Genomic DNA, 144,179 nt, shown 5'->3' on the forward strand with positions numbered 1-144,179 from the left:
TGTGCATAGACCATTTCCTGTAGAGCTGGGGGAATGACTTAAAGCCAAATGTTGTCTTTGCAAGATCCAGTTCCCTTTGTTGTCTAAGTAACCAATAAAGTTGCCAAGGTCTTATCTGATGTTTTCAGGCCTTGATCTCAAAGATCTTTAGAGGCCAGGGTGAGGAACCAGAGCCTCATTTTGCACATGGGGAAATGGAGGCATGTAGAAATACAATGACTTCTCAAGCTCACTCTGAAGTCCCCTGCAGCTGGTGAAACTTCAGCCTTGCTCCTGTGCTCTCTGCTCTGGCTGTGCGCTTCTAGCAAAGCTGTGTGTTTTCAAAACACCTACAGAGTTAGTTACCCAAATCCCTCTGAGTTCACTGAACTCCCGATGTTTCGAATCTCATTTCCAGCCTAAATATCTGAGCTTGTTAAGGGCAGAAGATATTTAATGCCTACTACAAGGTATATGTGCTTGAAAGAGCTCTGAACTAATGAAAGATATAAACTCATCTGAAAGTCTCATCTGGATGACAGTTTGTGATGCACACATGCTGGCAGAAATGTCTAATGGAGGTTTTCAAATGGACAATTGCCATGAGCTTGTGATGGCTCACACAAAATGTTGCTGGAAACTAATACAGCAACAAACCTGCAAGAGGCACAAAATGGATCCAACGAAAAGCATCTCAGGATCTGCAGGACACAGCCTCTCTTTCCAGCCACCACTCTAAAATGTAATTCCAGGGAAGATCGAGAGAAACAACAAAGTCATTGCCAGCTATTTTTGTCTTTGTTGAGCTGTATTACTACACGGCCCACATTTCCCAAGAAGTACTAGCTTTTAGGTTGTTTCTAGGCAGAGTTACCAATCCCCTCTGTGGCTTGGGTTAGGAAGTGTTTAAAATGGACAAAAGCATGTCTCTGTGGAGCGTCATCTGACTTTGGAAACTTGGTTTTCTCAAATACACCTGTTGGGTGTAGGAAATCAAAAGAAGAAAAGAAATGAAGGGCAGAATTGCAGCCAGCAGGCACTTTGTGCATTTTTCCACATTGACATTTGCTCCTGTGGCTGTTGAATCAGCACTTTTTTTCAGATTTATAAAGAGGAGACTAAAGAGTCTGGTGACATTGGCCGAATAAGCCAATTCCACTCCTTCTTGTGCTGCTGACAAGTGTGTAGAATAAATCTCTCACCCTGGAAGTCTTTGGATTGAGTGGAAGGTCTTTCTCTGTCAGTCTTGCAGCACAAAGCCCAGACTGTCCTCCTGGAGAGCCTAACTATCTGTAAAATAGAGCTAAGCCCAGGGAGTCCCTCGAGAAGGGGAGTGGAGCCAGAGTTTCAGCAGAAGCGGCCACCCTCGGTTGTCATGAGCATCTAGACAAAAGAGAAAAAAACAGGCGAAAGAGAAGAGGATGTTTCTGGGCAAGAGAAAGTCCCAGCAGAAAAGTTGCTCCTAAGATCACACCCAAGTAAAATGTACAACTTGCAGAACTGAGACTTCTTGATCTTCTGCTACCCAGGGCTGCAAGCAGCTTGTTTTCTCTGAATTCAGATGCTAAGTAGACCTGGACCTGTTCAGTGCTTGCACATGGAGATGCCACAAGCATGTAAATAAATTGGGGCTGGCATTAGACATCAGAAAATGTTGAGTTGAAAAAAAAAAAATAAAAAAAAAAAAACAACAAAAACAACCAAGAAACAGGAAACTCACCCAAAACCAACAAAAAAAAATAAATATATATATATATTTTAAGCAGCTTTGGGCTAGCAGAAGGGAAATGAGGAGAACTTCTCCGTGCTGATTCATGGGGGGCAGACAACTGCTCAGCTGTGTGTCACCGACTTCGCTCTCTGTTTGCAGGGATTTCCCTTCTATCAGCAAAGGAGCAGCTGGGCCCTAACGAAAAGGAGGAACAGATATTTTGTCACATGCCGGCGGTAAAGACAGGCTTCACAATGAGCTACTTTCTTCTAGCACCAAACAAGGAGCTTCAGTCACACGGGGAAAACAATATCATCTGAAAAAGTCTCTGTTTCTTCAGCTGGCGATGGCTACCGAGGGGTAGCTGGGAACTGCATAGTCGGAATTGCTTGCAAATCCAAAGTCCTGGATCAAATGTTTCTATATCACGGTGAATACAAGGTGCCAGGGGATGAAAAGTGATGCAGATTTACTATAACTTCTGTGCGGCGTGCGCTGTTGACATATAGCACTAAATTCCCAGGGGGTTTCAAAGGCTGTGACGTGGATTCGGGTGCCTCGGAGCAGAGGGTAAACACAGGGCTGATCTTGTTCATCAGGGACATGAGAAACGATGGGATATTTCTATTTTGGGGGAGACAGAAGTTAATTCAGGAGGCAGGCTGGCCGTGTGGACTCCCCTCAAGGTGCTCGTGGAAAAGCTGGCTTTCTGCAAAATAGATGAGTGGCTTTGGGCACACAAGGAGAGATGCTGCCCTTCATTTTACAGGGTTGTCTTGCCACAAAACGGGGTCAGGAAGCCAAGTAGACCCCAATGTAGGGGTCTGGCTCCTTCGTAACCCATGGGATGTGTATGAAGTAGTGCCTGCTCAAGGAGCCTTTCCCTGGGTGCATCATCAGGACTGTACATCAGCCAAGGCTTCTGTCCTCGTAAAACTTCTGCCTCTGTTTAACTGATGACACATCATTAGCTGAATCTGTTTAGGTCTTTTTATGCTTCTGTGAAACTGGTAACACTAAACAGGGCTTAGCATTCCCAGCAAGAGGCCAATTTCCCTTCCCTCCCCGTCCTGGAGCAGGGAATATACCCGTGCGTGTGTAAATGCACGTCACCATGGCTCTGCAAAGCCGAGCTAGCCCATTGCGCAGGCTCCAGGGCTGATGCATTTGGCAACCTTCTGAACTTGCTCCTTCCCCAGCGGGGCACGGAGGGATGTGTCAAGAGAGGGTGTGAGGTTTTGCACTCTCTGGTCCCTCCGGGCTGTGTAGAAGCAGCGCTGTGTTCAGTCAGAGCCAATTTGTGGGACACCCCATCAAGATGCAGACAGCAGAAAGCATCCCCCAGGCTGTCTGCAGCCACGGTTTTGAAGAGCAGAGGTCTCAAGAGAGGCAGGAAGACATCTTTTTATAGTCTGAGATATAACAGCTTGGCTGGACGCATTGAGCAAAGCAGTCTTTCGGAGCAGATCTCAAAAGCAAAGCGCCATGGCTCAGTAATGATCTGGAGGGGTGGCCACATGGGGTCTCCTATTGAAGATCATGGACCAGCCCAACCCCACAACGGAGACAAGTTTTATCCCAGGAGAGAGGCTGTGAGTCCGCTGGTCATGGATGCATGCATGGCTGGGCTCTGATGAGCTTGGCAGACAGCCGCTGGCTCCCTTTTGCCATGCCAAGGGGCAGAGGAGGCTGCCGATGTGTCACCACCTGCTGCTCGTGCTCCTGGGGGCCAGATGGGGCCTGTGTGCTCGTGCCCCCATCTAGTGGCTGTCCCCAAGCCTACAACGTGTCCCCTCCTCTTCCTCTGGTGCCATTCAGCTCAGCAGGGAACCTCCTGACAATGCTGGGGTGCAGCCTGGCTTGGGGCCGTGCCCTTTTGCGCATGGGCTTTGTGGCACATTCCCCCATGATAAATTAATTGTGCACATAATTTCTTGGGGGGGGGGGGGGAACAACAGAGAATCAAAATCTGATTGCAGCCATATAAGAGGACCATGTCTCACTCCTGACCATGTTCCCAACACTTGGTCTGGCACTGGGGAATGTGTTGTTGCACAGAGCCCATCACCTCCGCTAGAGATGCAAAGACACTGAGGAGAGAAAGCATTTTGGTGATGATAAATCTGATTTATTTTTTTTTCCTGAACCTCATGCTGGTGGCTTGCTTCCGTGCAAGCAAAATTTTGTTTTGCAATCTGTTTACAAGAGAAAAAGTCACCCCAAACCGCCCCCACAACAAGAAATGGATGGTGGGTCCAGATCTGAGTCGCTTCTGAAAGCACTGAGTGAGTTTTCAGGCAGAGCTAACATCGCTTGAAGTGGAAGGCGAAGCTGAGCGTAAATGTTTGGCTGTTCAGTCAAAGACTGGGAAATGAGATGATGTGATTTTGGTGCTGCATAACTGGATATTCCGTAACTGGAATACCCCTGTGAACCTGAGACACTCCAGTAGTCATCTGCTTCTGACACAAACATGCAGTACTCATCTACACCAATGATAATGTAAACGGCTTTGTGTTTCCTGTAGGTATTTTTACAGCTCCTGTTACAGCATTATCTCAATGCTTTACAATCTTTATTGTAACCTTCCCCACCCTGCTGCCCTCCAACAAGTCCTCAGTCAGGTAAGACATCAGAGTTATTCCCATTTGACAGATGGGAGAAAGACTGAAGCGCACAGAGTAACTGAAGATCCCAGAAGAAATAAGCAGCAAAGTAGCAAACCGAACGTAGATCTCTGCTTACCACCAAGATACATTATCTTAGGTAAATCGTTAAGAAAATCTATTGTATCTGTAGAATTCAACAAGAGACAAATGTCACCCCACGACTCCGAGAACCATCCCCAGCACTGCTCAAATGCTTCCACCTCCTGGAAGCCTGAGGTAGCTGAAAGCACAGCACCTCGTCTGGTGCTCAGCAGGTTAAAAATCACTACTCACTTGGCCCTTTGGAGATGCCCATTGCACTGGTTGGAAATCAGATCCCCCAAAAGATGATGGCAACCACTGGGAAGATAGAGCAGAAAGTCGCTCTGAGCTGCTCCAGGCAGATTTCCTCAAGCAGTTGCAGAAATGGCTTCTGGTAATGACTTAAACCTAGGGGGAAACACATAAATGGAAAGGAAAACATCTCTTTTCCCTTTGCCTTTTTATCTTTTGCTCACTGCCCTGATCTGGCTGAGATGGGCTCCACAGTCTATAACAACATCAAGATACTAAAGGTCTTAGTTTGGCTCAGTGAATAGATGTCCTCTAAGTAAATCCTTGGGACTTTCTGGTTGCTTTATTATAGCATTCCTTGGCTACCCTTGGAGGCATAAAATTACTTCTGTGGAGAGAAGGCAAGTTATAGGTTTCCTTGTGCTAGTAAGGATAATTTCTTGGGAAGAAAGACTGCTGATCAACACATGCTGGTATGAGACTGGCAGTTTTGTCAGTCAAATATGATGGCAAGACCAGAGCTTGGGGTAAAGGTGGGGCTGATGCTGCCCCGGATGGCAAAGGTAGCTGTCAATGACCATTCATCCCCTGCATTTTCCCAAACCACTTGTATTAACTCCTTGATGTCGACTTTTTGTCTGGTTTGAAGAAATCTGCTGGGATCTCCAGGGCTTTCTCCAACAACCTCTCTGCTGTCTCTGTGTAGAAGTTGGCAGACTGCCTGCAATCAAGATAGTTCCATGCAATCCTCAGCACACATCACAACACAGCAGTGCAGTAGCTGTGCTAAGGCAGGCCAAAAGACCATACTTAATTTCTTGTCATGGAAGCTCAGATCCACATCTCTGTCCTTCTTATCACTTTTTGTGCACTTGTTCTCATTCTACTTGTCTTTTTTTATTTTTATTTTATTTTAATTTTATTTTAATAAGACTCATGCTTCAAGACATTTATAGTAGTCTAGTCTTTTTTTTCAGTTCACAAAACTTTTTGCTTCACAAACTTGACTTGACAAAATAAATAAGTAATAATAAAAAAAAAAAAAAACCAGCATGGATCAGATTTCCGTGATCTAGCTCAGATATATGCAAGTCGGATGTCAAAACCCTTTATTGCAAAGGGACCTGCAGTAAAAAATAGCAGTCCTCTCCTGGTGATGATTCCTTTCAGGTCTAGTTAGGGATCACAACAGGACAGATGAATCACTCTCTGTAAGAGTTTATTTTTCTCCTCAGGTTGCCTTCCTCAGCCTGGATGAGGCTGAGGCATGCTGTCAATTTATATCTTGCTGAATAAGGTCTGCTCAAACACAATTTTTCTTCCTTTCTGCCCCTTTGATTTCCAGCAGGGGGCTGCTCCATCATTCCGCATTCCTCCTTCAGTGGGATGACAGGCCCTCAGCTCTAGCTGGCAGATTCCCCCCTTATATTTCAGCAGTTTTGGAGCTAAATTTTCCTCTCAGTCCAACTCTTCCTCCCCTTCTTTCCCAGGACTGCCAACAAACCTGCCTTTCCTCCCCCTTCCTCCCAAGTCCTTCTTCACCAGCCTGCGCCCTGCGTTTCCAGGCTCTCACATGGGAAACAGGGAGATGAATCGTTTCTTCTATTTGCCCTTCTCAGGACTGTTTCTCTCAGCAAGAGAGGTGCCGGGTGAGGGCTCCCAGCATTATATCATCCAGTCACCTCCTTTCTGGGGCACGGTAGGGAGTGGGGTGGCCCCCGTGAATCCATTTCAGCCTCCTCTCAAAGCAAGGTCACCGACTGAGGACCTGTCTTGGCAAACACTATCCATTACAGAGACTAATAAACAAGCCCTCTTGCATGCAGGCTGTTTTACAGAGGGGCTGGAAGAGAGAAGAAGAGAGATTGTTTTCCAAGCCCTGCAGTGATCCCAGGTTTGATAAACCCACTCTTTTCTTTTCCTCCCCCTCCCTCGCTTCCCAGGAGGACAACTTAAGCATTTATGAATGCAAATGTTTCTTGGGTCAAAAGCAGGTCAGAAAATGCTGTGCAGACAGGATAACACATCCTCTGTTCCACCAGGGCACGTACTGTAACACAGAAAAATGCTGCCTGTGCCCCTTAAGCTCTGTTCTCACCCTCCCTTCCTGCCCCCTCCCTCCTCCTCCAGCTCCTGGCCCGTGGAGAATTTGGCTTTCTGAAGTCACGAAAGCTGAAACAATCAATATCAGACTGATCTGCTGAGAGCAGCCCTGGGACTGTGTTTCTAAAAATGGCTGGGTTATATAACAGTTTTTTTATTTTTTTTTTATTTTTTTTAGGAGGAAGTCACAGATGTAAAAACACCATCAAAAGCTGAGGATGTGTTCTCATCGGCCAGGGCTCCCTGTGAAGGCAGGCAGGTTTCTCAGGAAACGCACGAACCCACAAGGAGCCCTCTGTGATGACATTGACATGGACTTGGTGCCAATGGTCTTTGAAAGAGAAAACACAGTCCTCAGCTTCTCGAGGCACGGTGCCTCGTGCAGACCATGGACCAGGCTGAGACCTTGCTTTGGCTCCTCAGTCACCTGCATAAAAGCCTCTTGAAGCTACTGGGGATCATTTTGAGCCCGATTTCCCAAACTTGCCCAACTTAGTGTAGGTCTGGTGACTCTGGGCAGGGAGAAGTTTGAGCTTCCTTCCATGTCCCTTGGAGAAGTCCAAGCCTCCTTCCATCTCTTTTGGAGAAGTCCAAGCCTCCTTCCATGTCTCTTGGAGAAGTCCAAGCCTCCTTCCATCTCTTCTGGCTTCCGCAGCAGTCCTGGTGACAAAATGGGGTCCCTTTGCTGTGTGAATGGTGCTGTGAGCTCTAGAAGATACACACTGCTTGTGTTGAAGCATGAATCCAGGGAAAGTCCTCCAGACCCACGCCGGTGTCCCTGCCTTCACGGCACGGCCTGAGCACACCCCTGCATCCATCCACCCTTCTGGTTGCCATAGGGATGATGGCATCTTACCCACTAATCGGTCCTCGTGACAGTCCTTTTCCAGGTCACGGAGAGGGAAAAGCCGATTTCCATCACCGTGGGGGGATCGATGGCAGCGGGGAGCGCGCATCCACCCTTCCCTGATGCACGCAGCAAGGTCACTTATCAGCGGCTGGCACCCGGCCCCACGCTCAGCAATTCACACAGGTTCTCCAATGAAACACAAGCAGGCTCTGAGCAGGATCGCAGTGTATTTATACATTAGTTATTCTTTTACCCCGGGTCACCCACAGCCTCCTGATCTGTAAGTACCCATCCTATTTATATACCGGCTGCCACGCTGAGCAGTGCTGTCCCGACCTGGCTGCCCTCCTTACTGGAGATAATGATTAGATAATCTAACTGATCACCTTGCTTCCTGCTGGTAAGGCTCAGAAATTTATTTAAGCACCGGCAGCTGGAAGGGCATCGTTAATTTTCACCCCTAGTGATGCTTTAAGAACCACTTTGTAGGTAACCCAAGAAATCCAAATCCTTCCTCGTTTGCTTTCTGCTGAGCAATAGCTGGCACAGGGCACGCTGCTCTGGGGACAGAGGGGGCCACGCTCGGTGGAGAAGAAAGGTGACTCCTGGTATAGGGACTTCTGGACCAAATTCAACTCTTGACATCAGTGGAAAAGCTTGTCCAGCCTGGACTGCACTTGGCACTGCCCTGAACCAAAGTAACCTCCGGAATAGCATCGGTGGCTTAGAAAAAGGTGGCATGGAAATAATATTTAAAACTTCATGGAACTAATTATGATCATCTTTAGAGACGAGGCTGGCAGGGGAAAACCTTGTTCTGGTGCATGAGGAGGTTAAATTAAAGTTCCCCAAGCAGCTCCCTTTGCATCTGGCAGCTCCCAACACTCCCAACCTGAAAGTGCCCTGAGCAAATTTATCTGGTGGAAAATACAAGAAAATAAGCCATACCTTACCATGTAGGCACATAGTAGCTTTATTTGCAGCACTCATGGTCTTTATAAAGAAAAGGATAATCAAATGCAGTTCAGTGGGTGTATTTCTATTAAAACTCATGTGCCTGCAACTGTCTGGGTTAGAACACGCACAGGCTGACTGTAATTCCTCTCCAAATGAGGTCATTTGAAACGATACAACAATCATTACTAATGCTGCTGCATCATGCTGGGCTGTCAGATAGATCCCAGGGCTTTAATGCGATCCTATATATATATTTACACAGTTGCCCATACTTCTTTAATTAGGAGATGCAAATGCCAGTCAGAGACAAAGCAGAAAATGCCAACAAAGGCAAATCATGCTTCCGTTCGCTGCTGACAAGATACAGCGGCATCAGCTATTTCTTTCGGGGTTGTGTTTGGCTCTGTTAAATCCTATTGATTCGTGACAGTAAATTGTCTGGAGTGCTGTGATTTTCCAGGGGAGGCAGAGGGGTAAGGCTGGAGGGTTGAGGCTATACCCATGTTGGGGGCTGCACTTGAGGCATGCCCACTGCCCAGACGGAAAACTTAGGGTCTCAGACAGATTTTTAGATAAGCTGGCACGGGCCAAGCTGGGGGTGGCTGTCCTTGCTTGATCTGGGTGAAAAATTATTGGTTTTGCAGCTGGGCAGAGAAGAGGGCATGAGTGGTGGTGAGTGCAGTGCCACCCAGCCTGTCCAAAGCACAGTGTGGACGTGCAGGATGGGGATGCAGCAATCAGTCTGGATGAAATGTGCTTCAGAGCAGCTGATCCTGACCTCGTGTCTTCTCTTGGCAGGGCATACCCGGTGGTCTGCAGCAAGTAGTGGTGGGAAAAGTCCGAAATTTGTATTGGGAGGGGTTCGGTTTTCCGTTGTTTGCTGTGAAAATGGGAAAGAAGGGAAGAACTGAACTCTAGGGCATCCAGGCAGCAACCTGCAGGCAGGATTGACCCTGGTCCTGATGCTGAGCACCTCTGAGCCTCGAGACAGTATGGAGCTGGAGACAAACCCCGTTGTTCTGACAGTCTTGGGTCTCCTTTTCCTCTGTGATGTCTCTAGAAGCATTGGCTGGGATGGAGTGAAGGAGAAACCCTCAAAGGAAACTGCACAGACCTTGCCCCAGGTGGTTGGGTCTGATCAAGCCACAGCACAGGGCTTTGCAGACCTCTTGGGCTGGACCACGTTAACTGGGCATCACGGCCCTTCTGCAGAGGGTCTGGCAGCCAGAGGAGAAAAAAGAGGGGGAGATGGGGCACAGGCCACAATGCTCACAGCCAGATGCTCACCCAGAAAGCATCCATCTGTGCCACCAGGAGAAAATGAGCCCCTGTAAGCATCAAGCAAGAGAGCAAACCGCCTCACAGCCATCTTGTGAGAAGAGGTATGTTCAGAGAGGCATGAGAAAAACATGCTCCAGCCCAAGAGATTGAGCTTGCCTGGCAAAATCTCTGGTGCAGAGGCAATTAGGTTAGCAGTGCTTGTGTTGGCCTAGTTTATATCCTCGTAAAGAGGCAGCAGAATTACCTCAGCAGCTAAAAAACCTTTGTCAGCGTATGCTGTCTCTACAGGTCTGCGTTCCCCAGGCGGGTGGGAGGTGAGGGTGCGGTAATGGGTGGGCAGCAGCTCTGCTGGCCATCTGGGTCCCTCTCTGAAGCCCCTCACAGTGCCTCAGACCAGCACACATCATGTCCCTGTCCACTGTGAGCTGTGGCTGTCCCAGCCTGTACTGGGAGCCATCGCTGTCCCAGCAATGTCCTCTGGTGTAGACACGTCCTGCAGGTGCAGTACCTGGAGTTGCAATTGTGGCTTCATGGACTAGAGAAGGAGGTTGATACAAGATGACCTTATCAACATTTAGGGCATTCCCGGTGCTCCCGTTTACCATTGCTCTCCCTAGAAAACTGCCCTTATGCCTTTAGGAGCAGAGTGGCCAAGCGCAGGGACTGACTGCAGGGTTGTGCACGCACAAGTTGCATGTACTATGGCAGCACACTATTGGAAAACTATGGAAACTATCTGAAAGTTCAGCATAATTTTGCTCCAGAACTAAAGAAAAAAAGTAAAATCACTAACTATCACAACCCTGATTTGGTTCTGAAGTAGGATGAGAAGTGAGAGCTTTGCAATTAAAAATATCATGCCTCCATCCCTTGGCCTAGAAGGCTAACCTATCTCACAGCTCTAGGATGCTCATATTCCTCTCCATGGAGCACCTCAAAAAAAAAGAAAGACTAAACAGGCATGCTTCTACTTTCTCATGGTACTTTCTGCATGGTGGTTAAAATAAATATCGCTGATTAACCACAGAAATGCTTCTTCTGCCCAATCAGAGCACAAAACTTGGCTGCAAGAGGAGAATTTAACCAGAAGTCTAGTGTAGACAAGCCCTCAGTGCGGAGGCTTAACCAGCCACCTCACAGCCTTGAGAGGCCCATAGGCATGGAGAGATCGATACCGTGAGTCCTGTGACCCCCTCATTAATGAAAGAGCAGCCAAACCTCAATTCCCAAGCAGCAGCTCACCTGACGAGCCAGTCAGGCAGTTTCCATTTCAAGGCACAAGGGGTGCATTGCATTTTTTTTTTTTTCACTCTGGGAGTATTTATGCAAATTATCATGCCTCTGTGAACCCTGGCTGAATTTTCTGCCAGCCTGAGATTTATCACCCCTTTAATTTTCTCATCGAACATATAAACTCTGAAGTTTGCAAGCTTGTTTCTTCACTCTCAGAGAAGTTGGTGTCATTCTCTTGAAATTGAGTCGAATCCTGAAGCATTCGGTTGTGCCTAATCCCCAGTGAGGTTTAGTTTGAAGCAATACTACGGGGATATAGTGCGGTACCCAATAGGAGGTTAGGAGGAGAGACCTTCCGACGATTTTACAGTTCGTTAGAATTGCAATGATACAGATATAGAACAGAATTAAACTTTTTGGAAGATTTTGTTATATTTAGCTCTGGCACACCACGCTGTTTTCAGCTGCCTCCTATTCCCCAAAGAATTCTCGAAGTAAAAGAGAAAATTGTTTCCAAATAAGAATAATTATAGCTTGCATAACACAGTCTCACATTCAGTTACAAAGTCAAGTAAACCAATCAGGACATCTCTCTTGTACAAACAACGTCTTAAATTGCAGGGAGGAACGTTTCATGATACCCTGAGTTTCACAAAATATCTGCTTTCTTTTTCTCCTAAGTTTGAAAGTTCAAAAGATTTACAAAACCTAAACAATCCTCATACTTTTCCCCACTCCCTCTTACCAAAGACCTGCCCTGAAAGCGAATTCCTGAGTTTTGGGTAGACAAAATGCAGGTAAAAATATCACAGTTTTGTCCTTGCATGTATTTGTACTTGCTCCAAAGTCTTTAATAAATAAATCATTTTGCATTTTTTTTTCCTTTTCCCTTGTGCTTGTTTCTTTCCTCTCTGTATTCACTCATCTTTTCCAGGCTGTACACTCCTCGGGGTGTGGGTGTCCATACTTTGAGTTTTTTTTCCTGAACAGCATTTGGGGAGAAGGGGTCTCCAATCCCCTTGGTGTAACTGCAATACTCTCGATAAACAAATAATAAGCAATTCAGCAGTGGTTAGCTTTTTACAGCAGGACAGGATAATACAGCCTATCCTAAATAACTCTGTCTAGACATGTTTTGGGAATAGGGCCCAATATGATAATTCTGGGGGAATTTCTTTCTCAAAGCAAAGTCTTGTGGAGCGCTGTCCTCCTCCTCTAAAGCCGATCTGCCAGCACCCTGGGATGCTGTTTTCCATGCTCTGGGATTCCTGGAGAATCTGCCTTCTCCTCACTGCCTATCTGGAAACCGAGTCACCATCTCCAGATAACTGAACCCCCCCGGCAAGCAGCAATTTCACTTCCCCAGATGCTTTCTGTCCTTATTTTCAAGCGGGAAAGTATTGAGATATTTTCTTAGGTGCCGCCATTTCAAGGAAGGAGGAACGCTGCTTTCTTGCATCGTCACGCTGGAATCCTGTAATGCAACCTACCGTAAAGATAATCTAATCTGGTTTAAAAGCAACTTCTATTTTTGCAGCGGTGATGAACACCCACCTGTTGAGTCCACAAATGAAGCACTGAGTGATCTGCAAATCCCAGGGCCATTTGCAAGGCGGGAGAAATTTCCACTTAGCTTTTTCTACTCCCCTCCTGTGAGTGCTGGAGACCACAGGGGTCAGGACCATGATATTCCTTGCGTCTTGGGAAGCCAGCATAGGATCAGCTTACTGATACAGACACCCGGTGTAGGTGCCTGGATGGAAGTGTCTCCATGTGATCTGGGAGCCCAGTGGAGACTTAGTTAAAATAGCTCACAGAGTAGAGGCAGGGATCCAGCTAATCACACGCAGGTGTCTGGTGGAGAGTGAGTTATGTGGCTCTCCAAACTACTGACCACGGTGTCTAGCTGCTTTATTCAGTTTTCTAAATGCAGATGTCTAGTGAATGAATTGTGTGCTAGAAGTGTTGGCTTCATTCCCTGTGAGGGGAATCTAATCCCAGTGTATTTACACTCAAGACCTCGATGCATGGTTGGTTTGATGAACTCCATCACAGGGTACGGCAGTGAGAAGGGCTCAGACTCTATAGAGCAAGAAAACTCTACTGAATTATTTTAACAAACACACAGAAGGACAGACTGACGGACTGACAGACTGACAGATGCTTGTCCCACTCTTCAGATTTCGCTAGCACGAAGTTCATCTTCATTCTCAGTCACTCCCTACCAGGCTAACGTTCTTATGTGCTATTTGGGTAATTAGGGATAAATTTCTCAATTTTTCTCACTTGTTCTCTTTCCCCCCAAATCCAAGAGAAAAATGTGTTTTGAACATCTCTGGGGTGGTCAGGAGAATATTTTCAAGAGATGAACTGAATTTGAGCAGGGAACCCTTCACTACCAGTGCTGCCAGTTTTATGAATACCTGTGCTCTGTATTTACATCCAGAGGAAGATGTTAAGGCACTGTAGCCACAAGGGATGAAAGGTGCAGCACCCTTCATGGTTCATCCTGCAGCCCCAGCCACCACAAACATGCCTTTGCTGCTTGGTGGGCTCCCACGTGTCCAGCATCTGCAGTGTGACACCAAGAGCACGAGGATGTAGCCTGGACAGGACCAGGACTTTGGGACACAAAGCCCATGCCTACAGCATCAGCGTGGCCAGGGATCCTTTCCAGACCTTCTCATGATCCTTGAAAATGATCCACAGTCGGAGGGAGCTTTGTGGGCACAAGCCAGCTGGTGAAACAAAACAGAGAGGAGGAGGATGGTTTGGAAAGGATCACCTTGCTGGCCTGACAGCCACGTTTTGAGCTCTTGTATTTACAAACTGTCTTGAAACTGAAGGCCAGCCGACAGCATGACCCCTCCAAAAAAACCTTTCTAGAAGGAACATATTGGTGAGGAGCACCTAAGGCCAGGAGAAAACCGCAGCTACAGCCAGGAATGCTAATAAGGGTTAATGCAGGACAAGCCCTTGTCAATCGTTTCCCATCAATGTTTCTGCACTGGAAGCCTTTTGCACTGAAGCTTTGCTTAATTGCAGCATACCTAGTGTTTGGGGCCCATCACCGGAATTTATTTTGCTCTGGGGCCACGGCTCAACTTGAGAATACATTGCCTTTGGGCAGACACAGGAAGGGAGCAGGGTACATTGTGTCCTGCTCAGCTACCCCTTAGTATCCAGATCAGACTCAGGCAGGAACAACAAACAAGAGTGAGCCCCGGTGCCCCTCCTGCCTTAATTCCCACGTGCTGCTCTCACACAGCTCCTACCTGAGAGCTTCAGTGCGAGTTACAATACCTCTAGCCAGTGCCTCCCTTCTGCCCTGCACTGCTTGATCTTATCTGAGTGAGAGAGCAAACACAGAACATTTTTTCTTGGTGGGGAAAAAACATTGGTGGTGATTAAAAATGATGGCATGATTAAAAAACGTAAGTGCTTTTCCTTTCTTACCTGGCTCCTCTCTTCACAAGGATGCTAAACCTTCCTAGAGGGGATTGAAGTCTCCAAGCTGGAAATGTCTGAGTATTTTGCAGACTTGTGGCTTCTCCGAAAACCGTCTCCACACTTGGGTACTGGCCCTAGATATCTGTCAACAGGGTAAAACACATGCCTGGTCTGTCAGCTTGTTTCTCTCTGCCTGGCCCCAACTTGTTTTTAGTTATATTAAAAGCTATATAAGCCCAATGTTGCCTTTTTAATACATAGATGGGGGGTGATTAACAGAGAACAATCCCTTTGCCTCTGCTTTCTTGGCAGGGGATAAGGAAAGAAGGAGAAATACATTCAAGAAGGGCAATCAGTTCTGCCAGCATCTCTCCATCCAGGTATTTGTAGCACGTCAGACAGGCGAGGTAAATTGAAGGCTAAGACAATAGTTGCTCTTAATGCCTTAGTAAATCTAACTTTCATTCTGAGGAGTTTAGTGAAAACAGGCAGTCAGATCACTGTAATAATAGTCTCACTGAGGGAAGGACTGTGCTGTGAACTCAGTCCTTATGAGGCACTAGAGAATCTAAATGTAAACCTAAAGTAGAGGAAAAGCCCCTCTGGAGCTCACAGACGCTGCAAGTCCAACCAAGAGCTTCAAGTCAACAAATCCAGGTGGGTTCTGTCATCCAGGAACACCTCATTTAGCCCTATTTAGAGTAAAATTGGTTTAGAAATAATAAATTAAATGAACTTTTCTTTCTGTCCCACCCAGCTTAGGATCAGCTAGAGGTTAAGAGGGTCTTGTATTTTCATAAATGTCTTTCACAATAACCAAATGGCCTTGGGCTGCAGCTGCTCAATCTTGCGGAAACGTTGCTGGTGCATTTGTGATGATAAACATGGTAATGTTACAATGGATTTCTGTGATTTCCCCACCCATGAATAATAATGTGTTGAGCTTACACAATGCTTCGGTTTTGGACCACTGCAAGAAAATAATATTAAAAAATATGGCTTATGCTAGTGTGGAGACGAAGGAGTCTGGCTGTTTTGATTTGGAGACAGAATGCATGAAAAGTTGCCAGAAGTAGGTCTGGAAGAGTATGTGGAAGGAAATCTTCGGAAAATGAAACAAGATCACATTCTGGAGGAGGTTTTAACCCATGTAAGCTAAAAAGATCTGCAAGACTTCATCAGCTGGGAAAGGAGAAGCAGCAAAACAGCTCAGGGACTAGGAGAAAGGAGGGTTTTCCAGATCGAGACACTGAAGCCACAGGCTAGTAAAGTCATTTAAATTGCAATTATACAAGGAATCCCTGGAATTTAATGAAGAGTTTCAGCTCTCCCAGTGAACAGGAGAGAGTAAAGCAACTCCTGGATAAGACTGGTGGCCCACCCCTGCTTATTCATCCCAACACAACCATCACGACGCTTTTTTGTGCTCTCCTGGGTGGAAAGGAGCATTGCTGGGGATATAGCTCCATCTACTGCCACAAAGGGAGTCCTCCACCAGTCAGTCCTCCACCAGGATCCGTACTGGGACCTTTGCTGATGCATTGTACAAGTCGAACTCAGAAATGACTCACTCGTCTTTTTGTCTGCTTGTTCGTTTGTTTGCTTTTCATTAAAGGAGAAAAAAAAAAAAGAAAAAAAAAAGGTTAAAATAATCATTTCCAGATATTCAAAATCTCTAGGAAGTAGAAAATGACAACATGCAAATATATTTTCCATCCATTTTGTCCACTCGAGCATCTCATTTAAATAGCACCTGATAAGGAAAGAGCAAAGCAGCCTAAAATAGAGGGTAAATTATGCACAACACACTACACGTAATTTTCATTGCACTACAGGCAATGCAGAAACTGATACCAATGTATATCGTGTTAACAGGGTTGTGGAGGAAGATGGTACCCTGCTCTCCAGCTCCACCTAGAAAAGCTGTTTTTTTCCTGCCACAGTTTCCCAAAACTGAAGAAAGCTTTGGAAAATCTGACCTAAAACACTGTGGCGTAGTCTTACAGAAGAAAATTAAGATATGTGATTTGGTCTTGGACATTGGGATGGGTTAATATTCGATGGGTTAGTTTTCATCTGGGTTCTGCCATTAAAAAGTTAAGGACTTAATGTAAAATAATTGTCTTGGTTCCCCTAGTAGCCAACAAGGAGAGGATGACAACTACAGAATGCAATTCCTCCTCCTTCTCTGGGACGCTTGGCTCAAGGTTTCATGGCTGTCCCTCTCCCTGGAGAGACGTAGTTTGGGGAAGCAGGATCAGGAGACATCCAGAGATGGAAAGAAGACCTACATGGGTGTGGGGAAGGGAATAAGCCATAGGCAGCATGTCACAAGCAATTGGCCAGCACCAGTGGGCCAAGCATGCTGGACATGGGTTATGATGGCATTCATCTTTCCAGGAGAGCCAGCTGCCTCTCTAAGGGACCCAAATGCCCTGTGACATGATCCTGGTACCATAATAATGCAACTCTACATCTCCATGCAAGCTCTCCATCACCTGGGGGTCTCCAGAAAAGGACTGAGAGAGATGGACTGGTTGCAGGACTTGCAGGGCCATATCCATTGACCTCGTACTGTTATGGTGTTATTATTATTATTATTTATTTTATTTTATTTTATTTTATTTTATTTTATTTTATTTTATTTTATTTTATTTTATTTTATTTTATTTTATTTTATTTTATTTTATTTTATTTTATTTTATTTTATTTTCCAGACCTGAGAATTGTTCTAGTCTTTATCAAGGACCAATTAATATCCATGATGTTATTACTGATGCAAATCCAGGGAGAGCAGAGGAGTTTCCAGCTGTCCAGGAGAAAAATCTTTCTGAAGGATGTTAAACAGGGGATTGATTTTTGCTTTTAATGCTTACACAGGTTCTTGGATGGTTTAAATCAACTGGCTGATGCTTGTTTGCCTAGCTTCTCATTTCCCAGCTCCTTTTCTCAGCAGGAAAAGTGTTGCTATACCCCAACAGTGCTTTCACACCATGCAAGGAGCAACTCCCAGAAAATGAAAGACAAACTTTGGAAATGGGTTAGGCAGAGGCAGGTGAAGGATATGATCCAGGTGTGTTGTAAGAAGTCCTTCCTCAGAGAATAAAAGGCACTTAGTATTAAATGACTGCTGGAAGTCTAAGGCTATGTCTGGAACCCTCTGAAATACACAGAAAAAGGCAATCACAGTATTCAGCATCACTGGGACCCCCTAAGAGACACATGCTAAGGTCCCAGCTACATTCAGCTGTGGTCACAGTTGCATTGATTGCAACAAAAGCAAAATCCAGTCTAATTTTGCAGAATCCAGGGACAGTGCATTGGTCACCAGAGACAATGACAGTCTTTCTGTTGACTTCACTGGGCTCGGGGTACAGCTATGAAAGCTGGTCTTGTGTTGCACAGAAAGGGAAGGGCTTTGGGACCGCATAGCTCCAGGGATTAGTAATAAACAAAGCGCCTTTAACTTCTAGGTCACTGCTCCAAACCTCTGCCAAGCTGCTGGCGGGCGAATGCTATTGCCATCTGCACAGGGGCAGCTGATGAATGAGTTTGACAGTTCTCAGCACAGAAAATGTTCATGTCGTCACAGAGCCAGAGTCCCGTGCCTTCCTTTAAGGATCAAGAGGGCTTGTGAGAGCAATCACTTTGCTGCTGGCAGTATTCCCAGATTCATGAGACCTGTTGGCAGTGAGCACAGAGGTGCTTGACCTTTGAGGGAAGAAGCCTCGACTCTTTCGTCTCACCATCAATGGGGCCAGGACAACACATCCCTGCCCAGCATCTGACCCAAAGTCAGATTAAATGAGAAGATACTTGCCACGTATCATGTTGGTGCTGGGCTGGAGACAGCAAATGTGAACTGGGAGCAGGCTGGGGGCAGGGATACGCCAGGTGAGCACAGGCTGTCCAAGATCCTTCACGCTTTGCTAGGGTTTTTCTGAAATAATCAGGGTTTCAACACAACAAGCCAAAGATTGCAACCCATGCATCCTCATCAGTAGGAAGAGCTGGTAGGACATGAAGTGTAATTGTGGTATCGAGAGAATTCACAGCTCCCCTGGTAGTGAATTGGTTTTGGCATTTGAAAACTCAAATGTGTACCTTCGTCATCTCTTTTCCATTGGTTTCAATTCCATCTTGGAGCTGCCCTCGCTGGTTTCATGCATGAATGTGATGGTGAATGGCCTTTGTAGGAAGAAGTGTGCTTATCACAGCTTCAGATTCAAACACACTGTGACTTATCAGCAGCACTGTAGTGCATGAGGGTCTTACCCTTCAGCATCAGCTTTCCTGTAATGCCTGGGCCTGACCCCAAATGCCACAAAAAGAGAGATTTCCAAAGCGTATTATAATCCCCCATCTGTCCCTGGCAAGCTGAAATGATGCCAGGAGGTATCCCAGGAAAGCAGACGTTCTCTCAACCACAAGAAGCTCTCAGATTTGGTGTGCTTTGTACCCCAGCAGCTCTCCTTGATCTACTTTTTCCTTCTAAAACCTGGTCACCTGTATAAATATTTTTCAAAAACTCCAGATCTTAAAACTAGTGAGCTGTGTGGGTCTGCCTGTGAAAGGCTTTTCTTACCCCACCCTCGCCCATGCTATATTTATTTTAAAATTATAAGATGCCATAGAAAGAGGGACAGAAAGGAGGGTGCTGTGTGTCAGTGGAAAAGTATCAGGTAATTGCATGCAGCCGCTTCAGGAGGGGCAGGTCTCTCCGACAAGGGGCCATGAAGACAAACCAGCACAAGGTTGGCTATTATTGAAAGTCAAGGCAATTGCAGGGAAGGGGTAGCTAAGTAGAGAGCTAAAGAAGGGTGAGGATTAGACCATCGTATTCAAGGTCCACCCACCGAAACGGTGCACATCTGAGCCACGCTGCAATTTTCCACCGCTTGGTTTATTCAGCTCCAACCACTCGGTTATTAACTTGATATGCTGTCAAATTGCAAAAGAGCCTCAAAGCTTAGCCTAAAATTATAGGCACTTGCAGGGGAGGACTGACTTTTAGTAATGCCTGTCTATGGCTTGTAGGAAGAAACCTGGAGTGGAGACTTCCAGGAATGGCATCAAAACAGTTTGTGGGGGCTGAGAGGAGAAGATTGGTTTGGTTCAGGTTCAGTTATGATGAAGTTGTTCCAGTTCAATTCCATATTTGCATTTAAGAAACACTTTGATTTCTTGCTTAAGGGAAAAATGAATGATGTGAACTGGTTTTCTGTCTGGATTTGCTGCTCTACTTCTGTCATAGGGCAACTAATAATCATAGCTGGCTGGAAAAGAGCAATAGCTCTTTGTAGAGAGCATTTAAAAGAGATTCAAAAAAATTTCAGGTGGTTTCGAATGAGAAAATAAAAAGCTAAGCACTTGTTGAGAAAAATAAATTCACAAATACTAATAGTAAATGAAGTTTTGTATGCAAATTTTCTGACTCCTCACCCTTTCCTTTTCCCTTTCCTACCATGCCTTAACCCTCAAAGTCCTGAGAGCTGCCGTGCAAATATCAATAGCAGCCTGCCTGTCTCTCCTGTGTCACTGGCATTCGGATGCTACCAAGATGGCAACACGAGGCCCCTCCACTGATCCACGGCTGTGTGAAAAGCAAAATAAAACAAAACGATCAAACAACAACAACAAAATGCAAAGAAAAAGTCCAAGCTGCATCTCTGCAAACCACAACCCCCGGTACTGCCAAAGAAAAGTCCCCACGAGGGTGGGAAAGACACGTATGTAAATGAACTACTTTGCCCTTCGAAACCAAGAAATTAGGAGTGGGAAAGGGCTAATGCAGCACGAGTCACTGCAAGCCTCAGAGCTCAAAAAACATAGCACAGCACTCTCCCTCCTCGTGAAGAGGGCATCTGCATTATGTTTTTCAAGCATGTCTTCCCAGCGAGGAAAGAATGAGGAAAGAATGCCTTTGGCCTCATTTCCTTTGAAAATTGGCTTATGCAACATTGCACATCCCACCAAGAACCATTGAACCAGTTGGCTGGTATTAATCGCAGTCAGCAGAGAGGGGGACGTCTCCCAGCCACTCACATTCCCATGGATTTTGCAAGCTGGGTGGAAAGGAGAGTCTCTAAGGGATTGTACGAGCCCCTGACGAGGAGAAGGCAAAGTCACAGGACACAAGGAAGCCCCATACAGGAACAATGGACAGGCAGGTGCATGGTTCATAAATGTCTCAGTCACTTACAGGTTTTTGAGCCTGTGGGGAATTGTTCACATTCAAATTTGTTAGTTTTGCATTTACCGAAAGCATCTTTTTTTTTGCAGTGATCACATAATCACACGACTCTGGGAGCAGCGAATTGCCATCTGCTCCATCTCCCCAGTAAGTCACGTCTCTTTTCCCCATGCTGGCCTAGCTGTGTCCAGTGGCTCAGGTCTTGTATGCATCAGTCATTAGCTTTTCCTTAGAGAGGGGCAAAGAGCTGGCCCGAGGATTTGTGTTGCATCCACAGTGGACTGAGAAGTCTTTCCCAAACGCTGACCGTGGTGGGAACACTGCAGAGACAGCAGATCTGAATTTGGTTACAGTGTAATCCTGAACAGTGCATTTTTTTGTCTCCAGCTTTTGGTCAGCTCGTGTTTGCATCTGCCACCTGGCACTTTCTGCCTAGCCCGATGGGGTTTTTGCTGGGCATTGTGGCATCAACCCATATCGAGAAGAGATAGTAGGCAGCACCTCCTACACGGACCCCTGGGGTCTCATCACAGGAGATAACTGCAGTGGATATTGTCCCCTGGGGGATTTTCTCCCCAGGATGAGAGATAACATGAGTCCTTGATAAATACATCACTGCATCTCGCCTGCAGCTCTCGTGTAATGTGTGTTCATCCCAGCTTGTCTTGAGCCAGGGTGCCAGAGGGATGTTAGAGCTTGTCCTTTTGGGGAGCACAGAGACTTTTTGGCAAGCTTCATCAACAAAGGATTCCAACAGGGCTTGTTTTAAACACACTGAGAAATAGGAACTGTTACACACAAAGCTGTCTATCGGTGGATGGCAGCACCATCTTGTGTTCACTTCTGGAGAGGAGAACGAGACTGTTTTCGTCCCTGAACAGGCTACAGATTCCCAGCCTCTCTGGCAGCTCTCCTGAGAAAAATAGGAACTGTTAGCAAACACTGGATCGACACAAGGCAGAGGCATAAAGTCTCAGCCAGTCTCCAAGCCTCCATCATCCCAGGGTTTTCCTTTCATTTGCACATGAGAATGGATTAAAGCTGTGTACCACGGGTATCCCCAGATGTGCTTCAGTGTCATGGTCAGTCCTGCCACATAGGGCCCAGCAAGTCACTAGATCCACTCTTTAAAGCCAGGCATCTAAGAACTTTTCCCACCATGTAGATATCAGTGCACAGGAACTTTCTATTATCTAGTCCGATGGGCTATGCCTGGATCTGATTATCACACACTACTAAACCAACCAGCAATTCCCTTCCAGAAACAGCTCTTGGAACAAATGAAGACAATTTCATTCTGAGCTACAAGCAAGCAGGAAAATGGGAGAACACCAGGAGGGAGCAAGGAGAGTGAATACCTCCTTGGGGTGTAAGGTTTGACCAGTTTGACCAAAGAGGTTCTCAATACCACCTAAGTGTTTTCTTCTCCAGGCTGATAGACCAAAGGAACCAGGGGTAATGGTGATAGGACAGATGGATTCACTTTCATCACAGGGGAACAGCGAACAATATTCTGAGTGCCTGAATGTGCAAAGCTCTTTTGAGTATTTTATAGGACCAGGGCACAGCTCTGCACCCACTGAAAAGGACACTCTACAAGGTGCTGAGCTTTTAATGGTCCCTGCTGCACATTACCAGGCTCAGCCTAGCGGTGGGCTCTGTTTCTCCAACCCTTGGCCTCACATACCAGTATCTTTTGTGTTGGAAAAGTATCCTCAAGAGAAACCAAAGCTGATACCACCTGGACAGAAAACTAAGGCACTGTCATATTAAATCTTGCCCAGCGAACCCCCGTCTACAAGAAAAGTTCTCCTAACAAGGTTTGTACATGTCATTTTACATCATTTCTACTACACGGTTTCTCAGGTGCCAGGATTTTGACTTTGACCTGAAAAAAAAAATAAATAAATAAAAAAAAAACACCACCACCACCACCACCAAAAAACAGGTGATGTTTGGCCAGATTTGAATTAATGACAGATTTTCTGCTGGTTACAAAATACATACATCATAACTGATGTTTGTGAAAACTGTGAGATTAGAGTCTGAGATTCTGCAATGGTGATAAGATTGACAGTGCACTGTTATTTGTGTTGGTTATGAGATCTGTTCTGAGGCATACCCAGGAATTTCAGACATGCACCAGGTCCCACTGGAGTTACCTGTACCAATACAGATATACACTCCAGGTACAGCTACATAGATAAAAACTGTTGAAGTGACTTGGGAATGTTGTTTGCTGTCCATGTGTTAGAACATTCCTTGGCACAAATTTGCCCCATTTCTACTAAGATTTACCCCTAAGCCATCCCCACATTTGGCAATTAGTCCAGTTCAAGGCTTATTCTCAGCTGGAAGTTTATTCACAGCCCTGCTTTGAAGGCTGGCAGGTTAGAGCCAAGCCATGACATGCAAGGTGATCCCACTACACAGGAACATCATCTAGTGTATTTAGATATTTAGATTTTTAGTGTGGATGGTTGCTATTACACATCTTAATAATAAAAAAAAAAAAAAAAAAAAAAACGAATCTCTCTCTGCCTTTTTTTATTATTATTATTTTTTTTCTAGCAAACTCACTAGTGAGTGTTAGCAACCTGGACAAGTAAATCTCTTACTGGAGTGGTTTGGTCTTAATGAGAGAACTCAGGGGTGGAAGCTTAGGCTGAACTGCTATATCCATCGAGACAATTTATCAGTCTGTGGTGAGGAGATAGTTTCCATCCATGAAGGTGTTTGATATCACAGGGACCTCAAGGGGAGAGATAAAGGGGTTTAGAACAACACTGAAGGTAAGGTTATGAGTATGGTCTGAACCCAAACGGGGGAGGATGGCTGGGACCCTTTTAGGGCAGTGTAACACAACCTGAAGGTTTGGCTTCCAACTTGACCAGGGCCACTCATTTATCATTAGTCATATCACTGGCCGGCTTCTTCATTTTAAGTCTGCAGGAAAGAGATTACATGTAATAGTTCAGAGGGGTGTGAGTACCATGTGTCCCCAACAGGGATGGCAGCTCCCGCTGCCCCTGAGCTCAGAGGTGATGACCTGGGAGGCTGAGTTATTCCCACAATGTGGGGATGAGGAGCAATCACCCCTTCTCATCCAGCTTCAGGCTCCTCTGCAGGGAATGATGTAAGGGTTGGCAATTATTGGTATGGCTTCTCAGCAGCAGGGAATTAGGTATGATTGCCAGCTTATTTTATTTAAAACAACAACTGGGTTTCAGATGGAAATGACTTTCTGTCATGCTCAACCTCAAGTGGATTCAGCATCTACACAAGTGAAGTGGGTATATATACCAGCCTTAGACACATTCAGTACTCAGGAATCATGATTCCAGGCATTAAAAACAAGTAAAAAAAAAAAAAAAACTAACCAAAAAAACCCAACATGGATTTACTACATCATAGCAATTACTGTCAAATAGATACCACAAATACTCACTCTGATTTTGAGGCACACTCACAACTGATATCCTTTTCCATTTATCTTCCATGTGCATTTCAGCAATTGAGTTTGCTGTGTGAAAACTCCACTCAAAGAGTTAATTAGAGCAATTCATTAGAAAAACAAATTGCAAATTTGCAAGCATAAAATGATGCATGCTGGAAGTATGTTCTAAGTGTTTACAGTACTCAGGTGGGGACAAGAAAAAATGTTGGTACCTACGTCATCTGGCCTCACCGTTTTACAAGGATGGCCAGCCAGCAGTCACAAATGAGAAAGAAAATATCCCCTTAACTTCCTCATTTTCTCAGCCAAAAACTTTGCTAAGGAACGTCACTGGAAGGTCATGAAGTTAGATCTGTTTCTGACCAAGCAGCATCAAATCACAATTCATGTGACATACACCTACAGTCCGCCTGAATTTGTAACAGTCAGAAAGTGTTGCTCGTGGAAGAAATACAAATGATTTAGGGGAATTAAGCGGTAACTGACCATCAGCTTGGGTCTGAGTTTGAAGAAAAATCCCCATCTGCTGATGCTCAGAACGCACACACGTGAAGGGAAAACAAACAAACAAACAAAAAAACAACAAAAAAAGCCATTTGAGGAGATTATTTGTCACATGTTCTCTGTGTTGCTAGTGCTGTTCTCCACGTTAGAGCAATTTGGTAAGAAACAGCCTATTTCAAAAAAAAAACCTCTCCTCCTTCCTCTTCAGTATTCTGTGAACCTTTGAGGCTCACACTGGCCAAAATCAGAGATAAGGAGTAATCTGGGAGTATAAATAGGTTATTGACCTGGCAGCCCATACATGCTAACTGGCCAGATGGCTGCTGCAAAGCGAAACTTGTGATAGCTGAGCTCTTACAGTGTGTCTGTTCAACCATGTGGCTGTGTCTGCACTAAGAAATTAAACAGCTAAAGATCTTCCCAGGCATTGAACTGTAGTTGTTCAGTTATTAGAATGTTTAAATAAAATAAAATAAACCTTTGCTGGTTAACATTCTTCCAGAAAACTGCAATTGTCCAAAATTTCATATGGGTCAATAAGCAATTCAGAAGTCAGTTTTGATGGAACCTGTCTTGAGAGAAAGGTCCTTGTCTTGTCCTGTGAAAGAGTTGATCTTGAGTGGAGGAGTAGGCCAGATTGTCCCATGGGACCTCAGGACCATAGAAAGGGCCAAAATTAATTATTTTGGTTGAAATAGGCCAAGAAGGTGAATGGAGAAGGAAGAAAGAGATAAGGAGAGAGGCAACCACAGAACCTGCAAGCCTGATTTAGCTAGAAAAGGAGAAGGAGGAAAATGCCTTGCATGGGAGCTGCTACAGGCTATGCTAGTAGGCAATACTGAAAACAATAGATTGTTAAAATTTCATCACATAGCTTTCTTCTGATAAAGAAAATTTGTTCTTAAACAAACTGAAAACAGAAGAAAAATAAATATTGCATCCCCTTGTGAGCAAGAGAGAGATAGCCTCAAAGGAAAGGATGCAATTTGTTTCCTTGCGGAGGTGTGACAGGAGTGTGAAGTTAAAGGTGAGAAACTGAGGCAGCAAATTTATTTATTTATTTGTTTATTTTTTGGGGGTGCATTCCCTCACCCACCAGGATCTGCTGGACTTGGCCTGCCTCCTCACATCATTCTAAGCACATGTATTACTTTCTTATCAAAGGACTTTGAACATCCCAATCTTTTGTCAGCTGTAACCAGGCTGCTGTCCAAAGAGCTCGCTCTTCCTTAAATAGATAGATTTGTCAAACACAGTGACTTTGGAAAAGCTGGATCATGCTGATGTTAGACTTGACTAAATCTAATTTGGCATTGTTGACAAAGATCACCCACCACTTCTCTCCTGGCCCTGCCTGTCGGCCCCTTCTTTCCCTTGTCATGAGGGAAGGGATGGCATCCAGAGGGGCCTGGGCAGGCCTGAGAGGTGGGACCTGTGCAAACTTCATGAGGTTCAATAAGGCCAAGTGTAAGGTGCTGCGTCTGGATTGGGGCAACCCCAAAACCAAATCCAGGCTGGGCTGAGAATGGATTGAGATTGGGATTGTCCCCCCTCTGCTCCGCTCTCCTGAGACCCCACCTGGGGCCTGCGTTCAGCTCTGGGCCCCAGCACCAGGACAGGGACGTGTCAGAGTGAGTCCAGAGGAGGCCACGAGGGAGCCGAGGGGGCTGGAGCCCCTCTGCTGTGGGGCCAGGCTGAGGGAGCTGGGGGTGCTCAGCCTGGGGAAGAGAAGGCTCCGGGGAGAGCTCCCAGCGGGCTGCCAGGGCCTGAAGGGGCTGCAGGAGAGCTGGGGAGGGACTCTGTGTTGGGGGTGTAAGGATAGGACAGAGGGAATGGCTTTAAATTAAAAGAGGGTAGGTTTAGATTAGGTGCAAGGAAGAAATTCTTTACTATGAGGGCGCTGAGGCCCTGGCCCAGGCTGCCCAGAGGAGCTGTGGCTGCCCCATCCCTGGCAGTGCCCAAGGCCAGGCTGGATGGGGCTGGGGGCAGCCTGGGCTGCTGGGAGGTGTCCCTGCCATGGCAGGGGGCTGGGATCAGATGATGATTAAAGTCCCTTCCAACCTAAACCGTACTGTGATACATACTATAGTACTATGACATGACAGTGTTTTGAGGAGGCAAATAAGACAACAGAGGGTATTGCTGGATTTGTCCTTGTCTATGTAAAAAGGGGGTTAATGGGAGAGCTATTTGGAGCCAGTGCAGTAGCCCTGAATATGGTTGAGATTAGTCTCTCCAAAGGCTTTCTTTGTATTTGTACTGGAAAGAGGCTGCTTATGAGCCAACTGTGACTTGGAGAGCTTTTTTTCATGCCATTGTTTGGTTTTGAACAGGTCTGTTCTTTTCTTCCTTTTGGACTTGACTCAGCTATACACAAGGGTGAGCTACTTGCAATGTGTTTTGTGTTTTCTGCTTCAGAGAAAAAGAATCTCTGAACTAAAAAAAAAAAAAAAAGGCTGGTGCCATTGCCATATGAGTAAGTGGTGCAGCTGCAAGGAAGAGGAGTTCTGAGAAAAGGGGACATTTCTCTGGCACTCAGAAACTAGGAAGTTCATAAAAAGTTAGCTGCAAGAGCAGGCTTCAGATCTGCTTGAACCTTCCCCTGGTTTCAAGCTTAGACTAACACTGAGCAAATCTCTGCAGCTCTAGCTTGTTTAATACCTTTTTTATATTTTATTTTATTTTATTTTATTTTATTTTATTTTATTTTATTTTATTTTATTTTATTTTGTTCTCAGCCTGAGGAGAACAACTTCAGGAGAGAAAAAAATCCATAGATAAAAGCATGCTTGTACCAAGGCCCAGACCAGCATCCAGCACCACATTAAGGGGGTGGCTTACAGTGGACATAGGGCTGAAATTGAGGATTACCCCTGTCCTTAGGCAGGGCTGCAAGTAAAATCAAGAGATTTTAGTAACTGAACAATGGGGATTTATTATATGAAGATACAGTGCACTGTTATTCCTGCAAATGGAGTGTTCCTCTTAACCAGAAGAATTTTCAAATTTTTAGCCAAATAAGGCTGCCTATAAAAGTGTGCTATGCACCCAGAACCAGTGGATGAAGGGAGGATTTACAGCGAGATCGTCACACAACACGGCTCCTAAAGTGAAAATGAAGACAGCTGTTCCAAAACAATAGGCTGCAATGGCTGCACAAAGCACCCCTCAAATAACTGTGATTGTCAAATAAGTTGTTGACAATTAAAAGTCTTAGTACAAACAATTTATGAAGAGAAAATATGTTCCCCCACCCTTTTTTTTTTCTTTCCTTTTTTTTTTTCTTTTTTCTTTTTTTCTTTTTAGCTGGCTCCAGAGCTCCAGCGGTCAGATGTTGGACATGCAGCTCTCACGTTTTTGTCCTTGTCATATATTAGATACCAGATAGGGAAAAGATGAAAACATTGTTTCTTAAGTTCCATTTAAGTCAGCATAATCCACCCAAGACTTTCTTGATTTTTTCTGCTAGATGTACAGGCCTGTGGAGCTTAGATCTGTGCAAGAGAACTTTGGGTAATCACATTTTGCCATATCACCTAAGGTATCTTCAGGTTTCAGCTTCTACTTAAAAGGAGTTAAGCAGCCCAATATCCTAGAGAAATGAGGTATCCTGGAGAAGGGATGTGGTCCACAATAAGTCAGATGACATTTTGAACCCTTGTGTACATTTCCTTGGATGGGTTAGACTCTGGCTGTGATCTTCTGTACATCCATAGGGTGTCTGTCCCGCTGCTTTTCCACCATTGCATGTGCTTTTTGCTGGTCTTTGATTTTCTCCGCACCTTCAGAAATTGTTTACACACATCCACATTTAATGAGATTAAAGGAAAATACTGAATAATTCATTCGAACAAATAATTGAACTGGAGTCACCTTTGTGTTAATAAAAATGCCCCTTGCCTCAGTGCAAACACGTTAGCCTTTGCAAAGCAGGGAATTCACTGCATCTGTTGAATTCACAAGAGGCTTTTTTTATTTTTTTGTTTTTTGTTTCTGTTTGTTTTGTTTTAAATAACTGCCTAATAGCTGGAACTGGCATTGTGTTCCTCCTGCTGACTCACTGGTTTCCAAAAGCTCTGTAATGAGTGTGACATCTTTAAACACCACAGAATATGCTGTTTCCTTTCAGCCAGACATAATCTGCAATGATTCAACTCCTGTAAAAGAACCATGTGGGTGCAAGTGTCCGGGCCGAATACATCAGCCTCCGTACCTCCAGCCTCTGCGCCTTGCACTGGTGTGCTGTGCCATTCAATTAGTATTTACTATGGCAATCCATAAATAGAACTTTTTTTGCCTTTGTTCCAAAAATCATGTAGTATACGCGGAATAGGGAAGAGGTAAAATAGTCCATGCTTATTCAGCTCTTGCCTCAGCAAGTGCATGCGGTGTACTTGTACCAACCATAAGGTAGTTAAACACTACTTATAGAGGGTAGTGCATTGCTTGAAGCTGTGGAAGAGAATAAGGCCAAAAATCAATGCACTGGGAAGTCCCTGACACACTGGTAAAAAGTATGCAGATCTGAACATTGTGCAAACATGGGATTTCAGATCAGAGGCTAAACATCCGTTCCTTGCCTAAAATTAGGACAATGTCCTCTCATTTGTTTTGTGCACTTACACTGAGCTCTTCAGGAAGGAGGTGATTTTTCCCTCTGTGAATCTAAATATGAACACAAGAGGGCTTTTATTCTGGGTGAGATTTGTACATAGTGCTGCAAAATAAATAATCTGTAAGTGTTCTTCTGTTTATGTGCAACCCCCCCCCCCTCCCTTTTTTTTTTTTTTTGAGACTGTTTGAGTGTTTACTCATAGGAATATCTGCAGAAAGTTAAGTTGTCAGGAGAATTGGTGAGAATAAATATTCATGAGAATACTCTTGTTGCAAACGCTTTTGTGGCCATCTGTAAAAGCTTTTTATTATTCAAACAATGCTGAGCTTTTTGCAGATAATTTGCCAACAGAGAGAAAAAAAGTTGATTTTTTTTCTCTCTTTCTTTTAGAGACAGCCGATGCTATAGTAGCACAATCATCATCACTGCTGTGTGATTTAATATTCAACATGTGGCACAAATAGCCAGGAAGGAGTAACAAGAGCACTACTGCCTGGCCATCAGAGAGACAAAAATATGTTTACACCAACTATTTTGAATGAAGAACAAATTAGTAAAACTACCACCTGTTTGTGAATAATTAAGGCAAACAAACAAAAGATTCCCAGTTTATCAAATAACTTGTTTATAGCAGCAATTCCTTTTAATGTGGATGTGATGCCTTGGTGTTGTTACACAGCATCCTTCTGCTCAAAAGGAAAATTCTTCATTGTGTGAACTTCCTTTTTTTTTTTTTTTATGTGAATCAGGAATACCTTGACCCAAACGACTTTTCATTTATTGGTATTTTCATCTAGATGTATGTGTTTTCATCAGCATTTAGCTGGGCATTTCCAAAGTGTTAGGGCTCTACCCTTACCACACCTCCTTGTTAAAGAAGATTTATTATCTCTGTTTTATAGGAAGAGAAATGCAGTGCAGAGGGAGTATTTGCTCTTTGTTAAGATACCCTGGAAATCTCTGGTAAATCTGGGAAATGAAATTTTACTCCAGTCTCTCCTGTATTGCTATTATCACTTTTTTTTTCTTTTTTTTCTGATGATCATCCTGTTCCTTTTTTACTTTATGCTTTGTAATTGAAAGTGAGAAAAAAATAGGAAGGATCACTCTGTCCTCAGACTTTTTCCCTGTGTAGGCACCCATCGTGGGTGGGGAGATCTTTGTGCACCAGGAGGACAATAGATCTGACCCAGCTGTGAGTTTTCTTATGACTTTTTTTTCCTGTTACACAGGGATTTCATCAGAAATGACTGTGTACTTATAAATTCTTTGCTATCCTTTGGAAGCTAGTTCCACGGGTTAGTAAGTCATTGAAAGTGATGTTATTTTAATTTTGTATAGACTTTTTTCCCTTTTCCTTTCCCTTTTCCCGTTCCCTTTTCTTTTCCCTTTCCCTCTCCCTCCTCCTCCCCCCCCCCCCTTTCTTTTTTTCTTATGAGAACATGGCCTTTTTTGCTTACACTGCTCTTATCCATATTCCATATTTCTAGACTGTGGCTTCTGCTGAAAGTCCTGCGGTCAAGAATTTGCCCCTTCATTGAAAGGGCAAACCTGCTTGAAAGGCCTGCCTTTGGAATCTCTGAATTTTCTTTAAGTGGGGACTCTTCCAAAGCACCTTGAAAAATGTGCTCTGAAAATAAAGCCTGTTTACAGTTATTTCTGTTTCTCTGAAACCAGCCATGGAAAGCTTTTGATATGCCATAGGAGCAAAAGACAGTTTCCTCCTAGCTCCTTGCATCAAGGTGGGAAGAAAGCATGGAGCTACTTCACAGTGCCCAACCACACATCACGGATGAAAATCAAGGCTCAGGACAAAAGGTGGATATTATTTAGCAATTAGGGGACCCCTGACTGGTTTGAACCCCTACTCTATTCAGGCAGTTGTCCCTAGGGAGATGAAGGCAGTATGATGCCAGCACGTTTCTTTCTGCAGCAGCAGTGATGAACACTTGAGGGAAGCAATGTCCTTTTGGAGCAGACATCTTCAGACCACTGTCATTTTGGGGGAAAGGACCAACCCTGCCAAAAGTGTGGGTGCACAGGTGCCTCTGCGTGGGTGCTTGATCTCATGCACCTCTCTGAGTGTCTGCAAATGTGGTGGTGCTGCTGGGCCATCTCCTGGGTATTGGTTGAGCTGGAGCTAAAAGAGCTGTAAAAAAGAGATGTAAAAGTAACAGGGACTTGGTCCCAAAGAAAACTCTGCTTTCTCTCAAATATCCTGCTCCCTGGTTTGAGGGATCATTATCATAGCGTGCATGGCCAGGCTGGATGGGGCTTTGGGCAACCCGGTCTGGTGGGAGATGTCCCTGTCCATGGCAGGGGGCTGGAATTAGATGGGATTTGAGTTCCCTTCCAATTTAAACCTTTCTGTGATTCTACAATTTTGAACACTCCCATTGAGAGACTTTGTTTCTACTGCAGATTTTGTCCTGGTTCTGATTGATTGGCATAGATGTAAATCAGGAAAACACTGAACTTACACCAGTGGTAAGAGATCTGCCCAAGCTCAAAATCATTTCTTTAAATCTCCTGTTTGTTGCCTAACCTTAAAATTTTAACTATCTGTCTACCTAACAGGACCATTTGGAGCAGTCAGGTGCTGGGAGGTTAGTGGATGGAGGGAGGAATGGACTTTGAGCATGGGCTTCACAATGCTCTCAGCTCCAAAGGACTTCACGCATATCAAACCTCAACCAAAATCAACAAGGACACATTTCTTACATGGCTTTATACCATGCCCTGCCTTAGACACCAGTGTTAGTGTCACACATAGAAAAGTGAGTTCAGGCCCAGACTCTGAATTTATAACAAAAAATAAATTTCCCTCTCTACTCTGAACAAAATCTGCTTGTAGTCTGCAGCTCCTGTCCTCCCGCATCTCTTTCCCTCATCAGTTCCCTTTTCCCTTTCACACATCAGCTGCAAACATCTCATTTGGCAGAGATGTTGAAGGTAGACTCACCTCCAGCAGTTCCAGTCTGTTAATTCAATCAGCTCTTATATCAGCACTAACATAAGTAAGTGGAAAAGGCTCTTGAATTTCATCACCTTGTTAAAAACTCAGATAGGTTTCTGTAAGGATTATTTTATTTGCTTCACTGGCTTTTACAAAGGTTTGTACACAGCATTTAAACCATTATTATTTACTTCTAACAAGCTATTTATGTCCTACTCTCGACTGCATAATCAATACTGCTCTCCCATCTGTTCAGAGATCCTGACATCAGCAAATTCCAATTCTCCGCTGACTGGGTAAAAAGGAAGGAATAATTTAAACACAATGAGTGAAGGAGGAAAAAAAGAATCTGAGAGAGGTTGATATGAATGAAATCTTCAAGTCCAAAGATGGCCAGGAATTCAGGAATTGTGACTCCATGGTCTAAACTTGTTGAGGACACCTCTAAGAGCACTGAAGGAAGATGCTATGCATAGTAGTAAATTAAAGTGACTTCTGTCCTGGACAAGAAGAATACTCTGCTGGCCTTTAAAGCTTCTTGAATGAGTTTTCCTTAAAATTAATTTACTGAGACTTCTCAAAAATGAGCTTTTTTTTTGGCTTTGTTTTTTTTTTTTGTTGGTGTTGTTTTAATTTGTCCTTGATCAGACATTACTGGCATGAAGTAAATTCTGAAACCATTTTGGCTAATGAAATGACCCTTCTAAATAGTGAAAGGTGGGAGGAGGATGAACATCAGCATGTGCAGAAGGATCCAGAAGCACAGGTGAAGGGAATAGGTCCCAGCCCACTGCTGCCCTGCCATTGTTAAGGCCCCAGGAGATATTTGAAACGATGAGGGCCAAGGGATTCTGGTTTAATTTACAGTGGTGTAAGTTTGGAACAACAGCAGTGAAATTCTGGGATAAGATCACTTCAGGATGTGGTTGATTTGTCCACATTTAGAGATTGCAGGCAAAGGAATTGAAGGACTGGGGTGATAACTTCAGCCTGTTGGAGTTACCACCAGGAACACAGCCAAAGGTAGTGCAGATATCACGGCAAAGGCTGACCAAACAGCATTTTCAATGGTCGCTATCTAGTTAATAAATACTTAGCACCAGGGGTGGGCATGGTTGGTCCATGTGGACTACAATTAGTGCAGATTATGGTCTTCTTTGTTTTGATGTCACCTGAAAAGGGATTCATGTCTCCTAATTGAAAGTGACTTTAGGTGCCTACCAGGGAGACAGCTCTCCTGGTCCTCTGATAGTCCATGGACACCTAGTCAAAACCACTGATGAAATTTAGGGTAGGAATTATGTGGGTACCTACTTAAAGAATAATTCACTTGGGCTGCAAGTTCTTTGACAGTAATAATTAGTCCTCAGTGACTGTGGAGGGAGCTGAGGCTGTATTTGTTCAGGTACGAACACCTACACTGTGTACTCGTGCATATATGTAAACCACAGGTCAATTTCTGTGACACTTCCACTTGTGTTACCCAGACTGCAAGTGTGACAGTCACACTCTTAACTAGCTTTTGGTCTTTGAAAGGCATTTAGTCTATGTTAATTTTATAGGAAACTAGAGAGTCTTTCATTCAACTGCTTTTAGGCATCCCACTTGTGATGGGATGAATCACCATCCAAATGAGTCTCCACTGGCTGCAGGGACAATGTACCTGATGTGCTGGACTAAACCCTAGCATCCAGATAGCTAAAGTCAGATGAGAGAAATATAGCTTGTACTATCAGAGAAAATGAATCCAAGAACCTAACACTAACCCAACAAATCCAGGGTCTACAGACCCTGAAGAAAACAAATCTTCACTGTATTAAGCAAGGTTTGCATTTCCTGTAGAGCCACACTCAAATAGAAATACTTTCTAGACTGTGGTTTCAGCTTGCTGTTTTAGTATCTGGCCAAGGTCACTTTAGCAGCATCCTCTGCTGAAGAAGCACAAGGTTAATCAAAAATCTCCAATCAAAGGAATAGGCAGCTGTTTGGGTCTGATTCCCTGTGTAATTCAGGCATCTTTCTATGGACACGAAGAGTTATACCTGCAGTAAGGCATGGTAGAAAGCTGGCTCCATCTGAATACTAAGTTATTTCTCCCTAAACTGAAAAGAGCTTGATTATAGCTTTACCACAAGCCTTCCGTGTTAGGGTCAGTGTTTTACTGAGCTCTGATATCAAGGAAGAAATGTGTATTTCAGAGTTAGGCCAGATTTTGTTAATTCTCCATACCAAGAACAAATGCATCTTTTCTCTTGCAGCGGTCCTTTGCAGTCCCAGCCTGTATCGCGAGCTTTCCTAGTCACTTCCTGTGCTATGTCGAAACCCAAACTCTGGCATACTTTAGGTGATGGAGATCTTATTCTCCTGTATGCTCCCATGATGATGAAGAACCACTTCACAGCTCCCAAGAGGTCCACAGAGGACCTTCCATTTGGAAGATGAGATTTGCTTCAAGATGTTTGCTGCTGCTAAAAGTAATGGCTTGAGTTGATATGTCTGTATCCCTTGAGCAGCTAGCCCATGTGAAGGTATGAAATGGTTGCTGTTTTCCATCAAGAATTTTAACTGAAATCTTAAGGCAACAGCTCAGGTAGCAGGTTCTGACCCTGCTTTTGGCCCAGATGTGGCTGATGTTCTGCCAAATCTGCTGTGGGGAATTTCTATTTATTCCTTTCTTTTTTTGTCCACCTAAACAAAGACAAGCAAGTGTGTGATTTGGTGTGGAGACAGCCCAGCACAAAGAAACAGTTAATGTTCCCCTTCCCATCTGAATTCCAGCGTCACCAGATCTCCAGGAGAACTAAAATGCATTATTAAGTTTTAACATCATCTTTTTCAAGAAAGGTCACTTTGTGTCACTGCTGACTCCTACCTCACTATCTCACAAATGCCACTGTAGTATGGGATTTATTATCCTTATGATAACAGCGTGCTCCGTTTTCCCTATTCCATCATTTTTTTACTCTTTTCATTATGCCTAGTATGACCAGAATTGACTTGATTTGCTGGGTGGATTATTGTTTCTTTTGAAAAAGAGTTGCTATTTTGTCCCTATTTCTCCACTACTTTGGCCCCATGACATTTTGGGGACGAAGGAAGGAAGCAATGAGAGGTTATATCTTGAAGAATTTCACCCTGGTGGAAAATACCAGTGATTTAAAATAAATATACTCTCCGAGATATCACATTACCCTGCTGAGCTCATGTACAGCAGAGATAAAATGGCTTTTTTAGAACAGATTTTTCTTTCCTCACCAGCTGAATGGAATATCAAAGTACACAATTTAAAGTAACTGTTAGAAAAAAAAGGTTATACACAATGTTATCAACAGAAAGGAGTTGAAAATTAAATGGAAATGATTACCAGAGAACTCATTTCCTTTGCTACTGGGAGGCTAACAACAATAATAAAAAAGAATATTGAAGTGAAAGCTGAGATTCTCCCTTTGATATCTGCATATTTTCTGTTTATGTTCCTTTAAGACATAGGGCCAGAACATAAATTAGTTGCAATGCTTAATTTTTATTTTCTCTCCACTCAAATAACAGGTTTTCCTCTAGGTGACTGTTAAAATCATAGTTCACCTCTCCGACTGCCGTACACCAGCAGGGTTTTGTTTAGGCAGTGGAGAAACATGGTTTGAGAGCAACAGTTGGGTCCCAGACAGATCCCAGTTGCCTTCTGCAGGCAGGCTACAACTGGGCTATGTCCTGGCATACAGACAGACATGCAGGGCTATTATTATTATTATTATTATTTTTTTTTTTTGGAGTGATTAAGCCCTATCTCATTAACCTCCTCTTCATATGGTGTGGAGACTAGAAGAAAACAAATGTCACTCTCATCTTCAAGAAGGTCAGGAAGGAGCCTGAGGGGGACTACACCACTATTCCTGGTAAGGTGGGGGAGAAAATCCTCTGGGAAGTGATTTCCAAACTTTCTGAGGATGAGAAGTTGATTAGGAGGAGTCTGCGTGGATTTATAAAGTGGTGATCATGTTTGACCAACCTGCGTAAAGATCTGCTATGAAGAAATGAATGAGTGGAGAGCACTTGATGCCGTTTAATCTTGACTTTAAGGCTTTCAACAGTGTCCATAACAGCCTTATGGACAAACAGATGAAGTCTAACCTAGGCAATTGGATGGTGAGATGGAACAGCTCTTTGGCTGTTCCTAGCTCTGGTTACCAAACAAGAGTGTCACAGCAAAGACCTCAGTCCCATCAAACAGCACATTCATTCAGGACCAGTCTTAGGACATCCAACTGTCATTTGCAGCCAGCTGAGGCAATTTTATTTATTTCTTATTTATATAGTGGCAATACTATATTTGTCCAAGAGTAAGGTTCCACTGAACCCCAAGGTGATGCACAACGTGATGTGCAAATACACACAGGACAGGACTCACTCCTCTTTCTGGAAGGAGAAGGTAGAGAAAGTTCAGTGGACTACTCTGGGTGTCTGTCTTAAGATGGGATGAATCACAGTCTTAGATTATTTACGCAGACAATAGAGGAAGCTTGGATGATTAACTTGGATGCACCTATGTAAGTCCTAATGAACTTTAAAGATGAGAGACTTTTAGGCAACTCTGCTTAGTTCAGCTGTTCCAGGACAATTGAACAACTAGGAGCAACAGGGCATGAACTATGCCTACTCAGAGGAGGAAAAGTTAAAGCCTTGCAAGACAGTTTGCACCACGTCACAAGAGATACATATAGCAGAACTGGGTAATAAACCTAGCTCTACAGAGACTCAATAGCACCTTAACCACAAGATCTTCTTTCCCCGAAGTCATGTCTCTTTGCGAAGTTGTGTTGAATATTGTTAGTTCACAGTCTTGCTCTAACCTAAACCCACCGAGAGATCAACTTGACCTTTTGAGGAAATTTCAAGAAGTGTTAAGGGTTTACAATGAGCTTCTACAAGTTTTTCGTGGAGATGAGGACAAAGAGTTATGGCAGTGTTTTGCTTTGAATTTTTGACTCAGCAGAACTTCAGATTCAAAATGAAACTGAATGTCCTCGTGGAGATTGAAACCAAAGGCAGTCCTCAAAAGACCATAAATCCCGAGCTTTGTGCCTCTCTGGTTATCAGCGCTTGAGTGTGGGAGAAGGGAAGAGGCTTCCCAAAGGGAATGGGGATATAGTGTCCTCAGGTCCCCCTTAATGAAGATGTACCATGGTGACTGATAATTTCCTTCCTGAAGTCTCTTCAGTAACCACAGGCGACATGCTCATGACTCATTTTTGATGTCACTTCTTGCAAGGCTCTTCCTTGACAGCGACAAAGCACGATGGCATTTCCAGTCTATAGGTCAGCCTGGTTCACAGTACAGTGCTGGTAAATGTCTCCCAAACAGCCCTTGCATGGATGCAGATCCAGCCCACCTTCCATGGGTCTCACGCCAGTCACTGTTGGCAGTGACTGGTTTCCTCTGGCTGGAAGGCTGGTGAGCACCACGGTGAAGGCAATTTGTTTCTGGTGCTTTTCAAGACATGAGGCATCCCATGCTGCCCTTTTCACTTACTTTCAAGAAGGTGGCCTTTTATCAATCCATGGAATCATAGAATTATTAAGGTTGGAAAAGACCTCCAAGATCATCTGGTCCAACCGTCCCCCCACCACCAATATCACCCACTAAACCATGTCCCTAACCGTATCCAACCTTGAACACCTCCAGGTTGCTGTAGGGTGCACTCAGTCACTGTCTGGACTCCACTGCCTGCACTGAGCTTGATTCAGCTGCTTACAGAGGTGTCCAGCTGCAGTTTGGGGTGTTTTGGTGTAACAAGGATGAGGAACAAACAAAAGCTTGTAGGAGAGACCCAGGTTCATGGAAGGGGCACTGGGATGTCCTCCATGATATCCCAGAACATCTCAGTGAAGATTCCTGACTTAAGGTAAAATGCATTCCTATGCTGTAGACTTATTCAATTCACTTATTTGAATTGGGATCTGAACTCAGATTCAGGACAGAAACTGAAGGAGATGTCAGGGTAGAAGTGCCTGTCCTGTGTCACCCAGGAGGACAGATTAGAGCTGTTCAGCTGTTCTAATCTCACCTCTGAAATCTCAGGAAATCTTGTGCTTTGGAGTTACTACAAATGCATCTCTGGGAAGATACTGGTGGCTTTGAAGATAAACAGCAAAATTGTAGTTAAAATCATTGAATGAATTTAAGTGTTGCACAAAAGTATACCAACCTGTATCCCTCCCTTTTCCCCTACTTTCCTTTCCTGTGACTGTTTCATCTTCCATAACTTAATGTTTTTTTTTCTTTATTTCCCCTTTCTTTTTATTTTCCTATTATTTTATATCCTTGCGAATATAAGTATTAAGTTAACACAGATGATAAAGGACTCCATTGTGCCTGTCCCCAACAGTAGACCAGACCTCAGCACGCTCAGCACTGCTGAGCTGAACAGGACCATTGGCTTACAACCAGCGCCAGTTACAGAACAGCCAGAGCCACGTTAATTCCTTATTTCACAAGCTGCACATGCATTGTCTTGACTGCTGTGATACAGCAAAGATAAAACTTCTTTGTAAGCAAAAAAAGCGGTAAAGCTTCCTGTGGTCTGCACTGAGACCTCTACTGGCTTCACGGCACCGCAAGGCACACTTTGGGCACATGCTGATTGCGATCTCAGCTGCTTTACACGATACTCTAGCTGAGCTGGCACCTTGTGGAGTGAGAGATCGGTTTAGATCACGGCTGCGATCTCTCTTCTTGGGTTTTAAGTGTTTGAGGTGCAAATACAAGAGTAAAGGGAAGAGCATACCTACCTGAAGCGCGTGCTGTTTGGAGCTGTACTGATACAAGTTCAAGATGTGTCTGGTAACCATGGGGTAAAGTTGCCTCTCCTCTCAGCACGAGCAGCAAAAGGCATGGCAGGGTGCAGGATGGAGCTCGGTGCTCCCTGTGGGGTGGCAGCCCTACCTCCAGGCTTCGTGCCGAGGAGCTGAGAGTCAACCACCCTTCTCTGCAGCCAGCTTGGTCCTTGCAGGAGGGCTGAAACCCCAGCTGTCGCTCGCTGGTGACTTCCTTTTAGCTTGACTTATCTATTAGCCTGAGGTTTAGTTTGGTGAATGCCAACTGCAGGGATTTGTGCATCTGTTAAGCAAAGCAGTGAGACTGGCTCCCAGAGCCTGAGCTGAAGCAGGTGGTGCAGGAGGAAGGACCCTGATGTTTGCAGGCACCGTGCTCCTACAGCCGTGCTGTGGTCCCACAGGGCTCCAGAACAGGGCTGGGGTTTTAGCAGATGAATAACCGAACCTAGCAAGCCCCATCCACTATGCCAAGATCGTTATTTGGAGGAAGAGAAAGGAAAAAAAAAATAGAGAAGACAGCTGTGGATGTGCCAGGTTTAGCCAAGGGAAAGGAACGGTTCTGTGAGTGCCTGGGCTCCTGCTCATTTCCGTGCAAGTGTTTGGCTTTCAGCCCTTGTCAACTCCTATCTCTCCATCGCTCTCACCACAGGAAAACGCTCGCTGCTCGCCACGTCACCCCGCGCACACCACAGGCACAGCTGGGAGGGTTCTCAGGCTGTGGCCCCGGTGAGACGTACGGCACACGCGGTGGCTTGTACCCAGCCCTCCTGCCTCCCTCCCCCCATCCTCTCTGGGTCTCCTTTGTTTTTTTAAACCAAAGATGCTCTGCAGAGAGAAGCAGCCACTTCTTGTGGTTTGTGTCAAAAGCCCTGCAGTAAGCCTAACAATGTATCTGCCCTAGCAGTTAACCAAACATAGACTTGCTTGCAAATCACTCGTGTTTGTCTGCTTTTGATGGACAGGACCACAGCTGGAGTGCAGAGAGCCCTGTCTGTGGTCAGAGAGGTGTTAAACCCTGCTGAACTTCACTTATGCAAGCATGAGAGGTGATTCAGCACCTTCGCTCCCTCAGCTGTGTTCCTAGGCTGTCCCTGCACTGGTGTCAAACATGAACCACCACGCCGTTGCAAGAAAATATCCCCAAAAGGAGTTTAAAGAGGGATGCTGCTCAACTATCTTCAAATGCATTGACATGCAACCTCTGGTTTTGCCATCCAGGCTCCATAGCACGTAGACATTCAAGCTCTCCCAGGAGCTGGCTGATCCATCGTCATTTGGGTGTTGAAGGAAGGTGGCCTAATTGCTCTCTAACACTGCCCATCTCCTCACATCCGGTTCTGCAGCCCCAGTTACCAGCTGTATCCCCTGCTGACAGTGAAAAGGGTCATTTTACTCTCTTCTTGGGCACCTTTCACAGCACCAGATCCTTGCTTTAGATACTGACCTGTTGTTGATGTGAACTACGAGCTCCACGCACTTGTAGAAATAAACACGGTCATATCCAGGGACAGTTTGATCCTACAGTGTATTTTGTGGCATCAGTGGAAAATGCAGGTAGCATCTGGCTTTTTAATTGCTCCTGCAGCCACAGAGTAGTTACAGTTCTCCAAATGCTTGATGATCCCGTGTATTTATGGGTTGAAATTCCCCTGGGGAACATCTCCCAGAAAGCACAGAGCCTTTTTAACAGCTTTTCCAAGCATCCTCATTTTTTGTCCCCATTTAATCACTTCTACATTTTCCAATTGTACACAACATTTTATTAAACTGTACAAACTGCACTGGCGTTTTAGAAATCCATGTTTACCATTCAAATTAAACATGATGACCAGCTGCACAAACTGTGTGTACACAACTCCATTACTCCATACAGCACGAGCAAGGATTTTACAAAAGTCACCAGGATGAATCCTTTTCCAAGGCAATTTGCTTTTCTCGTTGACTTTAGGCACTTCTGCTGTTGGTCCTGCAGGATTCAGTGCCTGCAGTTGCTGCCAACGATATCCCACAGTGGCTGCACAGCCCGCAAGGCTGCATTCGTCCTGTTGGGAGGTCCATGTTAAGTGCCCATTCCAGTGGATCCAGAAGGGCACCTCCAAAAATAATCCGAATTTGGGATGACTCACCTTCTAGAACGTCTCTTCTTAATGGGCTGGAGGAGTTCTTGCAACGAAGCTCCAAATTTACATGCCTCAGTTGCAGCCTAACACCAGTTGGGATGACTGCTTAATTCCTTAAGCAGTTATTACATATATATTACAGAATCCTCATTTGGGGCTTTGATTTAATTTTGACCCAGTATTTTTCTAATGTCTCCGTGGCAAGCAGTAGTTGGGAGGTTCTGTATTTCTCCAACCTCTGAAAACAGTGCATTTTTATTTAAAAGGATTCTGTCATGAACGGATCACAGATGAGATTATTTTTAACCCACCAACGTATCCACAGACTGCAAAGAGGTAGAATCTGCAGCAAAATATCATGGGGTGAGGGAGAGGGCCACCCTCTCCTGGTGTGCTCTCCTGCGGTGTGCCCATCATGTCTGCAATGCCCATCATGTCTTCAAGGAGTCGGGACACCATTTAGAGCTATAGGAAGCATATCAACCTTTACAAGGACTGGTTATTAGCATTCCAGGAAGATATGCCAATGCTGTGATTGAAAGGCCAATTTTATGATACTTAAAGAATGGTTTGAGGAAAACTTTTCCATATTTCTGATGCACATTTAGAGTAAAACTCCAGAAAAACCAGTGCAGATTTTGCTCTGAATCTGGTGAGTTTGAGGACAGTTAAAGCTTTAGAAAAGGGGTTTTCAATGCTTTCTTCTGTACTGCAGCTTCCCATCTTTTCTGCTCAAGTACTAAGATAAAACCTCTGGGTTTCTGTATGGATCTTGACACTTGCTATTGTTGTGATCTTCCTTCATGGTTGAGCCCTTAGTTTCATGGCCTTTGGTTGAGACATATGAGTGCTGGAATGTGCACCTACAAAGTTTATTTGTCTCAGTAGACCTTATGGCACAGCATTAAATCCCAATACCTGCGAGGGTTATTTTTAAAGTGTGAGGGGAGTTAATTTGCTTCTTCAAAACTCAGCACAGACACAATTCTGCACATGTACAAATGGAGGTTGCAAAGACACTCAACCTGAAGTCTTCCCAGATGCCCTCAGGCCCCGAGTTCACCACTCATCCTTCAGAAGGAGGTGGGCCTAAGTGAGAATTGCAGAAATGGGCACTGACAACACTAGAAGAACAAATATGCTTGTTTTTTCTTATAGAGAAACCCATTGGCTGTAGGTACAAGTAAAGACGAACAGATTTTGGCACTTCATTTTCAGATGTTCTCAACTTCAAGAACGTTCGGAAAAGAGAGAATAGAGACCAAAAGATACCATGAAGAGACTTCATTATTAGTGAAGCGTGGCTGGCATCTGCTACAGACTGGAATGAGCTGAAAGCCTCCAGGCATGGTATGAATTTTCACTGACGTGTTTTTCTGGTGGGTTCTTGGTTAAAATAACCATGCCCAGTCTTCAGCTGACAAAGTGTTACTCAAACCATTACAGAGAATTTCTTCAGTAAGACAGATCTCAGGAAAATATTTTTTCCATTTTAGGGTTCACGAAAGAAAAGTTGCGGAACATATTTTGGTCCATGCTGTTAATCAGTGCTCTGTCAGCACAGGATAGTCTAGGCTTTTCATTTAGAAATTCCTTGTCGAAGTTGCTACAGTCACTTGGCGATTTCTTCAAGAAAAGGAAAAAGAAAAGAGTGTCAAACCACTAATATTCAGGTCTTCATTATAATAGTATGAGCCATATCAGGCTGTTTCCTATGGGCTCAGCTCAACTAGCTGGAAGCAAGCTTGGCTCAGCCACGGAAACCACAGAGTGTTTGCTCTCAGTCTTTTTCCACAATAGTTGGCTACTGCAGCCCCAACGATGCACAGTAACTTGTTAAGCTGCAGTGAACTGCTGTCTGTCTGAACTCTCAATATTCATCAACCAATGCTAATCACTTGCTTATTACTGTCCTGTTGAAGTAGTGATGGGAATACATCTTATGCAGGAGGCACTGAGGCTGTGACCTGTTAATTCTGCCTTGAAGGGATGTTACAACATTGTAAAACGGCAGATTGGTCACATCAGGTAAAGAATGCTTGTGAAGGACTGCAAAATGGAATTGCACTTGTCAAGTTAATTTTATTATTGTTATTAATAGGACTGATTCCATCCTGACTTAGCTGACCACCTGCATCTGCTGGATGTGCAGAACAACTCTAGAAGATGGCCCTGAAAGTTTGAGGGCATTTTGAAAGCCTTATCTTGGTGCCTTAAACTCCTAGTTTAAGTATAAAGTCAACACATATCCACCTTTAAGATGCTAGGAATTTGAGGTATGTGACATTAAAGACCCATGTCTGAAGAGTTTGGATCCTTAAATAAAGTGGTTTAAAGTATTACTGTGGGTTCTGGGTTTGGTTTATTGCATGCATGTGCTGGAGGGTATAAATATTTGGGAAGGGAATGATTCAGGAAAGAATGGCATGAGATGGGTGGAAATGAAAAAAGATACATCCTTACCACTCTTGGTTTGAAAGGAGGTTCAATTCTTCTTTCTTCTAAAGCCTCCCAGTTTATTTCCCGGAAAAAGGCATGCTGGCGGATGTTCCCTTTTGCTCCCAGTCTCCTCTCAGGTTCTCTCACAAAAAGCTAAAATTTTGAAGAAAAATAAATACTTTACTCTTTATCAATAACAGTGTATTCATTGGGACAGTTCTACCAGATAGGATCTCAAACTCAAGCAACGTTGGTGAGAGTGTGAAGACTCTTCTACCTTACTAAATTCCTGATTGGGATTCTTAGACTAACATGCCAAAAACAATGGCCAAGATCTGGCCATATTTCATCTTCTCAAGAGAGAGAGTACAGATTTGATGCAGTGATAACAACATAAGTGTCTGAGTGTGCAAGCATGCAACTACATAGCTGAAATCTCTGTATTGCACTTGAAAGCTTTTGTCTGGATGAGCTTTGAAGTGCCCAAACATGAAAGAGAAAGTGACTCTCACTGCCCATATCATACTAAAGCTGCTTCTCTGAACAACAGGTGGAGATACACGAGCCAAAGATGACATTTCTGTCAAAAAGACTTTTATTTGATGTATGGTAATTCTTACCTTCACCAAAATGTCCTTCGCATCCTTGTCAAGCCAGCGAGGGTAGAATGGGTTATCCATACGGATAGACTGGAAAAGCTCCTCTTCATCTTGGCCGTGGAAAGGAGATTGGCCAATAAGCATCTCATACAGAAGGACACCAAAGGACCACCAGTCAACAGAAGTGTTGTACTTCTGCCCCAGCAATATCTGCCCAAAGAGAGGAGTGAAAAAGACAGACACAAAATGTCTGTCATCAGTATTTCGACTTCAGAAAGGTGGCCAGGCCCTGATCCTTCAAAAGCTGCTTTGCACTGAATGTGATAGCAGAGATGTTCTCCCCTACCTGAACCCTGAGCCAGAGCATCTGCCAGTAGAGGTTTTCCAAGAGGTTTCAATTTCAGCAAAAGGAATTTCAAACAGCATACCATGCAATTGTCAGTTTGATGAAGAATAAACTATGTGCTAAGCAGGGAGATGGAACTTTAGGTACATTTTATTTAGGCCAGTGGGATGGGAAAAAAAGACAGAAATTAAATGTCAGAACTGAGTTACAGGTAGAGCAATGAGAGTTTGCCTTCAGTCAGTCCATTGGGTTGTGCTTTTCTGTGACAGCTATAAAATGAAGGTTACATCCAGTGTGCAGTGACCAGGACAGGTTGGTTGGGGTAATGACCTCCCTAAAGACCAGATCTGGAATTTTCTTCCCCTGCAAAACTGGCCAGATACCACCAAACTTTCAAACTTCCCTCTGGTTGAGCAAAATTCTTTTTAGATATACGGTTTGGAAATAAGAAACTATGCAAATTTTAGACATCCAGCTAAATATCTACCCCCGTTCATCTCCTTTAGTTACTAAGGAACCTTGACAACTTGCTCATATATAGATAATTACATTGAAGATGTCTACAATACATATGAAGACTATGATGTCTAGGATCCTCACTGCAGTTTTAGAGCTGGAATTAAAGGTACTAAAATTAAAGTATAAATTAAAAGAACTAAAGGGTAATAGGTATTTTTAAGCCATGATCTTTGCTTTTGCACCCACAGCCCGGCTGCATTGCCATCCACTATACTACAATTACAGTGTAGGTATCAACAGCAAAACACGAACATGGCATAACACCAGTGAAAACAATTATCTAGACTAGTGTATATTAAATTGCTGATAGCTGAAAAATTGTGATTTAGAGAATCTTTACTCCTGGCTCTGAGGTATTGTAGACTTGTCTGAGTCATTTTAAAGTGATTTCATACCTTGTCTTCACTGCTTGTAAATGCTTTAGGACAGAGTTTGCCACTTGGGTCTGGATTCATCTTATTTCCTAAAAGTTATTTGTCTTATTATTAAGCTAGTTATCCAGAGTCTTTCTACAGTCAATGGAGGAAAAATGGTGATTTATCTGACTTACATATCTAAGGTAGGAAGGGATGACTCGGCTTCTGGCAAAGCTAGCCCTCCTACAATGCTATAAGGTGCCATCTGATGCTTCTTTTTTAGATGAATTTTCTCACCTAATGTGAGAAGTATCCCCCTTTGATGTACCTGCGGCATCTAGAAAAGCAGGACCTTAATATCAGAAGTCTAAACCCAGCCTGATGTAAAGTGTTCATGGTTAACACATCTGTCTCCAAAATTCCAAAAGAGAAAAAATGATGACAAAATAAAGCAGAACAAAAAAAAAACTATTTGAACTTGAGGCAATATAAACAATATGTTTCATCCAGAGTGAAAAAAGGGAAGCAGCAAGTCTCCCTAATACATTTCTTCTGGGCTGCTAATAAACAAAATCATCCAAACCTTTCCTCCTGAAAAGACACATTTCTTTTATAAGGCCTTACTTTTCAAAGTTTAAAGTATCTGGAAAACTAAATTAAATGATTTATGTTAGTCAAGGAAAAAAGTTATTAGCTTTGTGTTCTCTAAACAAAATGAACTCTAGAAATTTAATTTAACTCTTTTTTTTTGGTCAAATATTTTTTGAGATAAAAAATTGCTTGCCTGCTGACCCCAAATCCCCGTATTTGCACAGCTGTAGCCAAGGTGCTGTGCCTGCAACAAATTACAGTGCTAGCAGCCACATTGAAATACTGACAAGAAGTCCATGGCTTCAGCCTCTGGCAGGAGAGGTGATCCATAAACTCTAGCAGTTCTTTCAATTTGGAGGTAAAACATTTTATATGCACTTGTTGAAACTCTAAAATAAATGATAGCACAGAAATAAAACCTCTGAGCTATTTTCGACTCTCTCCTATGAAGTAAAATCACAGATAATGGATTATCACTCAGCTCTCTTTTAGGATCAGAAAAAATAAAGGTTTTTTTTTTCTTTCTTTTTTTTTTTTTAATTTAATAAAAGCATTTTGAAATGGAATAAAAGACAATTGCAGCTTGATGGAAGAGCACACTTACACCTGTTCTCAGGCAATACAAATCCAATTACTGAAGAGACCTGCCCCTGTGTCAGCAGTGGTGTAACTTAGACCAGAATCGAGGCCTTTGGTGCATGCTAAATGATCAATGAATTATAGAGAAGGGGAAAAAAACACGAGCTTTAAAAGCCATTTGGAAAGTACTGATATCCATCATGAAATCATGAAATGGGAGCTTGAAAGGCAAATAAATGGATTTCAGAGTGATGTCGAACATGATGCATGGATGACTCTTAGTTTTCCTCCAGGATGAAGAATGTCTTCTTTGGCCTCAGTTTGCCATCTAATTAGTCAAAGTCTCTCCACAGTGAGAGCTGTCTTTGTTTGAACTCAACAGGTTAAGGGAGTTTGTTCTTTTCTGGATGGACCTAGACCGAAAAATCTACATTTGCTAGAAAAAGAAAATGAGAACAAGCTTCTGTGTGGGAAACATGAAAAAATAAGGGGAAGGGCAGGGGATCTTGCTGTGGGAAAACTGAAGTGTGGTGTCTGTGACCATCCAGCTTTACTGCAGGGACACATGAAGGCCAGCTTCAGCTTTTCTCCACCAAGTGTGTCAGCTGGGGAAGAAGAAGAGCACCTGTTGATATGTCTACCATGCACGGACCTTGTAGACTGTCTCCAAGCAAGCCCCAGCCTCAGCGGGCAGTACCTCACATGTAGCACAAATATCTTGAGTAAAGAGGGCAGAGCAGGCCCTTAACTCGAGGTGTGAGCTCTGCCTTGCCCTCATTAACTCTAGCATGGCCTGGCCCTGACACAGCCACATCACCTATAGTTTTAGGGTCTCCTTCACCTGGAGGCAGCTTGTGAAGTCAAGCTGAAATCTGGTTCCTAGCCTGAAACCATTCACAAGCAGGTTATTGCTTTTTGCATGCACCACCAGCACTGACCAACAGCCATGTCTGAAGATGAGTTCTCTGTCCCACGGCAGCTTGCTGACGTCCCCAGATCTGGCACCTACCTCCGGAGCGATATAGTCAGGAGTCCCACAGAAAGTACTTGTCTTCGCATCTCCAAACATGTTCTCCTTACACATCCCGAAGTCAGCAATTTTGATGTGCCCCTCATTGTCCAAGAGGACGTTGTCTAGCTTCAAGTCTCTGTGGAGGAAGAGAAAGGAATCCCTTCTTTTAAAGTGTTACAGAGCCATGCAATTGATTTTAGCAAAATAGACTCATTAATTCACTAATTGCCTACATGTTCCAATTACAAAAGAAGGCTGAGGGCTAGAGGATGAGCTGCTCTCTCTAGAAGTTCAAAATTCATCTTCCTCATTCCTCCTGTATGAGCACTGACTCGTTTGCTTTATCTAACTTTATCCAAGATATTTGCATCTCTCCTTGGAGGATGCAGAATAGTGAAGCTAAAAATCCTTTGTCCAGGTTAATACTTCTGCTCTAACACTGCCGGGAGAAGGGGAGCAAGAAGGGACTGGCTAATTCTCACTCCCCCCTTTCCTGGGAGCTTCAGTACTGTCTCTGAAGCTACTCCCATATTTCCCTTCCAGTGTAGGCTTTACAAATGCTGGATGAGGAAAGGACCTGCGAGCCTTCCATGGCTTGCAGAGGGTAAGAACAATGCTGGACATCAGCAGAACATCTACCAACTTTTCACTCACGCGCTGTACTATCTGAGCCCCAGAGATTTACAAGCCCTTCACACGTAGCTGCCAAGGTGCTATCAGAGGTTTCAGGCTCTGAGAGCTGCTGTGGGAAGCAAAGATCCCAGAAAGAGAGAAAAAAATAATAATCGAATATTAAAAAAAAAAAAAAGAAGAAATAAAAGCGAGTGAGCTGATGAATCATGGTCATTGACAGAGAACAAAGAGGTCCCCCCATGTGGGAATAACTTCTGAAAGGATAGAAAATAACGTAAAGAAATAAAGAAAAAGGCATAAAGAACAGAAGGCTGGCATAGCTTCTGTGTTAGATTTTTGCATCTTACCTAAACATTTTGATTTTCATTGTAACAATGATTCAGGGAGATGTTTGGATCAGTGATGCTCCACCTCACCTGGGATGTAGGTAGAATTTGCATACCTGCTCTTGGAGCACCCATGCTCCTGTACTGCCTGAACCATGCTCTCAATCACTGCTCCCTCTCAAAACTCCCAGTGCACACAGATAAAACAACCGGATTTGTGCACTGCTGAGGTGACAACTGGTCTTTTCCAACATCTGCTGATTCACAGCCTATACACATTTTCCACATCTCAGGCAAGAGTCCTTACCATGGGGCTGCTATATAGCCACGCTCCTGGTGACAACAGTTTTACAAATACATATTTTTTTTTTCTCAGAAATGACCTTGTCCATTTGACTTTTTCAAGAAGGTCACTTCTAATGCACAATTTTCCTCAGTCACCTACAGTTGTGGGGAAGATATGTCTCTTCTTCCTCCCTCTGCAAAGTTCCTTTGTAGTGTCTACAAAACTGTTGTCATCGGGCAATAGTTCGTTGCTGCTAGAATACAGCCAAAGAAAAAGTAGGAGTCATCAATCAAAAAGAAATATAGAGACAACCAAGACATTTGCTTTCCAAGTGGCAGACACTCATGTTGTCACAATTTCCAGCTGGAATGACTTATTCTAGTTACACCATTGAGATCAATCTCTGGCTGCCAGCACTGCTTTTATTCATCTGGTAGTTTGAAGCGAAACAAAAAACCCATCACCTACAGTTCGCTTTCATTATTTTGATGAGTCTCAAACTCATTGGCTCAAGGGATTGGATTTTCTGCCAAAATTGTCTCGGCTCATTCATTAAAATTTAAGCCAACATTTCCAGACGTGGGTGCATGAGACAGAACAGCTGGATTCGTTATTCTTACTACATCACAAGTGATGTAGTTTCAAAAATGATTTCTATTCACTTTTCTAAATGCTTAGTTAGCTCTGACTGAGATACTGATGGTTGTGAGTTCTCAAGTGACCTTGTGGTCATTGCCTTCAGGAAAAAAAAAAAAAAAAAAAGGAAAAAGGAGTAGGACTGGTCAAATATTTCCTATCAAAGCCTGATATCCAAAGCAAAGCCACACTGACTCCTGGGAATAAGCTATTTCTTTGTACCGCCATGTCTAGCTGTCCCATTTTGCCCCCACTTCCCAGCACAGTCTCTCATGATCTTTTGTTTCATGGGAAAACGGGCCCCAAAACCTGGCACAGTATCGGTATACCAGTTTCAAATAAAAATGTGAGTTATAAGAAAAAAGTCATCTTTAACAGTCCTGTCACGAATTCAAAACATCCTGCAGATATTTTTAATCAACTTTTCTAAGAAGTCTAAGTAAGAACAACAGACACGGCTAAGTGGTTTGGGCACTTCACAAAATGCTGAGACCCCAGAGATCATCCTGGCTTAATGTTATTGATATTGATCTCATGTTTATGCAGTCACCCTCACTGGTCAATAAACAGCTCTCACATGAGTACTAATAATGAATAATGAGAGTTTATATGAATCAAAGCTTGAGTTTAATGGGAGAGTGAATTGTAAACAAGCCATTCACTTTCAGCATTTTTCTAGTGTTCACACTATGTGACAAACATTGAAATAAGCTCATTTTGGTTTCAGCAAACATTGCTTTAGTGAACTTGTGTTCTCATGTGTTTGTGACAAGCTATTTAATTCCCTCTTTCACAAAATGCTGCAGTGTAGTAACTAATGGTTGCCAAGAAGATGAGTTAGACGAGTGTTCCCCAGAAATTCAGTTTCTCCTTTCAGCCATCGGAAAACAGACCATTTCCTGATTTCTGCAGCCCCTCTTGCTTCCATCTTGTCCCTTGCCCTTTCATATAGGTCTCAAGCACAACCTTTGTCTATTAGATCAAAACATTCATGCATAACTTCCAAGCTCTTAGGGAAGTAAAGAAGAAACTGGAATGGGCAATTTTACAGTAGAAGATTTTTTTCTCTGCAGGATTTGGCAGGCTGGTGAATCATGGACTAAGTTCCTCCCAGTTTTGGAAGTCTGGGAGAAGATTCTTCTGTCTGAGTGCAGCTGCCTTTAGTGCCTGACCTAGGATCCATCTGCTCTCTACAGAGCCCACTGATAGAAAGCTCACTTCTCATGGACAGTCTAACACAGGTTTGATGAACTGACACCTGAAAAAATGGATTTTTCTCTGTTTACTCCACTTACTCCAAGAAAGGCTTGGGTGGCTAGCTCAGAGTCATGATGATAAGATGGATCCCATGGGGCTGTGTAGAACAAACCTGTTAATAACTCCCAAATTAAGGTACATTGCTGTCTCCCCATTGCTGTTACTTGAGCTGACCTTTTCATCACTGTTCCAGCGTAAGCAGCACAGCAGATATACCACGTTTCTCATGGCTAGCTTGACCTTATGTGTCTTCATCCGTGGAAAGCTTAAACTGTGTGCTTATGCTGAGTGCTAAATGAAAGACTTGGTGTAAATGCATCAAAGAGTTTGCTTTAATGTTAACTGAAATAGGACTGAATTCCTAAGAAGGGCTCAAAACTGCCATTTTCTGAGCTCTCTCTTCAAAAGAAAACAGCAGGCCATTGTCAAAAGTGAATCTGCATAGATGTTTGATGACAATAAGTGCATCCAAGGGACAGTCTCTCAGTCACAATTAGTGCTTGCAGGGAAAGAAGAAAGGTTTAACGTATCGGACACTGAGGAGTAAAATTACCTGTATATTATGCCCTTTGAATGAAGGAACTGCAGCCCACATATGATTTCAGCAGCATAGAACCTGAGTGACAGAAAGAACGAGTTAGAATGGTTGCTTTCCAGCAGCTGCTTTCAGCTAGACCCCCAAAAGATGGAAACTTTGCCTTCACAGGAACCAAAATTTCATTAAGTCCCCAGAAAGCTTGGAGTGTCTCCAGAAGGCTTGGAGTAACTGGATTTTACAGGTAACCGATGGACAATGCGGAATTCCCAAAAGCACTCCATGTAGCTAGCCCTCCATCCAGCACTGAAACCACTCTGGGAAATGTCAGGGATTTGAAGCCCACTAGTCTAGGAGACAACAAAACATGGCTAGCTGACATTTTTTGATGTGTAACAGTTTCTGAGTACATGCCCTTAAGTACCTAAGGATGTCTCAAGGTCATAAATGAAACAAACAAAAAAACCATTACCCAGCTCCAATTGTGTACCCTGCCTTGCCTCAAGAGATGGTTCCTGTAGCAAGGAAGGAAGAGCGGGTGGTGTCTGCCTCTCCCTTATTTACATATTTCATGTAAATCACTTACTTACAGCAATGCACCAGACTGCATCAGACTTACAGCTAATGCTTCAGAACTCAAACAGGCAACTGGAAATAGCTGTGTTCAGTGGCTGCTGCACAAAGAGCTGAGTGGTGCCAGCATGGGGACAGGCAGGAGGACATCTGGGCTTGGGGACAACAAGCTCCTCAGCTTGTCACACAGATCTCCTCACTGCCCACATCAATGACTTGCTTTTGAAATTTTACCCAAGATGTGGACAAGCTAGCAGCTCAGTGGCCTTCCTGTGGAGTCTTTTAGAGTTTTAGAACTTTGTTCTTAACACGTTTCTGCCTAAAGGACAAAAACACGTCCTGCTGCAAAGAGGCAGCATAAAGCTGAAGCATCACTGCACGATGAAAGTGCTCTGCCCAGAAGGGAACCTAACCGCAGGTCATATCCTCCAGGTATTTGTATCCTTTGCTTCACCAGTCTTCAGTGCATTGGCCTGAGGGCTTAATTCTGAACATTCACATGCTTTTGGAAAAGAAAACACCCAGCAAATTAAACACTGATTTAAATGATTATTTTTTTTTAAATTATTAAATAAAAATTAATTCTTATAGTGGTTTCAGTGTTGACTTTTCAAATACCTTTTGTTCGCAGAAGGATTAAAAACACCTTTCATGTATTTGAATTCTTCTATTTACTTTAAACAGAGCTAAATACATTTTTAATTCTCCTTTGGTGTATTAATTTTTGATTTGAATTTACCTTTTGCAGTTTTGATGAGCTTTTTTTTTTTTTTTTTGACTCAAACCTTAAAAGGAAAACCGAGCATATTCTATTACTTCTAACAAACAAGCGTTTTGCCTCTGATCACTGGACTGTGAACTTCATTTGAAGTGGTGTTATAAAGAACAAGAGGTTGAGATGGCTGAAAATGCATCTGTGGGATTTCTTTGATGATGGCAAAGCCAGGGTGGAGGTTGGGTGCACGATGTCATTTCTGGGGCCTCCGGTGCTGGGCTGAGCAAGAATTAAATGAGCACAATTGTAGAGCGACCCCAGGGTTGCTGTAATTCAAAGCAGGCACCTGTAGGTTGCTTTAGTATGAACCTCATCCATGAGCCATCTAAATAAGATCTCAGGCATGCTCAAGGCTGTTTGTAGACACTCAAGGCACTTTCAGAGGTAAGATTTCAGGTGAAGAGCCCCCCGGTGAAAGGGACTGATCCAGCAAGCAAAGCAGCCTAAGGCACAGCTTCCATCCAGCCCAGCTCTTGGCTGTGAGCAAGTGTTTGGGGGAATATTCTGAGGTTAGCACAAGCTATGGGAGCCAGTTCACATGCTGGAAGGAGGCCCCTTATTTGTAAGCTAAAGGATGAGACTGCCAACAGATGTAATGCTGACGAGGGTGTAGCAGCATCTGTAATGCTTCCAGACAGAAATAGCTTCCCTGGTTGACCAAGAATGCAAAACGAGTTCACATCTGACTGCAATGAACTGCGTGGAAGTGCTCTAAAAAGCCTTCTGTAGGAGGGGAAAGATGACAGGGAGAGGAAGTGACTTGCTCCAAGTCAGCCAGTGAGCTGGGGTGATGACCTGTGCATCTGTTTTGTTCGTTTTGGAGAGAACTGGGATTGGAAGTGGTTCTGTTTCCAGACTAAAATCCAGCTGAGAGCATTTTGAAGACAGGGATAAGAGACAGAGAGGTCAAGGGATGTGCCCAAGGTTACCCTCACAGGGCAGTGGCAGAGCTGGGAATAAAACTAAGAGCCCTGGTGTCTCCAGCTGCTGCCTTTGCTTCTACCATGTGTGAGAGCTGCAAGCCAAAAGGTAATCATAACATCTTACGTGGCTCTGGGAAGGTCGAACTTATGACAATTCTGGATATGGAACATGAGGTCTCCTCCGTTGAGATACTCCATCACAAAGAAGAGATTTTCCTAGAGAATAAGACAAGATGAACATTAGGGGTGGGGAAGGGGGAAATAAAGTTGAAAAAGCACACCCAGAAATCACTCAAAAAGAGGAAGGAAAAGATTACAGCCAAGGTTTTGGAGAGAAAGCAGTTTCTTCTACAAATTCCTCATTTCTGTTCTTTGTTCTCCAAGCCTGTACTCACCCTCTGTGCTTTAATTTGTATAAACAGCATTAGCAAACATGAATCCACTTAATAACCAGTCAGTGCCATTGTTTTTTACCATCAGAGCTCAAGGGTCACTAAAAGGGGATGAGTGACTCTGGAGTGCTTGTTTAATGCAAGGACAGAGGGACAAGTTCACTGGGGGACTAGGCAGAAGCAAAACCCAGGTCTCCTCTGATCCCAGCCCTGGGCATCATCCATCCAGTGGAGTGATCTCAGGCTGGTGTTACCTGCATTCCCACACATCTTTTATAGGTGAACATGGGTTTGCCCTTTACAAGTTACCAGAGACACTGGCCAAATGAAGCAAGTTTGATTTTAAGCCTGGGAGCTGCTCTGTTAAATAAGGTAAGATTTAACGTGCTAGTGGGAATACTCATGAATTACTCATATTTCTGGAAGCTCATTGGGTGCTTGCATGCCAGAGAAGACTGAGAAAGTATCCAGCCCTCCTTCCCAATCACATGCAACCATCAGCTATTCTACCAGGGCAGTGGAAAACTCTCTTCCTGGTACATAAGAGGGATGGGGGGGATCTCTGAACTGAAAAAAAAAGCAGAAAATGTCACCTAGGTCTCCCTTCCAGCCCTTGGTGCATGCCATACTGATCCCCTCACTGCCTTCACCACCAGGGAGATATCAGATATTTTTTTTTTGATTCAAGCCAATCACTTTACCTATAAAGCAGGAGCAGCTCCATTCTCTGTATCTGTGCAATGAGCTATGCTCTCAGTCTAAACTTCTATTTCAGTAATCTCAGCTTCTGTGCATAAATCCATGAATAAAATAAATGGATGCCTTATTTTCTCTGTTTATTAAACATCTGAAGTTAGTTATCTCCAGGCTACGCTAAAGTTTATGAATATGCTCCTTTTGTTGCCTAGCACCCATCACAATTTGGAGCAGGGGGGAGAGATCTTTTCATGTATATTTTTAACAGTTGAAGGAAGATTTTTGTCCATAAAATCCAATGTAAGCATCTCTGGCAGCAAGCCAAGAGCTGGTCATTTAAAACCAAACAAAACAACAACAACAAAACACACAGCATTTGTTCTTTTCAAATAACAGCTGTCTGCTCTAATTTGTGCAATTTCTTTAGCCAGCTCCTTTTAATTACAGTACTCTTATTTAAATGGAAGTCTGGCTGGAAACCCCACCTGTCATCCAAAAAGCACAGGGCCAGAGCTGGTCTCCCAGGGTAAGAATAGACATTTTTTCCAATAAACAACTGGGTGCATGTTTTTCATTTTGAAGGTCTGGCATCTGTAGAGGTCTGTTCACAATAAGTCAGCTTAAGGAAGTAAGAAGACCAAATGGAGATGGGCAATTTAGTACAGAAATGCACAAATCTTGGAAACATGAGTTCAGGAGCCAGTTAAAACACTTAACTGATGTTCACTGTGAAGATACACAGGGAGATGATGAGGTTTAGCTAACAACAAACCAGAAGCTGCATGGATCACACTGAGACAGGAGGAACCTCATGGGTCTTCATATGGCCAGATTCAGCTTCAGTGGACTGGGAAGGACAAAACCCTGGGTTTTCCTGGGAGGTTCACTGAGTTTGGCCACATCTTATCTCTCCTCTTTAAGCATAAATTGAAGTCCACACCTAGCAGAGCGAGGAGTCATGCTCTGCTTGCTCATGGATTTGAGCAACCATCTAATTCACGCATTTAATTTAATTGAACTGGGGACTCTTATTACATACTTCTAACATGATGGGAAAGAAAAAGTGGACAACATCTCAGATTAATTGGCATTCAAAAATCATTATATGAGCTCAGCCTCTGAACTGTCTAAAGATACGAAGCTGAAGACTACAAACCTGATTTGGGCATGATTACTACTGTAGTTCATGGTCTATAGGGTGCTAGGGATGTTACTTAAATGCTGATGAAAAGAAAGATGGCATAATTCTGAGTTTTTTAATCTGAAATGGGGAGTTCCCCTTTCTTCTTACAAAGGTCCATTGTCTGGCATGGCCTATGGAGAAAAACTGCTTGAGATCAACCTTAAGTGCACAGTTATGAGGAGCAAGATGTAATTAAGCAGTGCAAACTGCAATGCACTATTAGAGACAGCTTGCTAAGCCTGAGATCTGTGGAGCCATAGAACAGCTTAAAAATGGGAAGTAGAAAAAACCATGCTTGAAACCACTGAAAATTTAACAGTGTGCTAGAGGGCAAAAAGGATTAGAATGGCACGGAAGACATGTATGTAGACAGGCTGCAACCTACATTTCCTCTTGTCCTGAGAAAGTTTTCTGATGGCTCCTTCTCAAGGAGGGCTCTGAAGTCTGCTAGTGCCTAGAGCAGGTGGGAGAGGGTTGAGAAGGTACGTCTGAAGTTGCAGCTGGGATGGCAAGACTGACAAGAAGATAAGATGCCCGTATCCCCTGTGATGGCCCCAGGTCAGAGGTGCTAAGCAAGAAAACATGAATGCTGTCCCTCAGCGATGAGACCTACAAAGCTCTGAAGGAGCCTTGGGGGGAGTCCCTCCTTCACCCTTGCTGGCTGCCTTGCAGACAGACCATGGACAGCTTGCTGACCCCCTTTGAGAGCATCCTTGGGTAGAAACACTCAAGCTAACTTCTGGTCACTGTTCCAAACTCATGATAGAACAGAACAAGTCTGCTCTTACAGCAGTTTCGGGCCATCCTTTATAACCACAGAGTTCAAGGTAGACTGGAAGGGAATTTCCTACACTCTGCAATGGGTGCTGCCCCAGGATAGTTGGCACTGCCTTGAGGACACCAGTGTGTCAATTCTTCCCTACAAGCAAGTCATCTTCTAGAGACCTTCTCCATTGCTGCAGAGGGAACATGACAAACCCCTCTGTGGGAGGATGAAGTTCTGCTCCTACAGCAGACAGAACTGTACAACACGGTGCCGTCCAACACAGACATATACAAGCACGCATCCTGAACACAAAATAACACGGTGCCCTGGTAAACTCCATCCCACCAGGTGCTGAAAGACTTGATTACTGCAGGAATTTAATTTCTTGACCTGTAAGTCTCTCAGTGCCTGCGCTGAGCTGATCTTTCTGCAGAGCCTCCTGATCTCCCCAGGACGTGGCAGGGAAGGAGTTAAACCAACCTGCTTCTGTTCTGCACGCAACTGTGAGAATGAATAGTCACCATCAGAAACGCTTTCAACTTTATAAACAATGAGTACAAAGCAGGCAGCATTTAAATCGATCTTTTGAAGGTACAGCCTAGAACAGGCTCTTAAAATCCTCAAAGCAGCTGGAAGCCCTCCAGAGCAATTTCTGTGGGGACTCTCAGATTCTGTTTTCTTTGCATTTGAAAGCACTTGCACACATACAAATATACTATTTAACACCGTTTACTGCAGAGCAAAATTCTTCTTCCCAGGGCTCCCAGGAGGAAGAATATTGGAATAATTAATGTTGCAGGACAGTGTAGCATTACCCTCACCCTGTGGATAAGGCTCCTTAGTGCAGACTAAGTGCCCTAACTCCACTGCATGCCTATTGAATTAGGTTGGCCCTTGCAAGAGAAAGGTTTGTTATGATGCAGCTCCTGCAGCTGCTTCTTGTCTCATATTTTCTATCAGCTCAGCCCAGCCCTGCTGAGTGGTCTCTCCCCTGCCCTGGGACCCCCCCATGTCTGACTCCAAGGGGTGCTGTGACCTGGGCTCCCACCCCAGCAAGCTGCAGGGAGATGGGGACACCAGAAGAGGTTGTGATGCTGTGCTGCAGAAAAGCAGGTCCTGCTTAGTCTCTAGGATTTATTTAAATAGGCAACATAATAGTCATATCCAAAATGCCTATTGAGTCCCCAGTCCATGCTGTTCATGAACCGTGCCTGCACATTGGATTGCTAGTTATCGCTGGCTACAACCACGCTGAGGAGCACCCTAACAATTCAGTCCTCTGGGTGCTCATCCATGCTTTGGATCTATTTTATTTCATGGGATAAATGACAAACTCTCAGCCCTTCTCCATCATTTCACCCAGTGACTGTTGCTGTCTCATTCACAGCATCCCATCCCATAGGAAAGCAAGCAATGCACAAAGTCGCTGTCGCATCTGCTCCCATGAGGAACAGCTAATTCAGGGTTGCTCCTTGCTAGCAGGTGACCAAGAGAGGTATTGACCTTGCTATTTTCATCATCTGGATTAGCAATGCCAAATTGTTACAAATTAAAGCAACCCCAGGTTTAATTTTTTTCTCTGCTCTAAAGACCATTTCTTTTTCTCCCTGTGTAGTATCAGTCTACCTTCTGGAGATGGCAGCATTTCTTTCAGCTGTCAGGTAATTCATTCCAGTCCCTTGTCTCATGATTTCTTTTTTGTTCTAATCTCTGCACTGCCAGCATTTTTGACTGCACACTAAACTGCTGTTTGGGATGCTTAGTTATATGTGGTCATCTTCTTACTATAAAGCATATGAATATTTTTATATACAAATATAAAGATATATAGGTATACATAAGGGTGCAGACATGACTGGCAATAGCTCCTTTCACTCAAGTTCTGGTATGCCAGCACCCTTCATGGCTCAGAGCAAACAGAGGTCATCACTTGCAGTGGTAAATTGAGTCACTGTCAGCCCCGTCTTGCAAGAGAAAGTAGCTTCTCCTGTCAGTATAGGGTGGGAGCTTGGAAAGACACTGATTTTCTCAGTCTGGATACAAATTTCTGTGAAAATTAGGGGGATAAAAAAATTTCCAGACCAAATACTAAGCAAAAAGTAGCAAACTTCATGAAACCCTGAATATTTTGTCAGCTGAAAAATAGGGAGAAAAAATAATATTTTTATTTTAAGAAGTTGATTCTTTTGGGGACAAAGAACTGAGCAGCTATACTGCAGGCTTTTAGAAATCCCAGTCAAAGCTGAATGCTTTTGGGGACCAGGAAAACCTCAGATCTGGGTAACAGAAAGGCAATTAGAATATGTATATTTAATAGATCGATCTTCTATCACCTAAAAGCCTGTATGTGAGCTGTCCCCTCTTTTCCTTCCCGAGACAATCCACCTGTTCCCTCCATATAGGCTGACACCACCTAGAAGTGTCTTTTAAAGACTTCAGATTTTTGACATTATAATTACAGCTGCTCACATGTACTTTGGCAGAATCTTGTTGAAATCCCAAAGCTCTGCTGAGATGCTGCTATTTCTACTGTACCATGTTGAAATTCTGGCCAGGATCGAACAAGACCTTGCCAGTTTTCCTGCCTGCTTTGCAGGTTGCAAGACATAAGATCCCCAAAGCCTCCCTAAACTTCCCAGTTTTTCCCCAACTTTTCCATCAACTGGCTAAAATTTGGCTGACGAGACCTGAATCAGAAATTTCCAAGATGACTTATCCCCAACATAGGACCAGGAAGGTGGACACTTAGAAACCTTGATCTTGTCTCCTAAATGGCTGAACACCAAAGCTGGGGATGGTTTGTGCATGGTAAAAATCACTGCCTGACCCTGTACTCTCTTCTCCAGCCTTCCTTGTTGGTCAGTGCCAAAATAAAGATGCTGGCTAGAAAGATATGTGGTCTGACCTCACAGGACATCTCATCTTGTGATGAGGATTTTTCAGAGGGTCTGTGGCACAGCCAGGCAATGGGAATGAACATCCAGTGGGTTTTATACACACAAGGGCCAAACCCACATGCTTTGATTCATGTCAGATAATTCAGCCCTGTTTCTTTAATGGCAAGACAAAGAGAGGAGAGAACCAAAATTGCCCTTGGAAAATTTTGCAGGAACTATAATTTTGTCTGACGAGATATTTTGATGAGATCTCCCTGGAAATACTCGTGTAAAACACTTCAAAGTCTAAGAATTTGTAAATTAAGACTATGCTCTTTATTTACAATCCTTTTCTCCCTCCTGACAATGTAAGAGATTTTAAAGTCAGTATGAAGTATATTAAAACAACAGAGCATGTGAAAATGTCTCACCACTAGGATTTTGGAAAGTTATAATATACCACTACAGCAGAATAGAAATGTTTCTGTAACATTTGCTTCTAAATTACAATAAAGATTACTTATGTTCTGGGTTGAGATAGTCTTTTATGTTGCTATTTTGTACTACCAGCCAAAAAACCTATGGGTTTAATTTGCATTTAGGTGAAGAGTGTGAATAAAAGCCTGGTCAATGAAGTAAAGAAACAGCTAGAAATGAAAGTGACTTTCAAAAAGGGAAAGACTATTCTTATCACAGAGTGTTAGTGAAATGTAAAAAGAAGAATAAGTTGCAGGCACTGGAGTGCTATTCACTGTGTTTAGACATTAACATTTTGGGATATTGCAGAATTATAAACATGCTTTTCCTTCTCTTTAACATAACAGTGTCTCTTTAAATGTAATAAAACAGAACAACTCTCTGAGCTTGCTGTTAAAATTCACACCATATAATTATGTCAGCTGAATATCGGGATGTAAAGATGACTGAAGCAAAGTAAAAGAGTCAAGTTCAAAAACAGATTGGAAAAAAAAAACAACAAAACAACAACATGTGTTTGAATCTATTCTAATGTAGCAAAACACGACAAGTATTCTGAGTTCTGAAAGCACTGATCATTGAGCCTCCATAGAAATACAAAGGGGCATTAGGTGCCTGGTGCCTACAAAAACCTGTCTGAAAGGCTGTCAAGCTTTATATATTTGAGCATTCACTGATTACCTGGGTTGAGGCCAGGAAGAAATTCAACCTAGAGCTCAGAGAACTGTCAACAGATTATATGACTTTTTTTTTTTTCCCCTCTGGAGACACGGGGACCGCTGAGGCTCTTGTTTCAGTGTAGGAATTTTCCTGTTTTCACTGTAAAGGACAGCTTCAGTACCCGAAGCAGCTCAGAAATGTTGCAAACCAAAGCACTGGGGATTCAGAAAGTCACTGACACATGCATTTCTGTTTGAAACTACTTATCTGTCCTGTGGAGCCTTCCAAAGAAAAGAAGCTTTTGATATTAAAGTCCAGAGAAGGGCCTTAAACAGCATTGCCCCGGCTTCTAAAATGATTGCTCTAAAAGATATTACAAATGAACCATGCTCTCCATTGAGCCGTGAAAGACAGTCCACGGCTTGTCACAGCTCTCCTGCTCTGAATGACTCTCACGTGTTGAGCGAGGACCGCTTGGCTTGCAAAGGTCAGAGGAGAAAAACGTAAGCCAGAAATCAATCATAGCCCAGAGCAGCTTTGGCCTGGACAGACACCTTCCACCTTCTGTGTTTGTGAACTTGAGGGCAAAATGGCGAGATCCAATATTTTTAATGTGGCAGCGTTGACTTGGGGTGAGATGGATGTAGATTCTTTCTATATGTCAAGAGGGCAATGCTGTGACACTGCCCAGGAGAGAGAGCAGGAAAAGATCACTTGGGAAAAGAGCACTTGGCACCCACGAATTTTTCAGGCACTCATTGCTTTTCCATCCTGAAGATTTTCCTTGACTCAGCCCCATCTCAGCCCTCCCCAAACAGTCAGAAAATCCCACCTGGCTCCTGGCTTAACCCCATTCGGTCTGTCATTTTCTTGCTGTGGTCTCACGAGGCAAATGGACTTTTGCATGTGTGTTTAACAAAAAACAGAGCTGCAGGCTGCCCATTCTACATCCAACCCTAACCTGTCCTCCAGAACAGGGTTGCACCAAGCTGGATGGCAGACAATAGGGCTCAGTTGCTGCATGCAAGGGTTGTTCATCAGCCACTGGTATCAGCCAGCCACCCCTTGGGCACCTGGAGTGCCCACCAGCCCAGGCAGTTCTCCCTGAAGTATAATTCCCTCATAAAGCTGTGATAGTGGTGAGTATTTTGTATTTTTAATTAAGTCTTGATTTTCTTCGCTTTGTTGGGTAATTTAATTTTTCCACTAAAAGCTAGGGGAAAAAAAAAAAAAAGAATTAATTCCTTTCCTCTCCAGGCAAGGATCAATTCCCAGGACCTGCTGTCCTCTTCACCAACAGCCCCGGTAGGGTTAAACACAAATGCCTGGCCTCGGTGTCACACCCCTTACGGCATTTCCCAGACATTCCCTGTTATAAATTTAATCTGTCTTTAAACAGGTGCCTCATCTCTTGGGCAACTGGGGTATATGGCAGAGGTTATATTTCTCCTGACCCTGCAGAAGCAGCAAGCTGCTTGCTGAGCAGGTCCTAACCTCACACCCAGCAGTAATTTGTGTCACTAAATCCTGGTGCTGAGCGAGAGCTGGGAGCACCCTAGCAAAATCCTGAAAAAGCAGCCTTGTGAGAGTGATGTTGCTCTGAATTTGAGCTCTGGGATAGCAAATGTCTATCAGGAGTTGTTCTGGTAGCTTAGACAGGCAAACGGTCTCTCAGATTTCCTTCCATTATTATTTTTTCCTATTCCAATGTGTGTGCTTCAGCACTAAGATGATTGGCTGTGTCTGTAGAAAAGGCTCTGGAAAGATAATCAGTTTGTGGTTCGTTGTAATTTAGGGCCAGATTTATACATTATTCAAATGCTACTTCAATTTTGGTTTGGAGTATTAAGAGGGATTTCAGGTGAAGATGCTGTGTGCTGCCTCTCTGAACTGCAGCCTTCATCACCAGTGGTCCTGGATGAAGTAGGAAGCGTCTGATGCAATTTAACAGTAACTGAGGTCAAAGAAGAGTCCCATAGTGAGTGGTAGCATGTTTATTCTCTATAACCAGAGCTTCTTGAGCTAGTTCTGATCCACACGAATCACTGCAGCGTAATGGTTCTGCCTCATGGTCCAAGAGGTTCAGATAACACCAGTGTGGGCACATCTGTACCCTGGCTGTGCATGTGGCCTTTGCACATCCTTGGCCAGGGTACCAGAATGCAGATGTTAATAGTTTGTCTCTGCATAGCAGCTTCAGTGAGTCTTGGATGCCATAATTCCCAAAAGTCCTCCCCTCCAGGTTAATATAGGGAAGGTAGACAAAATTTCTGGGGCCACTTCCTGAGCTCCTTCCTTCTGGAGCCACTTCTTCTTCCTTCTGAAGATCCCTTCCCTTAGCACCACTTCATGTCCAAGCTATTTCCTAACATCTAGCAGATTAAGCACTTCACCAAATTTCCGTATCTTAGCCAGGCATCATGGAGGAAGGTGACAAATCCTTGTCTTACCTTGGTCTGGAACGTACAGAAGACATGAGTCAGGAACGGGTGCTCCCAAGCTAAGGAGAGGACTCTCTTCTCCACCATTGTGCATTCAACATCATCATCCATCAGCACCACATCCTTCTTCAGGGCTTTCACGGCAAAATACTGGTCTGTGCTCTTCAGCTCAGCAAGAAACACCTAGGATGGAAACAGCTGCTCAGAAAGACCAACATTCTTCTCTCTTAGCTGGCAACACAGCCATGGGAGCTGAGTGAGATGGGTTGAAATGCAGCATTGAGAAGAAAATTTTGCATGGGTAAACATCTCTGAGGGATTCATGAGGGAAGACCTTAAAAAGGTTGATATTTAAGTCTGGATTCTGCTATTAAGACTGTGTGGTCTTTGACCTTCTTCTCCATATCCAGAACAGTTTTATGAAGTTGGACTCTGGGGAAGAACGAGTAGGACTGGGTAATTACAAGAGCATGGGCTACATGCTCATGTGGACAGGACTTGTCAGAAAGCTGAGCACTTCTGACAACAGAAACCAACTTTATGCAAATGCTCATGAGATACATTTCCTGTTTTCTGACTTTAAATAACAAATCATAAAATATTGCTTTGTCAACATGTGAAATGCAAATACCCTGCACCAGATCCTCAGTAGGTGTAAACCGGTGTCCACCAGTAATAGTTCCTCCCTGTTAGCAGGAAGTCTGAACAGAAAAAACGGGCCCCTGTGCTTCTGCAGGACTTCTCTGAGAAGAGCAAAACACACCACAGAGGAGACATCACTCTGCCTATTTTCTGTGGGCAGGGAAACTAAGAGGTGAAGCAGCAGGAAAGGGATTTCTAGAGGCCACAAATCAAGACAGACTCTGCTGGAAGGCAGTACCAGTCCTGACCTTGATGCTAACAGCCTGTCAACAGTGTTTCCCATAGACTGAATAAATATCTAAGATTCATCAGAGAGACCTTTGAAATTCTCTACCAGACACTATTTACTGAACAGGCTCAGATGTTTTTTAACCCTGACAAAAATTTTATTTACCTTTTTGGCTACTGTTATATTTCATTTTGCTGCAGTAGACAGAGCCTAGAGCCTCCCTCTGTCTCTGCAGTGAATGACCAGAAATGCTAACAGTGCAGGTGCTGCAGGGACCCTTTTAAACTTTCTTTCTGTGCAGGGCTCTGCTCTCCCAAGCAAAATGGAGAGCGCAATACATGTGTGACTCGTGCTGTGACTTCCAAGGCACAGGTAGGCAATGTTAGACTTGATGCAGAGGGTGATTTCTCTTGGGTATGCCCCTCAACCTCCCCAGGTCCATGCAGAACTGGAGAGATCCCTCAGGCGTGGAGATCTGCACACCCCGTCTCCTCTATGAGGAAGTGAATCTCACTCCAAATAGATCAGAGCACCGGGAGCGATACCTACACAGGAAACTTGTGGGTGAGGTTTGTTGCAAAAAGGCATGAACTAGCCCATCCTCTCCACACCCACATGGCGCATACCAGAGAAACGCAGATGCTTACAAGGCTGGAGAGTCCATGTTAGCACAGGGACCTGAAGCAAGGTGCAGAATCTGCTTCTGTGGACTTCTGTTCAGGACTCAACTAATCAAGCTTCTGAGTAAGCTCATCTGAGGAGACCTGTTTTGGGCAGGGGGCTGGACTAGTTGACCTACAGAGATCTTTTCCTTCCAATGTAAATGCTTCTATCACATCTATGTTCTTGAGTCCAGGTTAGTTCGGGCTGTGGAATTTGGGGTATTGTGACTTAGCTCTAATTCAGATGTCTCAGCTCTGCTTCACATGCAAAATGTAGACATGCCAAGTGTTTTCAAGTATGGAAAGCCAACAGAGCAAATATCTCCCCAGTTTAAGAACTGGCTGCAGCAGTTGCTCCAACTCAGCAGGCAAAAAGCAGGCCTTCTTTAAGGCAGCTTTCACCTTGGAAAGGTTTGGGATTTGAGCAATGTGATACATAACAATTTTTTTTCTCCTTATTGTATGTGAAAACACAATGGAGAGTTCCTCTGAAATTATTTCACGCAGCTCTGCGCTGGCACTGAATAACATGAGTCCCCTTCCAGGGGACATCTGCAAGAAGGAGGAACAATCCACCATTCATCAAGATTAATGAAACTACTGAAAACAGGTGGCTCTTGTTTCAAAAGCACACATTCTTGGCTGTTGTGAAATTTGCATTATGCTCCAGCACATATCAGAGCTGGGAAAGGGAAATCAGTGTTCCCAGCTGGGACCTGCTGCTCTGGGGAAGGGAGGTGATCCCCACTCACCTTTCTGGCTCATGCTTCTGCCTCCCACCAAGGTTACTTGGCTAAACTGGTGGGATTAGCTGCATGAGGGAGGACAGCAAAAAGACTTTTCTCACCATCTCTCTGTGGATGCCCAGGGCCTAACAACCTGCATGGAAGGAGTCATTTCTCTCCTCTTCTATCATGGGTGCTCATGAGAGAGCAACTAATAGGGCAGAGGAACAGGTGAGGAGAAGACTGGGTTCAAGACTCAGCCATGCTGGAACAAGGGTTCTTTGAGGGCATAGAGATGTTTGTTTTTCCCTAAGTGGCCTTGAAACCTCATGTAATTTAGTGTCATAACAAGCAATATGCACACCTGCGCAGTGGCTTTGCAGCCTCCTAATGCTTACCTTGCCAAAACTGCCCTTCCCCAGCATTTTGTGCAGGACAAAATCTTCAATGGTTAGTTTTAGCTGCACTTGGTCCTCTTGCTGTACCTGGCGCTGCTCTCCTCCCAGGTCTGATTCTGTTAGAGTTTCTCCCTTCCCTGTGCCCTCCACTGGAGTCTCCCAGGAGATGCCCTGTGGCTCTGCAACACACATCAAAGCATTCAAATAAACCCCTGGAAGTAAGGAGAAAATCCCCAGAATACTTACAAGGTATTTTGAATAGAATTTTAAAAAGGTCTTTTCAAACACATGGAAATGTGGTGGCCATGTCAGGTGAGTAGATTGTCTCTGCTCTCACATTGCCTTCTCTCCAGAGGAAATTTTACTCCAGTGTAACTGCACCTTCTTCGGTGGCATTACCGCCACTTTACAAACTTCTTCATCCGTCTGTCTGCTTCATAGCAGCAAAATATGACCAAATCCTTCATTTCTAGCAGCCTGTGTTCTTCATTCCTTCTTGCTGGTTGCTGGTATGATGGGGTTATGATTTCTTCTAAGACCTCTTCAAGGCCCTTGGCAAAATTAGCATGTGAAACAGATGGGAGGGACAGCATCTTCGTATTGGGTCCCTGCTCTGGTTGTGATGTTCTGATCAAATGCTCCAGCTGTTCTGGAGTGGAATTACTGAGTTTCTTCAATACTCCATTCACTTGGATGTACGTGAACTTCTAAAAGGGCCTGTCCCTTACTGGATTTATCCCACACACTCAAATGCACGCTTGTACTGTCCTAAATCACTGACCAGCAAGAACACTTCTCATCAGACAAACAGACTTATATGTAAACCAGATGTGAATCCATTTGGGCTTTACTATTCACATCAACATAATCAGTTCTACTTACAACTCACAGAAAATAAGAATAGATGGGGACATCATTAATTTTCTCTCAGGGGTCTAACAGCATATATGGTACCAAAACCAGCCTCTGAGTCTCGATAGCCTGGATCAAACCCAGAGCGCTTGTGTAATGTAGCTCTGACATGCTTTAGCCTGTGCCATCTGGCTTTTTCTCTAGTTTCTGTTTCTGAGTGGTTTCAGGATGTTAACTCCACATAGGGCAGCACTGAGAAAGACAATGATGGTGAGCTTGAGCTTTGTTTAGGGATAGAGCTAAAGACCTACTGTCTTAGTCCTTCTTTGTTTTAAGTATTGATTCACCTGTACTTTTCTTTTTTTTCCTCCCCTTTCTGGTATTTTAAAGCTTGTGGGAGTCTGCAAAAACATTGTGTCAGTACCATCATAGGTCTGATGCACTTTCAGTATGGTGCTTGGAGGGGCACCATAAACCATGAATCTGGTCCTGAAAAGACCTTCTATGTGGGACACATAGGTCTTATGAACGAATCGTGACGTTCCTGATCCTAAAATCCAGAGTTCTCTGACCTGAGCATAAAGCAGACAAACAAGAGATCTTCCCAGGAAGGTAATTTTCCTTGGGTGAATGAAGTGGGGATCTGTCAATGTTTTTCAAAGGGACTGGACATCAACCTCTAACCACAAATCAGAAATCAGAAAGAGAATTAGCCATGGTGATCAGAATGTCTCCCAACCTCCTGTTTCAAGCTGGAATTTTCTTTAAATTTCTCATATATTATGGTCTATGAGTCCCAGGAGAAGAATAAAAACATTATTGCCAGTGGAGGTAAGAGTTATGCTGAAGTACTGGATCAGAGAGTTTAGGGACTAGCTGGATGATTAGTGGTTGGTGTCTTATATTGCTAGAGGCTGTGAAGGCACAGGGAAAGTTATATTGCTAGAGGCTGTGAAGGCACAGGGAAAGTGCAAGTTTACAGAGAAGAAAGGAACCAGGCTGAGATCTAGGGTCTCTGCCTAGCCTAAGTGACTTGGAAAGAGCTGAAGATATCCAGGGATGAGGAAGGATACGTCTTGCTCTAGGTAGGAAAGATGCATGAAAGATTCATTGGCTAATACATTCTCTACCCTTGCAACCCCCACCAAACTGTGTACAGTAGGAAGAAAAAAAAAAGCCTGCTGTACCATACCACTAGGGGAAACTACCTTTTTTTCCTGTTGTAGATGTTGGAATTGCCTGAAGAGGTGTTATATCCTTTACAAGAACTGGGAGGCCGATTTCGAGAGGTCCATCTCTGGAGATCTGTTCCGTGTCACGCTGAGATCGAGCCTGGATTACAGAAAACAGAAAATGACTTTTAAGCCAAATGTTATGTTCTGAGCTTATGGACACTGTTGCTTCTTGACTGTGACTGTCACACAAGCCAAAATAAGGAAGAGGTCTTTGTTTATGAAAGGAGCATAACTGTACCCAATGTTTTGGGGTTTGATGACCTAGAGGACCCACAACCTTCAGCAAGGCTTCTTATGTGTCTGTGTGTGTTACCAGGTGTTTGTACTGCCAATACAGAGATACCCTATTCTGCACAGGGGTCTGTGTCCCTGGCTATCCTCACAAAGGACATTTTCATTAACATCTTCCTTCCTAATAGTTCTCTTTGAAGGGGAACCTGGAAAAACACTGTAGGCAGGATCATACTGCAGTCTTATCTCTGCACACTGCCTGGATGTCATTTTGAGGAACTCCTGTTCCTCATGTTGCAGTGGGTAAGAGTTCATCTGGATTCAAGTGTAATGAGACAAAAGCATGAAAGAGAAATCAAATGAGGGCTATTAAAACCCTAAGGCCCCATCTACAGCTCAGGAAGTTCCCATGGCCTAAATTTTTGGAGATAAGAAGAATACTTGGGGGGAAGTATCTAGCGTTTGCCCTCTTCACCTTTCAATGGTGACTCAAAGATAACTGTACGTAGTTCAAGGAGCTGCAGACAGCCAGCAGATAGGAAATGGAGAAATAAAAGCAGAAAAAATTCCTCTTTGAAGGTTTGGCAACACCACCTATTGAATAAAGGTGAGCTGTATGCAGAGTTAAACCTTGTAGGCAGACTCAGGAAGTTACAGATGGAAAAACACCTGCTGTGTGTATGAAGATTTTGCCTTGGTATACTGGAAGAACCTAAATATGCAGGACTGTGAATCTACAGATTTTGTCCTCCTCTGAGGCTATTCAAGAGCTGAGAGGCATCCTAACAATCCTGATTTGGAACTAGAATCTTCTCTAGAAGTTTGGGGCTTGTGACAGTCTATTTTTCCTTCTTTTAAGTCAATTTGCTGTGTTCGCTCAGTGTTATTTACATGATAGTATTATCTAGATCCTCTCTTCAAGGTCCAGGTCTCTTCAGGAGAGTTCCTGCTCTGGTGAGTTTCACAACAAACAGGTCAGAGAGACACAGGAGAAACTGCTGAGTGACAACCGCGGAGCAAGGTCATGACACCAAAGGATCCAAACCAAGTTCCTCTCCCTGTTTCTCGGACCCTGTTACACAACTTAAGCTACAAACATGATGTAACTACAGCTGTACTGAATCAGAGAGTCCATCCAGGTCATGTCCTCTCTGAGACAGGCATCAAGCAGACACCCTGTAAAGATGTAACGAGAGTGTAAGCATGCCAGGCCAGCTCCTCAAATGATTCTCCCTATCTCCAGAGATATGTGTCTCACAGAATTCCTGATTCAAAGACAAAGCTTTTCCATTAACATAATTAATTAGCTTGTCTTCTATGAAGAGAAGCTTAGAGAGTTGGTTTTGTTCAGCCTGGAGAAAAGAAGGCTCCGGGGAGAGCTCCCAGCAGGCTGCCAGGGCCTGAAGGGGCTGCAGGAGAGCTGGAGAGGAACTCTGTGTCAGGGGTGTAGGGATAGGACAGGGGGGAATGGCTTTAAACTAAAAGAGGGGAGATTTAGACAAGGTATTAGGAGGAAATTCTTCACTCAGAGCATGGTGAGGCTCTGTCCCAGGCTGCCCAGAGAAGCTGTGGCTGCCCCATCCCTGGCAGTGCCCAAGGCCAGGCTGGATGGGGCTGGGGGCAGCCTGGGCTAGTGGGAGGTGTCCCTGCCCATGGGGACCCATTTTCCACTCTCTGTTTTGAACTAGCTACCCACAGTGCTCCACTCAATGCCTTTATTTCTAGTACTGAGACAAACATTGAACAATTGATCCTCCATTCTGCAGGTCACTCATGGATTGAAGTACATACCTGTTGGGTGCTCTCTATCATTGCCAGAGCTTCAGCCATTAGTTTCTGGTTAACTCCGCAAAGGTTTGCTACTTTTGTCTGGCACTTGTGATGGACGTTCATGTCACATGCTGAAAGAAACAACAGAGGTGTCAGGACAACAGAAGGTTTCTGGGCTATAAAGAATTTAAGTTCAGGTTGGGAAGGAATGTGCTTTGGCCAAAGGCAAAGACCAACCACATAAACACCTCAAAGCCTGGGCTCCACAGCATCACTTATGTCTCATTAGACTGCACTCATGTTGCTTTTTGGTTAGTCTCCAGAGATGAGGGGACTTTTATAATTATTTCTGGGCATTTCCACATACATCAGCCTTGGCAACTACAGACTACCAAAACTCTACAATGCATTTCTGCTGAGAGATATCTGTGGTCACAGAACAGGATTTCCCTGTTGGCATAGGATCATGAAGGGGAAGTGTCTTGGGTCTGTCTGATAGTGAAAAAGGCATATTAGAAGTTGATTCTAGGAGTGAGTTTGGAAGACCAGAGGTGGGCACTGATATACTCCGTTGTCTCTCTAGGAAGTCACTCTTCAGCCTCGTGGATCACATATCCTTCTATAGATCCTCCTTGAAGTATGGTCCTCTTGACCACACCTTCGCCATCCCTGACACCATCTCATCCAGGTTTCAGAGAGAAATATGAGAAATGAGATTTCACTCTTCAGATTGCAGCTCTCTTAAGACAACAGCCTGTTCCCATGCTCAGGCCATGCCACATACACCAGGGACTCACCATCACACTTCAGCCCCTGCCGTGCAAGGCCCCAGAGCAGCGTGCCACAGTGCTCACAGAACGTTGGGCTCTTGTAGTTGTAGACTTTGAAGCGGTGAGGCACGTCAATCTTGAACCTCTCCTTGTGGAACTGTAACAGAAAAGCCATGTTGGCAATTCACTTCTCTCTGCCTCAGCTCAGCATGAAAAATCAACAGCCCCCAACCTTGTGCCAAAGAAGGTGGGGTATGTACTGCTGCTTTATTCTTGGGTATAATCATCAAGAAGAAACTCTAACATTCAGATATACAAAGCCAAATTTTGATACGTAATATCTGTGCAGTTCATTGGAAGTTGGGTAATTTAATCCTTGGGCTTGATTTATCTGATCAGGTAGCTGTCTGCATCTCAGCTATTCACCCAGACTCCCTAATGCTCAATGAAAAAACAGAGGGAATTCAAAAAAATATTCATCTCATCCTGAAAACGGATGTCTACATTTGTTGCCATGAATCACTCCTTAGAAAAGTCTATTTTTCTTCTTTTGGTATATAGGGACTTAAATGTGATGACAAAGCCAGATACATTTACACTGGAGGTGTCAGAAGACAGGTGAGATGATTCTCATCTCTAAAGACTTAAAAATGATAACAGGTACCAGGGACTGGAGAAAAACATAAGCTGTAGAACGCAATTAAGAAAAAGGTAATATCAAGAGTATAAACTCTACTTCTGCCCACCAAAAAGAAGTTTTATTATAAACTGATAAAAGAAAAATAAAATAAATAATATTGGAGATTTTAGATCTTCCGTTAATGGTTTGGAAATCTCAGATGACACAGACTGGGATGTTAAAGTACTGCTCTGAAAATTCAGTATGACATCCTGCTTAACACTGGATAGTGAAGAATTTCCTCTAGTAATTCTCCACCTCATGTCCATGGCTTTTCCCTGAGCTATACTTCATAAATTAGGAAAACGTCAGTCCTGATTCAGTGACTGCTTATTCAGTGGCAGATTCAAGTAAATCACAAGTAGGAGGTAATGAAACCACTGGGCATACAAAAAACAAAGGATGTAGATCAGATCACACAGATTTTAGTTCAGTAGCATGCTTTGCTTCGTATGAAGTTCTTTTACAGCAATGCAGGAGAGATATGAATGACACTCAAGTGTTTTAAAAGCAACCAAATAATAACACATACCATTGTTTCTCTGCTATTGACTGCTGATCCTGTACACTTGGCTATTACTTTATCAATGCACTTCTTATGAATGGCAGCATTACATTCTGAAAGAACAAGTGTGTCATGGCATTCATGAAAAAAACCCTTAAGAAAAGACCAGGTAAATAATGATAGTAACAAAAAAACAAAACAAGGAAAAAAACCACAAAACAACAACAACAAAAAACAAGCACAAAAACTTACGTCTGCATTGATAGCCTTGTTTATTCAGACCCCTGAAATAAACAGAGAAATGGTTAATTCTGAATTTTCTGAAATTTCCGAATTGCCTCTACATTTGAAAGAAAAGCAACACTTACGAAAGAAACAGAATAAAACAGTCTTGATTTTATCCATCTTTACAGAGTTTCTCTAATCTAACTGTCTTCATCCACTCTAACTGCTGGAAACTGGTTTTCACAGCCCTTCCAGTCCATAGTTACATATTGAATTTTGCCATATCTAAATGGCAAACTAGGCTGATTAGAAACATCCATGCATTTGGCCAAAGAAAAAAGTATTTGTAACAATAATACACTAAAAATGAAAGGAATTTTCACAGCTGGAATTACAACTGTGAACCACATCCTTGAAGTGATGCAATAACTCCTACATGCAGGATGTCAAGCCTCCAGTCCTGCTGACAGCAGGAACACAGATATTCACTAAAGAAGCAGAGCTGCTCCTTCAAGTTGAAAGGGGAAAATGTGCACAGATCTATTTTCATTTACCAGACAAACTCATGACAGACGGAGCAGAAGGTAGGTTGTGGAAAGAAGGTGGCTGTGAACTCGTGACACTTGACATTATGGATTTTGGCCTGTTTGATGGCTCCCCTGCGCTGATGCAAGGAGAAAAAACCTTCGGTCTCACAGTCAGCTAGGTCCTTTGCATCTGAAAGGAAGCAGAAGATGTGTTATGGTACACTGTCCTGGTCAGGCACCTTGAGAAATTGCAGTTGCCAAAAATACTAACTGACTGAAGCTGATGATTCACTCATGGGAATGAATATTTTAAGGAAATACTGCTTTCTGAAAACTACACAACACTTGTTTGGATGTTTTTATCTACCATTCCTACAGGGACACTAAAATGACTTCAAACTGAGGATTTTAAGCTCCCTTGAATATTCGTAATGCTATTTTGAAATATAGACCAGAAATTTCCCAAGGAGAGGTAATTTGCAGCTAAATATTACATTTGAACTTTATATAGCACTGAAGAACAATAAAAAAGATAAATTACGTAAGAATATCTATTTATAAATGCACACACACATGCATAGATAGATGGATAGATACGTGGATACTGAACTGAAACATGGGTATTTAACTGAATCTTTAATGTGTGCGTGTATATGGTTGTGCGTAAACATTTATGTATGCTCTTATGATATTCTTTTTGTTGCTGTTATTCTTCCATGCCAACAGTTGCTTTGCTGTTTCCTGTGTGCATGTCATTATTCACAGTTCACATTTAAACTTTTAAGAACAGAAAACACACCAACTGGCTACTCATGCATATATGCATGTGCACTTAAGTACATGCTCATGTCTACAAATCTTGATATGCACACAACATCTAACTCTCAATTTCTGTCTTGATTTAGTCATGCATTACACAGCAAATTACTTAGATATTCTGTGGAAACTGCCCTCCTGACTGATCTGGTGATGATCCTGCTATTTGTAATACAAACACAACTTGCATTTTCTATGCTTTGGACTCTCTAGTGCTTTATAACACACAAGGAGGCAACAAGAATCTATTCTATATTAAAGTTGGGAATGGATGAGGAGAATATTGGTATACACATTCTATTAGCTGCTTTCACTACTTCCGTGATTCTGGAAATAAAAGGTCCTTGTAGATATCTACAACCTACAGCTTCATCCCACATCCATGAAAGACTGTAAGAACTTTAGCATCAAAGGCAGGAGACCATGACTGACCATTTTGATTGCAACCCATTTCTTTCAGCAAAGCAAATACATTTCCCATGGACATTGAGCTCAGCAGATGAGATCCAGTTCTCAGTGAAGACACCTAAACAAAAGTGTGTCCTGTGCAGGGTGACTAAGGCCCTGCTACGTCCCTGGAGGTCCAGCTGGTGCAGGCAATGGAGCCGAGCAAATGACTCAGCTCACCATGCAGCAGGCACCTGCATCTGATCCGTTGAATCATTCTCTAGGTTCTTTTCCTGTTTTGCCTAGATTGCTCTTGTTCTTAGGCACCCAACTCACATGTATTTACGTGTTGTCAGCTGTAAAGCGTAACCCATCCTTTATGACTGCACTATCATGCACACCATGGTACATGTTGTATGTATACATACATGTACAATGATTTCAGAGGGAGCAGGCTCCTTATGTATCTATTCCATCTTACTTTGTATAATAAGAAAAACATACTGTTTCAGTGACAAAACTACCAAAAATTTGCCTTGCAAATCACAGATGAACAGTCAGTCTTCATCCCTACCATGCGATAGTAATTGCTTTTCTGTGGTGTTCATTTCAAAACATTATGATAGTTCCTATGAATAAATCAGTAATAAAGTATGCTCTGCTTTCAGTGAAGACACCACATCTGCCCCACGTAACCAGAAATCACATCTATCAATTAGCAAATAAAATCACTTGCCACTGATTTCCAGGAAGTATCTTGCATTCATCAGCATTCGCCCTTGAGGTTTCAGTTCTAGCTGGTTGTGATAAGTGAAAAAAAAAGAAAAAAAGAAAAAAAAAAGACAAGTGTGATCATTAAACAGACATTCAAAGAAACAACTATCACTTCAGATGGCTCAAGCTACCTCCATTTCCCAGTGGGAACTGATGAATGTCAATGAATTCTAATAGCTGAGTTGTTCATACTGATGTGGGGGTATATGGTGAGTGGGGAACAACTGTAGATTCTCTTATCAAACCTCTTATCAAACTCTCAGAGCTGCATGACTGAACAGATAAAAGTGACAGCAGGTCAGGACCAGCACATGTATAGAGAAAACTTGTCATTCCCAGTGGATTATACGAATAGGAAGTCCTCTAAAAATCCAGCCAGCTTCAGACAGGTGCTAAAAGAACACTGAAATCTCTGAAATCTTTAGAAACTTGCATCTGCAATTCTAACTTTCATTGGTCAATGTGAGTGATACTACAAAGTTTCTCAGGTATTTTTTAGGTCTTCCTACTGGACCCACGTATCCAAACCTTCATCCATACGTGCCTTTTTAAAATCTGGGTCCACTTGTCTAGGAAGCAGTAATTCAAGGATTTCGTCAGGCTGAAAACTACAGCAGTGTCTTTCCCACCCACCTCCAGCACAGTCTGAGCTGGGCTACTTCTCTGTGCTCCAGTTGAAGCAGTGACATTGTACAGAAAGGTGAGAAAAATGTTTTTCATTCCCATCCTGATCTTTGACGGATGGGATATCTGGGACCAACCTCCTTAGGTCATAACTTGTATCTGGGATTGAGTGAAGACCTCAGGAGATGCTCCCAGGCTAGAAAAAAACAGGACTGTAGTCTCACAACTTTATTTGGTCTCAGATTAGTTACTCTTGCTACGAGCAAGCAGTACTCCGCCTGTGTGCCCCCTCTCCTCTTCACCACACTCCTGCCTCACAAACCTTTGAAGCCTTGGGTTGGAGTTGGAGTGATGCTGAGCAAGGCCTTCCAGTTTTCAGTTTCAACCCTAAGTATCTTCATTCCTTCCAAGTGTTGTGTTAAAAGTGCAGTTCTCTACCAAATCATGCCCTTAAGTCTTTTAAGAAGCCAAGGCCTTTTTGACATTTCTACTCACTGCTTCACTCAAGCAGCTTAACTTGATAACTGGCAGGAAAAACAAAACAATTCCAGGAAATCACTTTCTCTCCAAATGTCTTTCCACTTCTTAGTTATTCATGACATGGCTCCTGAATACTACATGTTAAAGACTGTTATCAGCAGCTTTCTTGCTTGGACTGTCAGGGAATACAACCTTACACTTAGCATCCTTATGAAGACTGATATTTCAAATTTACTCCACTGTAACTCCAGTGATTTTAAAGGAGTTTCTCTGGCACAATTCTGATATCAGGTAGCTGTGAATCAGTTACTTGATATTAGATTAAATTTTTAAAGCTGTTTCCCCAGAGCACATAAAATAATTCACATTTAGCCACTTAAATTACCATTTGTCCCCAGTGGGTTCCTTAAGCAAAAATTAATACATGGGCACAGCTCACATGAACCAGAATCTTTGCTAATAGAGAGCATATGTTTCAACATAACAGCAGCGGGCAATACAAATGTGCTGTGCTCCTTCTTTTGTGATATGCATGGAGGTCTTTCCCTCAAGATAAACCCAAGCAGAGTCAAAACATTATTCCTCAGCTTCCCATCACATGCTGCAAGAAGAGATAATGATGCTCACCCATATTTCTGTCTTCCCATTGCTCTTTTTACACCTCTCTGCCAGCACCTTGAGTTCCACTGTGGTCTCTGAGACCATTTCGGCACTTTTGTCCTTGACGACGATGTGCATGACCCTGCCGTTGTTGATGTGGGCATCGAAAGTGCTGTTCCACGGTGGGTACATGGTGGGCTTCTTCTGCACGTACACTTGGCCATTTTCTGTCAACAAGAAGTGGTTTGGATTAACTGGATTTTTTTCTCATCTCCATTAAGGCCATCATTCCACAATCCCTGAGACAGATTTGTGTTATTTACACACTTTAAGGTCTCTCTCCGGGAAAGGTGTGTAATGGATGATGTTAGAGTGTCTGAAGAAGTTACTGTGTGAAGTGAAAGCTGGGAAAGGATTCATCTCACTTAACTTTAGGTGTCTACAATGTGTAAGTCAATATCTGATCTATTTGAGTATCGGCTGCCTTCAGAGACACTGAAAGGAATTTAGTACATATACATCAATGGAGTTAGGGTGCATTTATTTGACCAAATATAGGCATCTAACTTAGAGAAACACAATTTCTAACCCTGACTACATTAACTTTATTGAGTAGATCTCAAATGTAGAATCCGACACCATAAGATACCCACATCTAATTACATGAATCTCATCACAGATAACAAGTTACATGTGTCAGCTGTCCCACTGCAATGCAAAATGAATGGGTTTATTTCAATGCCCCCAAAAGCTTTGTGATTAGGTTCAGCTGCAGTACACAACCAGTCAGATGTTACTTCTCTGCTACCTCAGGTCTGTTAATAATAAATAACTCTCTTGCAAACCTGCAATCACATCCACAGCAAGGTAGAGCTGTTGACCTAGCAGACCTTTCTTACACCTCTTCATGCACTCATTCCTCTTCTTTCACAGCAGACACATCTTAAAATGATGTAAGGTGTCTCAGAGCCCTAGCATTAGCTGGCAAAGAGTCATCTCTTTACTTTGATATGTCAAATTAAAAGCTTCTCAGCCAGCTTGCTTCATTTCACATGGCCAGCTTTATACCCTGTAAAAGGCTTGGAAATTAAGGAAAATTCTACTTCACAGTTACCCTCTGCAAACTTTCAGTCTATCAAATGTCAAAGCTGATGAAATAAGAGAATAAAAAACAGTTGTGTGAGCAGTAGAGCTGTGACTCCTGTCTCCTCAAGCCCTGCTCCTATTTCCAACAATCCCAGCCCTTTCCCTTAACCCACCAGCTGGAGAAGCACATGTAGCCGATAGCCTGGAACATGACATGTGGTGGAGGAAATCTTTATCTGCTTTTCCCTTCATGGGAGAACTAATTCAGGTTTCTTTCCTCTAATCAGCATTGATTTCCCCAGGCAGGAACTCAGGGATTTTTGAGGCTTGCAGTGCACCTACAGGATGGATTAAAGTTGTGCAACATTCTTCTCAGGAAATGAGAGAACATTTATTGGGGTTAAAACAAATATCAGGGCTGTGAGACCATAACAAAAATGTCTCACCACCACTAGATAGTTATAATTTGAGAAAGCAACTTGCCAAGAAGTTATGGATGATCCTACAATCAATACCAACTTGCTGAAATTTCCCTCCACAGCCCAGCACTTGACTCTCATGGATCAGTTTTATGCTTGGTTTGACCACATAAACTTGATTTGAGTTGCAGGACGCTCCGACCATCACCATTGGCTTGTAACGCAAGCTAAGCAGAGGTCACTCCCACAACAGAAAATCACTTTCTGGTATGACAAATAGCTGTGCAGCTAAATCTTATGTTCAAACTCAGTGTCCTCGAATTTTAGAGCACCTCAGTCTAAGGTGAATCAATCTTCATCAGTTAAGTGGGGCTGACTTTTCAAGTATGAAGATTTAAGCAGTCAAATACCATTGTTCAGAGGCATAACTCTTTCCCATCAAACTTGCAAATACATATTTAAGCCACTCTTTCAACGAAAGCAACCAAAATAAGGCAGAAAATGTGCAACAGAGGACAGAAATCTCAGTAAGGACCATTATTCCCTTGCCACCTCAGCAAACTACTCCAAGGATGTGAAACACACCACCTACAAAACAAGTGCTTTGGCTAGCGTTGCACTCCAAAATGTACAGCTCAAACAAACAAACCCTAGAATGCGAATGAACTGGCCAGTGCATGGGATCAGACACGCATCCCCACTGCATCCCCACTGACGTCTGTGGAGTCCTGCCAAGGATTAGTCTAACCCTTGGCTCCTGAATAATGAAATAGCATCTGTCTTTCCTGGGGAGCAGCTCCCACTGTAGCTGGAAGCACTTCTCCTGCAGGCCTGCTGAGTTCAAGCACAGAGCAGGATCTTTCACGAAGTAAATGTCACCAAGACAGGTGTCAAAATGGCACCAGGCCAGGTGGCTTGGGAAGGCAGAAGCCATTTTTAAAGGACAGATATTTTTACACCTCAGAGGTGCCTATGATCTCTGGAATGGTTTGTCATCAGTAATAAATTGCTATAACACTTCTAGCTATGTGGAGTTGTTTCTTTCTTTCTTTTTTCTTTTTTTTTTCTTTTTTTTTTTTAAGATTATATCACAAACTACCAAGATCTTATTTATGACATAAGTAGGTGGCAAAAATATAAAACAGGCAGTCTAAGATCCTTCTTGGGCTCCTGAAATTCTTTAGGGTGCCCTTTTTTTGTGACATCCTTGTGTCCACAGATGATGGGCATTACTCCCAGACCTTGTGTCCTCTGCCCCCGTGACTTAATATAACGGCTGGTGCACATGAGGCAACTTTTGGCATAAACACAAAATGAATCAAACTCCTTTTTTTTGGGAACCTAACATACTCATCATCTATCACTTGTCCCTTTGCAAACAAACAAACAAATACCGATACCCTTACTTTCCTAGTGCCATGCACAGTATATTCAGTCCATAGAAGGACTTTGCAAAAGCCAGAGAAGACACATCTACCAAAATAGTTCCAGAAAAAAAAAAATGCAGGAAATTGGGATTGGATCTATCATGGATTCAGCTCTTACTGTTGTATAGCAATCTTCTGATCCGAAGAAATACTTGGCATTTATTAGACAGAGCACAAGTCTGGCAGTCAGGGTTGTTTGTATCTCTTAAAGCCTTTGCAGCAGACACATTTCTGCTTCCTGGACATGTCAATTCAGCCAAAATTTGCATAACGAGGCATCACAATAAAAATGTTTTGAATTTCATCACTACTGGGCCACAAGTGCTCTGTGAAATCTGGGAACTGGAGAGTAAATAGAGAACAAAAAAATCACAAACCAAAATGCAGCTATTTCAGATCTTCTCAACTAACGTTCGTCCTGTGATCCTCATTGCCTTTTGCCTTCTCTGAGCCTGTTTGAGCACAACCCTTGTGGATGGTCATGTTGAGACCATTTCTGGCATTTAACACTAGGCTCATTTCACTGAATATCAGGCATGAGCAGACTGTCTAAACTACCTGCAGAGTCAGCGGAGAGCACAGGGCTTTTCTAGGGTGTGATTCACCAGATCCATTCTAGGTGTCTTTCTTAAGATGAGATGAATCCACTATGTCTGGTTGCTCCCCTGGGCTGTAATGCAAGGGTGGCCAACTTGCTCAGATATTAATATCCTTGCAGAAGGCTGGAAATAGGGGAGATGGATCCCACCATCTTGGCTTAATCACCTTTAGGTGAGGTTAGACATTGACACAATTTAGTAGTGACAGAGGGTGTCTAAGAGCAACAGCTTCCAAGGGCGATTCCCCAAGACTCTAAGATGAATCAGTCTTGTGAGGATTCTGCTGCTATCACGGACATGATGAGGACCAGAGACCAAATTCTCAAGAGAAGAGTCCCTCTGGCTGTTTCAATATGCTCTGAGCAACTGTCAGAAAACTGCAATTACACCCCATCTAACAGAGGCATGTCATTTTGTTTTGTGTATTTGATCCTCACTAACGGAAAAAGAAAAAAAAGTTTTTCCAAACACATTTTTCATTTCTCAGTGGTAGAGTATTATTATTATTATTATTTATTATTATTATTATTATTAAAGGTTCTCCAAACCACAGAAATTATAGCCACTAGTTAGTACATTTTTGTTTGTTAGGTGCCAGAAAACACTTTCAGCTTTGTGTAAGATGAATAAATATAGGTTTGTTCTGCCCAAATTGATTTTATTCACTTTTGAACTGACAGAGGCTTCAGTTTGAGTTATGGCTCTTTCAAAGGTCTCATTAAAGCAAACAACCAAGCACAGCAAAGAGCTGAAATCAGTCACATTTTCAGTGAAAAGTGAAATGTTAGTGATATCTTGTCATGCAACATTTTCTTTCCTTCTGAATTTACCAATCACCACATCTTTCAGAATCATTGAAAGTGTAATTTAAACAAAGCCAAAGTTCAATCTGATAAACGTTGACTCTTTAAAAACAAAATAAAACAACAACAGAAACACTACTAGCACCGCCAAAAAACAATGAAATACCAAATTATTTTAAAATTCTAAAATTTCTTTTTTTAAATTACTTTGACATCCCCTGGAGGTTTGAGTCACAGTGATGGGGGGGGGGGGGGGGTACGTCAAGACATAAAAAGGGATTTCTGAGTCAATTTAATCTTTAAAAGTATCACAACAGTCGTGTTAGGAATTTATCCAAGATTTCAGATAAATAACAGCCAATATGAGAAATTCCTTAACATTGAAGATCTTGATTTCAATGACTGTTGAAAAGCAAATTGAAGAAATTTTCATCCTCTCACTGAGACTGTTTTCATGCATAAGACATATAAGAAATGTTTTCCCAATGAGGATTCATCATTCCTGTTCAACTAGGAAAAGTGTGCAACAATCCATATATCCAGACAGAAAAAAACAAACAACAACAACAACAAAAAAACGGCTTAGCAGAAAGTTTCGCCTCCAAAAATATCACACAGTACAGCAATTATGTGGGGAAATTAACTCCCTCTGCAAAGCCTGGGGATGTTTGAGAGCTCTTATTTATCTATCTATTTTTACTTTTTGTTTGTTGGTTTGTTTGTTTAGGCTGGAAGTTACTGGACCCGTCTGTTCCTCAAAAAATGTGATAAACAAGGACTGCCCTCCCAGGATATTTCTAGGACACCCAGACTTTATCTGTCTAGAGCCCCAGCTGACAAAACAGCAACTGCTCATATAAAAGTGAAACTGAATATATCCCAGCTCGTCAGCTGTGTCATATGCTCGGACCTGTAATTCAGTTGATAATAACCTCACACTGAAGACAGACTTTGTTAGCTTCATCTTCAAATCAGACTTTTTGCAGGCAGTTCTGAACCCAAACTTGCATTGTGTTTAGACTCAAAAAGCACTTCACAAACTCTTATAAAGATTTACCACGTGTTTCCTACGCACCAGCAATGGCAAAGTAAAGCACACACGTTTCTATAAAAGTTCACATGCACGTTTAACACCTCCCCACTTACCTGACTCCACGGCTTCTTTAACCATCACAGCACAGTAAGGATTAATCACCTCCCCCTGGGATGGCAGGTAAGGGCCACTGTCATAGTTGGATAAACCAATACGCAGAAAGGGAGACATGACAAGTCCTGTGTCAAACAAAAGACAGGCGATATTTGGGAAGAGTCTAAAAATTCCCTTGGTTTTAACCAGCCTCTTATCTCCACCAGACAGGGGTATGCCAGCCGTTAGTTATCCATCCAACTGGAGACTCTCTGACTTCCTCCACTGCCTAGCGAGATGATGGACTGACCAAGCACTGCTTAATGTGCACAAGGTAATGTAACGTAGCTGTCAGCTTAACCACGTAGCTGAACTCATTGCAAGGCTGGAAAGACCCGCAGTAGCAGCTCTGAGGACTAGTGACTCGACACCAGCTGTCAGAAATGAGAACAACAATACATAGAAGCCAAATCAGGACTTTCTTGGCTGGGACAACCTCTGCTGTAATTGATGTTGAGTCACGCATTCATGAAGCTGAATGCTATGAGAATAGAAAGGGTTTCGGGAATACAAGGCTGTTGGAAGCCTGCAAGCTGAACACGAAACCGTGAAATAACTGCACACTATTTATATACAGCAATGAAATGATCTCAGGCATCCAACTGACTGGGTGCTGACCCATATTCATCAGTGAAGCTATAAAGAGAAAATTCAGCTCGGATGAACCACACTGTGTAGGGGGTGGAGCAAAAAAAATAAAAAAAAGAAAGGATCTCAAGATAATTTCAAGCAGCTGAAAACAGAAACACATAAAAGCAAGATGGCAGGAAACACAACAAAGCCTTTGGGTTGGTCTTCTCTGCAGGCTCTTTCAGAGCTCCTAGTGAGAAGATTTAGTGAAGCCAACAACTATTAACTGCTGTAGCTGGTGCCCATCTTTGTGCCATCTGGACCCAAGGACTGGCATTTACCAAACAACTTTTGTGTAAATTCCTGAGCTGGTTATTCTTGGCTCCCCTTCTAGTCAACAGGGAGCAAAAGGCACTTTGAAGTCATCTTTAGATGTCTGTGTCTTGCACCACCATAGTTAAATGACATGAGTCCTACCACCAGCTGTTAACAGTCAAATAAATTCTTCAACTACAAAAGCAAAAAGTTGAATGATGTGTGGGGTGGGATGCAGCACAATCCTTTTCTCCCTTTTACACATGAAATGTTCTATCCTAAAGACAACTTTACATGTCAGATGATCCATGTTCATTACTGGGAATGACATTTTCTTACCTGTAAATGGTATTTCCTGATATAGAAGTTCAGTCTTTGGCTAGAGGGGCTTCTCTGGTCATCACAGTTGCGGGCAACATGGAAAGGATTTTCTCAGCTGAAAGAATGAGGGTACGAGCTCCTCTGGCCGGTCTGATTTTAAAACTTGGACTCTCTGTTCAAAGAAACAGGAGACAGGACCATCAAAGAGAGAGAGGAAAAGTGGAGAAACCAAGACATAATCCCTCACTTAAGCTTCTCCCCTCTTACCCAGCAGTGTGGAGTGATGAGTTTCCATCAGCCCCCTGTGCAAAAGTCTAGTGTGAGAGTAAAAGTCAGAAAAACTTTCTGTTAGCGCATGGCCAGGTCTGAGCAGGTGGTTGTTCCACTTGTCTCTTGGATATTGTGAGACCTTCTTCTTCTTCCTGTTTTATAAAATGAAGAGAAATGGCTACAGTTAGCACTGGGACTGAACCGCCAGCTATTCTGGCCCGAATGTTCACAAGTGCTGAGCAATCACACTGCCACGCTTTCTGAGACTTTTGCAAACTGGTGGCCCGTGCAGCAAACTGCAACTATATTCTGACAGAGATTTCAGTAGGGAATGTTTTGCAGAAGATTCCCTAAATTTGTTGCCTTACGTAAGGCCAATCCATGCAATGAGCAACACAGGAAGACTCTACTTCCCATTTGAGCTCCTGAGTTAAATTAACTAAAAACTGGACTGAGTTTGCAGGAAAATAGCAGGGACTCATATACCCTCTTTGGTAATGTACTTGAAAAGAGAAGAAAACTATTGGGTAAAGCAAAGCTCCATCTGAGGCTGGATGTCGGAGATTTGTACAGTCACATTCTTCTCGGGGTGAGGGCAGAATCTCTTTGAAGGGGATTGCAGACAGACGTTAGCCAAGTTTCTGAAGAACTTGCTCTGGAAAACCACTTGTATTTAGATATTCAAGTATGGGTAGCTTTGTGAGACAGGGCATTTGTGGCATTGCATAGTAGTACAGTGAATGGATTATGAGTGGTCCATGGCACAAAGGCTCAAATTTTTGTCTGTACTGACAGAAGCAGAGAAATCTGATCAAATTAGGTAGGGAAAAATCTCTTTAACAGGAATTAAAAGTATATTACTATTTAGGCATATAATAATATGTAACACTATATATAATATATATTACATATATTATATATATAATTTTATTCCCCTTCTGCAATTATTTAGACATTTCCTTTTTTTCAAAATATAAGAAGCCTACTTAGTCTAAAGACAAAAGGAAAAGCAAATCAAAATGTCTCTGGAAGCAGCGTTTGAGCCTGGCATTCATCATATTTCCATGAAGTCAATGTAGTTGCAACACAGATAAAATTGTGAAAACACCTTGTCCTGTGAAATACTCATCATAGAATCATAGAATCATAGTATATCCTGACTTGAAAGGGACCCATAAGGATCATCTAGTCCAACTCTTGGCACCACACAGATCTGCCCAAAGTTTAGAGCATGTGACTAAGTGCACGGTCCAATCGCTTTTTAAATTCAGACAGGCTTGGTGCAGTGACTACGTCCCTGGGGAGCCTGTTCCAGTGTGCAACCACGCCCTCGATGAAGAACCTCTTCCTGATGTCCAGCCTAATGTCACTGCTACTACTAATGTCACTGCTGCAACTATTATCAGGTTCCCAAAGCCAGTACAGCTTTCAAAAAGTCCATTGCATTGTATCAGATCTGAAAGACTTGTGCTGGGACCTCATATACACCATTCTATCACATGAAATGTTCTGCAGCCACCATGAAAGCACATAGGTTTGGCTCACCTAGTGCTAGCACTAGAAAACCAATAGCTGCCCATATAAACCTTGCAAAAACTGGCCAGAATCAGAGTTTTGTGTTGTACCAGCTTTGTGTGAGCACTCTGCCCTGTAGTGAATTTCTTCACCCTGTCCAATAAATCAGACAGATAACTGGCTTCCTGCTTCTCTCTCACTGTCTTTCCTGAAACCACCTTGGCTTTGGCCCAAACATCTGTTTTCCAGGTCATCTCTCCAGCGTTTGCCACTGCAGAACTGCTACTTGGCTCAAATCCACAGCCATAAACAATTAAGGAACAACACACTCAGCTCCAGCAACGGCTCACTGTAATAGCAGCAGTTTAATTTAACACTAGAAGCAGCTGCAATGGATATAGAGAGTGTCTGCTTAATTTCCCAGTGGAAAAGATACTATAAGGTATCTGAAAATTAAGAATGAAATACATCTTTTTATAAAGGGCCACCTGCAACCTCTCCTCCAATAAACTACCCAATGAAGCTTACTTGGGGTTCATCAATGCTGCACCTTGCATCATCGGCACAAGGGACTTTTGCCCACTCTGGAGAGTAATGCAACATATGGAAACCCTTCTCAGATGATATTAAGAAGTAATAAACTCCTTAATATCCTTAATCAATTGTGGTTAAGGAGAGAGGAAGAACTGAGCTGCTGCTCCAAGTCAGCAGAACTGCACCGAAGACAGCTGCCTTCAGTGGGATTGATGTTTCTGCGCTTCGCTGAATGAAAATGGATGCACGCATGATGTGGGAAAGATGGCAATTTACTGAATGAGAGCCAACTGAGAGGGGAGTGGAAATATTTTTGGGTTTGAGATGCTGTTTTGATAATGTCATCAAACTCTCATTTTCTAGAAGTCAGAGGGAATAATTTCAGCTCTTTCCTTTTTTTTTTTTTTGAGGCTAAGCTGTGCATGCTAAATGAATTCATTATCCGAGAATCAGCATCACCAAGAGACAAAGGAGCCAGGAGTTACAGCTGAAGGCTATGAACTTGTCTCCACCTCCTGACAGACATTTGCCAACCAAAAAAGAAGGTCCTGACCCTGCAAAGATCAGTTTGCATGGATGGTGGAGACCTGCACATCCGCATAACTCAACACACATCAAGGTCTTCTTTCAGGTTTCAAGGAAGCTCCGCATCAGTGATACTGGATGCCATCATTGATGGATATGGTCCCTGCCTATGCCCCTGACTCTGGATATCCCATAACCATTGTTCTCTTCAAAACTTTCATAAATGACCTGGGGCTTAGGGACATGGTTTAGTGGGTGACATTGGTAAGTAGGGTGATGGTTGGACCAGATGATCTTGGAGGTCTCTTACAACCTTAAAGATCCTATGACTTGGGTGTAGGACTAGAATGTATACTAAGTAAGTTTGCAAGTGACACTAAATTGGGAGGAGCTGTTGACACCCTTGAGGACAGGGAGGCCTTGCAGAGAGATCCTGACAAATTAGAAGGCTTGGCAGTCGCCAGCCACATGAATTTTAACAAAAGCAAGTGCCAGATTCTACACCTGGCATGGGGAAACACTGGCTGTACATACAGACCCGAGGGAACGGCATGGAACTGGGACAGGGGAGGGTCAGGCTGGGGGTTAGGGAAAGGTTCTGCACCCAGAGGTGGTCAGGCACTGGGACAGGCACCCCAGGGCAGTGGGCACAGCACCGAGCCTGACAGAGTTCAAGAAGCATGTGGACAATGCTCTCAGACACAGGGTTTGGTTTTGGGTGGTCCTGTGTAGAGCCAGGAGTCGGATTCAGTTGTGGGTCCCTTCCAACTCAGGATATTCTGTTATTCTGTGCTTCTATACCCCATGCAGTGGGAACAGGCATATAACTCCCCTGAGTGACTTTCATTTTGTGTGACCGTACCATCTGTTATTTCAGTGGAAATCAAAACAGCCTGTTTGTAAAGGAGGAAGTTCAGACACCCTCCGGGTTACACTTAGTGTTTCTCACACTTTCCTTTTACAATGGTTTTGGATCCGGGGAGGAACAAGAAAGGGAGGGAAATGTAAGTAGCTGTAAAATTTCCCTGCTCTCCAAAGTCAGCTACCCCATTTGCAACCAGGCTCGCAAAGGCAATGGAGGGAGTGGACAAGAAAAGGCAGGACCAACTGCCATCCCTGATGGGATTGGTACAGTACCAGCCTCTGTCCAACTAAGGAGCCTCCCAAAACTTCTTGGAATGACTTGATTTCAACACACAGGTGATGCTCACCATGCGAACGCTTCCCCATGGCTGGCAGAGCCAGGCAAAGCATTTCTTCTGGCACGTGAAAATCAGGCTTCCAGACTTTTCTGGGGCCCCCACAGCAGGCATGTGAATGGGGGATTTCCCTTTAAATGTCTGCGAACCATCTTGTGATGCTATGTTTAGGGCAAGCTGAGTGTATTGCTAACTGGCCACGGTCTCCTATATATAGCCTTAAAACAAAGCTGTTTGGACTCCTCTGAATTCACGTGGTTTCTTCCTGTTGCATTCATTGTGCACAAGACAAGACAGGAGCCTTAGATGTATTTTCTTACGAGTAATTTAGCTAAGGCAGAGTTTAAGCAGGTGAACAGATTTACAGTTGTGTGAGGGTTGGTATTTCATCCCACAGAAAACAGGATGCTGGTAGTGCCAGTGGTCACTGCATGGACTCTAGAATGGGATCTACAACACTTGAGGCAGATACTTGTATGGGTGGGTCTTGAAAACAGGAAGTTTGTGCTTTGTTATCCTTACGTTACCACTTGACAATTGCTTTAAGCACACCTAAATGCATGCTGTGTCCCAAGATACTGTTAAGCCTTCCACCCCATCTCAGAGGGCAGGTTCCCAAACCTCCTCCAGCACTGTGTCAGCTGTCGGTGTAGGGTATGGGACCAGGGAACAGGTTTCTCTAAAAGCCCTTCTTTTCCTTACTTGACAAGTGAGTTTGCAGCTGGAGCTGTTCCTTGATCTGACTGATCCTGCAGCTGTGCAGACATGGGGGACTGCACGAAGCAGCAATGACGGTGTGGGAAGGCATGCAGCAACTGTGTGTTGGTAGGAATAAAGAGACTGGGAAACTGTGGCCTCTCTGCTGGTGAAGAGTGGATCCACATGAATATATGCAGACAACTGAAGAGCTCATCACCCCAGCTCCCATCTCATTCTATGATTACCCATTAAAGAGATATAAGTGCTTGTAGGGCATGCTTCATGCCCTCCTGAAGAAGACATCTAAACTAAATTAGGCCACTCCCATCCTGTAATCACTATTTCCCTGCTAGCCAGTATGATTACATCTACTCCGAAGAAGCCCAACATCAGATAAGTCCTACTTCTGATGTCTAGTGTAGAGGGCACAGACCTTAGGACTTGATCTGGGAGCAGGTGCATTCATGCCTAACAGTTGTAATAGCCTGAAAGAACAGTGAAATACAGCTGGGTGGGGACCCCACTCTTTCTGCTTGGCTGGGGCCAAAACCATCCGCTCTGAGAGGCAAGCTAAAAATGGAAAGAGGGTCCGGAGCAACGCTCCTCAGCACTTCTTAATTTTCTCATGTAAAAGAGCCAAATTCTCCCATCAAAAGGACAGTCTCTTTCAGATACACCTTTTGTTTTCGAGGAGACAGTGAATTTCTCTCTCTCTGGAGAGGCAAGATTTTAAAAGCTAAAGCCCTTGTTATTTCTGTAAACTAGAAAGAGGAGCAGAGCAGACCCACCCAAAAGAGAAAGCCAAACCTCTATTGGCAATAGCTTTCCGTCACTGAAGCTAGGTCTGAACCCTTTTAACTCCACCTTTAGTAGATGTTTGTCATATATGCTCCTGAATCAAAGCAAACTTGCACCCTTACCTGTCCTATCTGAAAGAAGCACAATTGTTCAGTTGACTCTCCTTTGTATATCTTTTCTTTTGTGTGTGTGGTTTTTCTTTTTGTTTGTTTTTGCTTTTGGGCCCAGATTATTAAAAGCAACTTACTGGTTTTACTTTCTTATTTTCCTAGAGAGCTCTGGCTAGTTTAATTTCCTGCATCGCTTCATTTCTGCAACATTTAAGCCACACAAACACCAAAGAAACATTTAAAAAATAACTATCCCCATTTTACTTATTTATAATTTTTAATACTGAATATTCTTTCAGGCTTTATCTGTCTTCTAACAAACACAGGCCAAACTTAAAATGACAGTGCCTAGCTTTTCAAAAACACTGCACACAAAACACTTTCAAAGAGCTTTCCACTGTAATGAGGGAAATAAAAATATATTGAACCGAGATGTAGCTATCTCCTTTCCTATGTCACTATCGCCTTTCCTTTGCTCTCTTGTTCGTTAGCCCAGCAGTTCCTGTATTTCTTGTAAGATTTTGATACTGGTTAACAGACCTCTTGCTATGTATTATTTGTGTGTGTGTTTTTAAATGACACAAGTGGCATTTTCCTGAAATACTTCACCATCATGTACCAGAACTGGTAGTAATGTTCTGACCTTCCTGCCAGTCTGCACTTCTTTTTTTTTCACTTTTTTCCCTTAAAATAAAAGAAAATAAAATAAGTCCAGAGGAAAGGGCGAGACCATAATGGAACATATTAACATCCTTCCTTTTGCAGGCAGAGTTTCATGCCTGTGTTCAACCTTGTTCAGCGGTAGAGGTATTTCATGTATTTATTTAATCTGGAAATCTGCTAAAGGTATTTGGACCTAGAATCATGGAAATATTGGGCTGGAAAAGAGCATTTTGCTCATCCCTCTGCCTCCTGGCAGACTATGTCTACATCATCCTTGATGTATCTGTCTAGCCATCTGTCAGGAACGAAGCTTATGTGCTTAGTGTTATCACATATTCCTCAAAAACGTGGCCAAATTTGTCACAGAAGAGCCTCAAATTGTAACTGGAATCCATGTTAAACAACCACACCTTACTTGTGTGTGACACAAAGGACTTCAGAAACATTTTAGAAAAGTAATTTTGGTCTAGGATTGTCCCTGTTTTCTCTACAGATTGCTCTATTATTTTAAAGCAAATTAGTGTTTTCTTCCTGCTCCTCTCCAGCACTGGACATGTCCTCTCAGGTTCAGTGGACAGGAATTGCAAGAAGCTGGCTGGTTGCCAAATCTCTACATTTCAGGCACACCAACAACTTGGGCTTTATTCCCGTGAACACCTGGCCCAGCTCACACTTTAAAATGAACACCACCATGGATATTTCAAATAATTCAGATTTTTCCACATATTTCAAGTTTACTCTGCTAAATGCCTTAAAAGCAGAATACCTTTTGCATGACAGAACCTGCACTTTCTGCCTTCATTCTTTGCTCTGTCAATCTTTGCCACAAAGGTTTCACCAAAATCACCCCCTATGAGTTTTTAATTTCCATCAGTCTCAGGGCTCTTTCTGTAGATGCCACACTTATGCCCTCTCTTATCAACACAACAGCAGGACCAACCTGTATGCCTTTCCTACTCCAAATGGCTCTGGACTCCAGACACCTTCATGATGAAACTCATAAGACACGTTATTCCCTCTTCTGCAGTCATACCAGAGCTCAGTTTAAAACCACATTTCTATTTAAACAAAGTAGCTCTGGCTCCAGCTGGGCTGAAAGCCTTCTTCCCACTTAGAGTTTGGTGTCCTTTCCTCAGCATCAGAGACTCATGAGGGTTCTTGAGAGACCTTCCATCTCTCTCTCTCTCTCTCTCTGTACCTTTTCACTCCACTTAACATTTAGCTCACACCAGCTCTGAGAGGTCATTTCTCCACCAGTTTATTTCTGTACTTCTGCCCTCAGTTATCTCCCCAGCTGGGGGGGATATGGGAGGCACAGTGCATGGAAGAAAGGAATACAAATCTCAATCAAAATTTATTTTAGACCAAAGTGCTGAGAATCTTTTTTTTTTTTTTTTCATATATTGCATCTTGGCAATGGATATTCAAGGGCAGTACAGAGGTACCCTTGATACATTCACAAAATCCAGAACAAAGCCATGTCACCTCTGTACAATGGTATGAGTTACAGCCACGGCAGTGACTGCAAAGATCCAAAAAGCAATTTTTTCTTGCAGTCAAATGAGGTACCGTTTACTATGATCAGAAAAGAAAGATCTGACCAAAGAAATCATGGAGGTGTTTTGCTCCAAGGTTGACAAAAAGAGAATACAAAGGCTGTAATCAATTATGACCTTTCCTCACCACAGTCCCAAAGGTAAAATACTCCCTGTTTCTGAGGTGAAAGCAAAGCTGAAGTCTAATGTATAGCTGCAGAACCAGAGTTTTCAGAGGTGTTGTGCAACTGGGAGCTACACCATGAAGAGGCTGACCAGTATCACTGAAATTTTAGCAAGAACCTCAGGCATTACACCTAAAAGGAGTAATCGCTGAGACTCAGATCAGTACCATGGTCTAAAGCATATTGAGCCAACTCTGTGTCCTGTTCCTCTATCATTTCACTGGACTGTTTATCGCTGTCTATCGTGTCACTGGGTGAGGGGAGTGACTGTCCCGCTCTGCTCTGCACTGGTGCTGCCTCACCTTGAGCACTGTATGTGGTTTTGGTTGCCACAATGTAAGAAGGACATAAAAGTATTAGAATGTGTCCAAAGGAAGTCTACAAAGGGGAGGAAGGGTCTAGAGGGCAAGACATATGAGGAGCAGCTGAGGAACCTTGGCGTGTTCAGCCCCGAGCAGAGCAGGCCGAGGGGAGGCCTCATGGCGGCCTGCAGCTCCCTCACGAGGGGAGCGGAGGGGCAGGCGCTGAGCTCTGCTCTCTGGGGACAGCGACAGGACCCGAGGGAACAGCATGGAGCTGGGACAGGGGAGGGTCAGGCTGGGGGTTAGGGACAGGTTCTGCACCCAGAGGTGCTCAGGCACTGGGACAGGCTCCCCATGTCAGTGGTCACAGCACCGAGCCTGCCGGCGTTCAAGAAGCATTTGGACAATGCTCTCAGACATAGGGTTTGGTTTTGGGGTGGTCCTGTGTGGAGCCAATTGGACTCAATGATCCTTGTGAGTTCCTTCCAACTCAGGGTTGATTCTATATGTCTGGGATTCCTGACACTTAACGTCACACTACTGTCTACTCAGTATGAATCTGCTTATGGACTAGTTATCCCAGGTTCCCTTCAGGAACAGCAGAAATGTGGGAGTGTGGCCATGGGGGTTGACAAGCCCCATGGTTGGTGATAACATCGGACTCTTAACGCTGAGACCATCAGGAATGTAAAGAGTTTAGAGGGAACAAAGAAGGGAGACTCAGGAGACGCCTTGCCCTCTGGGGTTGCTTGTTCTCCAGCCGTTAAGGCATGGAAGTTGATGGGTGTTTACTGTTGCCCAGGCAAAGTTGTTGACCAATGAATAATTAGTGGAAAAGTACTGCTAAGGGGGCCTGTCCTCAATATGGGGATGCAACAAGGATAATGAAGGTGTGTCCTCAATATGAGAGATGAAGTTAGGCCCTCAGTAAGAGACAGCTGAAGTTATGTCATCAATAAAGTAGCAGCCGTTACTGATCCTAAAAGAACCCTGGTGTCCGTGTGGTCATTACGCCACACAGAAAGAAAGAGGACTCCTGGGTTTACAATTCCTCTCTTCCCAATGTGGCTGTCTAATATGGGCAAAATGCCTGCCCACCTTGAATGCCCTTCTCTCCACAGCAGAGACCAGGCAGCTAGTTCAGGTGGAGGTGTTTGTCTGTGGCTTTGGAGACATGAGCACGTGTCTCCCAGCTGTGTGTCTCACCAGTCAGCAATTAAACAAAATCAGAGATCATCTTAGATCATCTTAGTTTGTCTGCATGCAGACCCAAATGAATTAACACACATTTTCCAAATAGAGATGAACAAACCGAGGACATGATGCTGGTCTACAGCTTCACCTAAGTGCAGTAGACTCTGAAACAAAACTCACTGAAATCTTTGTTTAACTTTCTATGGGTTTTGAATCTTGTCTATAAATAATGAAAAGGACACTGCTAGAAACTAGAAACTGGAAAAACTGAGCTAAACTCTATAACTCAGTTTTCTAATGATGAGATTTGGTACATGCACCATCCTTTCAAGTCTTGCTAGAAAATACATTACAGAGAATCACCTTGCTTTGCAGGGGGGACAGGGAGAAAGAGGGTTGTTTTTCAGATACCTTGTATATTGGAAATAATTTACTCAAAAGTTTTAGTAACATTGGCTACGGTTGCCTTGACAAACACCCTCCCCTTGTAGGAAGGGAAGGAGGGGACAGAAGAGCTGAAAACGGAAGCTGGGGGATGCATGTTCTTCACTGTTTTACCCATGTTATAAATCAGAACATAAATAGCAACTGTCACTGCTCTGTTGCAGAAAGAAACAGTGGGAGGGGAAAACCTGGCTAAATTCAGCTCTTAGTAGGTGTATAGTGCTTCAAGAGAAATAATGGTGACTCCCACATCAGCACTTGTCTCTCTGGTTTCCATGGATAAGTAGGGTACAACCTTGCCTAAATCCCATTCACAAGACAGAACAAATGTCTGTAAGCCTCAGCTGTTCTTTCTGTTCTCAACATATCAAGTCCAAAATGCCTCCGCTTTCACTCAGATGGAATCTTCTCCCACTGCAACTATTCCTGACTTGTGTTATATGCTCACCAACATACAGAAACTTCAGAGCAAATTCAAATGACCACATCAAAAAACTCCTGAAAAGAGAAGGCTTGAATGTAAGTGAAAAATTAAACATTAATTTTACTTTTGAAAAAATATAGAAGTTAGGTTTCTGCTCCCAAAATGCTCACAGAAGTCTGGAGTGAGGTTCCCAGGGAACCTTGGCACTAGATGACTTTAAAGCTTGGCCTCCTCATTGTTGTGACAGCCATCCTGTCTCTGGCTGTGGTGTCCTTGGGTATCCCTGAAGATTGTCTGCTACTTCACAAAGTCATGGGGTCACTAAAAGACTAATCTGTATTACTGCTTCACTTGTGCTAAAGCAAAGCTGCAACAAGTCTGCAGGCTTCAGAAAGTTACTTACACTTGTGTATTTGCAAATAATCCTACTGCCACTAGCCTCTCTCTCTCTCTCTCTCTCTCTCTCTTAAAAATAGTATTAAAGCCACATACATGGGCAGTTTATTTAGATTACAGGCTAAATTTGTCCTCTCAGATGCACACATTCAGCACACAGTGAGGCTACTGCTGCTGTCTGTTTGGTGCTGAGGACAAAATTTGGTCTGAAGTATTGAGCTGCTGCATTAATTGACAACACGGACCAAGTATACATCTACCAAACCAAAGAAAAACTTTACTGTCAGTCCAAAGCTACAGGTACATTTTTAAGAAGGCTTCTTCTCCCATAAAACACCAGAATAACTCCACAAAACAGCTAGTTAACAAAAGCCCTACAGCCAGTCTGCTTTGAAAATATATCGCTCTTGATCCATGCACCCCTGAGATGAACTGCCTTAAATCCATGCTCTTAGCTAACGTGTGCATTTGTAGTGGTGCAACAGCGCTTATGCTCACTGGGATGGGCTGTGCTTATTTTGTCTATGTTTGTTTCCAGAAAACATCTGGTACAGTGACACGTAGGGGAGGAATTGCACTTCCTGGCCTGGGTGGGTGTCTGCTCTGGAATGAGATATCTAGATGTGACGACAGAAAAATGTTTGTGTTTGACTTAGAACTACAGTTTGGATTAAAAGTTTTCTGCTCTACTGTGTTATTGGATCTTTCAAATGCCTCACACAAGCAAACAGAGTGTTCCATCCACAGCCCTGTCCTCATAGATGACTTTTTAGGGCCATGCTTTAGACTACAACATCTGGTGACCAGGAAGAGACATTTTTCTTTACCTTCCTTGCTGAGGTCCAAAACTTGCCACGCAAGGGCAGTTCATCAGTTTCATTATCCCTTTCTGGCCACAGCCCTTCCTGAGAGCAAGGGCATATCTCTTTTCTGTCCTGACTAGCACATGTACCATAAGCCTGGTCATTCGAGGTCATTAAGGTCCCACTGAACCCAAACTGGGCAGTTTGAGCACGTGAAGTAAAGCTAATATCATTGGGATTAGCAGTGCGTGGGCACATATGTTCTACACTGAGTGGACCAAGATGCTTCCTCTGGTCCTGAGAGTAAAAGCACATCCATTCCTTGGGTATATTTTCCTTCCTTGGAAGATCCTCGTCCATCCTGCCTATAGGGAATAGTTCCTATTGTACGCTGTGACTTAAAGCAGACCTGCCAGAGTGCTGCTCAGACCACAACCAGGGACTGTGCTAAACACATACATGTTCTCACTGACTGGGGCACAGTGCTCAAGCCTCCTATTTTATTAGCATTGTCAGTAAATCCAGACATGTCATAAAGAACTGGACACATTTGCCCTAATCTAGTGGCTCAGCAGGAAAGGGTGGGTAGCAGGTCCCAATCCTTTGCTTAACACCAAAGATATGCCAGCAAGGAGCAGTATTGCTGCAGACATGTTAAGAGATCGGTGCTTTATTTTGGGACTGGGTTTTGCTTTGGACAATGTAAGATGAACATATGAGTTTACTAAATTCAGGTTTATCTCTAGGGACCACCCTGAAAATAAACGATGGCTACATGTTGTCTACAAATCGGGAGTTTGAGGAAGAGGAATGTTTGCGTTGCTGCAGTCTGAATGGCTTTGCTGTAGTAGTGGGGCTACAAGACCTCCTTTCTGTGAAGAAGTAACAGGCAAAAATGTCTTTTGTCTTGTATATCACCTAAGAGGACGCAGTTACCTCCAGAAAATGTGCCTAGGACGGACTGAAATACCTTTCTTTTTTTTACAAGGAACAAGGAACAAGAGTGCTTTAGTCTTAGCCATTCTGGTAAGGTGTGTAGGTATCAATCCTCATGCCAGGGAACAATGCTAATGAAGCCAAGGAAAGAGCAGAGGAAACTGAACAGTACTTCCCTACTGCATGCTAGACCTAAATACATGATTCTCCGGCTTAAACCTTCACCTTTTGGCAGCAGGGAGAAACGTATTAGCCACCTCCAGCCCCATAGTCACCACTCACCATATACCTATCTATCCTCCACCCATCTCATAACCATCTCCTTCTTCTTAGTCTGTCTATACAGGGATTTTCCTGTCCCAGATTGCTGATGTGTTGGGTCTGAGGTTTACCCTATCTCCTCCACTCAGTGATCTACTTCTGCAGGCAGGCTCACATCTTTTCCCATGCTACCCCCAGCACCTCGAATGACCTTTTCAACCCTTTTCCTTTTAAATAATAAAACTCTCCATGGACAGCTGGTGGTGAGGCAGTGGTTTTTGTTGTCATAGAAAATTCTGTCAAATTTTTTGATACAGAACCACTATTTCAACTAAAAAAAAAGGAAGTATTTTCTGAAGAAAATTTAGCTTTTGCTCTAGGAAACTGATGTGCAAAGTCAAATGTTTTGATTCAGCCAGCCTCATGGCTGAAACTATAGATATGGTTCCCTCATATCCTCCTTCTTTCCGCCAGGCAGGTTCATCCAGAGGATCACATCTCCCATGAGCACTGTTTCCAGGGGTGCTGGGACAGGGCCAGCATCTTTCTGCACCACATAACAGAGGTCACAGTGCATCCAGGAGACCAGCTGAACAGAGGAGTGCACACCATCCCTAACTAAATTCCTGTGTCACACAACAGCACTCAGAATCAAAATTTTTTTTTCTGGACCAAAATATTTCCACTAAAAAACAACAAAAAATTCTGTACATTGGAAAGGAAAACATTTTTATTACTACTATTTGTTTCTCTTGTCCATTAAAACCAACCAAGGCTGTAACCCTGAAGCTTCCTTTTTCCTTCCACCAACTTCACTCATGATTTCTACTTCCATATGTGTAATGGCTTTGCTACTGCTGCTATAATGTACCTTTGCTCCTACGTATGTTTTAAACTTATTAGGATGATCTTTCCTAATGCTTTCCTCCTGTATTATTTCATCCTCGTCTCCTGATACGGAGACCTACTGTCATGTTTGCTGACAGTTATGATGTGCTAAGTACAGAAGTGTTGTTATTGCTGTCTTTGAATGCCTTTACACACTGTGGAAGCCGTTTCAACCATCTCCTATAGGCACCTTTCTTTGATGTCACATCACATTTTTTCCTTTAACTGTTTATTGTCTGGCAACCCTGAATGAAAATTGTCTGAATTTTTTTCATCATTGTAGCTGCCTTGTTTATGCTAGGAGATTATTTCAACGTAGCAACAATTTGCTAAAATACGTATTTCTCGTGAAAAATCTGACAGTTGTGCTTTCTGTTTTCTAGTTCATAGCCAATGTGGATAACATGCAGGGCTTTTTCCTTTTTCTAATCTCGGGTATTCATCAGGCATTCCTGATGAGATACAAATCAAAAATTATGCAGTGAAAGATACGGTTTCTCCAGAAATAGATAGCAGAAGAGCTCCTGGAGAAGTGGAGTCATCTCCTGATGGAAGGGCAAAAGTTCCCTGGCCTTGAGCAGAATGGGTCAGAATGAACTTTTCTGGCTTGTTTCATCTGAGGTCTACACACAGCCCCAGGAACACTGCTCAGTGAAGTTCATGGCCTGGTTTTGTAGATATGCTGAGGTTTTTCACACTGTTCTGGTGGCTGAGGCTCCTCTTTGCTTACATAACTAACCTCCCAGGCAGTTCAGAGCTACTTTCTCTGTAATCTTTGTGCAAAACATGAAAGTTTTATTGCTGTTTTATATCCAGGTCCAGACTGACACACAGCTCAGGTCCTCAACAGCTTAGCGACGGTGTGAGTCAAACGCTTGTAGGTTAAAACACTTGGTCATGCAGGAAATGCATTGCAGAGGATGCTGCATGAAGCGCTGACATGATGAGCTGTATGCAGCAGCCCTTCTATCCCTGTAGAACTGGCAGGGTGAGGATGCCCTAAACTGGGTGCAGCATTAGGACCCCCTGCACTTCCCTGATGCAGGCAAAACAGGAGTCACAGGAGGAACAGAATCAGACTGAGTACTATGCTCAGATAGCCACAAGATTAACGGCATCCTAGTTCTCCGTCAGTTATAGATTGGAAATATTTGTCTTTTAAGTTTGTTATTTCCTATGCATATGCTCTGAGTATATTGTTGCATCTGTTGGAGATAAGCAGGGCATTTGTACTTGACAATGATAGCGAAAAGGGGATAAGCATCTTTTGAGTGAAAGGCAAACAAATTAAAAGATATAACAATTGAGGCAGCTAACTACTGAAAAGCATCCCAAAATAGGTCAGTAAGGCAATGACCATTCACAAAACCCATGAAAAAGTTACATAGAGTTTATCATCTGTAAATCTCAGGGCTCTTTATGGCTCAGATGAATATCAAGAAATTCATTTTAGAGATAACTGAACCCTACATCCGTACCACACGGCACCACGCTGATGGGGTGAGAGAGACAAGGTACAGCTCTGTGAAAGCTGCACCATTTTCCTTTCATCTCATCCTGAATACATCCTATACCACCACATGCTTCTTCCATTCAGCATTTCTACCCCAAAAGACCAAACACAGGAAAGTATTTTTACACATAGGTGGAACTAAAAATATCCCCAAATGGGATGGCACAACTCTGCCCCAGCAAGCTGCCTCAAAGTAGTGGTGATGCTGTAAGGTACCATACAAACCAGAGGAATTATCTGTTCCTAAGACACCTGTGCATAATTTAAAAATCAATCCATGTTTGTTCTTTGCACATCGTAGTTAATAAATGCTGTCTCTTCTGCTGGATGTGATCTGGTAGGTGATGACAAATTAAAAACTTCCAGCAGGCCTAACAAATCACAAAATGAACACAAACAAGCAATGATACGGGAAGCATTCTGCAGTTGTCAGTGCTCTCCTTCTAGCCAGGCCTACAAGCAGGAGTCAGATGCTCTGGTTAGGATGCAAGTACAGACAGAAAACAATGCAACAGAACAGAAACTCCAGATGAGCTTGTAGGATCTCACAGACTGCCTTCTGGTGTGCAGCAAGAATATGATCCCGTGAACATTTCTGTGTGAGGGTTGGCAAGTGGCACGTGAGTAACCCTGCAAAGGAACTGTTCATGCATTTGTAAGGTGCACATACCCATGATAACAGGATCAAGGTCCTGGCTAGTCCTATAAACACTTTCATGCATACAGGTTTTGGGTGTTCGTACCGCTGTATTGACTTTCTCTTCCTTTTCTATTTCAAGAATCCCTTTTTCAAAGCTTAGGCAAACAACAACACTCCACTTACTCAAATCCTGGTCTCAGCAATGGGAAGCAACAGCAGAATTTGCAGCCAGGTTTTTAAACTTAGATCCGTAAACAGGTATGCCAAAAGCCAAGAGCAGCTTTTAGAGCAGCCCTTCTGACAAAGCCCTGGAAGACAATTAATGTTTCTCCTCCTTCCTAGGCTGCTACAGAGCTGCCTATTCTTTGCAATTAAACCCAGGCAGTAAGAGAAGGAACCAAAAAGTTGCCACCAAAAGTTATATTCACCGTATCACTTCCTTCGGAACAAGCAAAGTGGGAGGATAACAGAGGGACTAACCTGGAAAAGTTTCAAAGGAGGAAAAGCAAGAACTTGTCATGCTGGGAAACTAAGCTGCTGGGGCTCTCCTTTCCTCCATCCCTTCTTCCTTGTCTCTCCCTCTAAGCTTTTCTTTTGAGGCCCTCCACCTCTGACGTGATGCTGAGGCGCACAGTGCATCCGTGAGAAGCTCTGAGAGCCGACTGAGTGACTTTCTTTGAAAGGAAGCACCCTTGAGGCAGAAAAAAAAAAAAGTGTTAGCTCCACCCAGGCTGTGGAACAACCCTCTGTTCATAGCTCTCCTTGCTGTGAAAAAAAAAAAAGAAAAAAAAAAGTGAAAAGTTTTGCCCAGTGCAGCGGGGTGATTACAAAAACAGCCTGAGCAGAGGGGGAGTGCTGAGATGCAGGGTGGAGGTTCAGGACAGGGATCTGAAGCCTTGACGGGGCTTTGGAAAAAATCCCAAAGGATATGTAGAAGCAGGGAGAAAGCCCAGCTGAGCTTTGCATCACCTATGCCAGTGCAGCTGTGCCACCGGCTTAAAGTGGGGAGTCTTCAAACTCTGAAACCTCTGAAGCATGATATGCTTCTTTCATCCTGTGTCCTGGGGGCTGGCCAGAAAGTCATGGAAGGAAACTAAGGAGTGCAGCATGGCTCAGGGAGCTTGGGGAAAGCGAGGGCTGGTGGATGTCAAAGTCTCATGATCAGCCTAAACACCGACAAAGAAACAGAAGCAGGTACCCAGAGCCCCCACTGGGTTCCAGATTCAACCGATGTCAGGTGCACAGCTTGGTGGGTCGCTGAGCTCCAGGCAAGCGACTGTCCTAGGAGCCCCTCCGATGCCTCCAGCTCCGTGCAGCCCTGCTCCACCACAACCAGGTGGGACAGGAACCTCCTTGGAGCAGCTGCTCCTTGCTGGTCCCTCCACTGGGCTCCTCGCATGTGTTCCCCAGATACCCCCAAATGCTGTGTGGCCTCAGCTGGGATGTGGGGTCCTTGTCCTTTTTTTTTTTTTCTTTTTTTTCCCCCCCAATCAGAAACAAACAAACAAAGAAGAAATATCAAAGGACAGGTCCAGGATCTCAAGGATTTGTCTGTTCAAAAATACGAGAGTCAGAACATCGACCTATTTGTTGCAAACAGTTCTGCTTCTCCCTCCCCCCACCATTTTTTTTTTTTTAATAGCGAGTTCAGTGAAACTTTATCTCTTCCTGCCCTAGTAACCTTACTAAATAATCTGCTCTTAGCATGACTCAAGTGAGTGGCTTTCAGCTGCTCATGTCCTTTTCTTTGCCACTGCCATTTCAAAAAAGGGCCCGTAAAAAGCTTTCTGCCCTGGCAAAGTATCACAGTACTGGAGACTGGAGAAAAGTACAGCCGAGAAGTTAGTTGCAATACAGCGATACGGGCTCATTAAAAAGGATCCGATTACACCCAAGAGTTTAACTTCATTGGCATTCAACGTGCGTGGAGGGAACATAACCCGAGTCTCGAGACCAAGCAGCCGGGCTGGGTTTTCGAGTCCCCTCCTTCAGAAGGAAATGCAGCTCACAACACTACGCAGCGGAGGAGGGACGGACACCGCTCCTTTCTCTTTACCGCTCAAATCTGCTTTCAAACTTACCGCACTGCTAGTTCGTTGAATATTGCAAATTTGATCCAAAAAAGATTTACCCAGCAAGTGAGATACATCATCCACAGTAAAACTCAACTTCTACGTAGCTGTCTTACTACATACTGCTGCAGCCAAGAAACACCTAGAATGCATCAAAGACGCTAGCAGAGGAAATTATTTTCCCTCTCTCTCTTTTTTTTTTTTTCCAGTTTGTTTACTGTGTGTGTGTGTTGAATAACACTCTGGTTATAATCCATTTTCATTGTTTTTCTCATTTTCCCCTCTTCTTTGTATTGCATGAAGTCACAAGGGAGAAAACAACACTTTTTAAAGGGAGGAAAATGTGATTATGAAACCACAAACACTTGCAACAGACATCAGGTGTAGGACCTGAAAGTAATATAAACTGTTATTTAAGAAATGAAAGAAAGAAAGAAAGAAAGAAAGAAAGAAAGAAAGAAAGAAAGAAAGAAAGAAAGAAAGAAAGAAAGAAAGAAAGAAAGAAAGAAAGAAAAAAAGAAAGAAAAAAAAAAAGACCTCTGGCTAGATTTCAAGTTGTCAGGCTCTAAATCCTGCACCAGAACCAAAACTGATCGCTGAAGCGGAGCGTCCTGAGCAGCATCCCGAGTACCAACAGCACCAACAGCGCCCCAAACTTTCTTTTTGCCGGTGCCTGGGCAGCCTCATCCGGGCCCGCTGCTCGCCAGCTTTTTTTTTTCCTCCCTCCTTCCTGCATCCAGCGCGCAAACACCGCGCAAACACCGCGCAAACACCGCGCAAGCACCGCTCACCGCCTGCGCCCGGGGATGGATGGATGCCCGGCCCGGGGGTACCTGCTGCCCGCACGGCACGGCTTGGCTCGGCTCGGGGAAGCTCCGCTTGGCTCGGCGCAGCCTGGTTTTGCTTGGCACGGCTCGGCGCAGCCTGCTTTGGCTCGGATTGGCACGGCTCGGCGCAGCCTGCTTTGGCTCGGCTTGGCACGGCTTGAGCGCAGCTCGCCCCGGCTCGGCTTGGCACGGTTTGTCTGGACTCCGCCCGGCTGGACTCGGCGTGGCTGAGCCCGATCTGGCTCGGCTCGGCTCGGCTGAGAGCAGCCCTGGCTGCCCCCGCCCCCCCGGGGCTGCCCTCGCTGCCTCTTCCTCCTCCTCCTCCTCCTCGGCGCCACCCGGCTCCCCCTGCCTCCCTCCGGGCTTGCCCCCAAAGGACCCCATCCCCGGGGGCTTGGAGCAGGCTGCGAGATGAGCATCGAGGTGAGTATTGAGGTGAGCATCCTATCCAGATGAATACGCACATGAACCATGGCAGCAAAAGAGGTGCTCATGCTCCTCGTCAATTTGTCCCACCGTCTTGCATTCTTGGTCATTGGTCTTTGAGATGCATCTCTTCCAGGCAGGCCCAACCTTGGACCAGGTTTTTAGCTGAAAAAAAGGATGGGTGGTCCCCATTTGGTGCAGCCTTTTTGGGGCTTGAGGGTATCAGAGATGGGTTTTGACCAGGACATCCCTTTAGGGACCTTCTCAGCTCCATTCTTATGGCCTCCTCCTGGGCTGGAAGGTGCGGTGTTGGGGATTGCTGGCAGGTGGTTCTGGAGGAGGGACACTGGCCTGGGATCCTGGGAGAGGAACAAAAAGAAGGAAAGGAAACCCCAGAAATGTGGGCATGAAAGGGTTTTGGAGAAGATCATCGAGAATCCCCTCCATCCTGCAGGAACACGCCAGCCGTGAGACTAGTGGATGTCTCTGTCGGTAATGGTCAAACAAATATTATTACAGATGTGTCACAGACTGATGGATGTCCTTCACTCCCCTGACCATGGGCAAGAAGTACGCATAGAAGACAGGAAGGTCTAGCATACAGACCTATGGAGCTAAATAGAGCTCTAATACATAGGTACCTTCTCTGAGTCCCAACACCTTGGTGAAGTATCTCAAATGCTGGTTCCTAAATGTCAGTGCACCATCAAACATGCAGAACATGCTACTTGCCAGAGCTGCAAAAGAGATGTTTTCTTTGAGATCGTACAAATGAAGTGCTTAGAAAATTTAGGAGCCATAAGTGCTCACTTTGAAATGCTGGGATGGTTCTTTGAATACTGCTGTGGAAAGGGAAGATGTGATTGTTTTGCCCTTGATGGTAATTCCTAAAATGCAAGCTACCCATTAAACTAAAGAAAGGGAAGGTAGAGCAAGGCAAACAGAAAGGTTGCTTTTTGGAAATTGAGGTAAATGAAGATCATTTCTCTTCTATTCGCTGGAGCAATCTGAGCTGAGTATAATACATATTCCTGTTACCAGCGGGAGAGGAGAAGGCATTTTGTAAGGCAGATGATCTTGCATTTTAATTGCTCACATGCCATTAACTTACATACCCATCCTTCCTGTCTGCATAGGAAAGCATTATACTGGGGGGTTTGATACTGCTAGCACGCAGAAGTTCTTTCACCTAAGTGAAGGCAAGCTGCAGATAATTAAAATCCCACGTAATCCCACCCCAAGTTTAATTTGCAGATCCACTGGTTGCTGATGCTGTTGCTACAGTTTGGACAGTAGCATGATGAGTGAAGGACCGTCATATCTGCCTGCATGTAGACTGGATGAGTGCAAGCTTTGTGGTGGCATATCCCCAATTGTGATGAAGCCCCGTGGTCTCCCATTCCCTGACCCCTTTGACATTGCCAACACACATGTACGAGATCCTGCCAGGGGACCCAGCAGTAACTTATACAAGGATTGCTCTTCTTCTGGGAGATTCTGCAGGTCTGCAACCACGGAGGCTCAGGGTTAGCTTTTGGATATCACACACAGCACAGTGCATTGGGACATCAAGCCCCCCAAAAAGACTAGCATCATGTCCTAGCAAAACATTTGGCTCTGCAATGACAAGGTCTCAGAGCAGGAAAAAGTCCTCAGTAGGACATCTTCTATCCCCTGCCCCAAGAAAAAATCCACATAAGCCCTTTCTATGGGGCATTCACCCACCTCGTCCCTCCGGATCTCCACACCTGCCCCTGGCAGGAGCTCTCCTTCAATGTCAAAGAACATTTCCTTCATGTGTAAACTAAACCATCCGTGCTGAGATTTAAGCCCACTTCTTGTCTTGTCCACCAGGGAGGGGGAGAACAGATTTTTCCCTTTTTCACAAAAGCGTTTTGCATATTTAAAAATGGCAGCGCAGTAGTCTGGGAGGTAGCTACCATATTAATTACCCAGATGACACAGAGCTTCCACTGAAACACACATCAACTGCTGTATGTTATTATTGTCATTTAATTTGACTTGTACAACTAATCAGGCATTGCCTTTTACAACAGACGAGGCCACTCCTGTGGGTGTAGGTATTTGGAAACCAAAAGCCCTTAAAGCTGCATCTTTCTGGTGGAAAATATCACCACAAGCCATCGTGTTTTCTTTCCTGTATTTGAAAACCACCCACATTTTCAGTAAGAAAAAAAAAAAAAAAATAAAAAAAAAATTAAACTGATTGAGCGTTTTGCCCAGGCAGTGGGCCTTTCTGAAGAGTTTCATTCTCAAAATATTTGTTCTCTGTTGTTTGTTTTTAAGGACGGTTATTTACAGTTCTTTGTTAATTTAAAAGAAGTGTGGGAAAAAAAAATAATTAGGGGACGCATGTAATAACTTCTCTGAAAGAAGGCAAAATATTCCTCTTTGCCTTTGAATTTATTGAAGCTCGGTTAATGAGCTAATGCACATGAAAATAAAAAGAGGAAGAAAATATAGCAGGCTAGGTCATTTTCAATGTTAAAATAATACTAAAACTGAGCTTTTTTTTTTTCCACTTTTTTTTCCCCTTTTCCTTTCTCCCTTAAGCTTTCCATTTCTGCTCAGCATGCGCTGCATGTTAATATGAGGTTTATATTTCAGTCTCATTATCTCAGTCATACAAAAACAGGTTTGGAAAGAACCAGGGAGGTCACTTTGTCCCCTCTGCTATACGGTGGGTCCAGCGCTCCCCAAACCAGGGAGGTTCCCGTGAGGTCTGTCCGCCCCTGCCCTGCCATCATTACACACTTCCAGCCCGGGAGCTCCCTGGCCTCCACAGAAGAGGACAGGAAATGCAGTGAGCAAATCAAACCACTTGCAAAATACTGTGTGACGGTGCACATCTCGCAGGCGCTTCACCAGAAAAGATTGGGTAATTCTGGGAGAACCTTTCTACAGGGTACGGTCTGATTTTGCTTCCTTGGGCATGCATTATCCCCTTCAAGCTGTAAAGGGAAATAAATCGTCTACAGTGTGGGTTCCCCAAAATTGTTAGGACCAAGGGCAACCTGAACAAATTGTCGTCCCTGTCCATAAAGTTTGCTCAGCTGTAATTTTGTAAAGTTTCATCTTGGGATGGATGCTATGGGTTCTTAGACACCGAGAGCTGCTGGCATTTGAAATAATGAATTTAAGCAGCTACATAAGAAGCATGATAAGGGCACGGGAAAAGGGGAAAGCCACTTCTAGCCCTTGCCTGCTGGCTGCCACTCTGCCTCCCCAGATGCCTGCGCCCTGCCACCCCTCGCTTTGCTGACTCAACCCATCGCCGTGCTCTGAGCCAGAGCAGCAAAACGGCAACGGGGATTGTTTTCACAGGGCATGGCCACATGAAGGGCACAGTGTGGTGGGGTGGAGGTGAGCTGGGCGTGGGAGTGGGTGAAAACTTCCCCAGACAGCTTGATAGCCAAAAGGTTTGTGGTGTGGGACGGCATGCTCCAGTTTACGCTGCAGCAGAGGTGTGGTGCTTTGAAACTGCCAGAAAAGGCACAAAGTCATTCGTGAGCAAAAGCTGCTCTTTTTTTTTTTTTTTCCCAGAGAGCAGCGTCCCACTGCAAAAATAACCCTTCACTCAATTCTGCACCGCAGCTAGTAAGTCTCCTTGAAATGGACATCACTCAAGGCCAATGTGAAGCTTGACATGTCCCTATGCCCCTCTCCGGCCATTAGATGTTCACCACTCTTGGAAACTCTTGGGATATCAGAAGCAGAGTCTACAGTAGCCATCTCTGAAATCACAGAATCACAGAATGGTTGAGCTTGGAAAGGACGTCTGGGGATCATCTTGTCCAACCCCACGGCCACCCACAGCAGGTTGCCCAGGACCATGTCTGGGTGGCTTTTGAAGATCTCTGAGGTAGGCGACTCCACAACCTGTCTGGGCAACCAAATTACAACGGGCATGCTTTGTAATCTGTTTAGATATCTTCTGTATGTATTGTTTTCCCAATTAAATGAACTTCAGTTTAAATTCAGCAGGATTAGCAGAACTCACTGCCCAGGAAGGGTTACAGAGGTTAAGAGCCGATCAGGATTTCAAGTGTACCCACATTTGTCTGTAAATCATATTAGTTTTTACCATAGAAATTTGCACCTCCTTAGAGGGTATTCTAAAGACAAGAACACTGGGAAGTTGATCAGTCTTCTGCTGTTGCTGTGCTAACAATAACAAAAAAGCTGTGCTTTTTGTTTTCAACATGGAAGCTTTTCCAGTTTTAGATCTGGATGCCTGGGTTTTGAGCCTTGCTGCCGACAGCTCGCTCCATGGTGTCCTCCCACGCCTGATGTCTGTATCAAGATTTAAGCTGCAGCATAAATGAAATGGGAAATGAGCATCATACCTAGATGAAGCACATGATGCCTGCCAAGGGGGGGCAGATGTTCTCCTTGGAGGCATAATCACCTCCTTCAAATGAATGGGCTCCAGCAGCCCAGCTGGTAGATTCTTGCATTTCATATCTAGTGATCTTGCACTCATTACAGGCTTGAGCCTTCCAGATTTTTTTTATTATATATTTTTTTGCATTGCTCACACACTTTCAGTAGACAGTCGCAGATTCCTTTTTTTTTTTTTCAAATAAAATGATTTGTCAGAAAGAGCAATAGGATATTGTAAGTTTAATACAAATTTGGGTCTTAAATGCTGTTTCATAGTGATGAGGAGCTGAGAGACTTTTTGCCTGATAACTTTGTTTCTGGCTTACACACTACAATAACTCAAAGCAGTTTATCACTAGCATTTCAGAAGTTCTGTGTGCCCAGCACAGAAACCTCTTCTTCTAGGTGCTGTACAGAACCCAAAAAGGGACCATCTCCTAAGAGCAAATCGCCTCCTTTACGCAGGGAAGTATAGAGGAGGAAAGCCCAGAACAATAGGTTGTCTAGGCAGGATCAAAGTCTCTCATATCCCGTTTATTAGCACCTCACGGATTTTAATGTGTGCCCTAAAAAGGAGCAGCTTTTCCCTTTTTATATACACGGGGCTGAAGCCTAGAGACAGAGAAGGGCCATGTCTGGCTCTTGGATAAGCAGTCACCCAGTGAAGTTTGCAATTTCATGGGAGAGAAGAAGGTTGCTCCCAGGGAGAGAACAAGCAAGAAAAGTTAAATAACCCTGTCACTCCCTGCTGGGGCTTCTTATCCCAGTGCAGAAATTCAGATCTCAGAGTCAGTCGTCTTCTCCCCAGATACAGCCCTGCAGTTACAGGCTTTCCCTAGATAATGTGAAATCCTTTTTCAATATACACTCATTCCCATTTGGAGAATGACATGGATGAAGACCTCCCGCACTGCTGGAGAATGACCAGATTGTTACCCTGTTGGTGGGAAGCCCTTTTCAGCTATTGCCCTCTAACTAGTTACACTGGCACTGATCTCGGGGCTAAGAGGGACCTGGTCCTTAGTGAACTTGTTTCATGCAAGGATACGGCTGCAAAGCCCTATTTCTGATTGTAAGTCTAAAAGCCATTTTTTCAGCCGAATGGCTTGAGAATATACAGACACATCCCTACGCTATAAAGTCCCAAATGTCTTGTTTCAAGGAGTGTTTTGTGCCTGGATCCATCTGGAAGGCACAGGGTGAGAACTGATGGGTCAGGCCTGGTAGGGGAGAAGACAAGAGACCTGTCCCACTGGAGAGCCCTTTCCAAGGCGTGGTATGAATTAATGTCAGAGGCAGCTCAAGGTGGTGAAGGCTTAGCCAAGGAAAGAACTGATTTGGTGTTGGATTTCTGGTGCACGACTTCAGGAGCTGTGATATCCAGTAGATGTGCACACAGCCACTGCTGGGAACATAAGCACCAAGGGGACTCGATCACCAAAAGCATGAGCAGATAGTCATTAGTGGTCTTCACAATCTCAGTGGTGCTTTTTCCAAGAAAGGTTTTGAGAAAAGCCATCAGCGGTTGTGCAGATTGTGCTGTGAAGCTGAGACAGCTCCAAAGGCATGGTGGCCAAATCCTGCTTACTCAGCTCACTCTGCCTCCCTCCAGACGCAAAATAAGGATGCTGAGCAGCCCCTTGCTCTGTTGTCATTCTTCTTCTCTCAGATGTGTGTTGAGACCACACTGTCACCTTCTTGGTCATGCAAAATGAGCTCTGGTCTACCCTCTGTGTTTGGTTTGCACCAGCATCAGCTCCTACCTAGGAGCAGCCAGCAAAAGAAAAAAACAACAACAACAAAAACAGACAAACAATAAAACAAACAAAACACAAACAAATGAACAAACAAAAAACCAGTCACTTTGGTATGAACCAAAGATGATCTGTGAAGTTTTTGTTTAATTTCTCTGAATTCTCCATGTCTGTCTTGTGAATGGACCTGCTAGTTCTTTTGAATTGACCTATTCAAAATAAACAAGGAGGCCAGCAGGCGGTGTTGAAATTTTGCTAGTTATGAGTTATTTATTCAGTTGAGTTCTGTGGTGTGCGTGCTCCTTCTAAATTTCCCAGAAATCTGTCTTCTCCACTGCAGTTAACGTAAGCTGGGGTGAGCAGAGGCTGCTGACAGTAACATTTCTGACCTGACCTCCTTGTGGTGAATATTTTGGGTGAGGAATGGGTTTGCTGCCTTTGTTTCTTTTAGTGGTTAAGGTGAAAGGTCAAAACTTTTTCTTCTTAGTGCTACGAAAACGTCTGGTGTGAGCGCATTTACCATCAGTGCCGGTTGATGGAAACATGTCAGGCTCTGATTAAGGGAACCACTGTCACATCCTTTCTATTAGGGCCACAGAAATCTCAAAATGATGGCTTTTCATGGTAGCCTCTGTTCACAAGAGGAGGCTATGTGTTCTGGATGCTTTTTTTCATCAGTGACATCAGCTTTGGGACAGTCAGCAAGAGGCATGACGGACTCTATTTTCTGCAGCATGGAAGAGAGCAAGACCAGATGCAGGAGCACATCAGCCTCCCTCTGAAACCCCAGTGCCAACTCTGGCAGCCAGGAAAACTGGTCCTCAGAGGTAGATGCTACCAAGATCTCAGCTAGGATCAGGAGGGGAAACTTGGAGCAGTGTCCTAAGCAATTGCAACGTTAGGAAGGGACATGGACAGCCCTAGTAGAGTAAGAAATGATCCTGTATTTCTGTCACTGTCAACATCCAGTGGTTTTTAACCAACTTGGGTAGCCAAGTGTCTGCAGCATTGCTAGCAGGAGCAGAAATGTGGTTTCAGTGAGGGAAGAAGCAAAAGGGAGATCCCCAAGCATTTCATGGCTGTGGCTTGGATACGTGCTCGCTGTTCTTTACGGCTTTCCTAGGAATGGCTGAGGATCACCCCACTAACCCTTCAGAAACATGCCTCTGCTTTGTGCGATCCTCATGTATGCTGTGGTCAAGGGGTCTGGCAGGGTAGAGAGAAGCACCAAACCCTCCACAGTCAAGGTAGGAGACCAGAGGAGAACAGAAAGAAATTAAAGACAAATTAGTGCTGTAGGTGGCCTTTGGGGCACTGTCTAAACATGCGAAGCCAAGAGGGTTGTGGTGGAGGGGACAAGAAGAGCACACACTCACTGTGATGGTGACTCAGGGTAGCACGCTTTGAGGACGCTGGCTTTGGGTAGGTAAGAACACAAAGGATGTTGCCTCACTTGTGTTGGTTTTGGGGATGCCGGGGCCACTGCCTGCCTTGCAGTACAGTGCGGAAATACCTGAGCTCGTTTGGAACACGTTCTTGAAGCTATTTCAAGGAGTTGCTCTGCGACAGTACAGATGTGGGGGAGGAAGGGTTGATTGACCGTACTGAGAATTCAGGATCTGCGCATTAGATCACGGTCTTCTTCATAAATTGCCCTTAACGCTATGGCAGTGAAAATGCCTAATAATAACCTAATAGCTGGCTGCAAATCCTCCGGACCCTTGGCATGCAATAAAGCTTGTGCTGCTGCGTCTTCGCTGCTCTTGTGTGCTGGTGACAGATGAAACCAGTGGTAGAACTTCATGACGTAGTCACACCTCTGTTTTGAGGGGGTGAGGAACAGGAGGGTGAAAAGATCCACCAGCATCCTTTCCCTTAGGGTTTCTTCTAGGCATGCTTCAGGGGCCTTACACATTTATTCCACCCACCCAGTTCTGGAGCTTGTTATTAAAAGTAGGTCATCATGGTAGCAGCTGGGGCTATTTTGTCTCTGGTGGAGTTGGTTTGAAGCACTTTGCTTTCCAATGATAAACGTGACTGTATATGAATCTTTTTACCTACAGCTTCATTTGATTCTTACAAAGCCTGGATGGCTGAAGCCTGCTTGCTAGTGCCTGCTAATGAAAGTAAAAATAAAAGATGGAAAGGAAGAACAAAACTACAGCTGTTTTTCTGCTGTCCGATCCAAAGTATTTATCCAGGACTGTGATTTCCTTTAGGATACAGAAGAAAAACCTCAATCAGACCCTGAAATTAAATGACTATATCATAGAAAGTCCCCCATGCAGGGGGCAAATGCAGCACTCTAGTTATACTTGAAGTCTATTCTGAAAGTTTAAGTGGGTTATAAGGTAATAAATAGGCTTTCTGTTTTATCTTTCAGTACAGCCTTGCAGATTTGGACTTAATCTGAGTGCTTTGAAAGGCATCAAGGTGCAATACCACTAAACATCTCAAAAGTAACGATTGAAAACAACAGATTTTTTTTTCATTTTTGCCTCTAATTTGTACTCAAATACTCTCTAATAATTGCTGAGCACTCTCCCATGCACAGTAGCATTAGTCAAAAGTCCTCTTCCAGATGAGGGAATCCAGATCTCCATTTATTAGCAACAGAAGTGATTTAATTCTCTTGAAGTCCCAGAATAAACATTGCTAAAGAACCACAGGAATCATGCAGTACCAAAAATGATCTTAAAAGGTCACCACACGTAACCGAGAAAGGAAATTCAGGTCCTACACACCAACCCTAGGAAGTGCAGGCGCTTGTTTAACATTCGTTGTGGGCTTTCCCTAAAAGTCAGTGCACGTTTAAAAATGTCACTGCACAAACTCTCAATTCATGCTATTTCTTAAGCCATTGCATGTTCAGTAATGGGGAATCAGCTCCGTCTTGCAATTGGAAGATCACACTACATACAGGGACCTGACTCTTTGTAATGTCAATACACTTAGCACTGAAGACTATGCAGGTAGTTTTGTAACTTCATTCTAGTGGTGTCCTCCCTTTCCCCAGTTCCTTGTGATTTCAGTCCTTAAGATCTTTAGGACAGCAATCGTTACTTCTGCAGGTCTGGACAAGTTCTAGCATGATATCTTTTCACCTTGGCACGTGTCAGGATGCTAGTGAAAGATGAATGCTAAATAATAACTGTGATCATAAGGCAGTATATATTCCTTTTAGCCTTATACCCTTGGCTTCTGAAATTCGTGTCGAATTTGACTTTAATGAAAAACTGCCAGTCCAATTCACAGACAACTTGTCAAGATGGTAAAGTCAAAGTGACAGCTCCATGGTAAGCACACCTCCAGTCATTTTAAGCAGTTGGATCAATAGAAACGCTCCCATGATTTTAGTTCAGTGTCAGTGAAATGACTTGTCACTTCTGAGCCTCTAGGGAGAGGGGTGTGATTTTAGGAGAAAGAGTGGTGGGAACCAGAAGTTAAATGAAGAACTGGTTTGTGTTGGGGTTTGCCAGGAGTCTAATGCGAGATGCGGGCTGAGAGATTAGTTTAAGAGGAAAAACATGCTTTTTAACAGCCAGTAACCTGTGAAAAGTGAAAGAGCAGTGCAATAATCTGAAGGCATATAAACAACAAAAGCAATTCTGTTCATGCATTCAAACCCCCATGCATACATATCCACGCGTAACCTGCAGAAACGTCTAAATGTAGGGTTGCAGCAAGGGCATTGCCTACGTAGGATACCAAAAGAGCCTGTATATATAAACAACAACCGTAGACACCCCAGGATATATCCATAGGTGTCTGCATCTGCATCCAAGAAGAGGATCTTGCTGTCTGTAGCAGCAGGGAGGTGGCAGCAGCTTAGAGATATAAAAAGAGATGCCCAGACGACAAAAAAATGCTGCAGTAGTAGAACAGTCTTGTGTCCCATCTGCCAATGTGACTATTTATACTTGAGTATATTTGCATTCTCCACCAGTCTCGCCATCGTTTTTGCAAATATTCTTACTGCACATGTCCAGATGTTGGAAGGTGTGAGAAATAAGAGCATTTGTGGAGAATAGAGGGGACATATTTGCAATAACAATAATGTGACTGAGCCAGGGAAGCCGTTTCAGGCCATTATACCATTTTCCCTCTCTAATGTATGGACGTAGACAGACTGACTCTTCCATGCTTGAACCTTTAATCCATGCTTCAGTGCCTCAGTGCAGTGTCTGAGTTGCCACCAGTCTCTCAGCAGAGATGTATGGACACAAGGGAAACTGAGAAAAATTGCAAAGATGGTCACAGACACTCACAGGTAGAGTCAGTGTAGGTGAGCTTTCAGAGGATGCACATCTGTATTTGGGGCGTCAGTCTGGAATAAATGGAGCAGGAGTGGGAGACGCTTGGGACCTACAGCACTGGCCCAGGCTGATGTTGCACAACCATGTGCTTGTCATATAAAAAGCTGATGCAATTTTATTTTATTGTTTTCCTGATGAGGACTGTGAGGCTGTGGACAAGAGAGCTGTTCCTGCCTAACATGGCCAGGTGTCCCCAAACATCACATCTTGTTCTCCAGGTTCCAGCAGAGACGACACTAGCTCCCCGGGTGACCAAGAAGAGGGCTGCCACCAATCTGCTGGAGGAGTTGTACTAACTTACGCTGCCAGTCCACTCACTAACCATGATCTGGATCTGACCTTCCTCCTGCTGCCTAAGTTTTGAGCTGTCACTTTTATAATTGCACATCTATTTGCCTGTTCTTCCTCAGGCTGCTCTGCTGAGCCCATTAACAACCGTTTGCATCCCCTGGTCAAATAACCTCTGCAACCGCTTTGTTCAGATGTGATCGGTTTGGGCAGGGGTTGGTTTTCTGCATTTGTGCAATGTTCAGCAAGACCAAGGGAGAAAGGGGAAGCGATCACTTGTGGCTGGGCACTGGGCACTATAATAAGCAGAGGGTGATGACACATGTGAGGCTGAAAAGAAGGCAGGAAGTGCTCATTCTTACATGAGTAGGTTTTATTCTAATTCATGTGACATCTGACTGTGTTAGTCTGGGGTCAGGCAGTGACATCCTAGTGTGGTGAGCACACTGAATGCCAAAGCAGAATAGAAATGGGCAAACAGCCCCATCTGACCTGCCAGAGACCCAGACAAGTGTCAATCCGTCTTTCTAGGCAGCTCAGCGATCAAACTGTAGAAGACAGAAAAGCTAAAGGGTTCATTTTCATAGGGGTGTGTGTGTGGTTTTCGCTTTGAATCCTTCCGTGTTCAATTTGACAGAAAGAGAAGAGTAAAGCAACTACTGCTCAGCACAGCCCGGCAGATGAAATGAAAAACCAAGGGCTTCACTTGCAAATGAAAACTGATTTAATGACTGCCTCCTGGTGGACAGTGCATAAGCCAACTCTTTCATGGGTATTTTTGGAGTGCCACTGGACAACGTTATTGAGCATGTTTGCTTCTGCTAGGTTCCTCAGATTTTAAAATAATTCAGGCAACATCCTTGACATTTGTAAAAACTAGATATCATGCAGAGAGTTTCAGTTTCACTGTGATTGCCTTATCTGGATACAAATCTGAACACTGCACACACTGTTAGACATCACTTAGGACATGAAAATATCTAGCGAGCTGTTTACTGCTGTACCACCAAATCATGTTTTTCTAAGATTTTTTTTTCACTGAAAGGTTGTTGGCTTACTACTTCCTAGGGTTGAAACACAGCGATTTGAGTTTACTGTTTGCTGTCATGGATTTGAGCATTTACATAGCCATCATGGTCACGGGACACAAAAACTGCTCCTGGTGCAACGCCAGTGAGGAATCCTAAACATCCTAAAAGAGCTTTTACACTTAAGAACAAACCTAGAGGCCACACTCTAAGCTGTTGTAGATAGAATATAGCAATACTTTACCATGCTGGGTGAGGCTCTTTCTTTAAAGATTATTAGAATTTCATTACCGATGTGCTCCTCATCGTGGATTAGAAACCCTGTGTTCCTAGTGCTGTGATCTGTAAGAAACTTCTCTTTCTGATTTTTTTCCATATGAATGTCACACACCTAACCCCAGCTAAACTCCTTCTACTGGATTTAGTGGGATACGAACATTTCCAGCAGGAGTTCCCAGTTATAGCTGAAATAGAGCTCCAATATGGAGAAAGGTCATCCCAGTGGATGCATAGGTGAAGCTGAAGGATTCATGTTTAATCACTGATGAAAAACCTATTGGGGGATTTCTGATCACACCCTTGTTTTGAAACCCGCACCTACCAACCCCCTGGAAACTTTGAGCAAATGAGCAGTCTCTTCTTTGAGCATGGAAAAGCCAACATTTCCAGTGCAACTTGTCACTGAAATCTGTGGGCAGTTTTTGGTTTTTATTCCCTCAGGACAGAAAACAAACAAACAAACAAACAAACAAAAAAAACATAACAGAAGAAAGTTATTGACATTTAAAGTAATCCCTTCTGTCAATAAAATCCAAGCATGTTTTGACTTCAACAATTTATAGGGAGATTTGCACACCTCATTTCAAGTGTCATGACATGGTCCTGACTCCATGCAACAAGTTCTTTAATTAGTCTCATTAATCCGGTAAGTGATGGCAAAATGTTTAGTAATGATGTCTAACTGGGGCATTGCAAGGGAACTTTGTAGTTTAATTAGGAGATAATTGATTATAGTACAAAGAGTACCAAGTTATAAAAGGCTTTTGCATGTCAATTGGGCTTGTGCTGAGCTCAATACAATAGCTTTTAAATGGCCTGTTCACATTACTTGCCATTATTATTATGGTACATACATTTAAGAGGAACTATTATTCACAATGAATTTTATTTTAGCCTTCCTAGCTCATTAGAGGTAGGAATAATGAAAGTTACCTGGAAGGAATGGAGAAGTGGTGAATTAGCCATCTAACATGGAATTAGCCATAGTGGTTGCACCAACTGAAGAGTCAGCTCCGCAAGGGATCTTGGACACTGAACTCCTGTTGAGGTTTCATCTTCCTACTGCTTTTAATGGATACTGACGTAGGATTTAGGAGCCTGAATACTTGTGTGGATGTGGGCTGTGGAATCTGGGTAGATGCTTGGTGCTGAGGATGGTTGTGTCTTAACTGAGTTGGTGACGCCTGTCAAAATCAAGGTCCATTTTTTAGTCATCGCCACCATGTTTTGGGTGAGCCAGGCCCCCCCAAGTCAGTAGATGTCCCTTCATGGACAACAAGGGCTTGCTTAGGGTCAGGGCCTAAACGAGGTCTGAAGGACAATACTCAGACAGAAAGGGTGCTGAAGGGCAAGGAGGAAGCCTGCTGTGGATCCTTCGAGTTCTTATAAGCTTGGGACAGGAGGGAGCATCCTGGTAAGCAGAGCAGCAGCGTTAGATATTGATGGGAAAAGCATCTGTTACAGGGCTCTACTGAGCACAGGGGAACTCGGGTGATGCTCCTGAGTTCCTTTCCTACCACAGTGCAATGTCTTGTCTTCGTTTCTACTCCATGGTTTTGCACAGCACAGGCACTGACTGCAGCTTTGTTACACTGTTTGCATAGTCAGAAGAATATATGGAAATTGAACTGGTGTTATGTGTGCTTGGCATCAAAGAATGCATTGGAAAAGCAAGTATTTGAAGGCAATAGCTCAAATCATTGTCGCAGCATACCAATATACTGATTGCTAATGATTGCTAGTTTTGCTAAGGATGGAAGCTCTGCTTTGCCTTGTTTGACTCAGATGAGTGGAATTCTTCTCTAACTTCAGTTACTCTCCCGTAAGGAGGCTGCTGAGGCTCCATGGTTGTCATTGGAGATCTAGTCAATAGTCAGTAAGTTTAAAATGCAATTTAGTTAACTGAATGTGGACACCTACTTCAGAGTAGGATGAACTGCACCATGAACAGCATCGATTGCTTGCCTTCCTTACACATCTTCAATCAAGCTCGTTTTTCTTAACATGTAAGCTATTTCAACATCTCACATCTCATTGGGTTTACCAGTAGAAAGGTTTTTTTTTCCCTTTATATCCAACTCAAATCCCTCACAATGCAGCTGAAGCCCTTGATTTCTTATCCCGTGATATGACAGAGTCCTATAAAATCATGAATGACACGGAGACAACATGTAAGAGAGAACTGCCCAGTCTTTTTCAAGAACAATGCAGCATCAAATCAAAAGAAAAAAGTAGGTTCAAGTAAACATGTGGATGAAGTTCTTCATGCAATGTGCAAGACCTGTAATTAAACTAAGGAACATCTTACTGGAGGATGTTGCAGCCACTGAAAGCTTAGGTGTGTTCAAAAAGCACCTAGACAAATATATGAATAAAAATCCCTTGAAGATTATTACATTCCAATAGACCCTTTCTGGCTTATGAAACTCTGAAAACACAAATTGGTGAAGGATGGGAATATTGCAGGAAGTATTGCTGTATGTTTGGCCTATTATGCTTTTCATTAGTCATTTGTTGTTAGTAAATCTCAGAAACTGGGCACCTGCTTGTCTGCATTGTTTGTCTTGTCTTAGTACTAAATTACTCCAGTTTAGTCCATTGTTTCCCTGTAGATGATGTTTTCTCAGTCTCTGGGGTCTTTCTTGCCACCCTTTTCTGTTCCACACTTTTCCTGAAGAGTAGGCTCCAGAGTGAACCACATCCTCCACAGGTACCAAGCTGACACCAAATACAAAATATTTAACTCATTTTTATTTCTCTTTTTTTTCCTTTTTTTTTGTTTTTTCCCCCAATCACTGCTGTCATTTCTACGCCCCAAAATGCTGTTTCCTTTGAGTATAAATATCTCTTACAAACAGATGTGTGCTGGTGTAAATCTATGGTATGCAAATCTATGTGATATAAGAACATCTGTTCTGCCAGCATGCTCATAGGGTAAAGAAAGGGAAGGATTTAAAGTCCTTTGAACTTTCTGGATAAATCCATTCCTTTGAAGATGTGGCTATCCACCTGTAGTTGTTCTCACTATGTACTGCCATGTCCCTGGTAAATGTGGCTGGTATTCTGAGCAGCTGGGAGAGAAATGCCTGTTATACATTGTTAAAGGCCCAGTGCATGGTTATAGGACACCCACATTTATTTCTTGAATCTACTAGAGACTTACTGTATGATCTCTATCTCCTGATGCCTGAATTTAGCTGGTGCCTGTGTCTTCACACCTGCCTTGCCTGTTGGGATTGTGAGTGACCCTGGGTGTTGAGACCTCCCTGTGCTGCTGTTAGTCTTATTTCTAATTTGTTTCTGATGTTTTATTCAGTAAGTTCACAAGCCTGGAGCTCCTGACACTTTGCAAGATGTAAGATCCAGAGCCAGACTCAAACCTTTAGGCTTGGGGCCATTTCCTACTTATGAGACAGATGTTATTTGCATATACTTTCTTGCTTCAAAATGATATGATCCTCTAAATTAGCATAGGTCTAATGAAGAACATTTATTTCAGGATGCTTTCTAATAATTCCCAGCTACGTTTTATGGCAGATATTATAATCTAACAAATACCCCCTATAGAAGCTTTGCCTTCCAGTGCTTCTGAAATCCTGTAGTGGGTGGAATGTGATTATAAGGAAAAAAATATGTAAAATATGCAAAGGTTAAAGCAGACAGTTGTCGTGAGGTATTTTCAGATCTGAACATCTTGATCTTTGTGATAATTTGTATTCAGACATGCCACATTTGTTAAAGAAAAGCTTAAAATGAAAGTTAGTAAAATATGGTAGCATGGGACTAGCCGGTTGGCTGTGAAGTGCCAGACTGCTCTTTAACTTTTCTCAGCATTTGCTGGCTTCTCACTTGCTGGATTGCACTTAAATGTCACATTTGCTGCAGAAAATTGAACTGATTTCGTAGCAGAGTGCCTGGACCTGGAGGTGCCATACAGTTGCTCTGTTGTAGGTATCCAGTGGCATTTTAGATGTGCCTGGGTATCATGTTATCACACTCGGCCTCTAGCCACAGGTCTGGAAAGGAATGGGTCCAGATAAAGCCAGCTTTATCTGAATGTCTCAGGTACTCCGGGTATCTCAGGTACTCCGGGTATCTCAGATGGCACCTTGTATCTATGCATGGGTAAGTGAAACAAGCCCCAGCTTTTTTTCCATGGAAATTCAATTGATTAATTGCCGATGTTGGAGCATTCCATTGAAATACAGAAATAAATAAGGCAATAAAAACATGTACTGTGCTCTTCACTGAAATGCTCATCTCCAGGTGTTTCTTTACACTTTGGCCTCTAGCCTATGGTACCTGTTTCACCACTAGTTTTCAGAGTTAACATGCTATGGCAAGGGAATTCCCCCACTGAAGGCTGTCTGGTGCTCACTGAAAATACAGGATATGGCTTCGGTTCATATGTCTCTCCCACTTTCAAATCTTAAACTTGTAGGTAGAAATAAAATTGCTTTCTCAGACAGAAACTGAAATCCTGCAGCACAATTTTCCTGGAAGGCAAAAATTTCACCGACTCATTCTCTGCCATCCGAAAAATGTTCTTAAATACGATGATTTCTACCATGGTTTTTCATGATTATCCACCTCCCACGTTCCAGTCAAGTACACTGGTTTCTTCCTCTCCTCACATTGACTGGCCTCCTCCTCATCAAGGAAATGAAATTATTTGGTGTTGGTGGGGGAATCATTTTAGACTGGGGAAACCGTAGGCTGTCCAAATGCTAGCAGAATATACAAGAGCTTCTGAGGTGGATTTTGGGTCTCCTTCTCTTAACTGTCCCCTGCATCTACCTGTCCCATGAAACCAGAGCTGGCACTTGTGTGGCTTTAAATTGTTGCATGGTAGCATAGCGTGGGTGATAAAGCACCTAGCTCAGGAAAACTGGGGTCTTCTTCCCTTCAACAGCACAGAGCAAATTCCCTGTTTTAGTTTCCCTCTTTCCCACAGGAGAATGCAGTGCTGTGGTGGGCCATTTCCAGGCTCATAGTTTAAAGAAGAAAGAAAGAATTTGATGAATTTCCCGTGGATTTGCTGCAGAGGACTGGCTACTTTCACCCACTTGCAGGACTTGAGCAGCAACAAAGGGGTTTCTCCTGGGTAGATTCTTCAAGGTCTAACAAAGGTTATGTTTTCACTGCCGCCTTTGCAGGCAGGTGACAGGTCTCCTTTTTCTCCCTCCCGTCTCCTTCAGTGAAATGTGAAATGCTCAGAGCCCTCAGTCTGCCCCCCCTGAAGCTGTCCAAAAGGTATGGGACAAGGGGCAGACATAGGTTCTGGCTCCATAAGCAGTATTGCTATGTGAACCGAGGTTGAGACACGGCACTCAGCATGTCCTCCAGAGAAAGTATTGCCTTGTATAACTGGAAGAAAGCAAAGATACTGCCTTCAGTAATGTGCAGCACTGCAGTAAATCCCAGAGGTGGCCTCTAGGCCAAGAGGCTGGCAGAATAAGACCACACTGAGAAAAGAAACACTGATCTAATTAGTAGAATAAATTGTTCCCATTGCTGCAGGGTTATAGGTCCCTTTTTGGCACTGGGCACAGTGTGCTTGGTCCTGAAAGAAAAATCAGCTAGGCAGGTCCATTGTGGTGAGGAACATTGCTGCCTCCTCCAGCTGTTCTGGCCTAGGACTGCTCTTGCTGGCTATGGGTACAGACTGGGGGATGAGAGGCTGGAGAGCAGCCCCACAGGAAGGGATCGGGGGGCTATGGTTGACACCAAGTTGAATATGAGTCAACAGAGTGCCCTGGGTGCCAGGAGGGCTAGCTGCATCCTGGGGTGCCTCAGGCACAGCATGGCCAGCTGGGTGAGGGAGTGACTGTGTTGCTCTGCTCTGCGCCGGTGCTGCCTCACTTTGAGTACTGTGCGTGGTTTTGGGTGCCACAATATAAGAAGGACATAAAACTATTATAGAGTGCCCAAAGGAGGGCTATAAAGATGATGAAGGGTCTGGAGGGCAAGATGTATGAGGAGCAGCTGAGGGCCCTCGGTGTGTTCAGCCCAGAGCAGAGCAGCCCGAGGGGAGGCCTCATGGCGGCCTGCAGCTCCCTCACGAGGGGAGCGGAGGGGCAGGCGCTGAGCTCTGCTCTCTGGGGACAGCGACAGGACCCGAGGGAATTCTGTGATTGACTCCCAGCTGGCACCAGTTGCACTCACACACACACACAGGTCTCAGCAGTGACTGGCAGAGAAGCCGCGCAGCGCTCGCTCGCTCCAGTAGCTGCACCACAGGCCAGGGCTGCCCGCTCCCCTGGCCTTACTACAGTAGCTGGCACCAGTTTCACTCTCCCACACACAGCTCTTGCCAGTAGCTGGCATGTAGTCCTTGCAAGACACATACACAAGGGAAAGAAATTGTTAATACACAGAGAGTTAGGAAAAGATTTAATGAAAAAACATGAGATAGGACAGACTGTGAGGATCGGGCACAGGGCTTAGCCAGACAAGGGTACTGACCAGTGCTATTTAACACGTGATTGTCCCTTTTTATACTCCCTTTTTACTTAGCTCCTCTTCATTCCTCCTGCAGCTCCCACATCCCCCTGCACATCTACTCTCCATGGGTTTGCTGAGCTCTGCAGTTTCCTGCACCCTTCCCAGTCCAGGCACCCCTCTCCTTCATTCCTGCTGCTGGTTCACAGCCTTACCAGTTGTACAGTCCAGGTTGATCTTGCTACAAGTGGCACCAGTACTTTGATAGCTCATCAGTTGGTGTGGCTGGGAGGTTTGTTTCTTGTCATTGTCTCCAGTTTTGCTTTGTTAGGTCTGTGTCTCAGCGTTTTGCTTGTTGGTCCTCCTTTGTTTTCTCTTCTTATCGTGATTTAGAAGTCCGTGTTCAGGCAACCTTGCTGGAATAAACAATAATACATTTTGTCTCTTATTAAATAGTACAACTATACCTGGTCATTGCCTTTGTTTCCACCAATGGATCAGGTTCTCTGCCTGTAAATGTTTGGTTTTCCCCCCTCCTACTTTGTTTTCTGATATTTTATTTTATTTTATTTTATTTTATTTTATTTTATTTTATTTTATTTTATTTTATTTTATTTTATTTTATTTTATTTTATTTTATTTTATTTTATTTTATTTTTAATTTTTATTTTGTGTCTGTGAATCCCTTAGTCAGACAATTTTCCTTCAAAGAATAAACAGGATCACACTCCACATATCCTAACACACTGACCTTCCTTGAAGCACCGAAATGTTTGCACAGACAGTGTTTTCACATAGTCAAATGTGTCTAGAAACACAGGAGAATAACATCTGAAAAATAGAAGTGACTTGGGGATGGTTCCAGGCTATGTCCACATTTCATTGCACTTGGCCCTAGGTCTTCTGCATGCCATGTCTTGTCTTCCCATGGTCCTGAGACAGATTTGTTATCTGCATTATCTTTATTATCTGCATACTTTATTATTTTGTTTTCAGGTCAAGGTCACAAAAATAATGCTGCAGAGGAGGCTGCTAGAGAGATGTTCCATAGCAGGAACCTGAGGGCTAATATTTTATACCTTAAGATGCGTCACGAAGCCTGAAGGCAGCAGCCCACCCTTTGAGCTTATTCCTGGTCCTTCTTTCATTTTACAACATATGCAGAGATGGGAGAACCACTATGGGAATGCTCCTTGCAGTCTGCCAGTTTGATGTCAAACAACTGAAAACCGTTCTGAAGAGAGACAAGAATGTGATAAACCTTTCTCGTGCTCTCTCAGCCACCTCTTCAGCCTGGAAATGAGTCCGAGGTTATTTAATTGTTACTCCTCGGGTTGCTGTTCCACACTTTTTGATCATCCCTGTCATCCTTCTCTACACTTTTCTTTTGAGCTGTAAAGCAAAGCTTTCTCTTTCATGTTATTTTTACAAGTAAACACAAGACATGAAAGACATGTTTACAGAGAAATTCTTTGTAATGTATTATTCATCTGACTTTTTAATAGAGAGTTGCTGTAGCCCTGATGTCCTGAGGATATAAGTAACACAAGGTTTATAGAAAGAGGTAATGTTTATATTTAAGCAATGGTTAAATTTAGGGAAGAAAAAAAAATAAAAAAAACAGACCAAGTTATGGGCATAAAAGCCAAGTTTAAAAGGTTTGTTTGTTTTAGAGAAAGGTGGTTTTTCATAAGTATGAACTTATCTATTTTCCAGCTGCTATCTGGAGTCATACAAGATTTAACATCTTTCCTCAACTTTGCTTTTTCTATTTTTTAAGAGAGAAAGAAACATATCTGAGAAGCTCAATGGAAAGGTTAAAAGATGTGCGTTGCTGTTGACTACCAAGCTAATTATTCCAATACAGTTCTGTCAATACAAGTTGCTGGGAAGATGCATTTCTTTCATTGACAGACTGATATGTTTTGGTTTGCCTTTAATCTGTTTCCCTGAACTTACTCTACAAGAGAAGATTAATTACCTGCATCAAAATAAGTGTCCATTTGAAGATTTATATTTACTTTGCTGCTTGAATTTCACTTCACACCTTCAACAATATAATAGTGGTTTCCTCATGTTGACAAAGTTTAGGCCTGTGTGTCTGAACTGTAAATAATTTACAAGTTAATACTCGTGGTTTTACCACCCCCTCCCACAGCTGACCAGTGGCTTTCACTACAGAGTTTCCTAGAATAATTGAAAGCAGTACAGAAGAGAGATTTTACAGGAAGAGGAACAGGACTGGCCATTTGTTTTGCCACCTCTGCTCCAGGGCTGGGAATATCTGGTGGAAAGGGGCAGGAAGAGATAACAACATCTGAAACACAGCACTGCACATAGCTTGATCCTTTGTCCTTATTACAGGGGTGCTGAAGGAAATAAATCCTGGTGGCTGCAGTCCCCTTGGGTTCCTGTGAGTTTCTGAATTATCCTGAGATGTTACATTAAAAACAAAATAAAACCAAACCAAACCAAAACAAAACAAAACAAAACAACCAAAGCAAAGGAACAAAACCAGGGGAACAGGAACTGAAGAAGAAACCAAGGAAATACTTTCATACTTTCAACTGAAATTTCCTTTGTTGTTTAAACAGTAAAAATACAGCCAGACTGGATGTAATGGACAAGTCCCATTGAACACACAGGGTCCATGAAAATTGAGAGTTTGCTGTTTGGGTGCAGCCTGGGAAACTTGTATTGAAAGGCCTGACCACCTAGATGTCATCTCTTTAGCAGCAGTGTGTGCCTGATGAGGTCTGAGGTTTCTTGAGAAGGAGACCAGAAGATGGTAACAAGGATAAGGGTGTAGATAACATGGCTATGGCAAAGGATGGAAGCAAATGGGGATGTCGAGATCCAGAAAAGCAAGCAGCAAAGCAGGATATACCAACAGCTTTCAAATATGCCAATAATAGTGACAAAGAAAAGGTGTATCTTTTCTCCAAGTCTGCTGAGAACATCTTGGCCTGAAATTGCAGGACTGTATGGGTTCGACGTTTGGATGTACTTTCTAATACCCCTCTGAATCACTGATCTTTAGAAAAGAAGTCCCCAGCTTGCAAATGGTGCCAGTAGCCTCCCTGTCTCCTCTTGCTTTTAGTTGTGTAAGGTATTCCAGGAAGCCCAGATTTGCCTGTGGTAGACTGATAACTTTGACCAATGGTTCGACCTGATGTCTTTGTTCAGTTTTGTCCTGAGATACGTAGATTGCACTGCAAGTGAAATAATCCTAACAATGTGATAATAATAATGATAGTAAAAATGATATTTTGGTGAGCATGTTTACAGAGAAACATCTGTAGCATTTGTGACTGAGAAATCATATTGAGCTTTTCATCTTGAATTGTTGGTTTAAATGTTGAAAAAGCTTTTTAATGGTAGGACTGGTGATATGTTGGAATTGGTTTAATGGAAAATAAATGGAAACTCCTTTATTTCTTTTTATTTTCAAAATAATTTACACAAAACTTTTACTGAGAAGGTGTTGAGTAGGGCTGATCTTGCCTTGTGAAAGATGGTTAGAGAAGATGATTTATAGGGCTCCTGCCAGCTCAGTCTCCTGCAATTGTGCCTTCATCTTTTCAGCCTTTCAGATATCACGCTTTTAATGAGAATCATGTGCCTTTTGGCTAAAATGAAACTAAAGATCAGTGCTTATTTTGGTTTGTGTTCATGAGTAGCAATTTCCTGTGTCTGCTGTATGTGTCTGAACTGAAATGAGGTGGAAGGGCTGCAGCTGGCCAGTCCCAGCATCTCTATCTCCTTGGCTCAGGCCAGACACTTGTCCTGGGAGTGAGCTCCCAAGGACAACCAACCTTTGGCTTCACAACTGCCACATGTATGAATCACAAGGCTTGAATTTTGTCCACCAGTTAAAATGACTTACAGTTATGGATGTGCTTAGGTCACCTCCCAGCTTTTTTTTTTTTTTTTCTTCTTTGATTTTGCAACCGTTATCAGCTGGTCCATGTATGTTGAGATGATGAGATCGATGGGGATCATTAATGGACTGTGATGGGGAACAGACAGTAGAGTTAAATATGATAAAGTCATCATGACACCAATAAATCCTACATGATATGAGTGCTAAAGGTTCACAGCAAATATTTGTATGATACCTGTCCTCCCTGAATCACCCCTATGTGGTGCTAGATATGGTCCACACAGTAGGTATTCCTCAGCCCCGCTAGAAAAGCGTTGAATGATGTAGGGATGAAATTGGAGGAAGGTGAAAATGACCATTTTTGGGATTGCTAATGCACAGTGCTCAGGTTGAGTTGAGCTCTGAATATCTGCTGGTAGACTGAGCTGCCACAGTCTGGCTGCATTGAATCCAAACAGGTTGGATAAATCAGAGCTGGGTTTATGCAGACGCCATATAGATATAACTCCCAGATTCTGCAGGATATGGGCCCAGTGAGTCCTCAAAATCAATCTTGGATGCTTGCAGCAAATGCAAATCATTCACTTTAATTTATGTGATGTTTTGTGCCTCAGGTGAAAAGTTTAGGTCAATGTTTATATTCCCCATTACGTATTATACGATGAAGTTAAAAACCAACCTCAAATCAATCACCCTTGCAAGAAGTCTTTGAGGAATGCATTTTCTGTGAGACAGTGAAGGGTTACGGGTGCTACAAAGCAGAAGGAAGCCTGACTTTCAAAAGAATAAGGGAGTTTTTATAGCAGCCTCATGTTGCACCATATGAAGTTAAAAAAATAATGTTCCCAGCTGAAAAGCCTGGGAATAAATAAAACTAAAATAAGCCTCTTCAGTTTCATGCACAGAGGAGACTTATTCTTCCCCCAGTTGCATGTTTCATGCTGGTGTAATTCCAAATAATTCACTGGGGTTACTCCAGTATTGTGCCAGGTTTGGGGAGGGGAGGCTCAGGCCCAAGCACTGGGTTAATGATTGACTCATAATTTCCATTACAGAAAAAAAAATAATAAATAGAGTTTTAATGGTTTAACCTGGCTTTCAAACAGTAAAAATTATGTGTGTGTGTGTATGTGAGTGTATACATATATAGTTATGTGTACGTTCTTTTGAATTTCACCTGAACATATTGGATGCTGTTTTTTTGGACGGGATCCTGAAATGCACTGCTTAAAGAGAAATGGTGTTCGAAGCAAATCTCACATGTGAAATTTCTAAAGATTGCTTGACAACATGATATGCTGAAACAAAACTGATGATGCAATTTCTAAAATTCACTAGACAACGACACATTCTGGTAACCTATTACTCATGTAGGTTTTTGAATGAATGCAGATATTCTTCTATTTTTATGCAATAATTCAAGGAAAGGCTGTTTTACCATGAATTTCTACTGAAGTGTGAGGATCAATTCAGGCTGCAGATGTTTGGGCTTATAAATCATGGCCAAAGCCCATGAACATCTGATAATCTTTAAATGGGAAGAAAGATGTTTCTATGAATGAACGTTGCCAATATTTATATGTCCACAAGCTTACTGGAATAAATTTTTTCAAGTGTTTGAAGGATGGAGCTATTAATAAAATAAGAAGTAGTATGGGCTATGCTATAGTAAACTAACTTGTTCTCTTTTAATGTTCTAGCACTTCTTATGTGTCTTTCTCCTTCCATTTCCTATTTGATAATAAGCACTTATGGGGAAAAAGTGGTGCCTTATTATTTTATATATACTTCCTTTGTAAAAAAGGATTTACACTCTAGGCAATTATAACCCTAAAACTCCAAAGAGTGTTTGCTGTGTTGTGTGTTCAGTGGCTCTGTTGGTAGGAATAGGACTGGCAATAATGGGATTAGATCACAAGTAGGGGAAATTAGAACAGATATTGGGGATAATGTTTCATCAGCTGTGATGAGAAGCCCTGAACAACTTTCTGCAGGTGTGTTGCAGAGGCTCCATCATGGGAGGTTTTAAGAACCTTGGGCAAATTTACATGTGTACAAAAAGTTGTGGACATTTTTAATGAGGAATTAAGCAAACTAATACAGAGAACTGAAACACGTAGAGCTGATCGTACCCTAGGACAGATGGTGGAGGAGATACCCTCTTGAGATCGTATTTTACTGTGACTTTATGATTTCTCCGAACCTGGACCTACATCACCTATAAATCTAGCCTATTTTTTTTTTTCTGTAAATATTTTTGTACGGCACAAATAAGAGCAATTACCGTAGATGAGAAGCACAGTGCATTTCAGTGGACTACGCAGGGTTTCAGCCCACATTGTATTTAATGGAAATTACGCATCTGAGTCACAGACCAAACAACGCCATAGAAAACAAAAGGTATTAGAGGACTGTCTGTACATTTGGATGTTGTAGAAAAAAGGTTTTAATTATGGCTAGCTTAGCAAAACTTTGCTGTTAGCTTGTAAGCAGTCATTCCTGAGTTTAAATTCCTAAGACTAGTTAAAATGTGCATTTACAACAGTGTAATGGGGCACTGCATGAAAAATCCCTTTAAGCATGCGGACTACTGATTTACATGTTGAACTTTATAAGGTTTCCTTCCTGATGATAGGAAAGAGTTTCTCCTTTTTGATCTTAATGTTGTGGGTGTTTTTCTGTTTCAGAAAAGTGGGCACTAAAGAGGAAATAGCAACATTTAATAGACATGATCGCCAACACTGAGGTCATATTTAAATTGACTTCGAAATAGATAAGCCATGAAATGTCAGAGATATGTTTACTTGAAGTCAAAATAATTCATGCTGAACATGTCTGGAGAACCAGAGTTCAAACCCTAGAAATTCAAGCCAAGAAGAAGGAAATTCAAGCAGTCCTCTTTGGATGAGGCTTCCAGAAACCCTTTGGAGCTGCTGATGGACTGTTATGCCCTTGTGAAAAGTTCCTTATAGTGAAATATTTAAAAAAAGACTGAATGTCATCCCCTGAAAGTGATGTTTTATTAAAATTCCTGTGCTGACTACCCTAAAGGGAAGCTTCCGAAATCACTGAGGCAATGTGATGGAGGTGAATCCTTGTGAACATTAATTTTGCAGGGATTGAGTAACTGGAAAATGTTTTAAGGAATGAAACTCTCTCCTCCTTAGAAACTTTCAGGCTTTGAGTTATTGACTGACAAGGCTGGCAGGCAGCTTAAACATTATTCTTGTGGCAATCTTACATACATGTGTATTGTAGATAGGAGCAAAAATCAGGTCATGTATCTCATTTCACAAAATAGTAAAGAGCTAATCAATATGTCAAGTGATCTGAATATATTTTTTCAGAAACAATGGAAGCCATTATTTTGGAGAAAAATGTTCTTTGTATCCTAGGATGAACACAGAGACATAACAACATGACATTTACTGAAAACCACCAGCCAAGAGCATGACACGTCGGGTAGCTTCAGTTAGCTTACCCCTAAGTACAGGGAACAAAGAGCTTTGCACTCATGGCAAGCTGCCATGAAGTAAAAAAAAAAGAAACACAGAAGCTCAGGAACAGCTAGTGTTATGATAACACTATTCTACTAAACAGTATGTTTCATGTGTGCAAGCACCTTGATTATACAACGCAAAATAATTGAGACTCAAACCCTGAAGAAAACAGGACCCTGCCACATCCCTTGGGAGTGATTAATGAACATTTCATGGTATGAGGAGTAAACTGAACTAATAAAAAGTAGCGATATACTGCCTGGAAGACAAACCTGGTTATAAACCCTAAGAGAACATCAGGGAGAGAGGAGAGCCACTGCCTCATTTTGTATCACCATGTTAAGCATGGCACTAAAAGGAAGACAGTCAGAAAGTTGCTCTGTTTCTGACAGCAGCTGGCTGTAAAATGCTTTATGCTTTTAAGGTTTTTCAGCTAACTCAGGCAGAGGAAGTTAACTATGAAAGTGTGCAGCAGGAATGGAAGGAGTACAGAACTCCACATCAAGACGAGGCGTATGAGAGCGATGTTTTAAAACAACTATTATCAAAAGAAGCTGGAAACACAGAAGACTTTATGACCAATCTGAGATTGAAGAGAAATTCTTGCTTTGTGGGAACCTAGATACCTTGATAGGAGATCAGAGTGTGATGGTAATCAGAAACTAAAAAGTCAGAAAGTATTGGCAGATTAAGAATTTACCCTTGACAACAGTTAGGATTCAGTAAGCAAAAAGTGGGAGAAGGTTCTCTCAGAGCACAGCTAGGGCTGAATTTGCACCTGAACTACTTGACATCATTAAACCCCATGTGCAGCTGAGGATGTAGTGAGGGGTTTCTAGCACCATCAGCACTGGTGGTAACCCATGTTTCCGTCCCTGCCTGCAGTTTCAGGCTGTCTGCACAGGCAGGTACGACGTAGAAGCAGCCTGTGCATGGGCACCGCTGGGTTTATGCAGAAAGCTATTCGATCTCGAGAGTATAACACATGCCTACATAAATCCTGTGGAACAGCTGTCCATCACCTCATTCTTGAGGCCACATCCAGAATGTCTCCATGAACACGATCTGACAACTGGAACAACCAACTGGAGTGTCACTCTGTAGCAGCGTCTAACCAAGATGGGACGCAAGCCTTTGCAAAACTTTTCAGAAAATGGAAAGGCTCATCACAGAGTATTACCTGTCAAGAAGTATGGGCTAAGACGCCCATAAACACTTCCAAGAAGATGCATGAGAATAAGAGTTCAACTCAAACCAGTACTAGGTCAGAGCAACAGATGGTGTTCGGAGACTTCCTGTAGTTGTAGCTTTATATTTAATACTCTTTCATGGGTTATTCTTTCACCAATTTATTTGGTTGCTTATTTGAATACCAGTGACCTTTCCATATTCACTGCATCCCACAATGAGAATGACTGCTTTGGCCTAACGCAATTAATCTACTTTCCAGCATCACCACCGACAATGTGATTATCGCATGGGAGATCTGAAAAGCCACTGACTCAGGAATCTCACTGAACTGTTTAACCAAACCTTGATAGTTAGTGCTTGCTTCTCATTGTTTGAGCTTGGCTTTCTGTTAATGTTGACTGTTGTTACTGTTATCACTCTACTGTGGTTATTACAGACATGGGGGTCTGCCAAAAGAATACGTGCAGAACTGTATTTGTAAGAGGTTTTTTTTTTTTACAAGCCTGGTGGACCCAGGACTGTAGATGAAACCAGGACTTGAAGTATGTAGACCTTTGCTGGATTACTTAGCTCTGAGTCACTACTGAACAAAGGGACCTCTCAGAGATGTCATGCCCCTGGTTCCTTTTGGTTTCAGCAATCGATTTCCAAAGTTATTACTTTTGCCGAAGTATCCTGGGCTAACTGACACCCTCCAAAGCATCTCCACATCGCACAGCTCGTGGCGATGTGGTGCAGCATTGAGGAGCAGGATGCTGTGCCCTACGCCCCACCGAATGAAACCATGAACCACCACCACCCATCCCTCCACCCAAACAAGTGCTGGGGGGCTGTTCCCCCCCTGTGCTCTCTGAGAACCGAGGCTTGGTTGCAGGTGCAGCCTCTCGGCTGCTCTCCTGCCTCCCCATCAGCGAGGAGCAGGAGCTCAAGCTGAGAAAATGCGTGGACAGAGCTGGGGCAGTCGTTAGTTTCTAGGCTTGGTGGCTGAAAAGAAGAAAAAAAAAAAGTGCAAATGAGAGAAGATTTTGGAGGAGGAAGATGTTGAGGGGTATTCTCTGGAAATTAACAAAGTAACCGGAAGGAGGTCACTTTAAGTCAGACTGAATTGTTTTCTTCCAACTCAGGTTCAGTGGTTTCTTTTATTTCCCCTGTGTTTAACCCCCTGTTTGTTAGTCTCACAGCTAGCTCCACTTTTCAGAAGAAACAGGCTGCTTGAAGTACTGCTGGGTCATTTTGGAATCAGAAATATAGCATCCTAACATTTTTCTCTTTATTTTCAGTGAGTTTCTTTGTTGAATTCTGCCCAAGTTGCTGAGTACTTCTGTCCATCTCAATTTTCCTGTCATTCTCTGCCTTGCAAACTTTCAATTATCAGAGTACCTCTGTCTTCTGTCTACCCACCCCACCACTCTCGCTCACCATTTCTCATCCTAACCCCACATTTAACTGAACCAGCACCACCTGGGATGGTGGCTGCAAAGATCTGGAAAGACCTCGGTCTGAGGTTCGGAGACAGCATCCCTACCATGATGATGACTTCTCATTTTTACTCTGCACACCCCCTTGGGAGCAATTAAAATATCTGGGAGCAATGAAAATAACTCCCTTTGGTCAAATTAAATATCTGACATCTTTTTGCAAGGAGTCTGCAGGAGCTGGTTATGTGATAGCTGATTTGGGCATAACAGCTTAATGGTTGGCGAGACCTCGCAGGCTATAAATGCTCTGGGCTGCTTTGCTAGCCAGAGGGGGTTTAAGCTACTGCTGCTCTCCATTGAAGAGTTAGAGATGAGATGCTGTGCTGCTACTGTGCTGTGGGGTCAGGAAAGCATCCTGACCCTCTTCCCCTATGTTGATTTAGCCTGACAGGCCAGTCCCTCTCCTGTATCTCTGAAGCAATGGATTTAGATCTCCCCAGGTCTCGAGGAGGCTCTGAATCACAAAGTTTTCCACCAATTTGAAATCCTCCGATCAGGCTTCCACTAGGGTAGTTCCTCTTTATCCTCCTCATAAACAAGTACCATAATCTTCAATTTTCCTTCTAGGAAAAGCAAAAGATCATGAATCATGCAGTACGTTGGTTATGAGAGCAGTTCTGTTTCACCTTTCACTCTGGGTGCCTCAGAACAGCCTTTTGATGCCTATTTCCTGTGGCAAGTCAGAAAAAAAAAAAAAAAAAAGATGTACGGGTACATATTTTTATTGTTTTTCTTTTACCCTGGTTTTGATGATTCAGTAGCACCTGTCAGACCCCAATAGCTTCCCCTGATCTGTGTTTTTTTTTTTTCTCTGGGGTGAAGGCAGGGAAGGGAAAATGGGAAGTGGTGGCTAGAGGCCAGCTGTGGATTCAGCAGGACTTGGAGCAGCTGTGCCTGGGAAAATTGCAGACCCCCATGGACAAGAGCCCCAAGAAATAGATGGGACAGGCTGGGAGACCACAGGCTAACTGCTCGTGAGGTTTCTACTCTGATGTATCTTCCTGTTGCCCACGAATCTCTGATGGTGAATGAGTCAGGGGAGGTGAAGGAAGAGTGAGAAACCCTCCAGCCTCTGCCTCCCCATGGAGCCCAGAGGAAGAAGATATTGTCTCTGTGGTTAGAAAACCAGACACGTGTCAAACGCTTGTGTTCAAGTCCTCGGAAGAAACAAATTGTCATACGAGCTGTATCACAGCTTGCGGCAGTGCTTTATCTGCTGGGCCCACCAAAGACTGGTTTGAGGTGGAAAAATGTGACACCCAAATGCAGCTCTTTGTTCCGTGCAGACAGAGAGACTTACAAGTTTTTCTGTCTCAAGGGTTTCAGGGGTCTCTCCTCGGTCAGAGCAGAGCAGAGGCTGAGCATCAGCCTTTCTTACAGCGTGGCCTGTGGCTCCAGAGGAGAAAGATAGACAAGAAGACCAAAGCAACTGCCTGAAAATTAGACTTTTTTTTTTCTTTTTTCTTCTTTTTTCTTTTTTTCTCTTTCCTTCCTTCCTTCTTTCTTTCTTTCTTTCTTTCTTTCTTTCTTTCTTTCTTTCTTTCTTTCTTTCTTTCTAAGAAAAATGAATGTTTAGTCTTTTTTTTTCCTTTTTTTTCTTTTTTTTTTTTTCTCTTTGTTCATGGGTGAAATTCAACTCTTTGATGAATGTATGTAAAGTTCATTTGCCCTGTGCTGATAAATAAGTATGTTTCATTCTATGACCGTTTTCCACAGGTACTCTTCACATTTATTTCTACACATGGACTAGAAAAGCATCCTTCCGACAAGAGTCCCTAACCTCCACCTCTGCATAGACCTATGCACTGTCCCAAAAGCACCTTTTCCATGCTGACCTAGCACACAAGAATTGTGTTGGTATGTCTGTGTGTGTATTTCTTGCCTCAGACACCAGGCGGGCTATGGCAAAGGGCACGGGGACAGAGGAAATGTCCTGACCCATTTAACTGACTCCTACCGGCATAGCTTTGCATGTCTTCTTGTCTTTCTAGGGCCTCTTTTAGGTCATTCCTTGTACTTGTTTCCATTACTGGGGCTCTACGTGATCCAGGACACACAGGGAAATAATGTTTTTAGCCCCAAAGTTTGCTTTAGACAGCACAGGGTGATTACTGGTTGAGATGTCTAATGCACAGACAAGGTTTGCTCCTAAATGTGTTGATGAGAATAAAATTGACACTTTCAGAAAAAAATTATTTCCACCCAGACTTACCGTTGCCACTGAAACAAAAACTGGAGGACAGAGCGCACAATGTTTGAAGTGGGCACGAATCATCACATTTTGCCTCAGCAGATGGTTCCTTTACAGGAAACAGCCACAATTTTTGTTCTGTAGCTGAACAGATCACAAAAGCCCTCCCCACTGCCGCCTCACTCATCCGCGTCAGTGAGCAAAGCTAAAGGAACCATTTTCTTCAGCTTTTTGGGGGCTAGAAAATTCATCGTGGACCATTTTGTAAGTCTCTGTTGCATCTCCCCCTTTCTGATGCAGTGTGCTTGCACACAGTGGAGCCAATATCAAATGCACCTGAGAAGCGAGTATTTTTGGATGTTGGGGGTTTTGGCATTGGCATCATGGGACATAGAAAAGCAGCATATGTATTCTGGTCGTTTGTGAGGGAAACACCAACGTTTTAGTGGCTGGACAGTTACTGAGAAGAGAAGGCTCAGGGGAGACCTTATTGCTCTTTACAACTACCTGAAACGAAGGTGTGGGGAGCTGGGGGTCAGCCTCTTCCCGCAGATAACTAGTGATGGGACAAGAGGGAATGGCCTGAAGTTGCACCAGGGGAGGTTTAGGTTGGAAATTATGAGACATTTCTTCTCAGAAAGAGTGGTCAGGCATTGGAACAGGTTGCCCAGGGAGGCGGTGGGGTCACCGTCCCTGGGGGTGTTCAAGGAAAGGTTGGACGTGGTGCTTGGGGACATGGTTTAGTGGGTGACGTTGGTAGTAGGGTGATGGTTGGACCAGATGGTCTTGTAGGTCATTTCCAACCTGAATGATTCTATGACTCCCCAAATCACTGAGTCACTTGTGAGCTCTAAGGAGTCTTATTCACATTTGGTGAGACTTCCAAAACATCTGGCTAGTTTCACATCATCTTTCTACCAAACTGCGATTGTCACAACCTTATGGTGTGGGACATAGGCTGCAAAGCTGAGCAGTGACAACTGGAGAACATTAGTGCTGTTTCTTTTATTGTTATTATTATTCTCTATCAGAGAACTAATCTAGATTGTTCTTTGGTAACAGCTGCTCAAATAGAAAATGTTATATAAAATTGAGTGACTGCAATTGCTCAGGCCAGACCTGGCAATTGTTTCCCACAGGTCAATCACTTCTGTTTGTAGGGAAGGAAGTGGATCACCATGCAGGGATTTCCAGGCTCAGCCCAGCCTGGATGTGTGCATCACACAGCACGGCTCAGCATGGCACTGCTGATGTGGCGTGCAAAGAGATTCCAATCCAGCACCCCGGGGCTGAGAGTTGAACCGTTTCTGTGGTCTCTTGGGAAGTTTGGGATGCTAATTCTGGGTCTGAGATGTTCTTCTGACCTTTATCAGACAATAATATATGAAGAGCAAATATGAATATGAATTGACTTGAAAGATCTTTTGACAACAGCCTAGAGCAACCAAAAATCTGCGATGGGCTGGCTGGTCCTAGCTTAACAAGGAGGATCAAACAGGGATAAAGGAATATTACACATCCTTTAAGTGACTAATATTGCTTTCAGAGTGGAGTAGATTAACCATTACCAATACAAAATAAGAGAAATCTGCATTTCTCAAACATATGAATCTCTTCAAAACCATCCATAATAGATGTAGGAATAGTTTCTGGGCTTGTACCAGAAGGTATTTCTACAGTTGGCCATGTCTGGTGAACTAGAAATGCTGACTTCTTTTAATATCACAAGACACTGTCTCTTTTTCATGGCAGGTGCCATCCATGAAGAAAAGAATCTGGTGAAAAACAATTCTGCACAGATGCTTTGTTGCAAGATGGGAGCTGTCGGTATTTCTTTTCAGGGTGGTGGAAGAAGCATCTCACTGTAATAAAAATGCATCCTATTCTAGATGGCTTGGTGAATCACTACCCTAAACTATTGTTTATATGGGTTCTGGGTCCTTTCCTAGGGCTGAATCTCCACCGTTGGCTAATGATAACTTAGATAATAATTTATATTATAACTTATAGTGATAAACTCCTTCTTCTTGTCCTTGTGTGTGCATTGTGAGCCTGCAAGCCTGGGCTCAGACCCATCTGAAGCATATGGGACTGTTAAGTGCAAGCACATTGGACAGGTCAGTGTGTCACCAAGCCCAGATGGAACCACAGACCACTGCAATATCACCACGAGGAAGCCTTGTGGAGCATGCTTTGCTTACAGATGTTCTCGGTCTGGCTCCACCAGAGCTGGCAGACACAGCTGAGGGAGTTAGACCCTTCCTGAAGTTGATGGAAAGTTTAACAAGCAACCTGCAAAAGGCCATTGAAGTGGCTTAGAATGAGCAAGAGGAGTTTCTTTGTCCTCCAAAGCAAAAATGTATAGGAAAACTGTTAATTGTTAAATGATAACCTTATGATATACAGATGCCTGAAGAACCAATGCTGATTAAGATGTGTAGGTTAAATGTGTGTGTGTTAGATTGCTGATAAGCCCGAATTATAAATAAAAATGTGATCAGACATGGGATCATGGTTTCCATCTGGTCACCATCAGTCAGTTAGAAGGGAGTATGTGCAAAAGAAACAAACTCTTATCAAGTCACTGTGAAGCTGAGCAGAGACACTTGGATGTTTACGGAAATAAATTAACATATGTTATGTGTGAAGGGTGCAGTTATTCTTTAAAAGAACCAGTGACAAAAAGCTAATCAAATGACAGTTATAATGACTTGAGCCCTAAGGGAGCTGTTACAATAATTATACAACATGCAGAGGATTGTAATAGCAGGGCCTTACCCGCTAAAAGATGAAAGGATCATGTCAAATAGAAGCATTTGAATTCTTAAAGATGCTACAGAGAGAACAGAAAGAGAAGAGCAAAGGAAAGCAACATCAGGACTTGATTTACCTGAAGTACTTTTGGCCCCAGGGGCTGCCTGGCTTCAGCTGTTATTCGAGTTGAATGTGGATCACCTGGTGCAGTGTGTGCACAGGAATAGCAGCTCCAGCCTCAGACCAAAGGGACTTGTGGAGGATCCGGGTCTGCAGTTGGGGTGCTGATGGCCTCAGTCACCACCTGTGATCTTCAAGGTAGAAGATTCCATTTCTTTTATAACATCATTCAGTGAAAGGCATCTTTTGTCCTCACATAGATTATCTTTGTTCTGTCTATGGTGGTATTTGCAATGTTGCTGAGTGATGCTCCCCGAAATAAAAGAGGTTCAGAGTGCAAAATTGAGTCTGGAACTAATTTAAGTGTTAGCAAGACGAGTTTGTTTCCCATAACAGTTGTTTCTTAACTTAAGATGACCTCCTTGATTTTTCTCCATCTGTTCAATTCTGTTGCATAAACCCACTGTTGCAGAAAATAATAATAATAATAATAATAACAACAACAACAACAACAATAACAACAACAACAATACAGATGCCATGGCAAGACATCATAGCTAAATTTCTTTGTGTACTGTCATGTTTTCTTATATAAGTAGAAGCAAAAGTAAGAACTAGAGATCCGTAGGCTTCAGGTTAGGCCTGTGATAACTTTAAAGTTGTTGTGCCCCTAGCATTGATATGTATTTAATTATAATATGAACAACATTATGGAATATTAGAGATCATCACATGAAATGAGAGCTTTGTTGAGAAAGTTGTATGACAAGTCTGATACACTGTGCTTCATAAGTCAAAAAATTCTACCATCAAAATCTGAAGTTACCTCTTCAGACTGGAAAAAAAGAGTACTTTCTTCCTAAATGCTGCCTTATTTTCTTAAATATATGCTAGCTTTACTTTTTCTCTAATTGAATACTAATAGTATGTGTGATTTGCTTTCCCTTAAAGACTGATTTTCCTAGTAGCAAATAGGAACACTTAATTTCATTTTTTATACACCTTTATATCCTTTGGTCTATTACCTTCATCTTCACTTGGGTGAATGAACCCCCCTAACATTATCCCAGCATTATTCTCAGATTTCCAGGAAGAAATGAAATAGCTGTTAGGCAGCCAAAAAATAGTGGAAATAAGTCTGAGACGTGGACTTAAATTTTCGTTAGGATGGAAAAGGACAATTTTGTAATAGAAAGTCCATGATGCTGGAACCAAACCCACATGTTGGACCTGCGTATTGATGAAGGTAAGACCACAATCTAGCCAAGTCAGCTTCATTAAACTTTCAGTTGTGGAGGTATTGTCACATTCACAATGGTGCACAGTGAAGGGAGAATTTGGCCTCATGGTTCTGTCCATTTGGAGCTGGAGGCTGTGAATAATAAGTTAGCTCTTGTAAACTGATTCACAGTAAGTGCACATGTTTTTATCCTATGGCCATCCATAGTAAATTTGTGGTAGTATTTTACCCTAGTAAATTTACCCCACTTCTCAGAATAGTATGTCTATTTTTCCCATTGTAGCTCACTGTTGTTGAAAAGCTCTTGTATTCAAAGGGACTTATCCACTCCTAACCAGAACTGTGTGAGAACTAGTCTAGAGTGTGTATATATGACCGTGGATAAGAGACAGTGGCTCAAGGCCAGCTTAGAGAAGGATTGATGTCAAGTCCATCTTGGATTGGTTCTCGATTGCATTTCCTACAGTAAAAATATAAATAAAAATAAAAAATTAGCTGAGATTACCATTAAAATCTCAGTCTGAATCTTGCCTCTTTGGTTTCCTTTAACATTTCTTACTCTGAGTGCTATTAATTCTGCTAATTTCCAGCTGTTGCTTTTTGAGAAGCATGCACTACGATCAGGAAACAAATGTTTATTCTCTTTTGGCTGTGGTACCTAGCTATTAAAAGATAGTTCCATTAATGCTCTACACTGAGTCTCTACCACTACTTGACATATGGTGTAATTTATCCCTGTTGACAAATGAACTGAAATCAGCACGTTCATTTTATAGCCTAATCCTGTACTTCACATTAATGTGTAAACAGTGACACATGAGAATTTTACTGCTTGACATAAAACACATCAGCACTGAGACGTGTCTGTGTCTTGGAGGGAGGTTCTCTTGCTTCAGGGAAGGCTGGTTTTTTTTTTCTTTTTTTTCCCGTAGAAGTCTTGAAATAAGATCAAACCACCTGGGCTGGAAAAACAAACAAATGTAATACCAAGAAAAAAAAGAGATAATACCTATCTATCTTTTTGGTACCCTAGTGTACGTTCAACTTAAGTGATCTAGAGCACAAGTACCGACCTATCAGTTTGATGGATGCTCAGCATCCACTACACTCCATTGAGATTTAGTGCAGGTAGCAAGCAGAGCCTAAAGAACAACTCAACATCATCCTGAAGCAGATGACAAAGGTCACACAAGGCCAATACCGTTTTAGACGCATCCCATTTGGTCTCCAGCTATCGGTCTGGATGGTTACGGTCTCCTCTAAGTCCTATACTATATCTATCAGCCCTGTGCTGACATCTTGGATAACTCAGGGTATCTCAGATGCCCAAGATGTCTTCATTTAGGCAATTAACTTGTATCCCAATGCATGGTCAGCTGGTCACCACTGAGTATATTGTCTCAACTGAGTTACCTAAACACGGTGACCCCAGCAATAAGATAACCTAAGGAATTTGTTGCCTCTGCATTAAGATCACTTCACTCTTATCTACAAAATAAGCTTAACTACCCAATGTATGTGAGGACATCTCTACAGTCTGGGACATGTTCAGCTCCAGATTCAGGCACTTAGATTTGATTATCTGGAGTGGAATCCCACTCATTTCTGGTGACAAAACTTGATTAAACAGACTTCTACTTTGACCTCATTCAGCTTCATGCTACTTCATGACATATAGTCTATACCCACAGCACCTGAGTGCAGATGATGCTTATGCACTCTGAAGGAGTCCTCTTGAAGCAGTGGTGTCCACCAAGTGGTTTACCCTGACCTGCAGCAGTCACTGGCTATGCCCTTTCACAACCATTTCATCTGATGCTATGGAAGAAGGTTGCATCTAGGAGACAATATCAAAGTTCCTGATGCAAAACCCCAAAGGACTAGGACAAGTCCAGAGGAGGGCCATGAAGATTATCAAGAGGCTGGAGCATCTCTCCTATGAAGACAGGCTGAGGGAGCTGGGGTTGTTCAGCCTGGAGAAGAGAAGGCTCCGGGGAGGCCTTACAGCAGTCTGTCAGGGCCTGAAGGGGCTGCAGGAGAGCTGGGGAGGGACCCTTTGCTGGGGATGTAGGGATAAGACAAGGGGTGATGGTTTTAAACTAAAAAAAAAAAAAAAAGTAGATTTAGATAAGATATTAGGAGGAAATTCTTCATTTTGAGGGTGGTGAGGCCCTGGCCTAGGCTGCCCAGAGGAGCTGTGGCTGCCCCATCCCTGGCAGTGCCCAAGGCCAGGCTGGATGGGGCTGGGGACAGCCTGGGCTGCTGGGAGGTGTCCCTGCCATGGTAGGGAGTGGAATGAGATGGGCTTTGAGGTCCCTTCCAACCCAAACCAGTCTGGGATTCTGGGATTCTATGACTTCAGGAAACCTGTCTCCTTTTGTAGCCAGGGCAAGGCATTGATTCACAATGTACTTGTGTGTTATTAGCTTTAATGACACAGGGGCATTTGTGGGACTGTGCCAAGCATTTAAGAATGAGCATGTCTGAAAAACAAAAGCTCTAATTTCTCTTCATTTTTTCTGTCCTCTTTAGGAAGAGGAGGAAGCTCGTAACTTCTTGTGGCAGTGCTGTCTACTGTCTACTGAGCTTCTCTTGGCACTGCTGTAACTATACCATGAGGATGGGAATCCAAATGTCCACAAGGTGCAGAAGTCCCCACATGGCTGAAGACCCTCCAAAGTGGGGTTTATGAGGTTCCCCCTTTCAGCTCTGTCCAGCTTTGTGGCTTTGGGCTCTTCCACGTAATGAAGTCAGTGCCACCTAGTGTTGTTCTGCTTCAGCACAAAGGAGATGGGTTTCAGGGATGTTGAAGAGGACAGGAGTCACTTTGTCTCTGCTTAAGCATAGCTGGATTGGGATCCCCTGCTTGGCCATGACTGAGCCCAGGAGAGCTCGTTTTTTTTTTTTGTTTGTTTGTTTTTTTTTTCTGCTGAGGGAATCTCTAACGAGCTGCAGGCATGGGAAGCATTTTGTAGGCATGGGGCATGACTCACAGGCAGATGCCTGGCTCTTAGGGAAACCTCACTGCTCTCCTTTGTGATCTCCTGTGCCTGGCACCAAGGCTCGTCCTGACCCATGTGTCTCCAGCCAAGTGCACTGGATGCATCTGGCAAAAGAAATCACTAATAAAAAATTACTCATGCCATTGGAGATATGTCCATGCATTGCACTTCAAAACTGTGGTATATGAAGCTGTGGACATAAGAAACCTTCTAGGAATTCCCCACTCAGCTGTTGTCCAGCATCATGCTCCTTCTGCTGCCACAATAGCTGAAATCTGATGCATTGCCCTCATGGGGCCTTGAAAAATTCAATGCTTAAGGTGAAATTGAGGTAAAAACACCTGCACGCTGACACTCAGCTGTTTTAGCAAAGGGTTTTCCTGCCTGTGCTGTGGAAGCTGTCTGCTTTTGAAAGTACAGAAATGAGAGCAGGAGCCCAGCCTTGCTGAGTCACTTTTGTTTTCAGCATGAAAAATTGCCCAGGAAAAAAAAATGTAAATGTTTCTAGGTTGTTATTGCTTCCTTTCCTCCTCACAGCCACTTCTTTTGACAAACTGTTGAAATGTTTCCCATGTACAAGGAAAGCTTGGGGAGCAGAAGCTTTTCCCACCAGGTAGCCAGCTGAAATGCTGAAGATCTGAAGAATGAAACTTTATGGCCCAGCAGCTCAGCTATCGCTGTCTTTTGCAAAGGCACAAATCAGAGGAATTCCACTCCCTTTAGTTATTTGTCTGATTTCTGATGGAAATATGGTTGAGAGCACATCCTGCTGGTCTGAGCACTGATCTGCTGTCCATCCTCCCCTGCTAACATCTGAGCCCACCAGCAAGGTGAGCTGAAGCTTAACGCTGGGATTGCAGCATCAGAAGTTTACCCACAGACATTCACAGCTGGATGCAGAGAAGGTAGCTGAGATATTTCAAGGCAAGGATGTCGTGACTTAAGAGGAAACTGAAAGTAGGGTGGGCAAAATACTTCTGTGATGTGAGGCTTACAGAGGGTTGGGCAGAAAGATGGGGTGTATGTGGGAGGCTGATGACACAAAATCATAAGGCATCAGACTTCATTGACCAGAATAATTAGCACTGAATGGATCCTGATTGCCACTCTGTTGTTTTTCATGTTTGCATAGTAACTCAGGAACAAATAAGAACCCATGAGATTTTTTTCTCTCATGACACTTTCTTTAGCTAGGAACAGATTAGAAATATTGCCCATCCCTTCTCAACCTCCTCTTTTTTTTTTTTTTTTAAATATATGAGAAAGTTGTCATGTGGTGAACTCAAAATATCAAAATATGAGTCAGAAGATGCTCTCGGTGTGTTGGATAAAGCTCACCCATAGTGCCAAGTGGTCCCACTGGCTTTAAGAGCTTCTTCTGTTGGTCTGAAGATTGGGACTGGGGGTCTGTGACTGTGGGTCCCAATGTTTGACAATCCCTCCTGCTATGTGTAGCACTGGCTGTGCCTGGCCACAAGGCCAGAGAGAAGACGGGGCAGAGGTAAAACCTGCCTGAGGTCAGAAAGGCTCGATCCTCTTAGCTCTGTCCCCAGCAAGCAAGACGTGGCAGCCTTGCGAAAGCGCCCATATGAATGAGCTTGGTAGCCTTCACAACACTACTAACAGAAAGGATTTCCAGCTCAGGCTCCAGAATCAGCATCACCACAGGCAGGGCTGTTTGGCAGAGGAGTACCACAAGGGACAACTCCACAGCTCGGGCACAGCATCCTCAGGTATCTGGGGATGTGATGCAGGAAAATGCCGCAAAGGAGGAGACAGACTGGGACAGTGATGCTCCGTACACTCAGAGGATGAGGCAAGCACTACAGAAAAATCATTTAAAGCACTTTTGGGGATCTGTTTCTAACCCCTTTTGGCCACAGAGTGATCTGCAGGTGACTGTTTACAAGTTACCTTCCTTGGTTATATGAAAAAAAGGCTAGATAGCAGAAGGCACAGCTTTCTGGTTGAAAACTGAGTAGTGTTCCTCCCCTCGACCAAATTACCGTGGCTGTTGGGACAAGCTGGTTAGTTGCTGCTGTAAAGCTGCTGTCCCTGTTCCCGGACTACATCCTTACTCCCGTTCAACCAGGAAGATCCAAAGTTCAGCCCCGTCAAGCCCTGGCTAAGCAATATTAATACAGCGTCTGTCAAGCTGTTTTGAATAGCCACTAATATCTATGCTTCTTCAAGCTAAAAGAAAAGCCTTTTCAAGTGTTGCATACATTACCAGGAACAGTGGGGAAGGATGTTAATAATTCATTCCTGCTCTCAGACTCCGGAGTGTGCTAGATCTTTCAACTTATAACAATAGACATCACCCTGCAGGCTGTCATGTCCTGCCTTTAACAAAGGAAAAGAAAAGAGAGAGGGTGAAAAGGCGGAAGATTTCCTGGGTGGAAAATCTGAAGCTTGATGAAGAATTAAAGCCTGTTAAATGTGTACTTGATCTGGCCATTGGGCAATAAAGCCTATTTGCAACTGGTTGTTGGAAGAAAGAGCTGTGTGTGTAGGAAAAAGCATTTGTTGGGAAGATGCTGGAATTGCTTTCCATCAGTTGTGGGGTATATCACCCCCCTATGGCTCTTGTTCAGATGTTTTTTAGTTGTTGTTGTTTTTTTTCTCTCATTCAGCCCAGAGTAGAGATAAAAAAGGCAGGAGATAGCCTAAGAAAATATATGTGTAGAATTGTTTCCAAGTGACTGGGCCATCTACAGACCCTGGCCTTATCTGAATTACCTCCAGCTACAGCCTACACACAAAGCATCCAAACAGTGGATATCAGAGAGTCCCATACACCTTCTTCCAGCTCTATCAAAATTAAAGGGAGCCAGAAATAACAAATGTTAAGAGGACTTTTTTTTAATTTTATTTTTTTTTATTTTTTATAGAGCAAAGAAAGAAGGAAAGCAGCCAGTGATGAATGCAGGGCCAGGATCTTTGGGCTCGTGTCCATTGCCGAAGTGTGGCCTCCCCCAGCAGCACTTGTTGTGCCCATCACCCATTTCTTCAAAGCTTGTCCCAGCTTTTTATCACTGCTTTTCTCTCTTCCTCCTTCCATGAGTTGCTCACCCCTTGCTCCATCACTCTCCAGGTGGTAAACCTCTACCTGCTGTGCTGGGAAACACCACAGTTTCCAACGGTTAAGGAGTGTCTTTGCCGTGGTTGAAAATCAATTTTAAAGAAAAAGATTGAGGTCCCTTACACAGTGGGTGCTAAATTACACCCCACAAAACCAACCAAACAAAACCAAAACCAACCAACGAACCAAAACCAAAAACAATATAGAGAGAGAAGCAAAGTGTGGACCATCAGAACAAGCAAGGGAGGGTGACAGAACTGGAATGTTTCCTTCCTGGGTAGGCAGAAGAGAAAGAGAAAAAATTTAATACCTCTGATGTCCAACTAACTTCCTTATTTCCGTAGCTGTGTACAATTTCGTGTCATTTAACAAATTCCTGATGCGACTCCCCTCATTCTCATTCACAGTTATCCCAAATTTGATGACAAATGGAGAACAGGACTTAAGTACTATCACCAGTACTAACGTCTTGATGAACCCCCTGGTTTCCATTGCATGCTCTAGCACGCTGAAGACAGTGTTTTATTCCCTGGAGTTCATTTGCTGATATTTCCCAGGGAAGAAGGCTTCCCATGGATTTTTTGCCCTACTTGAGATAAAGAAAAGCAGTGCTTTAATTCCTCCCTTGTACAAGTCTGCACGCCCGGTACGGAGCATTTGTCCTATAGAAGGACAGGTTCCCTCGAAGCAGAATTGCAATCTGAGCACTGCTGCACATAAAAACAAATTGGAAATTTCAAGCCTGCCTCACTCTGTTGCATTGTTCAATACAAGCAGGTTTCTGCTGGAAAGATATTTACAACTGTGTGCAAAGATGCTGAGCGCCTATGAAGAGAGGAATGGAAACACTGGTGCCTTGGAGAAAAAGCCATGGGGAAAGCACTCCACAAAGCAGGGAGAAAACGTGGCGAGCAGTGTTATGTAAACAGCTTAGCAAAAGCGGAGAGAAACATCCAATAAAATTTTGCCGATGCATTTCGTTTTTGTAGACACAAGTGGAAAATCCATCTGGATGGCTTGCACCTCTCATGGCTGTAATTTGAGTTCTCCCTATGGTTGGGATCGAGTTCAATTTTTACTATTCCCACCACTCCGAATGTTCTTTTATGTTTCCTGCTCAGACTGACACAGATTTCTTTAAGAGGGGTGGG

At 43.4% G+C, this 144,179-nt stretch overlaps 1 protein-coding gene and 1 long non-coding RNA gene across 4 annotated transcripts; one reads left to right on the forward strand and one right to left on the reverse strand.

The window, feature by feature from the left end:
• Positions 1-40,802: 40,802 nt before the first annotated feature.
• PRKCQ (protein kinase C theta) lies at positions 40,803-101,989 on the reverse strand. Of its 3 annotated transcripts, none has more exons than XM_080577371.1 (20): positions 101,658-101,989; positions 83,186-83,340; positions 82,937-83,090; positions 81,673-81,798; positions 76,220-76,419; positions 74,451-74,511; positions 72,539-72,701; positions 72,012-72,043; positions 71,787-71,872; positions 70,603-70,732; positions 69,827-69,936; positions 67,778-67,901; positions 65,718-65,896; positions 63,071-63,244; positions 53,695-53,786; positions 51,318-51,380; positions 47,624-47,762; positions 44,245-44,433; positions 43,649-43,777; positions 40,803-42,811 (listed from the first exon to the last, which is right to left on the reverse strand). In XM_080577371.1, the coding sequence occupies exons 4-20, from the start codon at positions 81,788-81,790 to the stop codon at positions 42,656-42,658; spliced, it is 2,145 nt and encodes a 714-aa protein (XP_080433497.1). In that variant the 5' UTR covers positions 81,791-81,798; positions 82,937-83,090; positions 83,186-83,340; positions 101,658-101,989; the 3' UTR covers positions 40,803-42,655. The 3 variants fall into 3 exon arrangements, with proteins under 3 accessions (XP_080433497.1, XP_080433496.1, XP_080433495.1); XM_080577370.1 differs by having other exon boundaries at positions 101,616-101,989; XM_080577369.1 differs by lacking the exon at positions 101,658-101,989 and adding an exon at positions 99,233-99,421.
• Positions 101,990-104,848: 2,859 nt separating this feature from the next.
• LOC308188424 lies at positions 104,849-108,288 on the forward strand. The gene is made up of 2 exons (XR_013945497.1): positions 104,849-104,976; positions 105,642-108,288. It is a non-coding gene; the product is annotated as an uncharacterized lncRNA (long non-coding RNA).
• The last annotated feature ends 35,891 nt before the right edge of the window (positions 108,289-144,179 follow it).

Source organism: Anser brachyrhynchus (genome assembly GCF_964034855.1).
Source record: "Anser brachyrhynchus genome assembly, chromosome: 1".
NCBI lineage: Eukaryota > Metazoa > Chordata > Aves > Anseriformes > Anatidae > Anser > Anser brachyrhynchus.

Coding starts and splice junctions, on each gene's coding strand:
- PRKCQ (XM_080577371.1), bottom strand. CDS start 81,790: ATGTCTCCCTTTCTGCGTATTGGTTTATCCAACTATGACAGTGGCCCT. Junction 51,381..53,694: donor TTCGACCTTCCCAGAGCCAC/GTAAGATGTTAT, acceptor TCTGTCACTCAG/GTTCTATGCTGCTGAAATCA. Junction 44,434..47,623: donor CTGACTATATCGCTCCGGAG/GTAGGTGCCAGA, acceptor CTCTTTGGGCAG/ATATTGCTGGGGCAGAAGTA.